The sequence below is a fragment of the Chrysemys picta genome, chromosome 1 (genome assembly GCF_011386835.1).
Source record: "Chrysemys picta bellii isolate R12L10 chromosome 1, ASM1138683v2, whole genome shotgun sequence".
NCBI lineage: Eukaryota > Metazoa > Chordata > Testudines > Emydidae > Chrysemys > Chrysemys picta.
In genome coordinates this window covers 300,386,182-300,530,360 of record NC_088791.1, presented here as the reverse complement: position 1 = coordinate 300,530,360, position 144,179 = coordinate 300,386,182, and positions in this window count along the sequence as shown.

The following is a 144,179-nucleotide window of genomic DNA, read 5'->3' as shown; positions in this document are numbered from 1 at the left end:
AAAAACAGGCTGTAATAGTTACTAGGCTCAGCCTTTAGTGGGAAATATAATAATACTATTTAGCCAGTATTTACATGAGCTAGAAATGTGGGAGGAGAGGACATCTGCACCTGGCAGCCAGTGTAGTGATATGTCTGCTTGCTGTAATATTAGTCAGCCACTAAATATTTGTGTATCCTATGAAATTCAAGATAAGGCAAGGTCCCTGGTAAAGAGGTGATAAAGCTGAAATTGAAGCTGTGTGGAAGCCTGTTTGCATCTGTAGTAGTAGCTTTTTGGATTCCACACATCATGACAGAAGATGCTTACACCTTACAAGCTCAGGGCTTACAGTGTCTGTGGGCCACATTCTTCTCTCAGTTGCATCAGTGTCAGAACAGAATTTGGCCTCATTTCTTTAGTGAAATTAGAAGTTTAAAGAGTCGTCCCTCGAAGGAGGAACAAATTAAGATGGAGGCTGTAAAGTCACATACTCACCACTTGTAGTAGGCTCTGATGTTGCAATGGGTCCTCATCCCAAGCACCTCTGCTTCTCACCAAGTCTTCAATGGCGCAGCTCTCCAGACAACTCACAAAATTCAATCCCCTCCCAGGGTAACAAAAGATCCAAATGAAAGTCCAAATCAGATGCCCCAATTAATAGTTCTTATACCCCTCTTGGGTTTCAATGAAGCCCTCTGCTTCTTGGCCGCTTATCCTGGCCCCTGCAGAGCTTGTCTTATCTTGCTTCTTCCTCAGCAGGATTCCCCTCCTGCCTCCCTTCACCAGGAACTCTGGCAGCTTCCCTTAGGGATCTTCCTGGTCTATATCTCAGGGCTCCCCCACAGGAGCCTACTTTTCTCCCTGTGGGTTTTCCTTCCTGCAGAAGAGTCCTACCTTCTCTACAGTCTCTCCTGCAACTGAGATCAGCTCTGTTTAAACAGTCCCCCACAGCTGGGGTCAGTCACAGCCAGCTGGGACCACTAATTGCCCCTATGTGGCTAGATCATGAACAAGGCTGAGGGTAACTACTAGGTCATGGGCCAGGCGGAGACCAGCTTACCTTAAAGGGTCAGCCAGCCTGTAAAAGAGGAGAAAACACAATATATTAAGTAAAAGTGCCTTGAATGGCTAAATATTTACGGGGAATATGCAAAGACTGAAAAGCAATTATTCTTTTCTATTGATTGTATAAGTATCTGCTCATATTTTTCTTCAGAAGCCTTGAAAGCAAGGTGGTTGGTTTGGTCAAACCACATTGTCTGTTTCAACACTGAGCTTTTTGTTAAATTCTCTCATCATTTACTAGCATTACACTGACGATGTCTGCATGACACAGTCGCAGACACACCAGTGGTCACTCTACACTCATATGTCAATCGCTGCTAGTGAAACAATGGAAGATAAGAAAATCTCCATGTGGACAAGGCCAACTGTGTCTCATTTGCAAACCTCTGATCAATATAATATTCTAAGTGCAACTAAGAATTAAAACTAATAACAATGCAACATTATTTGTCTCTGGCAATGTCCTCTCTTCCCTTCCCTCCTATTTTGTGATACATCCACTTGTCTTTAATAAGATAGTAAATGGTTTCGGTGTTTTTTTAAAAGGGCACTCCCACCCAAAGGATCATGTCTTCCTGTGTGTTTCTACAGGCCAAACACAAATGAGGCTCCCAATTCTCACTGCTAGGTCCTATCTCAACATTAATAAAATATGTATTATCCCTTTGTCTTGTGTACACGAATCCCCCTTTCATGCATACGCATAAAAATTATAATCAGGAATAAAATAAAGAATAAAAATAGTACAACCAATCAGATACATGCAGAGAGCAAATTCTTTATCTTGTCGCCCCATTCCTCCTACAATACCTCTTCCCTCATAAAGTTATGTCTTTATTTAGGCTTCAATCCTGCAAATGTTTATGAATGTGCTCTCCACTAAATACAATTTGACTATTCAGGCACAGAAAGTTAAGCACACATGTAAGTGATTACAGGCTCTTTGCAGCTATTCATTTTTATTTAACTGGAAAGCACCTAGTACTATACATAATTAACAATCTATTCTGAACATCCCTGAGTCACTCACAATACTTGTCCAAACCAAGAAGCAGGTGGGAGTGAAACCCACAGGGCGTGGGAACTGGGAGTTATTGCAGGGAAGGAAATGCAGAGGGAAGAACAGAGGCAACCCACAAATACCAGGGGAGATGGAGAGAAACAGAAAAATGAGATGGCAAAGGGAAAGAAACAAAGAACAGAATCTGCTTTGCTCCTAAAAGAGAGAAGAGCTTTTCCTGCCAAACGATGCTGCATGTGATGTAACAAACAGCAACAAAGTTTAGTTTAGTTACTGATATGGAATTTAATTAATAAAGAATTAAAGGATAGGACCAAAATTATTGCCATTGAACATGGTTTTAAGGAGAATAGGTCTTGTCAAACAAACCTGATTTCATTCTTTGAGGAGATTACAAGTTCAGTTGATAAAGGAAACCACATAGATGTAACATACTTAGATTTTTGCAAGGTGCTTGACTTAGTACCACATGACATTCTCCTTAAAAAAAAAATCATTGTATAATTTCAATAAAGCCCATGTGAAATGGATTTAAAACTGGCTAAGTGACAGATCTCAAAAAGAAATCTTCAATGGGAAATCATAATCCGATGAGGGTGTTCAAGTGGGTGTTCAAATTTGCAGATGACAGAAACATTGGCAAACTGGTAAATAATGCTGAGAACAGGGCAGTCATATAGAACTATCTGGATCTTTTGGTAAACTGGATTCATTCAAACAAAACCCATCTTAATTAGGCTTGGAAGGATTCAATATTTAATCAGTAAATGTTGGGAAATGTCGATTTCACCATATGCACAAACACCAGCAAAAAATATTTCCCTTAATAAACAATCAAAATTTACACCTATGCAAAGTAAGAAAGTGCTGCTTGAGAATTGATTCGAGTTTAATTTAAGGATTTTTTACCTGGTAGATTTTGACTTGTGATGTTGACAATGTATGTTTTAACAGGTATAAAACTTTAGCTTTTTATATCTCAACACCTACTGCCATTAAATAATTATCTGATTTCCCCCATTGTTTGACCCTCTATAATTTCCCACAATGGTGACAATTTAAATGGACAAAACATAAAAAAATGCTTAAAAAACAATCAATATTATTTGTTGAAATTATAAAAAAAATAAATAGAATTCTGTCAATCCTAGTCTTAATGCAGCCAAATGCAAAGTTATCCGTCTAGGAACAAGGAATGGGGTACTGCACCCTGAAAGCAGGGATTCTGAAGGGGATTTAGTGGCCACAGTGGACAAATAACTGAACATGAGTTCCCATTGGCGTGCTGTGGCAAGAAAGGGCCAATGTGATCCTTGGATGCATAAGCAGGGGTGTACTCAATAAGAATAGGGAAGTGATCTTACCTCTGTATTTGGCACTGGTCAGACCAATACTGGAATACTGTGTAGTGTACCGTTCTGATGTCCACATTTAAAAAGGATGTTGAAACACTGGACAGGGGGCAAAAAAAAAAAAAAAAAAAGTCACAAAAGTTATTTGAGAGCTGGAGACCGTGCCTTATAGTGAGATCTGGTTAGCTTATCAAACGATCAAGAGATAATTTGATTACAGTGTATAAGTACTTCAAGGGGAGAAAATATGGGGTGCTAAAGGGCACTTTAATCGAGCAGAAAAAGTCAAAACAAGCAATGGCTGGTAGCTGAAGTCAGAAAAATTCTTAGGCACAAAGAGAGTGGTTAACCATTGGAACAAAATTACCAAGGGAAGTGGTTGCTTCTCCTTCTCTGGGTGTTTTCAGAGCGAGACTGGATATCTTTCTAGAAGATATGCTTTAGCCAAACAAGTTATTGTGCTCAATCCAGGGATAACTGGGTGAAATTTGATGGCCTGTGGTTTACAGGAAGTCAAACTAGTTGATCTAATCTTCTGGCCTTAAACTCTATGAATGAATCGACATCACTTACTTTGCTCTGCCAATGATAGCAGCCTTGATTACCCATTTGTCTGCTTAATGCTTTCTCCCATGCCATCGACCTTTGCATGGGGAAAATTACAAATCATTCCCATTTAGCATTGGTTAGGCTGGTGGTGAGCAGGGCCTCAGCTTTTCTGCTCAACTCTCTTCACTTTATGGTTACTTCCATCAACCTGTGGAACTCCTTGCCAGATGATGTTGTGAAGGCCAAGACTATAACAGAGTTCAAAAAAGAACTAGATAAACTCATGGAGGATAGGTCCCTCAATGGCTATTAGCCAAGATGGGCAGGGATGATGTCCCTAGCCTCTGTTTGCCAGAAGCTGGGAATGGGCGACAGGGGATGGCTCACTTATGTTCTTATGTACTTCATCCTCCCACCCGACCCTGTTTGTCCATTTCCTCCACCTGTTACATCTTGTCTGGTACCCAGATTGTAAACTATAAGGGGCAGGCACTGTCACCTTTGCTATTTGAAAATAAGGGATGGTCCAGTGGTAAGGGCACTAGTCAGGGACTCGGGAGACCCAGGTTAAAATTCCCTGCTCTGCCATTATTTCCTTTGTGACCCTTGACAAGTCACTTGGGCCTGGTCTAGAAAACTAAGTCAGCTTAATGACCCTTGAGCAGCAGAGTTAAACTGACCTAACCCCCATGGTAGACAGTGCTAGGCCAATGGAAGAATTCTTCCATCAACCTCGTCGCCTCCTGGGGAGATGGATTATCTACCCCAATGGGATAACCGCTTCTGTCAGCATACGTAATGCCTACACTGAAGAACTATAGTGGTGTAGCTATGCCACTCTAGTATTTCAGGCTAGACAAGCCCTAAGACTCTCCAAGCCTCTGTTTTCCAGCTGTAAAATGGGGGCAATAGCATGTCCCTACCTCCCTGGGGTGTTGTGAGGATAAATACTAAAAAGATATTGAGGGACTCAGATATTACGGTAATGGAGGCCATATGAAGACCTAAGAGAGAGACTTTGCCTAACACAATGGCCTCTGACCCTTGACTGACAGTCGTAGGCACTACGGTAATGCAAATAAATAACACTGTTGCTATGTTATTTGCTGTTGCAAATTAGAAATACAGTAGAACCTCATTTATCCAAGCATCTATTATTCATCTCTCCATATTAACTGAGCCCCACTGCCCAGGGCTGATGCCCAAGTCCCACCACCCAGGGCTGATGGTCCGAGATAGAAAGTGGATAGAAAGCTCATTTGCCCATTCTCCTGATTATCCAAATTTTTGATTATCCGATCTGGCCCCAGTCCCAATTAAATCGGATAAACGAGGTTCCACTGTACTTGAATTAATATTTCTATGGCATTTTGTAAGATAGCAATATGGTAATGATAGGATGGCCACGGAATTTCTGGTTAGTTAGCTTATGCTGTTTCATGTATTTAATTTTTCACCTTGTACTCGCCTTGTAAACTCCACTTATTTTCTTCTCCAGCACTGCCACAAGCAGGGCCAGCTCTAACTTTTTTGCCGCCTCAGGCAAAAAAGAAGAGCGCCGCCCCGTAACACCCCCCCCCAGCGCTGCGCCGCCCCGCCCCGCCGAACCCCCGCCGGGCTGCCTAAACCCCCTCCCGCCCCTCCCCGAGTGCTGCCCCGCCGTAACGCCTCCCCCCCCCCCAGCACTGCACCGGGCTGGCCAAACCTCCACCCCCCTCAGCGCGGGCCAGGCCGGGCCACCCAAACTCCCGGAGCTCCACGCCAGGTCGGGCCGGCCAAAACCGCCCTCCCCAACATTGGCAGCCCCTTCTAAAGTGCCACCCCAAGCACGTGCTTTGTCGGCTGGTGCCTGGAGCCGGCCCTGGTCACAAGCTCTCTGAGCCTTTATTCATTCTGACAAAAACTATTGCGAAATAACTTCTTTTGCCCTGAATTACTGGTGCACCAAAGCTGTTAATTCCTTAAACAACACTTAATCTAGTCAGTGCATTAAACTGGTGCTTTTCAGGGCACGTCTTCACTATGGAGCTAAATTGGCGCTGTTCATTGTAGCAGGTCTGGTGAAAATGTGCTAAATCAACGGGAGAGTGCTCTTCCATCGATTTCTGTACTCCACTTCCCTGAGAAGCATAAGATATGTCGGTGGGACAGCATCTCCCATCGACACAGGTGGTGTAGATAGCACGGTAAGTGGATCTAGCTACATTGACTTCAGTTACATTAGTCACATAATTGAAGTAGTGTAGCTTAGATTGATTTACCACAGTAGTGTAGACCAGCCCACAGTCTGCACTGGCTTCCAATAGATCTCTGGGTGAAGTTGAAAGTTTTGACCTACAAAGTTTACAATGAATGGTTCAGCCCTGGGTACCTTGGAAACTCTCTCTCTCCTCAACTGGTACTGTGGCAATTGCAATTAGCTGGGACAATTGAATTAATAGCCATAGGCTTAAAGAGGGGGAAGGGCATTTTTAGTAAGGATCCCTCAAATCTGCAATTCCCTTTCTCCCCATTTGGCCTGACACAGCCTGGGTTTGCTGACCTCTGAGCACACTGCAGGGCCAATCTATTGTACAGTACTTTCCTGGAGGAAGTGCCTTCAATGGACTATGTGAGCAACAAGGAGAGGGAGTTTTATTTGTTTACTTTTTTCCAGTAAGTCTTTTGTGTAACTTTAGCAGGTGTTTATAAAACATTCACAAGGGTCTAGAGGCACTTTTTAATAGAATCTAAATAAAATGAATGGGGAGGCAGAGCCATATTTTCTGCAGAATGAAAAGTCTCATTCACAGCGGATGCCATGGATTTAATTCATTTTTCTCAAACATTTTGCAAAATGTCCGTGACTTTTAATTTGACACACAACTTCACATTATTGAACCTTGAAACTACTTGTTGTTTGGGTTAAAAAAATTCAGACCTGTATGGTTTTTTTCCTTCTTCTGATATTTTGCACAATGACTGGAAAAACCTCAGATGTGAAACTATTAGCACAACACTGTCAGGTAGTTCCAAGAACTCATGTAGATCTTCACATGGAGGATCATTCAGAAACATGTTCATCCTCATTCCCTTATGCCCCCTTGGAGCAGTCATGAGGTCTGACCCTGCAAACACTTACCACACATGGAGTAACTTTACTTATACAAGTACCCATTGGGACCATGTGAATCAAGTTATTCACATGCACCAGTGTATGCAGGATCAGGTCATACATTTGTAAAGCATTAGGCTGCAGGCAGGTATCAAATCACTGGTACACCGTGACAAATGGAATATTATTCTTTAAATCTGCTAGAGTTCTCTCTCCAAGGTGTACTGTGTGCTCAGATCAAAACTGCAGCTAGGGTCAAAATTTACTGCCCCTCACTTTTTTAAAATGAGAAGTGAGCCCTGGCAGGCAGCTGGTCTTAAACGAAAATAAGTTTTAATGGAATGCTATAATTAGCTTTTTTTACCAAAGATCTTCCATCTCACAAGAGGCTACTATAGTGGATATTTCAGTCAGCCCCATTAGAACTCCTCAACTACTCCCTCATGGTTTCTATTTGAAGGTCAGGAAGCAGTAGACTAACACGCTCGTTTTGTTCCAAAACCTAGGCCATGTCTACACTTACCGGGGATCGACACTGCTGCGATCGATGCAGCAGGGGTTGATTTAGCCGCGCTAGTGACGACCCGCTAAATCAACTGGAGAGTGCTCTCCAGTCAACTCCAGTATTCCAGCTCTCCGAGAGGAGTAAGGTAAGTCGACGGGACGCAGCGCAGTGTAGACGTCGCGGTAAGTTGACCTAAGCTATGTTGACTTCAGCTACATTATTCATGTAGCTGGAGTAGCGTAATGTAGGTCAACTTACCCACGTAGTGTAAACAACCTAGTTGCCAACTGGAAACGGATAAAAAATTTCAACAGGAATTTCCACTACGGTAGTCTAACCTCCCTACAAAACTACCAATAGGTTCAAAGCAAAGCACCTGATATATGAACCTTTCGACCTCCAAAAGCTTTGGGAGTAGTTCTGATCTAAACATCATGGCTTGGGCCTACGTTCATAAGAGACTACCCTGGAACGCTGATCAAATGCCAGCAACCTCAGGTTTTGGAGGAAATTCAGATTCAGATGTGTGTCATCAGTTTAGTAAGGTACTTGAGCATGCGCATGTGACTCCAGTGGGAATACTCATGTGCTTAAAATTGCACATGTGCTTAAATGCATTGCTCAATCAAGGCCAATAGCTGGATCAGAAAGCAATGATTTGGGCCCATCTCTAATATGAGCTGGAATCAGAATACTACTTGTTTTCATATAATTGATACTAGATACTGCACATCAGAGCAGGAAGTATTAAAACTGATTGAAGGAAAACTAATATTACACCAGATAATTAGAGAGTATGCATATATAAACATCAGGATACTGCTTGGGTGTGACACAACCAATTTATCATACGCAGACCACAGCTGGACCAGTTACTGCCCGCTGCTCAGCTCAGTTCAGTTGTACTCACATTCAACTGTGCATGCTTGAATGCACCGGGGAGCTCCCACTGCACCTTATTTCCAGTCTGACTTTATCTAGTTTCAACTTTCAGCCATTGGATCACGTTACACTTTTCTCTACTAGAGTGAAAACCCCACTATTAGATATTTGTTCCCCATGTAGGCACTTATAGACTGTAATGAACTCACCCTTCAACCTTCTCTTTGTTAGACTGAAGGAGCTCAATCCGTGTCACTTATCTCTATAAGGCAGGCAAATTTTCCAATCCTGAGGCTCTTCTCTGAATCATCTCCAATTTTTCAACATCAGTTCTGGGGTCCACGGATCAAGAAGGAAAAGAGTATTTCAGCAGTGGTTGTACCAGTGCCAAATACAGAGGGAAAATAACCTCGCTGTTTATGCATCCAAGGATTGCATTAGTCCTTTTGGCCACAGTGTTGCACTCGGATCTTATGTTCACTGATTATCCATCACAACTCCCAAATCATTTTTTAAAATCACTGCTACCTGGATAGAGCCTTCCATCCTGGCCTCCATTCTTTGTTCCCAGATGTATACATTTACATTTAGCTATATTAAAGCACATATTGTTTGATTGTGCCCAGTTTGCCAAGCGATCCAGATTGCTCAGTATCAGTGACCTGTCCTCTTCATTATTTGTCGCTCCCCCAATATTTGTGTCACCTACAAACTTTATCAGTGATGGTTTTATGTTTTCTTCCATGTCATTGATAAAGATGTTAAATAGTGTAGGGCTAAGAATAGATCCCTGTAGGGCCCCATCACACCCGCTCAGCTGAGACAAAGCCTTCATCTCACATCATAAACCAGTGCTTCATTAAGTATCGTTATCTGTGTCAAAACAGTAAGGCTCCCAGAATTCATCAAAAAATCAGATATATTTCTGGCTCTGCAGTCAAATCAGTCAGATTATGCAAAGTCCTCAGCTGCCTAATAGAAAAGTCACAGACAGGACATCACAATTTGCATTGCATTAGTTTCACCTCAAGATAAAAACAGGGCCTATGTAAGAAACTGGAACAGCTCTCACATTACGCAGTTAGCAAGTGGAAAATAAGCCAATAGTGGAGAAACTCATTAAATCAAAATTACACGTTCAATAGCTTGCTAGCTGAGCAGACTGACATTATGGAAATGATGATGATTTTGATCGTGGAGATAGAGCCAGCAAAACTTTAGCAACACGACTAAACTCTTGTGCTATCCTAGAAGATGAAAATAATGAGCTAGACACAGACCACCCCAGGATTTCAGCAATTGCTCTTCTAAATCCTTCTTGATGAGCAATCTAGGATTCTAAATTCAACACAAATTCAAATTGTAAATAAGCTTCTCTTCCCTCCACAAAAAGATTGTTACTCTCAATCCAGCAGACAGTTTAATAGGAGATTAGCAGGTGTATGACAGTTTTGAAACTGTTTGATTATTATTTACATCCGGCTCAAGGTATGCTCAAAGCTAAACCCTGTACAGATGAACGTGCGAGGAAGGATAGCCTGGGGTTAGGTGCTAGCCTGGAATTTGAGAGTTCAGTTTCTTGCTCTGTCACAAACTTCTTGCGTGGCTTTGGACAAGTCACTGAGGCCCAGATTTTTAAAGATGAGCCTTGCAACGCTGTGTAAGTCCCATTTTCAAAAGTGACATAGGCTCTTAGGAACCTAAGGCTATGTCTACACTAGCAACACTACAGCGGCACAGCTGCAGCTGCACTGCTGTAGCACTGCAGTGTACACACTCACTACAGTGTACGCACTCACTACAGCAATGGAAGGCGTCCTTCCATCGCTGTAGTAAATCCACTTCTCCAAGAGGCAATAGCTAAGTCAACTGAAGACTACTTCTACTACTTCTGTTGTCCTAGCACTGTCTATATCAGGGTTTAGGTCCTCTTAATGACATCACACAGGGAATGAAATTTTTCACAGCCCTGAATGGAGTAGTTAAGTCCACCTAACTCTGTAGCATAGTCCTGCACAGAGTCTCACTGAAGACGACGACACTTTGCCAATTTACACCAGCTGACCCATGGTCCTTACCCCACAGAGCTTACTAGCTGAGGCTCCAGTCCTACCATGGTGTGTGTGTGTGTGTGTGTGTGTGTGTGTGTGTGTGTGTGTGTGTGTGTGTGTGTGTGTACCAATGTGCCCATATGGGCCCCATTGCAGAATAGCAGCCTACATTTCATTATGACACCACAAATGGTAATGGGGAGTGGGCGGAGAAGGAGAATAATGGTTTTGATTATGATCACATGATTGCTTATTTTGTTGTTTTCATTACAAAGGGTTGTGGCAGGGGACGGAGGTGGGGGATGGAGGATTAATAGCTGATGATTTGGGAATTGATTTTGAATTGCTTCAGGGCCAGGAACTGCACTCATGTGAGCAAATATTACTCACTAGGCCAGATCCTTCGCTACTGTAAATTGGCATAGGCCCATTGAAGTCAAATGGAGCTATGCCAGTTTACACCATCTGAGGATCTGGTACAGTGTGAATGTGTGTTACAGAATCTGGTCTTAAACTGGTGGGGAAGTTATTCCATTTCTGAAGACCCTCCCAAGAGAGCCATGACTAGAGGACATGCAAAAGTGAGTTACAACAGAAATTAAAGGAAAAATTCCTGCCCAGGGAAAATCTTCCCCATCTGTTGTTTACCTTCCTACCTTTAATCCTGATTTTTGGTCTTCTGAGTATTTTGAGGCCATTTTCTCTTTAAAGGCTCCCCAGCTTCTATCTTAGGCTCATTTTTATTGCCCTCTGACAGGAGCCCAAGCTCAAATAGCCCCCAGATGTTATTCCTCAGTCCCAAGTGGAATTACAGTGGCAGGATCAACAGACTGTCACTGTGAGGAGCCTGCAATGAAGGCAAGTAGCCGGTACAGGACTTAAGGTGCAGAATTTAGCATAGGCTCCATTTTTATGAAACCAGCGAGGCTGACAGAGGTTTTTTGGACAACTAATCGCTAAACTGAGCACTTAGTTGAACATCATTGATGTGTTCACCATATAGAACAGGTCTGAGACATGCTTCTTAGTGGGCGACATCAAGCCATTTCAAGGAAAAATGGAGCCTATGCTAAAAGGCAATAAATTATATTGGTACAGTGAAATATGCAACATAATCACATCACTTCATTCTCTCCAGGGACAGCATCTACACTAAAGCAGAATTTTACACTTGTCAACATAAATTTTATTCGAATCTACTGACAATAGGGTTTTTAAAGTGGCATCTTTCAAGGAAGAGAGAACTGAAGTAATAGCTGTGAAGTACAAGAAAGACAGATAGACTTATTCAAAGGCTATGTCCTCACAGCATTATTTCCACAATGAGCGTAGACTGCAAATTAGCTGTGCTCTGTGGGTGGGAGAGAGAAAAATTTCTTGAGGAGACAGGCCCCAAAGAAAATAGAATTTCAGATAACCTCAGAAACTCTCAGACTTTCATTTGTCAGAAGAAGAAACCAAGGAGACTATTAGAACTGTTTGACTAATCTGTTGCCCATTTTGTCAATGTTCACATCAGATAATCATTCATGAATGATTTCCCCCCACTGTTTGACCTACTTCTGCTATTATGTGGTGAAGCCAAAGCTTAATTTGTTCTGGGACTTGCTGAGACTCAACCCTGGCACCTCTTCTGTCTGTAGCGTGCAAGGCGTGACCTCATACGCACAGCGCATGTGAGGTTACACTGTGCAGACTCCTGTGGCATGACCTCATACGCACAATGCGTGTGAGCACATGCTGTGAGAGGACACCACCATTATTGTTTGAGCCCTTGCACCTCTTTCTTTAAAAATTAAGCACTGGGTGAAGCCAAACCTCAATGCAACTCTTCACACAATATCATAGGATCTTATAAGGAATTTCTTGTAGTGATTCTTAATGCAAAAAGTCACAGGGTTGCTAACAATACTGTTAGCATCTGTGGTGGCAAACTGGTTAGGACTTAGAATCATAGACTATCGGGGTTGGAAGGGACCTCAGGAGGTCATCTAGTCGAACCCCCTGCTCAAAGAAGGACCAACACTAACTAAATCATCCCAGCCAGGACTTTGTCAAGCCAGGCCTTAAAGGATGGAGATTCCACCACCTCCCTAGGTAACCCATTCCAGTGCTTCACCACCTTCCTAGTGAAATAGTGTTTCCTAATATCCAACCGAGACTTCCTCCACTGCAACTTGAGATCATTGCTTCTTGTTCTGTCATCTGCCATCACTGAGAACAGCAGAGCTCCATCCTCTTTGGAACCCCCCCCCCCCCCACCTTTCAGGTAGTTGAAGGCTGCTATCAAATCCCTGCTCGGTCTTCTCTTCTACAGACTAAACAACCCCAGTTCCCTTAGCCTCTCCTCGTAAGTCATGTGTCCCAGCCCCGTAATCATTTTCGTAGCCCTCCACTGGACTCTCTCCAATTTGTCCACATCCCTTCTGTAGTGGGGGGACCAAAACTAGACAATACTCCAGGTGTGGCCTCACCAGTGCCAAATAGAGGGGAATAATCACTTCCCTTGATCTGCTGGCAATGCTCCTACTAATACAGCCCAATATGCCGTCAGCCTGCTTGGCAACAAGGGCACACTGCTGACTCATATCCAGCTTCTCGTCCACTGTAATCCCCGGGTCCTTTTCTGCAGAACTGCTGCTTAGTCAGCTTATGCTGCTTCATAAAAGAAGTCTACCATTTTCCTTTTCAAATGAACAGGGAGCACCTTTTAATGGTGCTCAAAGACCATGTGCAAAAGTGTTTACACAATCGCAGCAGTGCAGGCAAGTTATTATTGGTATTATTATTAGCGTCTAAAGACTCAGTTTGTTTGGTTCTATACAGATATACAGTAAAAGTCAATTAAAGAGCTTGTAACCTTGAGTGAGAACACATCAATAAGCATCAATATAGGAAAAGTTAGGCAGGTATCCAACCATTAGTACTTGCCCCCCACTATGCAAATGAAGTTGTGGTACCTATGAGCACAAACAGGTCACCTTGTTTAAAAGTTGGACTTAACAGTAGATGCAACAGATCTATTAATCCTGGGTTTAGTTACAGAAAGCAGATACTATGAAGTAAGCTCATGTGCCGATAAGATTCACTACTTTGAAATCCAGAAAATTGTTTGATTAATGAAGTCATTTTTGTCTAATCTCAGACATGCAACTGACAAAGTTAATGGGTCATAGTTCAAAAAAGTAGGTCTTGAAGTCCATCAGCCAGGTTCTGTTCTTGGTTACACTGGTCAGTGGAGTTACTCCAGATTTACAAGGGTAAATGAGATCAAAATCGAGCTCCATGTGCAACTGCACACATTCATGTACAATCATTTATATGTGAGCAAATGTATTTCTTCACAGACCTTGGCTCTCCTTTTTAAAGAATGTGGGCCATACATAAAATAGTCTCCTGGATAATCTTTTACATCATGATCTGCTATTGAATTTACGGATTGTATACCTCTGGCCACGGGCAGTTCTCGGAACTCATTTCAAGAGTGGATTCTTATTTGCACTATGGCCAACTCCCGTTTACACCCACCAGAATGGTGTAAAGTGGCTTTGCCATAAATGAGAATGAAGCCTTCTGCCTATAAAGACTGAAAACTTTTGCCACTGACCTCCTGTATGGACAGAGTTAAACTGTTTCTAAATTAAATTATGGCACTGAACAAATTTTGATGACTGTAGCTCATGTCCACAAAACAAGCAGTGATTGAGATTTACCTATTTACCATGTGGGTAGGGTTGCCAGGAGTCTGGTTTCCGACTGGAACGCTCAGTCAAAAAGGGACCCTGGCAGCTGAGCCCCCTCCTGCACCCAAACTCCCTCCCAGAGCCCGTATCTGGCACCCCCTCCATCACCCCAACCCTCTACCCCAGCCCTGAGGCTGCTCCTGCACCCACACCCCCTCCTGGAGCCTGCACCCCACACCCCCTCCTGCACCCCAACCCTTAGCCCCCTCCTGCACCTCAACCCTCTGCCCCAGCCCTGAGCCCCCTCCTGCACCCCAAACCCTTCATCCACAGCCCCCAGGGCCCACACCCCAAGCCAGACCCCGCACCCCAACCCCCTGTGCCAGCCCTGAGCTCTATCCCGCACTCTGAACTTCTCGGCCCCAGCCTGGAGCCCCCTCCTGCACCCCAAACCCCACATCCACATCCCCATCCCCACCCAGAGCCCACATCCCCAGCCAGAGCTCTCTCCCGCACCCCGAACCCCTCATTGCTGGCCCAATGAAAGTGAATGAGGGTGGGGGGGGGGGAGACTGAGCGACGGAAAGAGGGGTGATGGCGTGAGCGGGGGCAAGGCCTCGGGGAAGGGGCCAGGCAGGGGGCAGGGCAAGGGTGTTCAGTTTTGTGCAATTAGAAAGTTTGCAACCCTAATTGTGGGCCGTGTATACAGCTCTCTCTGTTTTATGTGGGCCACAGCCACCACACAATATATATTCTGCCTGTATGGCCCTGAATATGTCACATGGGCCACAGCTGCGTGCTGATTGGGCCACAAGTGGCCCACTTGCCATGGGTTTGAAACCACTAAGATAGAAAATAAGGCCGTGATCCAGCAAAACACTTAAGTTGTGTTTTGATCTTAGTGTGACTAACTCACGTGCTTGCAGTTAAGATCAAGCTTCAGTGTTTTGGAGGGTTGGGGGCCAGAGACTGTTCAGCACCTTGCAGGTTCCAGATTCAGATTGTTCATAAATCAACATTCACAACAGAGCTAATCACAGTCCTGGGAATTCTGATGAAAAGTGGGGAAAATGCTTCACTAAATTGTCACATCATTTTTCCAACTACAGAGCTAGTAGAAATTATTCAAAAGAAATTATAGTAAGAAAAAACAGGATTTTTTTTGTAATGGTCATGTCTTTTGCTGTAGTTCTTGACCAGCTCTAATTCTTAATGCAGAAACTACAGCCCCCTTCTCCATCACATAGTCTTTCCCATTTGTATATTATTTAATGCTTTGATCTTGAGTTTCTTACTCAGGCAAAATTCCCTTTGAGGTAGCAAGGTCCAAAGCAAAGGGCACGAACCTGGAAACTAGGACCCCTGAGTTCTATGCCCAGCTCGCCTGTTAACATGCTCTATGATCCTGGGCAAATCATTTAAGTCCAAATTTCAAAGCCAGGCACTTCAATTTTTGAATGTCCAATTTGAGGCAGATACTGAGAAATCTGCTTTCCATTGTCAGGTATTGTCCACTTGACGCTAATGAGAACTGAAGGTTCTCCCCAGGTCTGAAATTCAGGCATTAGGGTAGGCGTGTCTCAAGCTGCTCAACCTAAAATTGAGGTACCCCAAATGAATGAACACTTTGGAAAATGTAGCCCTTTACCTGTTTGCCTCCGTTTTCCCTATCTGTAAAATGCAGAGATGAAAAAAACGAAATCAGTGCCAAGTACATTATTATTACAGCATAGAATTAGTGTTAGTATTGGCTTCAGTGAAAGTTTTGCCTAAGGGACCAAGTTCAGGCTGAAATAATTAAAGATTTTTGGTCAACTAATTCAGAGACACACCATTCAAATGATGTTTCCTCAAGGATACCCACTGATAAATATATATCCTACAATGCACAGCTGATGCAGTGCATGTGAAGGTAGATGGACAATTATTGTGCCTTCTTATATATTCATTCAGAATCCAGATGTTTAAAAATAAATAGTATTTCAAAATCAAGAGCTGGTATTTACAGAAACAAACTCCAGAACAATTTGATTCAGTAAGTGCCACCCAGAGGAATCTTGACTAAAGAGGAGAAAAATTTTATACTGTTTTATCTTTGCATAATTGTGTCTTTATTTTACACTACATGCTTTATTCTCTGCCCTTTTGACACAGCCAGCTGCCTTTTGGAGCCCTATTAAGAAGCAGACCGGCTTCAGGCTGTAACAGGCACCAGCTTCCAAAGCCCATTCTATTGATGCATCACATTGCTTGTATGTGCCTGCAAGCACATCGCAAAAGTTCCTATATTCTGTTTCCTTTTCAAACTGCTGGGGGAAAGAAGAAAAAAAAAAAGTGTGTGAGAAGCATAAACTACTAAAACAATGTTTGTAGCTAAGTATCCTGCCCCACAATAGAGTTCAATAATTAATGACACAGTGGAATGTCTGGTTCACACTGAGTTCAGGTTCATCCTGTTATCAACTGAGCAGACAGAGGAAGTGACATCGTACACGCAGGCTCTTGTTTGAAGGCAAGGAAGTACAACAAGAAGTTTCGGCACTAGTACTTGGGCAGGAAGTATCATTTTTTAAAGGCTGGGTTGTGTTTACGTCAGTCCTCTAAACTGCCTTTTTCACTCAGCCATGCATAACGAGCTCAGTCCTGCAAGCTGCAGAGTATCCGTGACAACTGACATCGGTGGAGGGTACTCAGTATCTCGCAGGACTACCTTGTTATAAGGAATGCACATGCAGCTGTTTTCAAGGCGATCTTTTGTTTAAAAAATGACTGAGAGGGGTCTTTTCACCTTATCCTGCTAACTCTTCCCTATGCAAGTAAGTGACCCACTGGATTCAACAGGCCTACTTGAGTATGCAAAGATTACTCACACAGATTGTGTAGCACCAAGCGCGGGAACCTTACCTTACAGTACATGCAAATATAGAACAATGCTGTACATTGCCATCTCCAGGATATCAAAGAGCTAGATCTGCCGGACCTTGGTTGACAGATTTTTCCTGCCCATATACATACTGAAAAATTCTTGCTTGCTGTGCATATGTGCACCATATATATTATAATGTTATTATAAAATGATCATTCTTGGGCATTGGAAAACAGCAGCAAATGTAAAACACTCCTCAAAGCCCTAAAAAGGTTCCTCTTAATACCCCCCAGATAGTTATTCTGCTGTTTAATGATGTTTTTCCATCCACTCTTCTGAATTCCTGCCTACCATGGTCTGTTGTCGTTTTTTAGAAGTGCTCTTATCTAATTTAGGGCCAAATCCTGCAAACACTTACACCTGAGTAACTTTACTCACATGAATAGTCTCACTGAACTCTACACGATGGCTCAGACAAGTATGGTTACTGCAAGGACTACTAACATGATCAAAGCTACTCATATGGGCATTTACAGAATCAAGTCCTTATGTTGCAAGGGGCAGGGACCTTGTCTTGTTATCTGCTTTTAAAAAAAGATAGTGCTCATAGGTGTGCCAGTCGAGATATTAATTATAATTCTAGCTGACACATGAAATAGTTTGTTGATGTGCCCTGCTGAGTCTGTCTGTCTTAGGGTTTTGTATTGCACCCATCATCTGAGTATCGAAGCACCCTTAAAATATCAACATATGAAAATTTATTTTTGTTACAAACCCAGGATTTTTTTTTTTTACAATTTTCCCATCCTGTTTTCCCTCCTCTCAGCCTTTAGTACAGTAGTGTTACCATACCCTTAGAAATGAGCTGTGCTAAGACGTCTGGCATTGATCCTTTCAAATGGAGCTGAATTTAATAGCTTTGGTTAGACCACCGCAGACTTTGCGCACGAGCATCAATGGTTTCTAACAGCTTTGGACAAGCTGATTTCAGTTAAATACTTCATAAAGTCTGGTCCTTAGGTGATGTGGATGGGAAGAAGATTAACTCCAAAGACCTCAATTGGCTGAATAGTTTGAGAGAGAGCAATCTAAGCTATGTATACACTACAACATACGTCAGTACAAGTTATGTCGCTCAGGGGCATGAATAAGACACCCCCCACCCGAGCGATGTAAGTTACACCGACCTAAGCGCCGGTGTGGGACAGCACTATGTCAGCGTGAGACCTGCTCCTGCCAACATAACTACTGCCGCTTGCTGGGGCTGGAGTAATTAAGTGGACGGGAGAGCTCTCTCCTGTCGGCTTAGAGCGACTGCGCCGCTGTATGCTCTGTAGTGTAGCCATAGCCTAGTAATATGCCAGCTCATGGGTTCCCAGTCTAGTGGCCACAAGGAGATATCAGGGAGCCATGAACACTCCCCCTGTTTTATGGCTAAGTAGGAGGAGGGATCACACGCTTACGGGAGGGGAATCCTGAAAGCTTTTTCTGTTGTTACAGAGGTTTTTCATATGAAAAAAAAAAGTTGAGAACTATTATGCTACTTCATCCTATCTAACTCCACAGAGTGCAAGTGAAGCTGCAGCTCGTCCATCACCTGTAACCTTATGGAGCATGTAGTCTTCTGTATTCACAGGAATTGTCATTGCTATTCAAACTGAAGGATATTTGTATTGTTTGAACTTAGATGTCCATCAAAAACACAATGGAAGAAGTTCTGCACTGATGTTCACCGCCACCCCGGTGCCACCCCATGCATCCGCACTGTGACCCTGGGGGGTGGGGGTGAATGTCAGAGCAGAATCTGGCCCAATGTTTGGTTAAGTCACTGCCTGGTATCTGTAGGAGCTTCAGTAATCAGGGATGTAGAAAAATACACAGGTAGCTTATCAAACAGAGAGGTCTAAGGAAGCTCAATCTCAGAAAATTCCATAGTATGAATCAACGCAGGCCATATTCCTGCCACTGTGAGAAACTGAAAATGCAAATAATTTCTGCACATCTTGTGGCTTGACGACTCTGAAGCAGTTCTGAATCTACTCCACTGGAGGGAATATCAAAATAGCCTTACTTTGGGTCCAGCAGCAGGTGTTTCTGAGGAAGCTAAGAAGGAGCTGTTGGTGGAAGCATGTTTTAGAATTTGCTGTTTCTTGCACTACTTAATGTTTATCCAAGCTGTGCCCTTTCTACACTACAGGTGATGGTGCAGTCAGCTAGTTGCACATCACGTTATGGGACAGTGTGGTTACTGTGTTAAAATATTGCTTTTCCCCCGACACACAGTACCAAGAGCTGGGATTTAAAATTCCTATTGTATGAACATTAACAGGAAAAGTATGCTGTCTCCTATTATGGAACTGTGTTATAAAACTGGAATGCTGTCCCCGCCTAGTCTGGCTCCCTGTCATCAGGACTTTGCCAAAAACCATTCTGTACTCCAGAGTGTAAGTATCACAATGGGAACAGCCTTCTGAGGCACAAAGACAAGAGGCGATGAATGTATAAAGCTGGCAGAGGGTTTTTTCTAATCTGCCAGTAACAATCAAGTGACTTTCTTAATCTTTCTGAATTCTGATACGTACTTTATGCGCAGCCTTACCACTTAGCAAACAGCAGCTGTATGCTACTGATTGTGAACTGCACCATTGTCTTTTATAGGAGAGAGACAAGAACGCCAGCTGACTCCTTTGCGTGCATCTACTGCTGGTTTCGGTTTTTAAAATGATGGGTTAAAAACAAAGCCACCCAAAGTTCTCCAGCTGAGCCTAGAGTGAGCTTGATTCTCCTCTTGTTCCGTCACTTTGCCCCAGCATAACTCCATTGATAGTGTACATGAGAGAAAATTCAGCCTCTGTAAATATCCAACAGGGTTCCTGGGTTTGTAGAATCCGTTTCATGGCAGCAGTAGCAAGGAGAATTTCAGGCACTAAATTTTGTTCTCAGTCATACCAGTGTAAAGCCAGTGGATTTAAACAGAGTTAGTCTGGGGTTACACCCGTGTAATTGCACTGAGGTTTGTTTAACAACACAGGGATTGATTTTCTTTTCCCTGGGGAAAAAAATGCATATTTTTAAAATGTCCCTATACATCTCTGCATTGCCATATCTTTTTCTTTTGTCTAACAGTTTGTCAACAGTTTCCCTGTGTACAATGTGCTCTTTTTATACCTTCTCAGCCATTTCCAATTCAAAAAGCTTTTATCAAATTTACTTAGGAAATGCCTTCAGGGGTTACTTCTTCCTTTTCCTGCCCACGATGCTCCATCACATGCTCGTAACATTTGACAAGAGCTATTTAAGGTGGGGTTTTTTTATATAAAGAGGCTTGTTTAATTACACATAGAACATTTTAAGCCATAAGGCCAAGCCCTCCTCCACACAGCGATGATCTAAGCACATCCAGGAAACTTTTGGTGCCAAAAATCTCAAAGTCTGGAGGAAATATTTGCAGGGCAACATGGCTGCAAACATGTCACAGTTCACCAGCATAGGCACTGAAGCTTAGAGTTAAGCGTGTGTGCCGCACAAGAAATCAACACAAACAGAGACAGCTGTATGGTTGAGTCCCAGTACAGAACCTTACTTGAACAGTCTCAAATATGACTTCTCAGCTCAGGGCTTAAAAAATTCCAGTAAGATTTTGCATGGTTCATGTGTCAGACAGGAGTACATGAACAGTTTACTGCAGTAAGGGTGAGGGGAAAGAGGGTGAAAATTGTCAGGAGTTTGCACAGATGAAGAATAAAAAAGATCTTTGGATGGCAGCACTGGATACAGATCAGGTCCTGCATAGATATAACCTGGACAGATGCCGATGGCAGATACCTGTATCCAGTCAGCCAGTCAATAAATGCTTTTGAAAGCTCCTTGTCAGCCTGAATCCAATGCTATTTCCAATGTACTTCCCAAAAGAATAAGTCTTTGGCAAAAAATTAGGACTGAGCTGCCTTTCTCTGCAGGCTAAAGCAAAGATCAGAATAGGATAGGCAGAGAACTAAAACAGAGGTAGAAAAGCTGATCTCACCACAAACACACACAAAAAACAGTTCTACAAAAAGAATTCTAGAGTTCACAGAAGGGCTTGTGCTCCCGTGGAATTCATTAGAGCTAGTTCTGGCAGTTCTGAAAAAAATTAAACCTATTTGTTTCATGTAACCCAAAATCAAGCATTTTGTTTCAATTTTGAGCACTGGAACGGTTTTAAAAAATAAAATTGAAAAAAGTGTCCAAACAAAGAGTCATTTAAAATCAAAATGATTATTTAAAAAAATATTGAACCAAAAACATTTCAAAGTTTAAAAAAAATATATTGCTTTTTTTCCCTCACCTCACCTTTCCCCCCCGCCCCAAACAATTTGGCAAAACTGACATGAGTTTGCTAAACACGTTGGAGTTGCTGAATCTGCATTTGTCGCTGAAAAGAGGTTTCAGTCAAAAAATTGTACACGGCTCTAGAATCAATACATTTCCCCTCTCTGGTTCTCTGAACCTCATGGTGGTGACTGTTAAAGTTTACCAATTATATAACTTCTTCATGCTTTTGTTGCCCCTGTGACCTGTGTCACCAGAAGATGCAATCAAACCAAATAAGACTACAACAGTGAAAGAAACCTACATTAATTAATTACTGTAATAGCCACCCTGTTAAGAATGAGACATCTGATAGGAGAGGGAGAGGCAATCACAGGGCACTATCAGCTGCATGTATGGGCTTGTACTGTTTTAAAGCTCAGTACTTCCAATACTACAAAGAGATTAACCCCTTAATTCTCAGGTGATACTAGAGGTTGGTGTTATCCATAGGGTTACAAATAATTCAGAATGAAGAGGTAAAAGCAGGGATATGGGGGTTAAAAAGATGAGCAAGAGCCATATCGGGGTGCACTGCCTAACTTCCATGTAATCAACTCTCCGTAACACTGAATTGTGAGGCACATGTACTACAGGGCTGTAGAACTGGCCTCACCATTAATCCTGGGAGAATTCTGTGCCATTGCATGTGCATAGAATTCATGTCCCCTGCAGATTTCTTTGTTTCCCCGCAGAAAAAATGACTTTCTGACAGGGAAGCAAAAGGAAGCTGCAAGAAGAGTCATGCATCGTTTCAGGCACCCAGACCAGCCGGCGGAGAGGTAAATCACCACAGGGTTGGGGCACCCCAACCAGTGGCTCCTACCCTGAGCCGGGTCTCAGCTGCTAGTCCCGCCTGGGCTGGAGGCAGGAGAGGACAGGATTTCCTCTTCCCCTGAAAGGAGAGGCCGAGGCTGTGTCAGATCCACCCCCAGAAACCTCCCCAGCTGCAGGAAGCTCAGCATCCTACCCTGCTTCCTGCCCCCATCACTCCACAGCTGTGAGGGGAGGGGTCACTGTACGGGGAAATGCTCCCCCATCCGCCTAACCCCCATGCATCCAGACCTCCCATACCCAGACACCCCTGCCAAGCCTCACCCCATACACCCAGAACCCCCCAGCCCTCCATATTCGAACCCCACCCCACTGAACCTCAACCCCTGCATCTGGAGCCCCCTGCAGCCAACCCCCCTGCCTCTGGACCCCCACCCCTGCACCCAGACCACCCCCTGCTGAACTCCCTGCACTCAACCCCCCCATCCTGACAAGCCCCACCCCCCACACCACCCTGAGCCCCCACACCCAGACCCCTCCACTGAGACCCAACCACTTTCACCTGGAAATCCCTGCCGAGTCCCATTGCCTCTGCACCTGGAATCCCCGCAACAAGCCTCTGTGCATCCAGATCCCCCCACACCTAGACACCCCCACTGAGCTGCCTGTATCCAGATCGTCCCACACAGAATCCTCTCACCCCACACCCGGGTCCCCCCAAACTGAGCCCCTTCACACTTGGATCCTGCCTGGTTGAGCCTGCCTGCCCCACACCTGGTGAGCCTGGCACACAGGGGCAGGGCCCCAGGGTGTTTCTGGGGCAGGCCCAGGCCTTGTGCTGTGTCATGTTGGGTGCAGCCTCACCACTGAGTCTGTGTCCCGGGGATGTGGGGGCTGCAGGGTGATCTCCCACCTTCGTGCAGCCAGTGGCCTGTGCTCCCCACTGTCATGCTGGAGCCTCTGCATTTATTTATTGACAAATAAAACTTGCAGAGTTTTAAAATATTGTGCACAGAATTTTTAATTTTTTGGCACAGAATGCCCTCAGGAGTATCACCATGAAACTAGACACAAGCTTTATGAGCTAATTGTGCATTGACCCTGCAATGGTACAAAGGGGTGGGAGGGATCATCACAGGACACTTTCCTCACCCTTCGGCCACCCGCTAAGCACCAGGCACAGTCAACATCCCCGAGCTCCTCAGATCACAGGGACTTCTCCCTCCCCAGTGCTCCTGGGAGAGGAAGCAAGACCATGAGCTCATCCCCTTAGGATCTGGCACTTGAGCTGGTCAAGCACAGAGATATTGTGCAAGGAGAGCATTCCTCACGTGCTCCCAGGAGTGTCAGGAACTGCCCAAGAGTGAGCAACGCTGCCCCACACCCAACACAGTGCTCTATATACTGCACACGACTGAGCCCTAAACTAATTTGTTAATAGTTGTAAAGAGCCCAGCCTGTTGAGCCACCTGAACTATGCTTGGCACAAATCCAAGGGAGGCGACAGGTAAGAGTTGCTTTAACCACCAGGCTTGACCACAGTGGGAATCCTGCACTGGCCAGCTAAACTGGGTTTAAGGCTGCTTAGCACCACCGGAACAGTGCAAAGTAGCCTGAGTAGACGCAGAGAATCTAGCCCATACTGAGAAGTATTAAGAATTAGTAGTAATAGTACTAAACCAACAGGCCATACCTCTTCTCCAAATGTCCTTAGCCCTACAGTAAATAACAACATATTGCTACAAAACTCAATTTAATGCCATTTTAGGTGTCCAAAGGAATCCGTAATGTGCAGCAGGTCTCCTCCATCTGGATGATTTTACACGGAGCAATGAATCTGATACTGTAGTCCTTTACAGTCACTTGCTTACTTTTCCTCCTTGTCTTTGATCTCTTTCTTGGGAATAATTACAGAGAGTACTCTTCATGGGTTTGTATTGTTTTCTGGACAATAAGTGGGATACGGATTCTAGAGAAAAAAATTGAGTCCACACTCAGTCATTGTGAGATTGAAAGCCAAAGGTGTTAACTTTAAAATGAAACTCGGTTTACATAAAAGTAACCCACCTAAAACAGGACTACTTTGCTATCCCCAACTCAGTTTCTTCAAAGCAAGCAGTGCTCTGGGGCTTCCCCACAGCTAGACACACAAATGCACCACACTTTTGAAACTCCTGAACATGCAAGATCCTTCCCTCTCGTCCTGCAGAATTAGCACGTAGTCTGGTATGCGAGACAGAGAGACGGAGAGCTATTCTGCATCGTAGGGACTTTCACAAGCACACTTCACACTGAGGCATAGCACGCAAAAGGCCCTAGAGTCTTTCACTCTGAAGGAAGTAGAACAGTGAAGCCAACCACCTACCTGCTGTTTCTGGCAGGAGGCAGAGCCAAGAGGCCTTCTGCCCTGAGGGGATGGATCTCTCAGGGGGCATAGAACAGGCCATTGAAACTGCTGATGACTTTAGTATATTTGGGGAGAGTAACTCAAATTTCATCCATTAGAATCAATGGTCTCAGGGGGAGGGATAGCTCAGTGGTTTGAGCATTGGCCTGCTAAACCCAGCGTTGTGAGCTCAATCCTTGAGGGGGCTACGTAGGGATCTGGGGCAAAATCAGTACTTAGTCCTGCTAGTGAAAGCAGGGGGTTGGACTCAATGACCTTTTGGGGTCCCTTCCAATTCTTTTTTTTTTTTTTCATACCAGCTCATAAGAGCTCCATTTCAGTGGCATGCCCTGAGAAGTCTTTTCCCAGCTGACGCAGGTGGATAGGACATTTGCTTTGTGGACCTCAAGTGGCTGAACAAACACAGATTAGTTATATACCACAATGTCCTATTTAACTGAGTGAAGTCAGAGGGGACCTCATTCTCAAACACACAGAGCACATCCTGGGAGCAAGGGGAGTGGGCAGCCTGAGTCTATCATCATCCTAGGTAGAAGCGGTTTGGTGGGGAGGAGAAAGCACCTAGTGAGTAATGTGAACTGGTGGGTGAAGGGCCTCTAAAGGTTTGGAGAAGAACCCAAATTTTCACATGCTTATCTCAAGCAACCTGAGCTTCCTAAACTCCTCCAGGTTGACCTATCAGGGCCGGCTCTAGGCGCCAGCGTCCCAAGCATGTGCTTGGGGCGGCACTTTTCAAGTGGTGGCATTCCAGCTTTTCCCCCTCCCCTCCCCCCCACCCTTCGGTGGCGGCACTCCGGCTTTTCCTTTTTTTTTGCTTGGGGTGGCAAAAAACCTGGAGCCGGCCCTACCTACAACTGACACCAGAAGACTGTAAATTGCCATCGAGAAACACTGAGAAATTGGGAGGCCTAGACAAAAAAGCCCAGAATCATCCATCTGAAAGAGAGACTTCCAACAGACTCATCCATCTCACCTCCGTCTCCCTTTTTCAGGGAGGCTTTTAAACTCTTTCTAGCAGGGGGTGGGTAGGTATGGGACTGCATGTGCAAGTGGCCCCTCACCTCAGTTTCTGTCATGGTGTACCCAAAGGCCTCCACTTCAGGCTCTGACTTAAACAATACCCCTAGTGGGGGCCAATTTATTATAAAAATCTTGTGCAAATCATCTAATACCAAAAAATAGCCTCTGTCACTTTTGAGCATGAAGGCCTTGTTCTCATCATCCCCCTCTGTCTTTCATCACAGCTAGACTCCTTATACATCCTCTTCCATCTCTCTGCCAGGACAGCCACCCTGCCCTTCCTTCTGGGGAACAGCCCCACTCTTCTCAGCAAGAACTCCCACAAACTCTGCTGGAGCATCCTTGCCCCCACAGCCCTCTCACTTTTCCTCAGGGTCCAGCTCTCCAGCAAGGAGACATCAACCCCTCTGCTGCTGCTCCCCTGCCTTCACCCCTCTCCAGCCCCAGCTCTCTGGCTTTGGGACACCAGCCAGCAAACCCCCCATTCTGCTCTCCTCCTTTAACCTTCTTCTAGGACTACCTTCTGCCTGTGGCAGCTCTCATCTCCTGCCCTTCTCCTGACTGACTCTTTATGGCCCCCCCAGTGTTGTCCCACCCTCTTAGTTGGCCCATCTGGGAGCACTTGGCCTGGAACAGGAGCGCTGAGCCCAGTTTCATTTAATGGGCACATGCATCTTCAAGCTGATCTAGATCAAGGCCAGACTGCAGCAATTCTAAGCTTTAGCCTCACCATGCCATGGGGTACCCCATGGCCCTATTCCCCACATGGAGTGGCAGTAACAGGTTCCCTGCTCCCTTTCCAGAGACGCAGGAGCAGGGACTAGCACCACAGGGCTCCTTCTCCTCCCAGGAGCGGTGCTCCCCTCCCCTTGGGAGCAGCATGGATCACTCCACCCCTGGAGAGGCCAGAGTAGCAGCAGGGATCCCTGCAGTGCTTATCTCAGGAGCCGGGGTTTATACATTTGAGACAGTGGGTTGGCCCACTACACTCTTCTCCTTCCAAACTCACAGTCTTCCGTGGGGTATTTTCTGAAAACATCTACTCAATAAAAAGCAACAGAGGGTCCTGTGGCACCTTTAAGACTAACAGAAGTATTGGGAGCATAAGCTTTCGTGGGTAAGAACCTCACTTCTTCAGATGCAAGTAATGGAAATTTCCAGAGACAGGTATAAATCAGTATGGAGATAACGAGGTTAGTTCAATCAGGGAGGGTGAGGTGCTCTGCTAGCAGTTGAGGTGTGAACACCAAGGGAGGAGAAACTGCTTCTGTAGTTGGATAGCCATTCACAGTCTTTGTTTAATCCTGATCTGATGGTATCAAATTTGCAAATGAACTGGAGCTCAGCAGTTTCTCTTTGGAGTCTGGTGCATCAGCAGTCAAAAACAGGTAACAGAATGTTGGGAATCATTAGGAAAGTGATAGATAGAAAATATCTTATTGCCTCTATATAAATCCACAGTACGCCCACAACTTGAATACTGCATGCAGATGTGGTCGCCCCGTCTCAAAAAAGATATAATGGAATTGGAAAATGTTCAGAAAAGGGCAACAAAAATTATTAGGGGTATGGAACGGTTTCCATACGAGGAGAGATTAATAAAATTGGGTCTTTTCAGCTTGGAAAAGAGATGACTAAGGGGGGTATGACAGAGGTCTATAAAATCATGACTGGTGTGGAGAAAGTAAATAAGGAGGTGTTATTTACTCCTTCTCATAACACAAGAACTAGGGGTCACCAATGAAATTAATAGGCAGCAGGTTTAAAATAAACAAAAGGAAGTATCTCTTCACACAACGCACAGTCAATCTGTGGAACTCCCTGCCAGAAGATGTTGTGAAGGCCAAGACACTAACAGAGTTCAAAAAAGACCTAGATAAGTTCATGGAGGATAGGTCCATCAATGGTTATTACCCAGGATGGGCAGGGGGAGTATCCCTAGCCTTTGTTTGCCAGAAGCTGGGAATGGGCAACAGGGGATGGATCACTTGATGATTACCAGTTCATGCCCTCTGAAGCATCTGTCATTGACCACTGTCAGAAGACAGGATACTGGGCTAGATAGACCATTGGTCTGATCCAGTATGGCCGTTTTTATGGGGTGATGTTGTCGGGACCTCCCCGAGCAGTGGATCTCAGAGTTGTCACTCCATTGAGATGCAAGGGCAGTTCACCCCTTTCAGAGCTATTGCAGACTGCAGACTAAGGCAGACCTCTGCACTGGTTACAGTCGGGGCATGTTTCCAAACTTTGCTTTCCAAACCGTGAAGACTAGAAATTTCTTTGATTATTAATTATTAATTCTTATTATTGTTGTGATTATTAAATGAAAGCTGAGGTTCTGGTGTAACCACACAACTCCCGGAGCTTGGGCCCTGGGCATGGAGCTATAGCTCCTATCCCTTAATCCAGCCAGGGTCTAGATGATCAGGAGTTCTCAAACCTTTTCAGGTCAGAGCACATCTTCAAAAGGACATTGTCTCATGGACACTCATTCGCAAATATGCAGGTCACCTCTCCTCTTCTCCCACATGAGCACGTAATGTCCCTGTGGTATCTACAGTCATCATAGATAAGTATTCAATGTATCTGCAATATCAATGTCAGTTGGCTGCTGAAAATAAGAAGCACCTGCACACATGATCATCTAGCTCTCTGCAGACAACCAGAAAGTCCTCAGCAGCCCAAACTGGTTCACAGGACAGAGTCTGAGAATGGCTGCTCTAGATCACATATAGAAATTGCTAGCTTCCTTGCTATTAAGAATTGAGCTATTTGCTTGTCTTGCTGCTCATTTAGGGCCTGAATCCAAGCCCTTGGTGTCAGTGGGAGTCTTTTTATTACCTGCCATTGATGCTATACATGTTTAATTGCTGTTGAGCCACCATACTAGTTAGCACAGAAGCAGGAACATTTCTGCGTATGACTCAGGAGTGTAGATTAATAAAGCCATTCAGAGAAAAGGTCAGTCATGGAGAGAATATACATGGAAAGTGCAATTTTACTCCCACCAGACTCAGGCCTTTTCATGCAAAGCCATTATTCCTAATTAGACAAAATATAATCAGTGGGTAAGAAAAAAGGGTCACTTCGAGCATTACTTGTGGTAAAAACAAGGGTATAAAAGTAGCAATTCCACCCCATCTATTAAAGATTATACACTGGGCCACCTCAAAGCAGGACTTGGCAGCCCAGATTTCCTTCCAATTAAATGACATCAGGGAAGCATTTGAAACAGCGTGGGCCCCTTTTCATTGTTACTTATGACTAACTGATAAACTGATATAACATTGAACTATTTATCACCGTAATACCAACCTACATACCATAACCACTGAGTCAGTATTTAACTGAATCAGTGAAACCAAACCAGTTCTACAGAAAATACTGTACATGCTTTCCATTCTATATATTCAGAAACCTTGAATTATTATTATTTATTATTTGTATTATCATAGCACCTAGGAGCCCCAGGCATGGCCAGGGCCCCATTGTGTTAGGCGCTGTACAGACACAGTACAAAAAGACATTCTCTGCCCCAAAGACATTACCTTCTAAGAGCAAGAGAAGAGACAACAGGTGGATATAGACAGAGACAGACAGGGGAGTACAAGGAAACAATGGGACAATATTGAATTGCATTGCCTCCCACCCACATCCTTAAAATCTGTAGTACAGAGTTAAATTGGGGAAACAACCCAAAGAACTGAGCTAAGAATTTGCTTTGCTGTTCACTTCATTCGATACTGCACAAGCTGAACTACTGTTGAACTATCGTGTGAACTAGTCAGCACAAGTCTACTCCATTATCTATGCCACGTCTCGAGTAAAGTAGTTTACTTTTTTATCTGGCACCCTTCTGTGAGATTTTTCATTCTTCAGTGAACGTGCCCCCAGTGCTGGAAGCCATGATGAGCTGTCTATCTGCTTGTTTTGAGGTCTGTAGTACAGACATCACTGCTACCAATTGTACTTCTAGATCACAGTTCACACAGGTTTGGGCCTACACCAAACCACAAGGGATTGGTCATGAAACTTTAAAGCTCTCTAAAGGCTATTTGGATCATTTGTTATTGTTTATATAGCAACACTGGTGTATACGGAACTGTATAGTTTGATGGACATAACAGGTCCCTGCCCCAAAGAGGTTACAGACTAAAGGAACAGTAGATATAACACGACTCAGAATAAACATATGGGTAGCATACCCAGGATGTGTCAGAATAAGTGGGGGTTTAGATGGTGCTTGAAGGTGGCCAAAGCAGTTGGGCACACATGGATGGGGAGGTTGATCCAGGTGCATATCATGGCATGAGAGATAGCAAAAAGTCTGGAATGCATGAAGATAACAAATGACCAAATTCTGCCCTGGCATAAGCAGGTTCAACGCTCTTTCATGTCAATGGGTGTGGCCTCTGCTGATGTCAAGGTTAAATTTGGCCTCAGAGGGAGCAGGCCAGAGAGAATGACAGTGAATGTAAGTGAGTAATTCTTGAAACTTGTGGGGAGAACATTCATAACTTTGGCTTCCTGTTCTGCACGTACAAAGACAGATGTTTTTGTCTAAAGGAGTGGAAATAATGTACAACTACTTACACTTCTATGGTGCCATTCATTCAGAATTCCTTTCCAGACTGTATGCAACTACAGTTCACTTGCCTGCCACTGAAATACAACCTCTCCCACAAGGTGCAGCCCAGCAGCCATTCTGCACCAATAATGCACACAGTAAAATGAGGGAAAATGGAGATTCCCACTTCTAACATCAGCCACGGGAGTCACTGGACACTTGAGCCCTTCCATGTGGGGCAAATAGCAAGCGTGACAGAGATATGACCTTTTGTAACTCTGACTCATGTCAGGTTACTGGGACCAGGAAATAAAATTTAGTCTCCTATCAGCACTCCTGTGCGTCACACCTTTATTCATCTCCCTACAGAGCAATGACTTTTAGTGAGGACAAAGCCATGCTCACATTTCTGGGGGGCAGCACCGTACTCACACATAAAATAATTAACGAGCGACGCTGTCAAGATGGTTGAAAAGATATGATTTTGAAACTCCTTAATGGTGTTACTCACTTCTGAGATCAAGACCTGTCAAACCTTTTCCACTTGCAACCCCCAATCTATCCCCCAAGTCCCAGAATCCTTTTCACCATATACAATGTATAAGTTGGCAAATTCCACTGCCAGACCAATGCTGAAGTTAGGAAGCAATGTGAGAACACAGTATGTTAAAAAATGTATTTTTGGCATATCAGAGTAAGATAGCCCCCAAATTAAATTAAACTTAGTGGATTTTTGTGTAATGTTTATTGATATGGCCACAAGTATGTCTATCTAATTTTTGCGCTTCATTCCATACAAGAGCTGTAAAAATATCATTATTGCACCAATATGCTGCTGATTGGGTAGAATCCTTCTAACACAGCAAGGAAAAGCAGAACACAATACCCCAGGGCCTATTGCTTCTATCCAAAAATTTAGTCAATGACATATTTTAATGTAACCAAAAAGGGCAAGGTTACTATTTGCCCCATATGCCCGGGCAGAGGGGACAGGAGGCATAAGGCACATGGTGGCTCCCAGTGCAGTGGGCCAGCGAGCCATGGGGCTGCAATTCCCCTTCCAGTTCATGTAGGCAGGGAGTAGACAGGCAAGGATAGGGAGTGGTTGATTCTGCCATCTTCAGTACCCAGCCAGCACAACCGAAGCAGTGCAGAGAGGAAAGTGAGCTGCACCTGGGAAAGGCCTGGTGCTCAGTACTGCCCCCTGGAGCAAGGGGGAACCGGACACCAAACCGGGGCTCTGAGTAACAAATCTTTTCCCAGAGTGCTCCTTACTGAGGGCAGATTGTATTGTTACAAGCTAGCCGAAAACTAGTCTTAATAAATCTCTATCTTGCTTAAAATGTCTAATAATATTAGATGTTGTAAAATCTTTCATTGTTTTAATAAAACCTAAATAGAAGGCCTAAAATACTTGACAGTGTTGTTTTTAACTAACATAATATTAAAAGGATGCAACAAATAAAAATGACTTACCATTGAATGTAGCCAAGATATTATTTAAACAGTATTTCTCTCTGTGAAAATAGTTTGTTTTGCTCTCATAGGCCCAACAGGTAAAGCTGCAGTATTATTTTTTACAGTTTAAGTGTTCAGAATCTGTTCCCAGCAACAGAAGCCACTTTAATATGAAATGCATCATTAGTGCGACGGGGCCCTGCTGATGGACTACACTGATAAGTCACCAAAGCAACCCTGATTGGAGATGGTGCTCAGAGAATGCACCACATTAATTTACTAGCCTATCGTTATTGCTCTGAGTTTATTTTTAACTATAATGTCCTGGCCAATGGCAATACATCTCAGAGATACACTGACTCCGCAGAATGCACAGAGCACAGAGTGAGAGCGACAACATATGCTTTTGTTTTCAGCAGCCTAAGAAAAAGTTGGACATACTTAGTGTTACAGTATAAGCTTTATTTTTTTTTCGTCTCTGATCTAAAGTGTATACCCAGTGGAACATCAATAAGCCTAGCTCAAGCATAACACTTTCAGCAGCTGAATGCTTAGGAACACATTAACACTACAGTGCTAAGTGCCTAATAATACAGTAATTCTTTCCTGCAAGCAGTACTCTGATTTTCACTCCCCATAGCATCAGACATCATCCAACATGCCACCTACGGAGGTTAAGTAATCAGTATCATAGAGGGGGACTAAATGATGACAGAGAAGAAAGGGCTGTGAGAGGTGTCTTACAAGTTCCTTGACATAATTTAACAGAACACATAACAAGGCAAAGACAAGAGCTAGACAGGAAAATGGGAAGAACTAATTGCTGCTTTGTCATGCGTGGCGCTGGGAACAGCACAACGGGCAATCATTCCTGCTGACTTCAAAACACAAAATAATGCCAATGAGGCCAGTTGGGACTAAGAGTTGATATCTGGGCCATTTAAACAATTTTGAGAAGATGGTACAAACATACAAATTGCCAAGCAATAGACTGGCAATTTTCCTGTCTTGCAAGGAGCTGACTTTACAGCTGACAGAAACAAGCATTAAAGAGATATTGCAAGCTTCAAACAGGGGGAAAGCATCTTATTGACCTAATTAATCATCATCTGTGGTGCATACAATGTTTAGTATATGCAGCGTGCTTGAAGAAGTGCGATACTTACGTGTTAAGACTTATATGTGGCCAAAGGACTAGCAGTACTGGGTGCCCACCTTGAGACACTTTCAAAAGACCTGAATTTTGCAAACTCTTGAGCACACCCTCCCTCTGAAAATCAGATCCCTTGAATGTATCTCAAGTTGGGCACCCAGAAACGAAGGCACTCAATGTCACAAGTCACTTTTGAAAACCCTAACCATAATGTATGTGGTGAGGTCACTAGGTTCCTCAGGGTATTGAAATACTGAACATTGGGCTGCATTCCACCCTGATTGAAAGGTTTCCACAAATATAGCCTAGGGCACAGGGCCCTCAGCACTCTATGCCTGGGGGTTGCAATGATTTAAGACAACTGCAATTCCTGCTCTACTGAGAGGATGAAGCCAGCCAGACCCATCTCAAAAATAGGGAGTGGTCACGGCCAGGATAGTTGGGACATGAACTAATTCAGTGCTACTCTCCAGCTGCCTCAGGTGGAGGTGCCAGGAAGCCCCAGCCGGCACCTCTTTAAAGCTGCCTTCATGTGATGGGGCACGGCCATCAGGCCACCTTGCACCACCCCCCAGCTCTGCGGCAGTTCCCTGCCCCCTCCCCCCCGCCCTGAGGTGCACCCCCGTGGCAGCTCCCTCCCCCCCCGGGGAGCCGTGCAGCAGCTCCCCACCCCAGTTCACCTCTGCTCCACCTCCTCCTCGAGCATGCCGCCCCCGCTCTAATTCTCCTCCCCTCCCAGGCTTGCAGCGCCAAACAGCTGATTGGCGCTGCAAGCCTGGGAGGCGGGACAAGTGGAGCGGCGACCGCGCACTCAAGGAGGGGGCGTAGGAACACTGTAAAAAAAATTGGGGGCACCGCTTTTTGGCCCCTCCAAATCTTGGCGCTCTAGGCAACTGCCTAGTTTGCCTTAATGGTAGCACCGGCCCTGATGGCCATGGTGTAATTTACAGCCCCTTGTGCCAGCAGGTGTGAATCAAGCCTTAATTGTGGGCCTCTCTCCTGTTCTGCAGTGTACGGTTTATTTAGCTAATGTCAAACGGAAATAGGGTCACCAGATGTTCTGATTTTATAGGGACAGTCCCGATTTTTGGGTCTTTTTCTTATATAGTCACCTATTACCCCTTATCCCCGTCACGATTTTTTCAGATGTGCTATCTGGTCACCCTGAACGGAAAATCAGGTCATCACAAAATTTCACAATCAAAAAGTGGCTTCTAGGCCTGTGACTGGTCCATGACAATGTCAAACTTGTTTGGCCAGTGCTCCATTATAAGCCGCTTTGCCTGTTCAGCATGATAGTAATTAGTGTCCATTCTTTCTCTGGCCCTGCTAAGCTCCTTAGGGTAGGGACTGTCTTTTGGCTGTGGGTTTGTATAGTCCCTTGCAAAATGGAGTCCTGGGTCAATGGATAAGGTCCCTAGACACTTCCACAATGCAAATAAATGATAGCGATGCACTATCATACGTCCTGACAGGAACCAGGACAGGAATGGAAACAGTTCACTGGGACCAAAATTGTATGGGGAAACCTGGGACCTGCAGCATTGCCCACAGAGTTAGACCAGTGCGATTGCTGCTGTTACACCTGACCACACGCGGCTAGGCTTGCCATTTTGTCTCTAGACAGACAAAGTGCATGTTTGGGCCTTCCAAAGTGGGACTTGATGAAAAATTGAGCCACCTCAGACCGAGATTTCAAAATCAGCCAACCCGTGAGAACGGCAGTACTTGGGAACAAATGAGTTTATTTATTTATTTTTAAAAACACCGTCAGATAATTTAGTACCGTCAATTTATGCAACAGCCACCCATGTAATCCTGTGCACTTACCTTCATTATCCTTATCTTCCGTCTCCCTTTGCCTCTATAGTTTGTCTCACTCAGGTGTCGCAAACCAGACTGTAAGTGGGCCCAGGTTTACCTGTGTGTTTGCACAGTGCCGAGCGCAATGGGTTCCCTATGCTGAGTGGTGGCTACAATAAATAATAAAAATATATTTTCTGGATGGTGGAGGGAAGGGGAGTGTTCAATAACAATCATCAGCATGTCCATAGTACTGCAGCTTCACAATGAGTGTGCAGTGACACAATCCCATGGGAGACAAGGAGTCACACAACTTTATAACTGGAATCTTTAGCAACAGGGAAGAGTTTCTATTTTTTAAAAATCCTAATAAGGAATATACTGAATGCAAACATATAAGCAAACCTGGGCAAGCAGTTCCCTATGTACAATTGGCTGGCTCAACACATGTGCTAGAGCCACTATAATATACAAAGGCGGTCCAGGATTATGGCTTTCAAAAGTGTACTGTGAAAATCTATGAAACAGCGTGTGTAAAAAAAGGCTACATTTTGCATCGTTTATATGGCAACATTTTTAAAGTTCACTTTCTGCAAACATTTGTACAAATAAAAATTGAGAATGTTCCCAGAAAGCAAACACTAAATATGTGCATGCCCAAAGTGAATTTATTTAAGCATTCAAAAGAATATTTGCAAAACATGTTGGCAGTATTCATCTACTTTTAATACTGTGGCTGTAGATCTATGTATACAGCAACTAGATTGCCTATAGATATGTAACACCCACAGACCCCGGGCGTCGGCGGACGGGATCAAACCGGGGACCTCTGGAGCTTAGTGCATGAGCCTCTACTGCATGAGCTAAAAGCCAACTGCTTCTTGGCTAAGGCTGTAAAGCAAATGCAATCAATCTCTCTCTCTCTCTCTCTCAAAGTGGTCTCAGTGCCACTAGATGGGACAGAACACCACACTCAGAAGGTGTGTGGTTTACATATACACAGCTTTAACGCCGTACCATGTAACATACCAGAAGGCATGATACATATTATGAAACATACAGTGAACACGTTGAAATTATTTGCCTGTCATTTTTATTTGTAGTGATATAAATGCAGTAAGATTTGTGACTTAAATAAACATTTTTTTCAATATATGGAAGTAGAGATGAATATATAATAGAAAGAATAAAAGGAAAGCATTGGCCAGATCTTGACAAACATAAAGGCAGATTAAAGAGAAACAAGCTATTCTGTTTCTGTCTTGTGGAAGGAAAGGAAATTTATGAAAAACTGGCTTTAGTGACTTTGTATAAACTTGTTCACCATAAAACCCAAATCAATTTGTTGCTGGATTGTGTCTCTGAACCTGGAATCGGAAGGAGATCAGATGCACTTAGCATGTTTAGTTTCTGGTTCAAAGAGAGCTGTCCAAGTGGGTCACTGTTACTCTCAGAATAGCAAAAAGTGAAGCTAAGCAGAAGTCCAACAACTTTCCCTGAAGCAATCAGGAATCCAGCAGCATTGTGTAACAGCTTTGATAATCCAAGATGTACAGTCAGGCATTGCCCAATCACCTGCAGATAGCCAAATGATATGCTCTGCAATTAAGAGCTGTTTGAAGTGTGCTAGAAGGGATGCAACCCAAATGAAGCTATTAAAGTTCTTAGTCAACTTAGCTCTGACAGAATTGTGGCCAAGCTCATTTATTGCATGAGAATTTGTAAGTGGTACGTACCGCAAACACACTCACACACACACTCACCTAAAAACATCTTTCAGGTGCTCATATAAAACTGGAGATTGGAGGAAAGGCATGTGAGAAAAGATTAAAAGATTCACCTATCCCATAAATTATGGTCCAAGATTTTTTAGTGTTGAGGAATTTTCTCACGCGAACAACTTTAGCTATGAAAATCCATCCTGTTAACTACAGCTGGGGTTTTTTAAAATCACCTTCAGAAAAAAATTGGTTGAAGGTTTTTCCTTTGACATTTCTCTGTTTTTCCTCAGGAAATTTTTAAATGAAACGAATGATTTTTTTTCCCAAAAAAACAAAAAGAAAAAATGCATTTCAAAACTATATGAAAAATTTCTTTCATTTTGAAATTTCCCATTGAAAAACAAACAAAAATTTTAATTGGAAATGACATTTTCCGGCCAAAAAAATTGTTTTTGAGGAAACCTCATATTTTTTTGGTAGAAATATTTCTACCAACTCTATTGTTAGCTTCCAAAACTCAACACCAGATTCAGAAAGAAGCTGGGAAAATGTCATAATATATATTGCTTCCTTTCACGGCCTCTGAACTGTCCTCTCCTAAGCAAACAGTATAAGACAATGAGGGGGGGAAAAGAGGCTAGTAGTGCATTCTTAACTTCAACTTGTTTGAAGAAGGATGCGTTTATTCAAAATGCTGAATGAAGATGACAGCATGGAACAAAGAGGCATGAAAAGAATGGTATATGCTTTGATGAGCCTGTAAAAAAAGATTTGTACATCATCAGCAAAACAGATGATCTGTATAGCGTCTGCACCAAACCTTAGCTAATATAAAAGATGGTAGAATGCTATGTCATGAATGAAAAAACTTAGGCCAAAGATGCTCAAAGTGACACTCTATGAACCATTAAAAAAGCTTTTAAGGAAAATTACGGCCTAATTCCTTCTCATTTACACTGATGAAAATCAGCAGGTATAAAACAAATAAAAGGAAGTATTTCTCCACACAATGCACAGTCAATCTGTGGAACTCCCTGCCAGAAGATGTTGTGAAGGCCAAGACACTAACAGAGTTCAAAAAAGACCTAGATAAGTTCATGGAGGATAGGTCCATCAATGGTTATTACTCAGGATGGGCAGGGATGGTGTCCTTAGCCTCTGTTTGCCAGAAGCTGGGAATTGGTGACAGGGGATGAATCGCTTGATGATTACCTGTTCTATTCATTCCCTTTGGGGCACCTGGCATTGGCCACTGTCAGAAGACAGGATACTGGGCTAGATGGACCTTTGGTCTGACCCAGTATGGCCATTCTAATGTTCTTATGTTATGTTCTTAAGAATAATTCCATTAAAGTCAACGACACCAAACCAGTGCAAAAACAACCAAAGTAAAATTACATAATTTATTGAAAAATAGTATTATCAAATCAAAACTGAATGTCTTTCCAGAAGATATGCTTCAGTCAAACAGAAGTTATTGGGCTCACTGGGGGTAACTGAGTGGAATTCTATGGTTGCGTTATACAGGCAGTCAGACTAGACAACCTAATGGTCTTTCTGGACTTTAAAAAAATCTATGAATCTATTAATTATCCTAGCTACATACAGGAAAAGGTGGCAGATCAGTTTGTCTATGATCAGGGTGACATTATCAGAAGCTATGAACTGTAAGAGATTAATAATACATATATATTGTTCTCCAAAAATTCGTGTGTTTTACTAGTGGATGCAAATGAAGGCAGTTCCACCAAAACATGGACTCACAATGTTCCAATGAACAGTACCATCTTCTGCAATTTCCATTACACCAGTGCTAACCTGATGCCATCAAACATCCTAATGTTGCCTTGATCCCTATAAAATTGGCCTTATAAAAGAGGGCATTTGAAGGAAACTGCACTTAGGGTGTCTGCATGTGTGAATAATGCTGGATTTTAGGCCGCTTTCTTTGCAAACAGAAAGAGTTTACATTTCTTTTGGTAATAACCTCTTCTGACTTGCCAACACGTAGATGGCAATTAGTATTGCTTTTTATGGATACAAGTATTTTAATCCTGACACACATCTAGTTCTGTCTCTCACTCAGGGTTTCTTTGAAACAACAACAACAAGCAGCAGCTTTCCTGGGCCTGTTTGCAAATGTGCCTCTTGATCAAATAGAGCTGGCTTAATAAGTCCAAACAGGATTTCCCAAATACAAAGTATGCTAGAGAATATTTTTTTAATTGTTAACTTATCAATCAGTTAATAGGGGAGAGGGAATGTGCCTCGGAGTGAATCATTCATGGAAAATACTGCTCGAAACATCTGGGAAATCCTGGCTCCATTAAGTCAATGGGAGTTTTGCTACTGGCTTCAACAGAGCCAGGATTTCATCCACTGACTCAGTAGACCTAGTCATGTATCACTGCTCACTCTGAGCAAAGGGTTCACCACCCGCCCTTAATTAACACATACAACAGACAGGAAAGCTGGCATGTCTCTGGAGAGGATCAACAGCCTCAGAGGATACAAGTCTGGTACAGCCCCATTAAAGAGCTTTAGCAGTGCATGCTGTTAGCTCTGGAGGTCCCTGGTTCAATCCTCGGTGTCTTGTCCAAGATGCCAGATGTCACAGGTGCACACGGGATCCTCAGTAGCTGAATTAAAGGAAATCATTCTTCACTAGAGATATTGAAAGGACTGGGTTTCAAATAAACAAAACAAAACAACAAGCTACCTGGTAAACAGGATTCTCTTTAACAAGATAGCCAACTAAGAGGTCTCCTCAGTGATACATCAGAGAGAGCCAACAGGAACCTCTATAGTAAGTAGATAATCAATCCAACCATCCCATACTGTGCACCACACAGGGGACAGGAAGAGGGGTAAGTTGTACAAAAGAGTATCCATACATTGCAACTCCTGAAATGCTGTGACTCCTCCAGCAGGGAAAGTAGGATGGGAGGCTCAATGCTCCGTGCATCCATAACTGGGGTGTAGCCTCAGGAAAAATTGATGCCAGAAGAAAAACCCTTATGCTTCCCAGAACACACTTTCTCAAAACAGGTGCAAGGAGAGTGTACATTAAAGCAGCCTTCAGATGTTTCAACTTATAGAGCAAACAGGGTGAAACAAATGAATGGGAAAGATACGTGAGCCAGTCACCCCATCAACCAGAATGATGGCAACATATAGACAAAACTTCTGTCTCCTGCCTCCCAGGCCAAATACCAATGGATATGCCTCTTTGACTGCTTTTCAGTTCACATCAACCCACAAGCCAATAACATGCTAGTACCATTCCATGATCATTTCTGGAGGTGGCGGTCAGCAGCCAGCAATCACACATGCATGACACATCTTGCAAGCTACTTTGCTGTCCTGAGTATTGATATGAATGGAACTTACAATGCAGCCCAAGTTACCAAGGTCACCTTCTCTTCAGCCATATATCTAGACACCCAGTTACATGACACAAAAGTATAAGGATCCTCACAGATGATGCAAGCCATGTAAGTAAACATTTAATGCAAGAAACCTGTTGGGATCATTCTTTCCTAAGGGCACTGTGATGGGGTATACAAATCCTATACTGGGATGGAAGGGGTTAAAAGACTATACTGGACCCTGTTAGTCCCACCCCTCCAACCCAGAAGAGCATGCTCCAACTGGAGACAGAATTGAAAAGGGAGCAACCCAGGTCATAAGGGGGAGGCTGGGAAGGAGGGCAAACTGACTCTGCAGGCTCCTGCAAAAGGAGTTAGAAATGCCAACCTGATGAGCCCAGCTGGGGCTGATGATTTGGTTTCCCCTTTATATTTTCTTTCTCCTTATCTGGAACTGGAAGTGGAGAGAGCAGTGATAGGAGGTAACCCAGGGAATGTAACGCAGAAGGTTCCCACCCTCCCCAGGGGTCAACGCTGCTGACCCTCCTAAGGCCCTGGGTCAGAGCCCGATGGAGTGGGTGGGCCCAGGCTCCCCTACCACGACTCCCACTGAGTGGATGCTAACCACTAGGCCACCGAGCTAACCGGTGGCTACTACAGGCAATTCTTTTATATTGCATGTGTTGTCCTTGTGCTTTTGCTGATCTGGGAATCAATCAGTTCTGAGTATTCCCCATCCCCCTAGTAGCTGATATTTCCCACTGCCCCCTTTGCAGCACTTTAACAAACAGCAGCATGCCCTTATATAGTCAGGCTAGGCATCAGTTAGCCACTCCTAACACTGACTGTGCATAGTACAATTTGCAAACCTTCAGGAAGCGACAAATGAGTGCCCAGTGCACACCAATGCCCTGATGATAATCCCATCAAGCTGAATCCACAGCCTGTGCGATCAGATAAACCCTACAGTTCACACTCTAGGTCTCAACCAACTCACATCTGCTGTGAGCTACAGCAGAATCTCTCATTGGGTATGTCTACACTGCAGTCAGAGGTGTGACTACAGCACATGTAGACATACCCAAATTAGCTTTCATCTAGCTAGCTCCTCAGATACCAATAGCAGGGAAGCTGCAGCAGCACAGGCTTCAGCGTGAGCTATGCAAGTGTGCCGGGACCCAGGTTACTTTCTTGGGTGGCTAGCCTGTACTACAGCTCATGCTGCAGGGGGTTCACTAATATCCATATTCATACTAACTCGAGTGAAGCTAGCTTGGGTACCCACGCTGCAATAACACCTCCAACTGCAGTGCAGACATACCCGTAGTGACACTTGAATCCCAGAAACACAAGGTTATTAACCAAACAAAATACTTACAATGTAAAAAATGAGGTCACTATGGCGTGGCAGCTACCAGTAGAGGATGTACTTTTCATTATCGAAATTACAGACCTCACAGCTATGCTACCCATCCATGGACTCTTAGGCTAATTATGAGACATCTTTAATGGTTAGTATCAAAACCCACACAAGTAAGGTAAATATCTAAATCTGCTCCATTATATAGTTATCAGAGAAGGAGATTAAGCAATATTGGGTTCAGTGACTATTTAAAATGAGCACAAGACAATTTAAAACAGCAAAAACTTCTTTGATGAAATCTCATTTGCATCACTGATAGGGAGGAGAAAGGCTTATTTCAAGTACAAAATTAGGGGGAGACAAAGAGAGGATGTGGAGTTAAAAGTTAATCACAACAGCTCCTGAATCCCCAGCGTGAGTTCTACACCAGCTGAGGACACACACTGAAATGTATGTATTGATCTGCTCAGTTCTTCTTATTTGTTCAAGAGACAAAGTGATAGAAGGCAAAGGAGACTTATTTAAGATGCAGACAATAGCTGCAAGAAATAATAAATGTAAAAGACACATGAAGGCATCTCTCCGCTTGCCAACTCAAGATCTTTCCCTACAACATATTTTCTTTTCTTGGCCTATTTTTAAATGTCTTAAGTGGCTTCTACTGTTTCCCTTGAAAAACTACAGATGTCTCACAGCCAAAATTGTTTTCCCCTGATATTCAGCCATTTTCTTCTGTTTTAGTTTCATTCAACTACTCTTAGTTGCTCCTCCTTGTACAGTTACAACCCTAAACAATTCTTCTGTCTCCTGGTTAATTACAGCCTCCAAACAGACAGAGGGGTTGCACTGCAACAGGGCATCCAAGAAAGAATCACCGTCTTCTGGGAAGAAGGAATCACTGTCTTCTTGGAACACATGTCAGAGCAGCCTTTTTCTTTCCCTTGAAATGGGAATAGTCTGTGAACAAGCAAAAGACTGGGGAAGCTCCTGATGCCCTGTCTCCTTCTCCCCCTTGCACACCCATGTAGGTCCAGGCACAATCTGGCCCTCAACTTAAGTCTCCACAGGCCTGATTCTGCACCCCTTACTCGCATAAGGTAGCACCTTACTCTATGAATCAACCTATTGAAATAATGGGACCACTTGCATAGTAAGGGAAAGAATCAGGTCCCCTATGGGTAAAAATAATACCAGTTGAAGTTATGTTACTAGAAAGATCCAAGTCATTTATTGTTATCAAAGATGGATCAAATAGTTCTTTGTAATATACCATGTAGTATTAATAAACTGGAAATAAAACAAATTCAAAATTAGCTTGAAGAATTGGGACACTTCCAAGTCTTACAACATGACTGGTTTCACTTGGGAATGAAAGTTTTAATGGTTCAGGTGGCCCGATGTGCAACATACAAGATACCATCTCACGTTTCCCAATCCTTTTGGGAAACTATGTGTACAGGCGGAGAATGCTCTCTGCACTACGATCTTGCAGGTGAAAAGAATACTCCTGAAGGGTATTCTGACATATGGTGTTGTCTGTGTAGGCTGGTCAATAGGAGACATCTAGGGGATGCAGCAGTCTGTCGCATACATGACTGCCTAGATTAAGCAATGCCTCAAAAACATTCAGTGTCACTGAACAAGACAGAAATCACTGAAATACAAGCAAAAGAGGAGATAAAATAGAAAAAACGAGAAAAAAATATTTACAATGATACTTGTAGACTCTTTTCTAAACCTGCCACTTTATTGTACCAGAAACACTGGATTAAGTTGATACTTGCCCCTGTCACATAAGACCTGTAACGATGCTGCCTTTGGTGGGACACTTTTGAGAGCATCAATTCAGGGCAAATTGCTTTGAGCGGGGCAGTTACAGCCCAAGGCTGGGGTTTCTCCACCTCTAAGGCACACCAAACTAGCCAGACATAGAGGACTTTGATTTTACCCCACTGGCTAACCATAAGTCACACAAGCAATTCCCTTAGACAGTCCAGTTTCCCAGTATCGCTACCAGTGCTATTCGTTATGGGGACGAATGGTTAGGAAAACCAATGCCCCAGTAAAAGAAAAAAGATTCTCTTGATCCCAAAGGACCAAGCCACAGACCCAGGTCAATATACAAGTTAGATCTTACCCACAAATCATGCTGTTGCCAATCCTTTAGAATCTAAAATGTAAAGGTTTATTCATAAAAAGCAAGAAATATAAATGAGAGTTAAAATTGGTTAAATGGAATCAATTACATACAGTAATGGCAAAGTTCTTGGTTCAGGCTTGTAGCAGTGATGGAATACAGATGCTCCCCAACTTACGCAAGCGTTCCGTTCTGGAACGCCTTGCATAACTCAAATTTTGCTTAAGTCGGAAACATATACCTGACAATTACGCACACAAAAAAACAAAAAAAACCCTCCTATGTCTAGCTTACGGAACTTCTTCCATAAGTGTGGATTTGCGTAAATCGGGTGTGCGTAACCCGGGGGGCGTTTGTAAACTGCAGGTTCAAATCAAGTCTCTGAAGTACATCCACAGCTGGGATGGGTCATTCAGTCCTTTGTTCAGAGCTTCAGTTTGTAGCAAAGCTCCTCCAGAGGCAAGGATTGAAGACAAAATGGAGGGGGTTTTATAGTCTCTGCTTTTATATTTAAAAGGGCCTTTTATATTCTCTGCCCTGTGGAAGATCACAGCAGCAAGATAGAGTTTGGAGTCACATGGGCAAGTCACATGTTCATGCATGACTCAGTTCTTTACAGGCCGACGCCATTGTTTACATGTTAGTTTGAATGTTCCCAGGAAAGCTCAGATGTGGATTGGCATCTCCCAAGTTCATTGTCAGTTAAGGGTTTCTTGATTGGGCATTTACTGAGAAGAGTCCTTTCTCAAGAAGCTGACCAAATGCTTCACTGAGGCTACTTAGAATCAAAACACATTGAGATACAAGTACATAGCCAATATTCATAACCTCAACTACAAAAATGATACACACATACAGACAGCAAAATCATAACCAGCAAATCATAACCTTTTTATAGATACCTCACACGACAATCTTTGTACAATATTTGCTGCAAATATATAACAGTGGTTGCAACAATGATCTATATGGTTACAGTTTATGTCAATAACATCACAACATGTCACAACCATCCCTATAGTCAGTCAATCACCCAAGAAGAATAGAAGACATCATTTAAAAAAAAAAAAGGGGGGGGGGGAAGAGATGCTGGTTCCTTGTTTCTTTAAGCCAACCAGAATGCCTTTGACCTATGTTGATAGAAGTAATGCACCCACACAATCAGTGACAAAGGAAAACTTAAGGAACAGTAAATACAGACTATGGCAGAAGGAACTGTTTGGAGCAGTGGTTCTCAATCAGTGGTACCCCCTGGAAGTACACTGAGGTCTTCAAGGGGGTACATAAACTCATCTAGATATTTGCCCAGTTTTACAACCAGGTACATAAAAAGCACTAGTGAAGTCAGTACAAACTAAAATTTCATACAGTGACTTGTTTATACTGCTCTATATACTATACACTAAAATGTAAGTATAATATTTATATTCTAACTGATTTATTTTATTATTACATGGTAAAAATGAGAAAGTCAGCAATTTTTCAGTAATAGTGTGCTGTGACACTGTTGTATTTCTATGTCTCATTTTGTAAGCAAGTAATTTTAAAATAAGGTGAAACTTTTCAGCTGGAGTACTGGGACTGTCTTTTGCTTCCTCCTGTCAGTTTTCTTGCATCAGGCTCAATATGGGCTCATCCCTGTGAGGACCTTATGGGCCACACACAACTCTCTGGACATTTGTAACCATAGAGACCCCAACAGGATCATCCTTCAAGTCCAGAAGAGTGAATTTGAGAAAGACAGGACAGAGGACATTAAAAAAAAAAAAGATGAAAAACAGATTGATACACACACACACACACACACACACAGGGTAAAGATGAATACTTTTCAGGGGTCAAGGATACATTGTCATCAGCAAAGAGCCAAGGAATGAATTTGGCTTGCTTGGCCTGGTCCTTTTTCCCCTGAGCTGGTTTAGCTAGGGTGTTGTCAAGGGCTCAGAAGCAGGAAGGCAATGCCCTGTTCTCCAAAGGACCGTGGGCCTTGGATATACGTTGACCTGGAGCAGCAAACCGTGGCCAGTGGGAGCCACGATCAGCCGAACCTGTGGATGCGGCAGGTAAACAAACCGGCCCGGCCCACCGGGGCTTTCCCTGAACAAGCAGCGGACTGGCTTTGAGAACCACTGCACTAACAGACCTTCTTCAGCCAACCTCCCACCCTCCCAATTTTTTGGCCCTCAAGCCAAAAACATTAATGACCAAAAACAATTACAACAGCCATATTCCAAAACCTGGAGGAAAAAACCTTCAATTTTTAAAATGACTAATCAAAAATGTCATGGAAAAATAAAAAACCCAAACTACTTTCCAACCAGCTGTAGTGTATGCCCTGCTCTCAGAATCCTGGGTGCATTCTCAGAAATCATTCAGGCTAGTACAAAAAATATAACTCAACCTAAAGGGATGAAACTGAGAAAAGGAATCACTTGCTGCAAACTCTTTGGCTCTACAGCATCTTCCCTTGACTCTTAAACAGAGCATTAAAAGGAAGGAAGAGGAAGGGACAGATTGCCATTGGTGGCGGTTAATAGTACAACTGATATTTCTCAAGTTCATGACCAGCACTGACACTGAGCTGTTCTATGGGAGGCGTTCCTTTGCTGGGGAGTATCCACTAACAACAATGCATCCAGAGCAGCAAAAAAACCAATAGCTTGCTCTTCACACTAGGTTGGGTTACTAAACTGGAAGAACCTGCAAAGTCTGTGGGACTCCAGCAGGGACCACAGTAGTAGTTTGCATTTTTTTTTGGAATGTCCCTATTTCCAGTATCAGTGTCAGAACTACTCAAGCGATAGCACTCAGACATCTAAGGCCGAATATTATAGGTTCAAGCCACATATCAAGAGCCAGTCTCATAACCAGAACTCATACTGCAGGGTACGTTTAATAACAATTACACACCCAAAAAATCACGTTAAAAGAATATCACTTAGGTTGCAATGTAAAGCACTTGAAAGTTAGGAAATGCCCCATTTACGGTTGCCTGCCCTGTGCAACTGTAATTCTGCTCCCTTGTGCATCCAACTCTGTGCACAGAGCCAGGCAATTGATGAAACATAACTGCACACCTCAGATGAATGGTGATGCTCTGGCAAGCTCCATAGCCAAGAGCCTCCAGTGCCAAAGAAATGAGATTATCTCAAACAATTACACTCTACCGAGTACATTTTTCCATGTGGAAAATGGAATACTAACTGGCTTAATTTAAAAGCACTGATAAAAGCTAAATAGTTCCAGTTCTCAATTATTGTTCCATAATCCTAGGGGCTGGGACCTCCATCAATCAATCCTGTCCAGTTTGAAGTGTCGATAGATGTCATTTTCCTGTAATTCTCCCATACCTGCTTCCCTCCCAGCAGGTGAAACAAAGGCACAGGCCTAGTCTACATGCAAAGGTTGCACTGGTATAGTTTAAACAAAGAGTCTTTCTCCATGTACAGTACATGTAATGTCACTTTACTGTAGCTGAAAACAGACTGTAGCATAGGTGTTAAACCATTTAACATTCATTAACAGCTCCCAGAAGAAGCTGCTTTCCTGTTTGCATACAATGTGTATCGTGCCCTCTGCACTCTCCCAGCGCATCACAGCTGCAATTACGTGGCTCACATTACAGCTACATCACAATACAAGATACCCTCCCACGCGCATATTCAGAAACAAAGTCCCTTCACTCCTTTTAAAGCATAATTTAAAAATAATAAGCTGTTTAAAGTCCAAGTTATAGCGGTAAAGGTGTTAAAGATCTTGCAAGATGTTTAAAAAATTAACTCAGGACTGCAAACAGTTTCCTATCTCACATCCAAAGCCATCCAAATGGAGCAGGAAGTTACTTAACCTAGGCTTTGTGTACACTGTAATGCTTCAGTTTAAATTCTTACTACAGCCACAGGAAGGGGTCTCCTGGCACTGTCGTAAGTCCACGTCCCTACGAGGCAGTAGTTAGGTCAAATCAATGGAACAATTCTTCCATTGCGCGAGCGCTGGCTACTCGGGGACGTAGGTTGGCTTAACTACGTCACTCAGGGTGTGGATTTTTCACATTCCTGAGCGATGGATCTGGGTCAATCTAATTTTTTAGCGTAGACCAGAGCCTGAACTCGTAGGAGCCCCTTCAGATAAGTAGCACAGCCGCATCTGTCAGGAGGAAGTTGGCGGTGCTCATGTAGAAATCCACCCTCTCTGCATGCATTTCAAATCCTCTGTGTTCAGAATAGGGAGGGGCCCGCTGATTCAGTTCAAAGACCAACCCAAAGCTTGTCCAGTACTCACCCCAAACCCCAAATTGTTTGTTCCAGTTCAAAGATGTTCAACTGACATTTTGTTTAATCATTACATCCCACCTTTGGGGGAGTCTACATCCTGGTTCTGTCTGGAACCCCATCACCTGGATCGATCGGTCTTCAACTGTCGTTAAGACTGGGCCGATCACAACACGACCGCCATTCTTCTCGCATTCTTGCCTTTCTTCTCCACGTTCGTCCGAAACGTTTAACAATGTCATCTTCCCATCTTCTTGGAGGCCAACCAGGTGGTCTTTTCTGTTCTCGCGGGTACCACTCAGTAATGATTGCGGTCCACCTATTGTCCGTGAACCGTGCTATGTGGCCCGCCCATTGTATCTTATTAGATCTGCTTTCCATGACAATATCTTTCACCCTGCTGCATGCTCTAATCATTTCATTTGGGATACGATCCAGAAGGGAAATTCCCAACATGCTCATTCCATTGCCCTTTCAGCCATCAACAGCCGCTGTTTCCTCTCTTCGTCAGTGCTCACGTTTCACTGCCGTGCAGCATGGCTGGCAGCACTGTTGAATTGAAGATATTTGTACGTGTGGTCTTGTCGATTTTTCCTTTGAGGATGTCCTTGATGGAATTAAATGCACACCATCCTGCCCGAATCCTTCACGAGAGTTCTCCGTTCATGTGTTGGTGCATATTAACTTCTTGGCCCAAATATATGTACTGTTCCACTTCTTCAATTTCTTCTCCTGTTACCATTATTCGGGCTTTTCCTAAGACATCTGATCGCATGTATTTCATTTTGCAACGGTTCATTTTCAGACCGATCTGACTGCTTTTCTTGTCGAGTCTTTGTAGCATGCTCTGTAGTTGGTTGGTGCTTTTGGCAATTAGTACGATGTCGTCCGCAAATCATAGAATCATAGAATATCAGAGTTGGAAGGGACCTCAAGAGGTCATCTAGTCCAACCCCCTGCTCAAAGCAGGACCAATTCCCAGCTAAATCATCCCAGCCAGGGCTTTGTCAAGCCGGGCCTTAAAAACCTCCAAGGAAGGAGACTCCACCACCTCCCTAGGTAACGCATTCCAGTGTTTCACCACCCTCCTAGTGAAATAGTTTTTCCTGATACCCAACCTGGACCTCCCCCACTGCAACTTGAGACCATTGCTCCTTGTTCTGTCATCTGCCACCACTGAGAACAGCCGAGCTCCATCCTCTTTGGAACCCCCCTTCAGGTAGTTGAAGGCTGCTATCAAATCCCCCCTCATTCTTCTCTTCTGGAGACTAAACAATCCCAGTTCCCTCAGCCTCTCCTCATAAGTCATGTGCTCCAGACCCCTAATCATTTTTGTTGCCCTCCGCTGGACTCTTTCCAATTTTTCCACATCCTTCTTGTAGTGTGGGGCCCAAAACTGGACACAGTATTCCAGATGAGGCCTCACCAATGTCGAATAAAGGGGAACGATCACGTCCCTCGATCTGCTGGCAATGCCCCTACTTATACAGCCCAAAATGCTGTTAGCCTTCTTGGCAACAAGAGCACACTGTTGACTCATATCCAGCTTCTCGTCCACTGTGACCTCTAGGTCCTTTTCTGCAGAACTGCTACCTAGCCATTCGGTCCCTAGTCTGTAGCAGTGCATGGGATTCTTCCGTCCTAAGTGCAGGACTCTGCACTTGTACTTGTTGAACCTCATCAGGTTTTTTTCGGCCCAATCTTCTAATTTGTCTAGGTCCCTCTGTATCCGATCCCTACCCTCTAGTGTATCTACCACGCCTCCTAGTTTAGTGTCATCTGCAAACTTGCTGAGAGTGCAGTCCACACCATCCTCCAGATCATTAATAAAGATATTAAACAAAACCGACCCCAGGACCGACCCTTGGGGCACTCCGCTTGAAACCGGCTGCCAACTAGACATGGAGCCATTGATCACTACCCGTTGAGCCCGACGATCTAGCCAGCTTTCTATCCACCTTACAGTCCATTCATCCAGCCCATACTTCTTTAACTTGGCGGCAAGAATACTGTGGGAGACCGTATCAAAAGCTTTGCTAAAGTCAAGGAATAACACATCCACTGCTTTCCCCTCATCCACAGAGCCAGTTATCTCATCATAGAAGGCAATTAGGTTAGTCAGGCACGACTTCCCCTTCATGAATCCATGCTGACTGTTCCTGATCACTTTCCTCTCCTCTAAATGTTTCATAATTGATTCCTTGAGGACCTGCTCCATGATTTTTCCAGGGACTGAGGTGAGGCTGACTGGCCTGTAGTTCCCCGGATCCTCCTCCTTCCCTTTTTTAAATCTGAGATGAGATAATCGTTCTCCATTTATATTAACACCACTCCTCCAATTGATCTTGTTCATAACCATTTCAAGGCAGGTGGTAAATAGTTTTGGTGAAATTGTATCTCCTTGCTTTACGCCTTTCTTGATTGGGATGCAGAGGGGAGTTTTGAGGAGAGTAATGTCTGTTGAACATCCAGTATTCGCTTCCTTCAACAAACTGATGTGCTGCGTGTTAATGCCCTGCTCTGCAAGAGCCTTTAATATTGCGTTGAACTCGACGCTATCAAAGGCCTTTTCATAGTCGACGAAAGCAATGCGCAGCGGGAGTTTGTATTCCCTCGCTCTTTCTAGGAGCTGGCTAAGGGTAAACATATGGTCGATCGTGCTGAAATTTCTTCAAAATCCTGCCTGCTCTCTTGGCTGTTGTTCATCCAGACTCTGCGAGAGTTGGTTTGTTATCACCTTTGTAAGGAGTTTATAGATATGAGAGAGCAGGCATATAGGACGATAGTTCTTAAGATTTTCTCGATACTCCTTCTTGTACAGCAAGATGATATTCGACTCCTTCCAGCATGATGGTATTTTTCCTCCTTCGAGATATCGACTGAATCTTAAAGCGAGGGCCTTCCAAAGTTTTTCGCCTCCGGCAGAAATCATTTAGGATGTTATTCCATCTTCGCCTGGAGCTTTTCCCTTCTTCATCTGGTGTAGTGCGCTTCGGACTTCACTGACGATTATTGGGGGGACACGTTCTTCTGACTCTTGAAGTGTTGGGAGAGGGATGTTGATTATTGATTTGAACAGTTCTGTATAGAAGTCCTTGCAGACCTCCTCCATCCCTGCTCTTTCAATTATTCTCTCTCCGTCCTTGTTCTTCAATGCTGTTACGCTCAATCTATCCTGAGCCAATTCCCGCTTGCATGTCCTGAGGCTCTTGCATGATTCAGCTGCTTTAAGGAGCTTTTCTTTCTGGAAGTTCTCAAAGTCGTCCTTCAGTTTTTGCCGTATGAGCTTGCACAGAATGGAGTACTCGAGGTTGTTATCCGAGCTCCTTTTCATATTTCTCCGCTTCTCTAACAAGCTTTTTGTTTCGTTCGAGATTCTTCCCTTTGCCTTTTTCATCTTTTCAATTTCAGCTGCTTTTATGCAATGTCTCAGCTTGTCAGCAAAGATACTATAGTCCTCATCTTTTCCGTCTGGCTCCAGTCAAACCCAGAAATCGCTTTCTTCAGCTTTGCTTCATCAAATGTCTTCAGGCGCTGTTTCCTGTTTGCCATCTGTAAAGCTTTCTTTTCCACTACTTCGTCGAAAATCAACTTCGCTCTAAGCAGGCGATGGTCACTTCAAGTGTTGAAGGGCTGCACCACAGAGACGTCTTGAACGATGCGCCTTCTATTGATTAAAATATAGTCGATTTCATTCTTACTCTTCACATTTGGTGCGATCCCTGTCCACCTTTTTGCAATCATCTTTTTGTACCAGGTGTTTGCCACGTATAGTTCTTTCATTTCTGCCATCGTTACCAGCCTTTCTCCTCTTTCATTTCTTTCACCGCTGCCGTATCTTGGGCCTGGTCTACACTTGGGGGGGGATCGATCTAAGATCTCATAGCTGAAGTCAACATATCTTAGATCGACTTAGAATCACTTACTTCGCATGGGATCGACGGCCACCACTCCCCCGTCGACTCTGCTTCTGCCTCTCACCCGTGGTGGAGTTCCGGAGTCGACAGCAGAGCTATCGGGGATTGATTTTATCCCTATGAACTTTTTGACAGCTTTCCCTCGCCCGACCTTAGCGTTGAAATCTCCCATCGTGACAGTGTAAGTGGACTTTTGCATGAAGGCTCTTTCGAGCTCTTGGTAGAATTCTTCCACTTCTTTGTCCTCACTTGCACTTGTGGGAGCGTAGGCCTGGATGACCTTGAGGATAGCTGCAAAATCCTACTTCAGCGCCTCATCTTAGTGCAGCGGTGACCCTGGTTGTCTGACAACTATGGTAGCAGGGCATATTCCCTGGTAGGTCTAACCATGCTACAAAGGTGTCAGACTATCCAATCCAAGGAGGAGGATTGCTCTATCAGATGAAAGTGCGTTTTTCCTTCTCCTTAGAGGCTGAAGGCTAGCTAAGCTTGAGGAGGTATGTATGCCTGCCCGCCTAGCCAGTGGGATGGCTTAAAGTTAATGGCTAAAACACCACGACTAAATGGGTCTTAGTTCCCTGCGTGTCATCAAACCGTTCTTCAGTGGTGGAGTGGAAATTGAGCAACGAGAGGTTGCTAAAAATGTCAGGTGCTAAGCCAACATGGAAAAGGACAACACTCGCTGTGTGTACTTACAATTGTAGGTCACTGGCGAGGGAGGAAACGTTAAACCATCTGATGGAGGAGAAGAAAAGGATAAGATGCGATATCCTCAGTATCTGCGAAACCCGACGAAAGGAGGAGTTGGAAGTCAACTGGAAGGATGGAAGCTGTGAGGCTCGGAAAGGGAGATGGCGCTAGAAACGTTGGAGGAGTCGGATTTATTGTCAGTAAGGATTGGGTTTCGAATGTCATATCATGCCAGCTAATATCGCGTATTGGTGTGCTGCATCTTCAGATGGAGTCAAAAGCTATCCTGGAACCCCATACTGGGGCCAAACCCACCTTCAGAAGCAGGAGCCTTCCATGGCTTTCCCTCAGTCCCTGTACTGGTATTGGGCCCACTGCCCCTGGTTTTCACACTAGTCCAGCTCCTTTCATTTCAGTGATATTACTCCTGGCTTATGCCCGTGGAAGTGAGAGGAGAATCAGACCTGTCATGTATGCCTAGCAAAACTAGATTGCCTTAGTTCTGAGCCTCTCTGGCATCTTACAGGGTGTGGTGAATGTCATAAGCAGATTAGGCCTGCCGGAAGTTTCACTACTGACTTCAATGGGAGCAAGATAGAGCCCCTAGGTCAGTGCCCTGCAGCTGAGGCAGAGAGCGTGCATAAGACACACTTCAAAGTTGCAGCTCAACTGGACCAGAAAGTCCTTTCCCAACCACAATATAACTATTTTTAGCCATGATAAAAACAGATTTCAATGCATGTCATTGAAAACAGATTGAGTTTCACATCCCTTGTTTGATATTTAACTGGGTTAAAAAGCACCATCCTTAAGTTCTACTTATTATGGGGGCCCTGGGAACTCTGGGGACAGCTGTCAACGGCATGTTGCATAAAAAGATACTAAACTTAAATAAACCTGATGCAGAAACCATAGTATTAACCATGGGGCCTTTTTTGGCACAGCAAGGCACCCAGCACTGTAATATCCCTGCAGCCTAGGGTTGCCAGGTGGCTGGTTTTCGACTGGAACATCCGGTTGAAAAGGGACCCTGGCGGCTCCAGTCAGCACTGCTGACCAGGCTGTTAAAAGTCCGGTTGGCAGTGCTGCAGAGCGAAGGCAGGCTAGTCCCTACCTGTCCTGCGCCCCGGAAGCGTCCAGCAGGTCTGGCTCCTAGGCGGGGGGGCCACGGGGTTCTGTGCATTGCCCCTGCCACGAGCACCAGCTCCACACTCCCATTGAGTGAGTGAGGGTGAGGAAGAGCGAGCCACCAAGGGAGGGGGAATGTAGTGAGCGGGGATGGGGATGAAGGGAAGGGGCAGGGCTGGGGTGTTCAGTTTTGTGCAATTAGAAAGTTGGCAACTCTATTGCAGCCAGGTTGGCAACCCTACTGCAGAGGGCTCTCAACTTTGTATCTTATTCCTTCTCTTTCCCTTAGCCCTCTAGAGCCCAGCTTAACTTTCTGGGCAGACTGAAAAACTTCCTCTTTTGATGGGCATTGAGGGAGGAGAAGGGTTGACAGGATGATGGGTGGGATGTAGGTGATCTGGCCTGGGGATCAATGCTTAAAGTGATCTGAAAAAAGTGGGGGGGAAGCTACCATTTTCTACAGAAACTGAAGCAGTATCTCATCTGCCTGTCCTGCTTCCCCTCATCAGTTCTCACCCCACATCTGCCCAACCTCTCCAACCACCCATCAGTTCTGCCCAGCCTCCCCTGCCCCACCATCAGTTCTACCCATCCTCCCTAGCTACTCATCAATTCTCCCCCAAACCCCTCCATCTGCCTAGCCTCTCCATCCACCGATCAGTTCTGCCCCCCATCTGCTCAGCCTCCAAAGACATCCATCAGTTCTGCAATATGTGCTCCAAGTTGTAGAAATTTTACTTGCCAAGTCTGCAATTCCTTGCGACCAAACGGGCTTTCAGCTCTGCTGGGGTCAGTGTCATTATCTGAAGAGTTTGAGTGTGCTTCTCAGGGCTACCCCCCTGGGGTAGTGCAGCTGATCCACTATCTCTTGCTTAGGGCAATTCCACTTAAATACAAGCCTTTATAATGTCTTAGCACCTCTGCCAGCCAGCTCCAAATAATTGCTGCTGGGACAAATGCTAAGTGGACTCTAGGAGATGTGTACATTGGATAGCATGTACACTTCTAGTAGATAGTAGAATACATTGGATAATAAACAGACATTTTATAAACTAAGAACTGTTGCTAAAATGCGATTCCATATCTGAAAAAAAACATAGCAAGGATATGTCACCATTTTAATATCATTTGGCAGGTGCTGCAGAGAGAGGTGCTAGCAAGTCAGGAGGAAGCATTCTTCCTTCTGAATTAGTACTGAACCAGTGATGCACTAAAGTACCCTGTGAAATTGAAGGAGCCATCTTTTGAGTGAAACTTAAAAATGCAGGTCACTTTTGATGAGATACTGTAAAGATACTGACTAACCCTGTTATCCAAGCCAAAATCCAGTTCTGGTAATTACAATCTGTCTCCTTAAACTCCTTGTTCAACTGGAGACAGAACTCATCTTAATTTCCCGTGCTAGACTGATGTGTATCCTTGCAGTACAGTGTTCAAACAGTGACTATGTTCCATCCTAGAGACTATTCCATTTGAGAGGCGGATGAATTGTTTCTTATATATCCCTTATCTACTTCACATAGTTGTTGTGTAGTTCAATTTATTAATTTGTGTACGTAAAGTGCTCACATTCTTAGATGACTGGCACTATTGTAAGGGCTAAGTATTACTGTTGTTATAACATACACCCAAAGTGTAATTTTCAGGCTGAATTTTTACCTTGAAGTTCTCCTGTGACATAGATAACCCATTTACGCTTTACTCCCCTAGTTTATAAATTTGCCAAACAGCTGGCTGAAAATAGAGCCTTATACCGTACAACTGGATATATTTTATTCTGGTAAGAAAAGAATATTTGATAGGGCCAATAAAAACATAGGGGAACATAAATAAACCTTACAGGAAGTAGGGATATTTTCAATGGGCAAGGGAGAACCTAGTGTAGGCAGAACATTCAAGGACTGTCACATTTGAGAGCAAGTTTTATTCCTGCCTACCATATTTATTATTATGATGACTTCTATAAACTGTGGTCTCAGAGGAAAGGGCTATGAAATATAGGGAGTAGAGCTGGTCAACATTTTGTGATTGAAAAGTGGAATTTGACACACATGATTTTTTTCCCCACAGAAACATTCCAGTCTCAACAACTTTATTTTGTTTTTCAACAGAAACATTTTGACCAAAAGAAAAATAAAAAATTTTCAACTATTTTTGTTTTTAAATTGTGAAGAAAAACCCATTCTCTCACACTCTCCCTACCCACTGAAAAAAGATGGGGGGGAAGCCAAAGTGGGGTTTTTTTTATTATTTCTCCCACTTTCTCTCTCACATACTTTTTATTTTCCTTTTCTCCCTAAACAAAAATGTTAATGAAAAATTCCCAACAAAATTTAAAAAAAAATTCCCAATTTTTTTCATGAAACATGCCATTTTTATTGACCAGCTGTAATAAATAAATACTAAATAAAATTAATAATAATTATAATACCTAGTAGTGAGCACTCATTGGTCAGGGCGCTTAGAAAGACAGCACAGGCTGCACTTGTATTAGCTGAACGAGTGCTGGCTCAGTCCAATTTAGCATAGCCTTCTAGAATATCTAGTTCACACTAGGTAACTTCAGAGACTTCAAGGTGGCCTACAAAGGAAAAAAAATTGTGTTTGTACCTTCCCCTTCACCCCCACCCCCATCTATTTAGGTTCCTCTGCCAAATCACAATAACTAAGTACTTTCCTGGAGTTAAAAACATGACAACTTATATCAAGATTAACATCTATCCATTCCTGCCTTTGAGAAGAAAGAGCGTATGTGTGTGGTGGTGGTGTTTTTTTCCTGAAATGCTATGTGCTGTTCCTTGGGAATGCAAGGGAAAAGACATGTTCTTTGCATATCTACTGGAAAGTGGCGAGATTGGTGGTAGTTCTTAGATCCTGCTGGATTGAGTTCCACACTCTCAAGATCGCCCCATAGAAAACCCAGTCTCCTGTGGAAAAGAGTTTCAGCATTGCACTAGGCAATATTATTGCCCCTGCAAAGTAAAGTCACTGAGGTCTTGGATAGCAAGGTGTTTCTCTAAGGATTCCAGGCCCAAACCTTTTACGAATTTGCAAGGGAGGATGAAGACCTTAGATTTCACATAGTATTCTATGGGAAGTCAGTGGAATGAGCAGAGTATAGGACTGATGTGCTCAGGGTAACCCGTGTTAGTGAGGAGATATGTCATTATGTCCTGCACCAATTGCAGTTTCTTTGCACTGATGCTTTTAAACTCAGATGAACTGCTTTGCTGTAGACCACACAGGAGATAACAAAGGCATGTATTAGTGAGTCTAGATCATCATCAGCTAGGTGGGGACATAGCCACCTATACAGTCAGAGAAAGCAGAATACATTACCATGTGCAAGAATGCCACATCAGCATTTATGGGTACACCTCCTCACCCAGGAGTCTGGTGGCACCTTAAAGACTAACAGATTTATTTGGGCATAAGCTTTCATGGGTAAAAACCTCACTACCCACGAAAGCTTATGCCCAAATAAATCTGTTAGTATTTAAGGTGCCACCAGACTCCTTGTTGTTTTTGTAGATACAGACTTTGGGTACGTCTATACTTACCTCCGGGTCTGGCGGTAAGCAATCGATCTTCTGGGATCGATCCCGGAAGTGCTCGCCATCGACGCCGGTACTCCTGCTCGGCGAGAGGAGTACGCGGAGTCGACGGGGGAGCCTGCCTGCCGCGTGTGGACCCGCGGTAAATTGGAACTAAGATAGTTCGACTTCAGCTACGTGAATAACGTAGCTGAAGTTGCGTATCTTAGTTCGAAGTAGGAGATTAGTATGGACCAGCCCTAACACGGCTACCCCCTGATACTCCTCACGCAGTGGAGGCCTCTCCATTTCTGCAAGCTCTTCTAAATGTTGCCCTGCTGCCTTCAACTACAATCTCCATTTTGCTAGGGTGGAACTCTTGATTATCCGTGTTCCTCCTCATCCACATGAAGAGCTCCGCTTCTTTGCCCCTACTACTTATATCTCGGTAGCATCTAAGGAAATCAAAGATCAGGGCACCTTTCTGCTAGGCAGAGTAAAGACACAGTAAAAAGACAGTCACTTTTCCAAAAAACCTCACAACATAGGTTAATACGAGGAGAGACTAGTAAATGGGGGGAAAGGGGGGCAAGAGAGAGAGGGAGCAAACAAAGCAACAGTAACATGTTATGATGTTTAAAGGAGGCCTTTTTTTTTAATTAAGTTCTTTTCCAACCCTGGGGACTCCTGGAATAAAGTTATAGAAACATAAAAGCATTTAGTGTTATTATAATTCATTTATAAAGGCTTTGCCCTGTTTTACTTTTTTATTGCTTCCTTATAAAATTCTGTGGGATTTTTCTTTAAGAGAAAACAGACTGTTCATTTCATCCTCTGTCTCGGCTTTAAGAATCAAGGAAATTAAAGTACAGGAGCCCAGAGACAAAATGACATTCATAGAAAAGGACACCCTTGCATTTTTGGTCAGGGAAAAAAGGAGACACACTAATTATGGAATTACAATGAGACTTTTTACTGCCGCCTGAATCTCTTAGAGGAATAAAAATACCCAACCACCACAAAATCAGAGCAGACATATCTAGTAATCGGCTAGCTTTGTTCAGAGACTACAGGTGCAGATGAAAACACATATCCTGAATTCTTGCAAGTAAAGGAAAATGTAACTCTTTTTCCTAAAGGAAGAAATACAATGGCTATAATTTTTATCTAGCTCCCTCGATGTGCTTATTTACCATTAGTCCTATACACACTGCTGTACCTGTGGTGTGACACCCACAAAACGTTATTCAGAGTTCAAGGAACAGTGTTTCCTAGACTGTATAGAGTTTAAGGCCAGAAGGAACCAATAGGTCATCTGGAGTGACCTCCTGTATATCACAGCCATTACATTTCACCCAGATATCCCTATATTGAGCCCAGTGATTTTAGTTAGACTAAAGTATTTCAGTCCTCAGGAGACTAAATTGTTGTTTGCACAGGAGATACCAACATGCCACCAATGCCTCAGGCCCCTGCAATGGTAAGGAACTAATTAGGTGGGACATGCCCAAATTATCCCAGCAGGCAGTCCATATCCCATGCAGCAAAGGAGGCAGGGGGAACCCTAAAGTCCCTGCCGATCTGACATGGGGGGAAGTCCTTCCCAGATCCACATCTGGGGATCAGTTTGACCCTGAGCATATGAGCAAGACACTAGTAGGGTTGCCAACTTTCTACTCACACAAAACCGAACACCCTCGCCCTGCCCCCACTCACTCCATCTCCCCTTGCTCTCCCCACCCGCGCTCGCTGGCTCAGGGGGCTGGGGTGCATGAAGGGGTAAGGGTTCCGGCTGGGGGTGTGGGCTCTGGGGTGGGGCCAGGGATGAGGGGTTTGGGGCGCAGGAGGGTGCTCCGTTCTGGGACCGAGGGGTTCGGAGTGTGGGAGGGGGCTCTAGGCTGGGTGAGGGGATTGGGAGGTGCGTGGGGGTGTGAGGGTTCTGGTGTGGGGCTGGGTATGAGGGATTTGGGGTGCAGAAGGGTGCTCCAGGCTGGGACTGAGGGGTTCAGCGGGCAGGAGGGGAATCCGAGCTGGGGCAGGGGGTTGGGGCACGTGGGAGGGAGTGAGGGCTCTGGCTGGGGGTGCGGGCTCTGGAGTGGGGAACCTTTTTTCTGTCACGGGCCATTAACCCACAGAAAAAAATGAATCACGGGCCACTCACCCACCCGTATGGCTTGGAGGCTCAGGGCACCCCCCTGCAGCGGGGCGAGCTGGTGCTTGTGGCTCCAGCCCTGCGGAGCGATGGGGGGGCAAGGAGGATCATGGCTTCCCCATGAGGCTGGCACAAGCAACTCCAACCCCTCGGGGGGGTGCTGCGGGCTGGATGAAATTAACCACAGGGCTGGATCCAGTCCATGGTCCATAGGTTCCCCACCCCTGCCCTATGCATAGGAGCCGGAGGGGGGACATGCCAACTTGCTTCTGGGAGCCGCGCGGCACGGAGGCTAGCAGAGAGCCTGCCAGCCCTCTTGTACGGCGCCGCCAACCAAACATCAACGGCCCAGTCAGCAGTGCTGTCCAGAGCTACCAGGATCCCTTTTCGACTTGGTGTTCCAGTCAAAAACCGGAAACCTGGTCATCCTACACACCAGCCACATATCTAACCAAGAGGATTAACTGTACGACCTCAGAGTATCAGTCCACCCTGTCTGGTGTCCTGTCTCCAGCTATGGCCAATCCCTGATGCTTCAGAGGAAAGCAAAAGAAAACCCAACATACATCTGGCCAATTGGGCCTTGTATTTTTAAGACAACTCCATCTTGCTTGTGTAGTTGAATAAATATTCCTTACTAAGGCACTTATTTTTCTAATTCACCTCTGGACACCTAAGGGGTAAAATTTCAAAAGTGTTTCTACAAAGCTTCTACTGTGCATGTGCAAAACTGTGAGCTCATGTACACGCAGCTTCACGGGGCAGATCAAACCCCAGTGGCTGCACTTTAGATAGCATAATGCATGCCCATGCACAGCGGTTACAATTTAAAACCCACAAAAGCCCATTTGAGTCAATGGGTTTTTGGGGCCCTATACAACTTGCAGAAATGTGCTTGAGAAATAAACACAAATATCCGTGGAACTACACTAATAGTATAAAAACAACAAGGAGTCTGGTGGCACCTTAAAGACTAACAGATTTATTTGGGCATAAGCTTTCGTGGGTAAAAACCTCACTTCTTCAGATGCATAGAGTGAAAGTTACAGATGCAGGCATTATATATGACACATGGAGAGCAGGGAGTTACTTCGCAAGTGGAGAACCAGTGTTGACAGGGCCAATTCGATCAGGGTGAATGTAGTCCACTCCCAATAATAGATGAGGAGGTGTCAATTCCAGGAGAGGAAAAGCTGCTTCTGTAATGAGTCAGCCACTCCCAGTCCCTATTCAAGCCCAGATTAATGGTGTTAAATTTGCAAATGAATTTTAGTTCTGCTGTTTCTCTTTGAAGTCTGTTTCTGAAGTTTTTTTGTTCAATGATAGTGACTTTTAAATCTGTAATAGAATGACCAGGGAGATTGAAGTGTCCTGGACACATTCTCTCCATGTGTCAGTATATAATGCCTGCATCTGTAACTTTCACTCTATGCATCTGAAGAAGTGAGGTTTTTACCCACGAAAGCTTATGCCCAAATAAATCCGTTAGTCTTTAAGGTGCCACCAGACTCCTTGTTGTTTTTGTAGATACAGACTAACACGGCTACCCGCTGATACTAATAGTATGCACACCTATGTTCAGAGAGAGATTCAGTAGCTCACCTATTAGGTCTTCTGCATCTGTAGCTTTTATGGTTCTATTATTCTAAGAGGTCTATTTAAGCCAATACTTTTCTATACCTGTGCCTGAAGGATTTTGCAGCTGTGCAGGGAAACTAAGAGATTTGTTCATGGGGACTGTGCCATGACAAATCCCACGAGGGAAAAGTAATGGCTTCAAAATTGGCTTACTTTAAAAAAGCACATAGAGATGAGATAAAATCTGGGATCTTATCCAGGTGGAGATCTTAGCTTGGCCTTCTAGTTACATTCTTTCTGTTATTAAAATAGTTTATGAAACCAGGCAGCCAGCTACCTCTCCGTATTCAATCATGTTAGCCTACGCTATGTTAGTTTGAGTTCCCTCTCCAATGGTAACAGTTGAAAGTCTCATGAGCCAGATCCTCACTTGGTGAAAATCTGCATTGCTCCATTTAAATCAGTGGAGCTATTTCTATTTACACCGACTAAAGATCTGTCCCTCTAATTCTAGTGAGCTTCTTTCCAGAGAGCAAGCCAATCAGTATTCTACTTCTGCAGTAAAGAGTAAAATTAAAGGGACCGCTTATACTGTGAAAAGTGATATAACCAGGATGGTAAAATCAAGACAAATCCAAAATTATTTTCATGTTTCAAACCTGATTATCTTTCTTTAACAGGATAACTGATGTTTTTAGAACTGAGTCCCCAAAATGTGATAAAGCCCTGGAGATGACCAAATACAAACTTATAGTCAACAAGAGGATACTGGAGAATATTTGCTTAAAGCAAATTGAAAGTCTCACCCTATATCAGGCCTTGATCTTGAAAATATTCATGGCCTGACCTATACACCGCAACAGAGATCCTTTGACTCCAGTGGAACTGGGGAGGGGGCGTAGACTGCAAACTCTTTTCAACCTGCATGTACATATAGCACTTAGCAATGAGACCCTGACCCAGATTGGGTTCTTCCACCACTACCATAATTAATAATAATTTGCATTGAAAAACTGATAGTTATAGTCATCCAATCAGTTAACAGAAACCTACCAGGTAGCTTAGGGTGATCTGTCACATGGCTTGAAAATCTGAATATCAAATACTTGCAAAGAAACAAATGTGAATGAGGAAGAGACAGGAAGTTATTCTGCAAATAATTTTATATTAAGAATAAATTTGAGAAAATCTTAAGAACATAAGGACAGCCATACTGGGTCAGATCAATGGTCTAGCCCTGTCTTCCAACTGTGGCTGATGCCAGATGCTTCCGAGGAAATGAACTGAATAGGACCAGGGCCGGCTCAAGCTTTTTTGCCACCCCAAGTGGCAAAGCGAAAAAAACAAAAACAAACAAAAAATAAAAGATAAAGCCGCGATGGATGGCACTTCGGCGGTAGCCCAACCGCGCCACTTCATTCTTCAGCGGCAATTCGGCAGCGGGTCCTTCACTCCAAGTGGGACTGCGGAACCCGCCACCGAATTGCCACCGAAGTCCCGGATGTGCTGACCCTTTCCATTGGCTGCCCCAAGCACCTGCTTCCTTCGCTGGTGCCTGGAGTCGGCCCTGAAGAGGAGAATTATCAAATGATCCATCCCCAGCTTCTGGTAGTCAGAGGTTTAGGAACACCCAGAGCATGTGTCCCTGACCATCTTGGCTAATAGCCATTGATGACCTATCCTCCATGAACTTATCTGATTCTTTTTTGAGCCCAGTTATACTTTTAGCCTCCACAACATGCCCTACAGGCAACAAATTCCATAGGTTGACTGTGTGTTGTGAGAAAAAGTACTTTCTTATGCTTTTTTAAAACTCCTGCCTATTTAATTTCATTGGATGACCCCTAGTTCTTGTGTTGTGTAAAGGGGTAAGAAACACTTCCTTATTCACTCTTTTTGCACCATTCATGATTTTATAGACCACTATCATATTCCCCCTTAGATAATCTCTTTCTTAAGCTCAGCCGTCCCAGTTGTTTTAATCTCTCCTCATATGGAAACTGTTCCATACCCTTAATCATCTTTGTACCCCTTCTCTGTACTTTTTCCAAATCTAATACATCTTTTTTGAGATGGGGCGACCAGAACTGCACGCCGTATTCAAGGTGTGAGCATACCATGGATTTATATAGTGGCATTATGATATTTTGGGGCTTATTTTCTATACCTTTCCTAATGGTTCCTAACACTATTAGCTTTTTTGACCGCTGGGACACATTGAGTGGATGTTTTCAGAGAATTATCCATGATGACTCCAAGATCTCTTTCTTAAGTGGTAACAACTAATTTAGACCCCCCCTCATTTCGTACGTATTGTTGGGATTCAGGGCCAGCTCCAGGCACCAACCGACCAAGCACGTGCTTGGGGTGGCACCTTGTAAGGGGCGGCCAATCTTGGGGTGGCAGGAGGCGCTCGGGTTTTTTTTGTTTTGTTTTTTGTTTCAGTGGCGCAGCATGGCGCTCGGTGTGGGGTGTTTCGGCAGCGCGGCGCAGCACTCAGGGGGGGTGTTTCAGTAGGGCAGGGTGGGGCAGCGTGGCGCTCGGGAGGTTTCAGTGGCCCGGCACTCAAGGGGGTGTTTCGGCGGGGCGGTGCGGCACAGGGCTTGGGGAGGGCTGTTTCGGCGGGGCAGCGCTCGGGGGGGCTGTTTTGGCGGGGCGGGGCGGCACTCAGGGGGGCTGTTTCGGCGAGGCGGCTCTGGGGGGTGTTACGGGGGGTGGCACAGCACTGGGTGGGGGTATTACGGCAGGGCAATGCTTTTTTTTTTTTTTGCTTGGGGCGGCAAAAAAGTTAGAGCTGGTCCTGTTGGGATTATATTTTCCAATAAGCATTACTTTGCACTTAACATTGAATTTCATCTGCCATTTTGTTGCCCCATCACCCAGTTTTTGTGAAATCCCTTTTTGTAATTCTTCACAGTGAGCTTTGGACTGAACTATCTTATGTAATTTAGTTTGATCTGCAAACTTTGACACCTCACCATTTACCCTTTTTTCCAGATCATTTATGAATATGTTGAACAGCACAGGTCCCAGTACAGATCTTTGGGGGACCCTGATATTTAGCTCTCTCCACTGTGTAAACTGACCATTTATTCCTACCCTTTGCTTCCTATCTTTCAACTAGTTATTGATGCATTGCATATCCCGTAACTGCTTACTTTGCCTAAGAGCCTTTGATGTGGGACCTTGTCAAAGGCTTTCTGAAAGTCCAAATACACTATATCCACCTGATCACCTTTGTCCACATGCTTGCTGACACCCTCAAAGAATTCTAAAAGATTGGAGAGACACGATTTCCATTTACAATAGCCATATTGACTCTCCCCCAACATACCATGTTCATCCATGTGTCTGATCATTCTGTTCCTTATAGTTTCATCCAATCTGCCTAGTACTGAAGTTAGGCTTACTGGCCTGTAATTGTCAGGATCACCTCTGGAGCCTTTAAAATAAAAGACATTACATTTGCTATCCTTCAGTCATCTGATGCAGAGGCTGATTTAAGTGATAAGTTACACACCACAGTTAAACTCATCATGAGCTACTGGTGAACAGAATAAAGGCTAATAAATCATACACACTGTTCATTCATACTCACCCATAGTAACTATTGGCCCTGATTTTCCTGAGCAGTAGGACTGCTTTGTGCTTTTCCAGTGCCACAGAGAACCTTAAAAGCTGTAGATCTGGACACTAAAGGATTTCCTATATGGAGACATCTCCTCCAGTAGTGTACACCTGCCATAGCAGCTCCCATGCTACCCTCTCCTAGCCACTTGTACAGGGAGCATGGCTGGGTGTAAGGGCATGTGGCAAGAGCTCCTGTTTGCCCAGCTTCTGCAATAACCCATCTGGTCTCTTGGCATCTGGTGTAGATTAAAGCAGCCCTGCAAGTGATCTAACATATTGGACTGTCCAACACCCAGCAACTCCAGAAAGAGGGGGAACAGAAAGGTGGCTTAAACTATCCTTGTACCCATCCCTCCAGACTTGTGTTGAGTAACCATGAGCCAATCCAGAGAAACTGGCCCACAGAGTTAAACTGAGATGAAACTGTACAGTATAAGCCATCCCTTAAGTTAGTCCTCAAGCTTCAGCTAAAACTGAGAATTCTTCATCTCAATTTCTTTTTTGCTTTAGGGGACTTCCTATTTTGTCTGAGTCTTGGAGTAAATGAAACCAAATCAAGGCACTTAAACTTGCCCTAGAACAATCATTGTTATGAACTCTGAGAAGCAGGAAATAATTTTTTTTTTGCAAGCATCTCACGAGACTGCAATGATTATATTAAAATTTTAATCACAAACTCCTTAAGTTAAAACCACAAAGGACTCATTGTACTAGAGAGTTTCACAATTTGAAGCTCCTTTATAAATTTGTGTCAGATCGCAATTTGCTCTCTGGGAAATGTAAATCAGTTATTAATGAGCCAAAATGCTAACATCAAAGCCTGTGCATCTACATGCCAGAGAGAGACAAAAGCTCTCACAGTACTATAAATTTGTACATGTACTGGCCTGAACAAGGCATTCGTTTTACTCCCTGTTTCCTCATCAGAGAGGCATCATTCATAGCAGACTCACTGGTATAATCACATCCTCATCTGTAATAGCACCTCCACCCAGGGCTGGCCCACAACATTTTGGCACCTGAGGCGGGGAGCTCAAATGACGCCCCCATGTCCCCTCGCTTGGGCCAAAACTCTGAAAGGTCTCAATTCTGCCTTCTTCCTGTTCTACTCCTCTCATGGTACTGCTCTGCTACCTACCCCAATAAAGGAGAACTAGCAACTTAAAATGCCTTGTTCCAAAATTTTAAGTAACACTTAACTTTCAAACGCCTGAACAGCAAATGTAACTTTTCTTGTCTGCATAGTAAACACTAGCATTTTTATCTGTTTGAATAATCAAAGTGGTGCTTTCCGTGCCTTCTTGCAAAGATTTGAACTGCTTCCTGCTGAAGGTCCACAGTCTCGGCCAGCTCATGCTCTATTGAGATGGTTGCAAGGCCAACCAGCCTCCTGTGTCATTGTGGAGCATAGATGTGTTTTTATTAACTTCAGCTTGGAGAAGCTGCAGTCTCCACTGGTAACTGTTACAGGAAGTGTTAGAAGTATGCACAGAGCAACAAAAGCATTTGGAAAGAGGGTGGTCATCTTATTTGTGCACATATATTCCAGAACAGCCTTTGGAGTTGATCCTACTGAAATGTATCTTGAAAGGGCTTTCAGTTCATCACCTAAATCACTCGCAGCAATATCACACATGTCATCATGTGTCAACACTGTCTCTAGTGCCCTGCATTGCTGGTGTAGGTCTTCTTCAGGTATAGTAAGGAGTTTTGGAATATCATACAGCATCCCAAATATACTGCTGTGTTCCTTGAGCTGCATGAAACGTTCTTTAACTGACTGTATTGCACAATCTAGCACTTGATTAAAGAATTCAACTTTGAATTGTTGTTTGGGGTCTCTTATGGGATTATCCTGTGCTTCGTAATCAAAATGTCTTCTTCTTTGGTGACTCTTGTATTCTTGAATGGGTGGGAAAATAGCTTCAGCGTGAAGTTCCTCTGCCAACTTCTGTGAACTCTTCAGAATGTTTTGAAATCCCTCATCTGACCAGTAAGACTGTAGGTATCAGGGCCGACTTTAGGCCGATTCAGCCGATTCGGCTGAATTGGGCCCCGCGCCTAAGAGGGCCCCGCGGCTGTCCACTCCGCCCCCAGCTCACTTCCCCCTCCTCCCCTCCCCTGAATGCTCCGCCCCCTCTTCCTCCCCTTCCCCTGCTTCCCACGAATCAGACGTTCGCAGGAAGTCTGAAAAGAAGCAGGGGCAGGGGCGGCAGCAACAGGTAAGCTGGGGGGAGGGGGCATGAGGAGGGCTTCTGGGAGGCGCAGCCCAGTCCGGCCCTGGCCGAGCACCCTCAGCCCCGGCCCCAGCGGCTCTGGCTCAAGCCCGGCACGGGCCCTGGGGCACCGGCCCTGGCCGAGCGCGCCGGCCCGGCCCCACGGCTCCGGCCGAGCACCCCCGGCACGAGCGGCTCCGGCCCCGGCCAAGCGGCTCTGGCCCGGCACGGGCCCCGGGGCTCCGGCCCCGGCCAAGCAGCTCTGGCCCGGCTCGGGCCCCGGGGCAGCGGCCCCAGTTCCGGCCGAGCACCCCCAGCACGGCCCCACAGCTCCGGCCCCGGCCGAGCACCCCCGGCCTGGCCCAGCCCCACGGCTCCGGCCGAGCACCCCCGGCACGAGCGGCTCCGGCCCCGGCCAAGCGGCTCTGGCTCTGGCCCGGCTCGGGCCCCGGGGCAGCAGCCCCAGTTCCGGCCGAGCACCCCCAGCACGGCCCCACAGCTCCGGCCCCGGCCGAGCGCCCCCGGCCCGGCTCGGGCCCCATGGCTCCGGCCCCAGCCGAGCGCCCCCGGCCCGGCTCCGGCACCGGGGCACTGGCCCGAGCGGCCCCGGCGGCTCTGGCTCGGGCCCCGGGGCACCGGCCACGTCCCCAGCTGAGCGCGCCGGCTCGGCCCCGGGCCGAGCGACTCCGGCCCGGCCCCGGCGGCTCCGGCCCGGACCCAAACCCCGCGACCCCAGCCCGAGCGGGACCCGATTCCTGGGGGCGGGGCTTGCCAGCGGCAAGCCCCGCCCCCAGGAATCGGGCCCTGCTCTTGCTAAAGCCGGCCCTGGTAGGTATGATTTGCTTTGTCCAGTTGTTCCATTACTCCAGATATATCAAGGTCAACACCTTGGAGTCTCTTGCTTACAAAATTTATTTCAAACAGTACGTCACGCCACAACACTAAGCCACACAGAAATGTGAAGTTATCTATGTTTCTGGTGATTCCATTTCCCTCTGCCACTGTTCTCCCAGTTCCTGTCATAGCATTATCCTCCATAATAGCAACTATGGCATCATCTATCTTCCCAATTTGGTGTTTGATAGGCTTTATCGCCTCCACTCGACTTTCCCATCGTGTGGCACTCAGTGGTTTCAGTGTCAGAGAGGATGTTCCCAGATGTTGCTTCAAAATTTGCCGTCGATGAGTTGATGCAGAGAAAAATACATAGATGCTTTGAATTACATTAAAAAATTCAGCAGCCTCACTAGAAGCTGATGCTGCATCACTGACCACCAAGTTCAATGAATGAGAACTGCATGGGACAAAAAAAGCTTGAGGGCTTAACTCTCAGATCCATGTCTGCACTCCTCTGGTTCTTTCCTCTCATGTTGGCACCATTATCGTAGCCCTGACCTCTCATGTCAGCAATCACAATTCCTGTATCTTCCAGCTTTTTAAGAAGCACATTTGTCATACCAGCTCCTGTAGTATCATCAATGTCAATAAATTCTAGAAAATGCTCTCTGATAGTCATCATTGCAGGGACATTTTCACTAGGTTCAGTTGTTGTTACAAAACACACCATTAAAGTCATTTGTTCCTTATGGCTGATGTCAGGTGTGCAGTCCAGCATAACAGAGTAATATCTTGCGGACTTCAGCTCTGCCACAATCTTCTGACTTTTGTTGCCAGTAACTGTATGATCTCATTTTGAATTGTTTTCCCAACGTAGTGGTGTGGTACATTACTTGGGTGGTGACTCTTCTTAGATGCTCCTGGAGTACAGCATCAAACTCAGCCATCAGCTCCATACTTTTAAGGAAGTTTCAATTGTTTGTCACATACATCTGATCTGAAGTGCCACGCAGTGCTAGGTTTTGGGTAGCAAGCATTCTCACAATGGCAATGAGCCTTTTCAAAACATTTTGCCAGTCAAGATACTCTGATCCAATCTTCTCTTAATGCGGAGCATCTATGGTGTCCTTTAACCTTAGTCTCATCTCAAGCTCTTTCCACCTATGGAATGCTCTCTGGTGATTTGCTGCCTTCTCATGGCATGCCAGATTTCTAGCCAGATTTTTCCAGTCCTTTGTTCCTGTAGAACCCAATGTGGCTGGAACATTAGACTGGAAGAATTTGCAACAAACACAGTATGCAGCATTCTGGGTTTTTGAGTACATAAGCCATGGCCTCTCCACTTTGTCCCATTGGGGATTTCACGCCAGTAATGTGTTAGATGGAAACTTCTATTTTCATTGTCTTTGTGGAAGATGAAGTTTTTCACTTGCTGTGGCCCATGCAGTACAAGGAAGTCCCTCAGGCTACTGCTCAAGTGGGTCCACAGTCCTGGATCATCTAGACTTAAGGAACTAAACTCAGCAGCAACTGTTTCTTGCGCCTCCACCACACTCTTCTCTGAACTACACTTTTCTTCAGGAATGTGCATGGTTACATCCATTTGAGATGGAGATATGGATGCTGCAATCGCTGCCAGGTCACCTGCACTCTGACTAACTGGCAGATCAGGCATCTCCTCACCACCCACATCCTCACTGGGGCCGGAAGGCTCACCGTGAACATTTGTGTCTGTGTGTCTCAGGAGAGCTCCTTCCTGCTTAGATAGAAAAGCTTCCTTTGCTTTCTTTATTTTTCTGAATGCTGCCCCAGAGGGGCGTTTTCTTCTTTCACTCATGACTGCTGTTCTGTGCCAGCTATAATGGCTCTCAACACTCAATTAAAGGGGACAAATAAGCAGGCTGGTAGCAGGGCCTGAGTGAGGGAAGATATCAGCGTCTGGCTCCTACTACTTCAGTTGACTGCCTGTTCTCCTCAAGTGGGTTCAGGGAAGCAGCAGGAAACAGGAAGCTCCCTGAGAAGCCGGTGTTAAACAGTCCAGGCTCCTGGGGGTGCTAGAGAGGTATATAAGAGGCTCCTTCTCCTTTCTCTCTCCCTGCAGCTCTTACTGCTTTCTGTTATTCCCTCTCACCTTTTCTCCTGCCTGCCTGTTATGTCTCGTGCCCTCCTTCCCCCAGCACAGCACTCCACCATCTCTGGGCATCTAGAGCAGAGAGGATACATACATACAGCAGCAGACACAATTTTCTACACTCTGGGTCCTAGTGGTGCCCTCCCACAGTCTGGCACGTGAGGTCTCTGTTAAAAGCTTGAGACTTATCATGGTGAGATGTGTGTATGGGTGATATTTAAGGAATCATGCCAATTCTATGGAAGTCTATTCTCTTATGGTCTTAAGGTTAAAAGGAGTCACCAGGGAGTACTATTACTCCTTGACAACCTGTACATGCAGGACGGCGTTGCCACCACTCCCTGATTAGCCAGTTAGATAATACACGGCTCAATTATCTACCATTGCCCCCATCATAGAACAGTCAATGGAAAACCATCAAAGGCAACTGCAAACAATCGAACTGCTTGGAGGTAAACAAGAACCATTACAACAAGGAGTCTGGTGGCACCTTAAAGACTAACAGATTTATTTGGGCATAAGCTTTCGTGAGTAAAAACCTCACTTCTTCGGATGCACTCTGTTAGTCTTTAAGGTGCCACCAGACTCCTTGTTGTTTTTGTAGATACAGACTAACACGGCTACCCCCTGATACAAGAACCATTACAACAGCCAAGGGATCGCCCTGTCTGTGGATAGAGCCAAAAGACTTTCAGTATAACACAGAGTGGGGAGAGACACTCTGCAGCCATTCATTGAGGAGACATCTTGTGAAGCAGGTGTTTTTCATGCATGATTGGATCTTGGTTCCTGTGAAGCCAGCCAGCTCTGCAATGGACTGAACTTTGGGGGGGAAACCTACTTAATGAGATAGGAAAGGCAACTATTGATAAGAGTAGGTCCTAGTTCACATTTTAGGATTTTGTTTTGTATTGTAATCATTTGTTTCCAACACGTACTCTTGTTTCTAGTGGAATCTCGATTCTTTCTTAAATAAACCCTCTTTTGTTTCATTACAAGTCCTGTGTCTTATATGGGTTTAAGGTAAAAACTGGTAAACTGGGGCACATTGCTCCTTTGAGGAGAGAATCTGGGATTTCTGAGAGTAGCCAATGTCAGAGGCTGGATATCACAGGGGTCTTGGAGACCAGGGTGTACCTTGTGTTAACCTGCAAGGCAAAGACAGAGCTGCCACAGCCCAGAGGAGAGTGCTTGAGTGGCTGAAAGGCTGGTGGTGTTAGGGAGCTAACACCCAGTTACCACAAGCAAGACTTCCTCATACTAGAGGCAGGGGGTAACAAGGTGCCTCACAGTCCTGGCACCCCAACATCCATCACAACAAGAAATTGCAATCCCTTTTTAAAAGTTATATATAGAGATAAGATCCTGGAACCAAACTCCCACAATCCTGTAGGAAATTCAGATCCAGACCTGAACTTCAGAAATGCTCCTTGAACCTGCAGTAGGATGAACCAAAACATTCAGATATTAACATCCTCCATATGTTGGGATCCCAGCTGAGTGGCTCAGGCTCATTGCTAGCTTTCTATAATCTCTCATTTTATTGCTTTTCTTCCCCCCTTCTCCTTCCCTCCGAGTGCAGTCAACTGTCTATTGCTATTCTTAAGCCTTGGAAAAGGTGGTGGTTAATATAGCTTGGATTATGGGGCCTAGTTTACTATGCAGTTAGGAACAAAACATTTAGGTTTAAGATCTCAGCTTCTTATTGAAATTAGTAATAAATGCCTTCAATTCTTTACTATTAAATTTCTATGCAAATGTGTTTTTCATTACTGTGGAATTGCCCAATTCCCGCACTTGCAGGAAATTTTCAAGTAAGAATGAACTTAACTTCCCAGGTGAAATGGCATCTTTAAGTAACACAAAAATTGTTCAGGTAAGTACCAGTATAGTATTAATTTAAATGCATACAATTTGTGGGACAATAAAGAATGGATAGGGTAAGCCTACTCGGTCACTGGCTCCTTAGCCTACTGATCTTTCAACAGAAACTAACTGAAGGATTCTAATGGAATTCCCACTAAGATACAAGGCATAAAGGTGAAGTGATATACTCAAGGCATCCCACTGGCAGTATGTTTGTCACACTACATTCACTATGCTGTGTCTGGTATCCCATTTAAGTGTATTTCTAGTTTTTCCTGCTTCTTTTTAGTTAGTGATTCAGAATATTTTCTGTAACTATGATCAAGACATTGCAAATGCAATTTTAGGTTGCATCAACAGAGGCATAGCATGCAAGTTACAGTGCCACTCTATTTGGCACTGGTTAGGCTTCAGGTGGAGTACTGTGTGCAATGTTGGTCACCAATGTGTAGAAAGGATGCAGCGAAATTGGAAAGGATCCCGAGGTGAGTAACAAAGATGATCAAAGGGATGGAATGCAAGCCATATGAGCAAAGCCTGAAGGAACTGGCTATGTTTAGTTTGGAAAAGAGGAGATTAAGGGGGGACATGATAGCAGTCTTCAAATACTTGAAAGGCTGCCATAAAAAAGATGGAGAAAAGTTCTCTCCTGCCACAGAGGGCAGGACAAGAAGCAATAGGTTCAAATTACAGCATAGCAGATTTAGATTAAATCTCAGGAAAAACTTCCTGACTGTAAGACCAGTAGGAGAATGGAATAGACTGCCTAGGGAGGTTGTAGAATCTCCTTCACTGGAGGTTTCAAAAGGAGGCTGGATAGCTATCTGTCTTGGATGGTTTAGACACAACAAATCCTGCATCTTGGCAGGGGGTTAGACGAGATAACCCTTGTGGTCCCTTCTAACCCTTTGATTCAATGATTCGAAGATGAGAGGCACTCTTGTGAACAAAGGGGAAATCATGTTTCTTTATGACATAATAATATATAGCTGTAATATGCCATAAATACAAGCAGTGTTGTCCGGGGAATAGGCACACGGTCACCGTTAGCCAAGTAGCCCTTCAATGAGTTACTTCACCTTTTTATTGTAATTTCCCCATCTGTCACATGGGGATAATGATGCTTATCCACCTGTTTCAGAGGGATGTTGTGAGGATGAATTAGTTAATGTCAGTACAGTGCTTAGAGCAGGTAAGCGGCTAAAAAACTTGTTTTGTCTTATTACAAATAAAGGACTGAGATAAGCCTGGACTGAAGAACAAGTTTCATAAGGGTACCCACAAGTGCAATCAAAATGCCCCCTTTGGCAATGTAATCTAATCTCTCCAGTGTTTTGAAATGAGTGCTCTGTGCCAATACAATTGGGGCAGGGGGGCAAAGAATACTTACTCTTGCACTGTATATCATCTCAGCGAGTTTCAAGCTCCCTGCCCTAACATGAAAGAGAAAAAATGGGTGTTCTAGAAGAAGAAATAAATACTCCTTGGCTGTGGTATAGACGTCTCTCTCTCTCTCTCTAATAGATAGCCCTCCACCATTTTTCCTCTCTCGAGCCATTGGATTATCCCAGTGTCAAAGTCTGTGAGCAGTGGCACTAACAGCTGTGGATAGTATCTGGCATGCAGCTGTTTTAGCATGTATTAGCTAGTCAGTCAGCCAGCAGTCAAAAATTCTTTTGGGGATCACTCACCCAGAGCTGTTTCAGAAAAAGAAAGAGGGAGTAATTCACCCAACTGTAAATTTGCCATTCTAGAATCTGCCTCCCAATTCAACTTCACCTTCCAGTTTGTCAGAGAGCCACATGTTCAACCGTGGACATGTTCCAGATGTATTAATTGTTTTTTTTTAAGAGACACACTCAGCCCCTACATGAAGTAAATAGCCAGATCTTTCTGTGTGTAACAATGCCAGGTGAAGAGCTGTAATAGTATCATTTTCTTTCCAGGATGTTCAAGTCAGGTAGAGTACAGCAATTTTTGCTGAAGTTGTTGATCTGTACATTAAAAGGTCATTTCAAACCCTTGTAGGCCTTTCATTCTGGAAATATAGTCTCACTGATACAGAATCAGATTAATCTTGCCTTAATCCTCTTGCTTCATTCCAGAGCTATAAGAAAAATCTAGTAGTTCTCTATAGGCTCTGCATCAGTCAGAACGGCCACAGGTACACACTATAGATTTTTGAGGCAGCTGTTGATAACAAAGAGACCTGAGTGGCTAGTGGAAAACATTCTCTGCAAACATTCATCCAAATTAAAATGTGAATTTCAGTTCAACCCTTCTGTGTATTGTGGCGGGTCGCCAGCTCCAGAGGGATGGCGTGGCATGCCTACAAAGCCTCCCCACCCTCAGATCCCTCTTGAGTCTCCCAGTAAGCTTCCACAGTCCAAAGGTATTTCCAAACAAGAGTCCCCTTCTGAGGAGAGGTCTATTTTACTGAGTCTTTACACAGAGCTTCCAGGTGCCTTCCAGGCCCAAACCCTTCCCTCTTGGCTAAGGGATTCCATAGCCGTCCTTCTTGGGCTTGTGTTCTGCTTCTCCCTGGTCCCTTTAAATGACCCTCCCAGAGTTCCACCCAGGCTGCGCACAAAGTATTTCAAGAAACAGAACTCAAAACAAAACCTGCATAACAGTCCTTCCTCCAGGCATCTTTGCTGAGGTGCAGTCTTTGGCCAGTCTTCTGCCTTCCTGTATGGCTTGAAGGCCAGATCACGCCACTAGGCAGCTGGTAAGCAAACAGCCTTCCCCTGCTGGAGTCAACACCTGGTGTCTCAGAAGCTCCTGCAGGAGCCTTCCTGCTCCCTGCAGCTCCTCCTCATTATGAGGGAAGAGACAGCATATGTACTCCCCTCTTTTCCCCAGACCTTGTCCTGCTTGGCTGAGAGAGAGGGAAGCCTTGCCCCCAACCTACACCACAAGGGTCCTGGTCCTAAGTCTTTATAGAGACAGTAACCTGGTTTTTCTCCAGACTCTATTACCCTGGGTCTACTTCCTGTCTCCCAGCATCTGCTTCAGGAACAGGGTTTGGCCCCAGTCCCTACTACCTCTTAAAGGGGATGAGCCATGCTGTTCCATGTACACTTTCAGGGAATACTTAAAGGGGCAAGCTTTCCGAGTCTGAATACTCACACCCTATGAATACTGAATGCCTGGCATGACTAAACCAATTCAGGACAAATTCAGATAGTAATTACAGTTCCCATTTATTCAAAATTTGCAAGTAATTCCACACAATGAATCAATTGAGGAATTTCACAGTATATGCACAGCCAATTTGCAAACATAAAAACAGGCAAAGTTTTGTGAATATGTTATGCGCTCTGAACCATTTGCTCAGCATTAAGAACCCTGAATATGGATTCAGTCATGAAGCCTTTACTCACCTTGAGTATAATCTAGTCATTTGAGTAGTTCCATTCAATTCAATGGCACCAACTGCATGAGGAACAAGGCAAGTACAGGCTGCCAAGTCATATCCTATATGCTGTTACTGTTCCATGATGATTTGGTTTAGTTTTTGTTCTCTGTGATATTCAAAGGAGACATATATGAATAAATTCAAAGATGTGCTTGTGCTGTGCATGTGAAAATAACAGTGGTGTATTCAAAGTGGTTGCATTTAAACAAGCTTTTGATCTAAAACAGACAATAAGTAGTTCACAACAAGACGACTTCCATGCACACAGCAATATGCAGGTGGGGGAAATGGCATGTTCACCTATTTTAGCATGTAATTACAATATTTAACTTTTCCCTTCAGTGATTATTTACCTAATTGCACATCCAAATTTAGTTTGTGCATTTGAAAGCATAATTACGACATTAACAGCACTCCGTAATGTTTCATTCTCCATCTCCTGCAAACCAAAATTACTGTAGGATAGATTTGATTTTGGAAACATTTTCATCATAGAGCATGTACTGAAAATAATTAGTGAGCCAAGAAGGGAGGCATTTTTTATCCTGCTAATTGGATGAATATGCTGGCATGTGGTCAGTTTTTAAGCCCCTATGGACACATGTTGGCCCCATTTACACTGGTGAAACCCCAATGATTGACTCATCGGTTTGGTCACACAGATCTCAAAGAATTTGGCTCTTTCATTACATATTATTGAGTTTTGTTGCATTAATAGTGTGTTGGTCTGGAAGCGGTTAAAGTGTTTTAGAATCCTTCTTTTATTATTGCAACATTAAACGGTTACATGTAGCTTGGGGTTTGTGTGAAGTTATGCTGGCCTACTTTCCACCACCGTCAAAGCCTTTTCATAACAACTTAAGGTCTGATGCAAAACCATTGAAGTCCATGGGAGCCTTTCCATTGTCTTGCTGCCTTCCCCCTGAAGCTGTACAAGCTTTTTAAAGGGAAAATTCCATGCTTGATAGTTTTTTCTTTATAGATGGTGTTAATTGCCCTTATTGGAAAATGAGTCTGTTATAGGTGGTAATTCTTGAGTTGCCAAAGTCTGATCTTGTCTTTTTTTCAAAGCAAAAGATGACAAACTCTCTCACACACAAGGGAGAAAGAAAAAAATAGCACAAAATAAAAGGCTGAAGCTTACGTCTCTCTCGCATGCAGTTTAGTTGCTGGAAAATTACAAGAACCACACAGGATACATGTCCTAAGTGTTTGTCTGGTCATGGAGCAACTAACTTTTACAAGAGTCAGGGTAAATTAACCTACCCCTGTGGTTTTAGCAATGTTGAAGGGATGGATACACCCTCGTCAGCTAAGAAGAGCTCTTAGTAGTTGGAGGGCAAAAAGGAGGAGGAGATGAAATAGGAAGAAGAAAGAAGAGGAGGGAGGAAGTTAACAAACTATCACTTAGGTATGAAAACAACAGTGGGTATGGTATAAATGCAGATGAAATGATAAAATAGAGGCTTATGAAGTCCTTAGCTGTCAGAATTCCAGGCCAAATCAATGACTTATTCAGGATGACTATTAGCATGTATATTTAAAGAGAGTACAAGGCGGCAAGGATAAAAGGGCAACATTTTATTACAGGCTTTTTAAAGATATTGATGAATATTTACTAGAGCTGGTTAAAAATGTTTCACTGGAAAAAAAAAACCTGTCAATGAAAAATGCCTTTTCAAGTCAACAGAAATTTTCATGAGAAAGTTTCCATTTTCATCAAAATGTTTCGGGTTTTCATTTTTAAAAAAGCTGGGTGGTTTTTTTTGTTTTTTGGACAACCAAAAACTGGAAAATGTTTGCCTTTTCAACAAAAGCCAAAAAATATTCAGTGACTTTTTTTTAAAATGTTCATGGGAAATAAAATACATTTCCCAACTAGCTGTAATATTTGCAATCTTTTCTGCGTCTCACTGAAGCTGTTCATATGAGGAATTCAGAAAAACCATTATGAACCGCAGAAAACTCTGATGTTACATTACATTAACTGTAAGGATCACTGTAGTTAATTTTAGAGCTAGTCAAAAAGGTGGGGGAAAGTCAGAAAAATTTTAGTTAAATGTTTTCCTTGGAGAATATTTTTCAGTGAAATCTCATGATTTTTTTTCTGACTAACTTTAGCTTTTTAAAAGCTAAAAAATAGTTGAATTTCATTTTGTTTTCTAAGCTTACTGATGATGCTACTTGGCTAGCAAGTGCCCAGGAAGCTACTGCTAAATATTGCACTTCTATCTTAAATGAGCACTTGGTTACAACACAGTGAGCAGCTGCAGGCTGTCCATTCCAAAAGTTGCAGTGCTCCTCTCCTTGCTGAATGTTGTTCATTCTTCCCCATTCTTTTTTTTTCCCCCACAGGACACAAGTGAGAGGGTTGTTAAACTCAAAGCTATTAGAATGCATTAGTTAAACTAATTCTTTTAATGCTGATGAACAAGGACGGATTGAAAATCTATTTCCCCCATCTCTGTACAATGAGGAGAAGGATATTTACACCTGGTTTGGCTAAGCACTCTGAGATCTAGTAATGAAAAGTGCTGTGTATTAGGTAAGTGTTTGCGGTTTTTTATTGGCAGTTTTGTGATGGGGACACTGGAAGTTGGAGTGGGACCACCAAACTCATTTCAGGTAGGCCACAGAACAGTCATTAGATGGTAAACACCTTTGTCACCATATATAATGACTTGGACCTATAAGGGAGTGGTGAGATGGAGATGAAAGGCTCTGTACCATGTGACCAATGACTTTGAGTTCCAATGTTGAGAAAGCAGTCCCCAAATTTGATTTTTCTGAATCGCTAGTGAACTAAAAAAGAAAACATTATTTGCCCATCACTGGTTCTGAATATCTAAGGAAATTTGCAGCTCTTAGTTTGCTAAGACTTTTCCTTCAGCTTCATTAGTGATGAAATTTTGCCGCTATTTGACAGCTGTTCATCGTGGTTTTCATGAACTAAGCTGATCATCTTAGTCCAATTTCTTGCAAACAGCTGTCCCCCTCAACGTTGGCATGTGTTCTGGCAGGCTCAACAGAGAGGCTAAGCTTAATTAAATTGAATTACCCTTTCGCCCAGATAGAAAACTCTTTCTAAACGGAAAAGAAATATGACTGTTGACTACGTAAAGGACATGGAACAACAGACTCAGAACCTTTCCTTGAGTCATGTTAGAACTCAACACAGAGATAGTAGCAAGAAGGATCATGATGGGTTGAAAAATGGAAATAAGTGTGCCATACTGAAGTTAATGTTTCCATACTTGGGCACCTACATTTTCTGCTAGTCTAGCAAAGCTTTTCTTAATATCCATCTGGATTATTTACTTTCCACCAACTTTCATTTTATGATTTTCTCTCTATTTCTGTAGCCTTCCAACACATTTTTCTGTAATTTACAATACCCACCTTGTAAAGAGTGCAATTGTAGGAACTGCCAGTTGGGGACCATGCTTACCTTGTGGAGTACTACTAAAAGCACAGATTATGGCTATCTGTAATGCTTTCTGTCAGATCAAGTGTCTCAACAAAAGTATCCTTCTAAACCGGCTTGTGTGCTTTCTCCTCAATGCCCTTTTCCTCCAATCCTTGCCTTTTCTCTAATTCCATTCAGTTCTGTAGGCTACAGAGGACGGATTGACCATAGTACGCTCCTAAAATCAAATGTGTCATGCAACTCTTTGGACCTCAGTGGGGCTGCAAAGGTGTAGCAAAAGAAGAATTTAGACTGTTAACATTATCCAGGAATTTATCAGGTTTAAAGTTAGTTCCAGTAGCCTCCCTTGGTTTTCTCCTCTCCCCCTTCCCTACCAAAGGGGAGCATTTCAACAGCAGCTTCAAACCACCGCTATTTAAAAAAAATAGCTTGCCAGAAAAATGATTTCTTTGTTCCCCTTCAGTGTGGAATGTAGCCCCTCAGAACTGCCATAGTCTGACAATACTTAACCTTCAATATTCAGTTCTACATGAGGAACACGGTTGAAGTCCAAAATTTCCCATAACCCAGCAGGGCTAGAAATGGGTGCTATTGAAAGAGGAGATTTTCTACTTGCCAACATTTGATTTTACCTCAGGAAGTTCCCAAGATGCACTTTAAAAAATTCTACCGGTCTGAGAGATTACCAGTTCCAGGAGTAGCCATTTTCCATTTTAAGGTCAGGGAACACCTCTCAAACCAGCAGAATCTTTCAGAATGGACAAAACTTTTAACTGTAACTACACTATCAAATTTAAAAATCATGGCACTGTTATATATATGAAAATTACTGCTCCCTCCAAAGCCTGAACAGCTGGGCTTATGGTAAATACGGCATCTGGCTTCACAACTACTATTTTCTTTACAACTCTCTAAAATATTTCTCCAATAGGCTTTCAGTAAAATATATTGTTAACCCAGAACACATGGTGTAGTATCAAGTTTTGACTGGCACTCTTTTAGGGGCTTTGCACAGCTTGCTCATGACTTTTTGCAATACAGATAATTGAAGAGACAAACTTCCCAGAAAAGCAAATTACCTCTGTGTTTAAAATAAGTTAGGGTTTATTGTTAAATTTTGCTTTAGTGCTAAAGCAAATGTTAAATGGTTTAAATGGTTATAATGGATGGTCAATTCAGCTGAGGTTAATTCAGCATAAAGCCAGTAATATCTACGAAGCAGGTTACAAAGAGCAAGAATGCACTGAAGCATGCCACCAGCTGTTATTATCACTATTTTTAAATTCTGTAGATCTAAGCCTGAGCCTTAGGTTCTGACTGCTTACCTACAATCACTAATCACTCTACAGAGCCTGAACAGTCAGAAAGCATGCATGACCTGGACATACGGGAAGAAAGAAAGATACATTTTGAACCATCAAATCTGATGCTTACAACAGTGGCTTTCACAGCCATCCAGGTACATCTTAGAGGTAATTTGTCACTCTACATAGCTAATATAATCTATTTACTGTAGAAACGCCCCCTGCTATTGATGCAAACAGGCCAATATTTTCAAACTGGCTACCTGAGTTTAAGCACTTAAATCCAATTTTTGGGCACCAAAGTTTGACTATTCCAGCCATACCTTCATGTGTAGATTTAAAAAAAAAAAAAGTCAAGCTCTCTCATCAAACATTTAAAATTGAAAAGGGAGAAACAGGCATGCACACATACATACACACATACACTTTGAAGATACACAAATCCCATAGGTCCTTCCCTTCTCTATCTTCTTTCTACTCCTTATACACCCATCCCTTCACCTCAAGGTCCCCATCCTTCCTTTTCCTACTCCCTGGTTCCTATTAACTCTTCTCCTGCCTTCAACCCTCAGCCACCCTCACCAGAGATGGGATTTTATATATAAAGTGGAACTAGCATGATATTTGCTAAGCTTTTCCTTGTTTGTGTTATTCCCTTTCCCCACCATTTCTTTTCTCTTTTTAGACTGCTCTGAAAAGCTTCCGGGGATTTTGTCCTCATATATGACTCTATAGTTCCTACCACAAAGGGCCCTAATCTTGACCATGGCCTATGGACACTACTACCATGAATAATGATAGTAAAAGCCCAGCTACAAACATCTCTAGGAATGCCCTCACTTTATCCTCTTTACATATAGTGGTGAGCTATTTTCAGCCTCCCCATAGGTTTGTCCTGGAGTGAGATTGCTGTGATATCAGAAGTAAAAATAACTCAGGTCAGAAACACAAACAGAAATCCCCTCCTCGCCCCCCAAAACATATTCATCATAGTTCTACTTGAGTTAAGCAAACAAGCAACTCATGAACCTTATCAGATGCTCCAAATAATGTCCTATACTTTCGAAAACAATGATTTTTCCCATCCCCCAACAGAACAAAATGTGTGTTCACAAAGCTGGTAAGCATAAAGGAGGAGGTAAGAATTACAGCCCCAGCCCTCCATAGAGCACCAGCGTATTTGGCAACTGTTGAAAACATGAACAAACCTTAATATCGATTGATGTTAGCTGGAGCCAGATTATAATCCCGAGGACAGGGGCAAATAACACTTCCCTCTCTTATAAGGCTGCTGCAAGGCTTATTTCATTGGAGTTTGTCAAGCACTTGGAGAATCTCAGATGTAAGGGCCTAAAGATGGAAGGGGTTATATTAGTACAAAGAATTATTATAGCATTAAAACAGATATCTTAATGTCACCTGCTCTGGTACTCTCCAAAATTCAACAATCTACTAGGGATCTCTGAATGATTGTTCTTACACATGGATTTGTGTCTGGGTGATCCCGTTCTTCACCTAATTTATTAAGGTAGGATTGTCTTGTGGCTAAAGGCCAAGACAAGGAATCAGGAGATGTGGGCTCTACTTCTGGCTCTGCCATAGATTTCCTGTATAGTCATGGGCAAGTCACTTAAATGTGCTGCACCGTGCAGCAAAGTTCTGCACTGACATGAAGAAGATCCAGATTCAATACCTGTCTCTAGTCTTCTGCATTCTGAGTCTGGCAAGGGCTGGAAGTCACCTGGCACCGATAGTCTCTAAAGGGGGCTCTGTCCAATCTCCGCCAGCAGGAAGGATGATGGGCTTCCAGGGTAGAGGGAGTGTAAAGCAGGAGAAACATGGGGAGCAAGCCAGAGGGATGTGACTAGAACATGGAGAGCTCTCCACCCCCAAAGGAAAAGCAATGTATTCTGTGATCATTCTGGTTAATAATAATACATAGCACTTCTCCCCATTTTACAGATAGGGACTCCCAGACAATAAAATGGACCAATAAAAAGCAAAGATGGAAAAATGAGGCAGAACAGACAAATGGAAAGGCAGAACATTTCAAAGAAGTCCTCAACAGACCCAGACCCACTTCAGAACCTGACTTCAATTAAACATGTGAACCTGATCAACTTGACATTAACATTGGGCCAACAGAGATGTCAGAAGTACAGGCCACAATCAAGAAGCTGCAAAACAACAAATTGGCAGGAGATGATCAAATCACAGCAGAAATGCTAAAAGCACCTGACACTAATCATTGTAATGAAACTGACAGAGCTGTTCTATGAAGTTTGCAAAAAAGAGAAACCTCCTGACCAGTAGAAACATGGAATTGTTGTCAGAATGCCCAGAAAGGGTGACCTTACTGACTGTAACAACAGGGTAGGAGTTACATTACTCCCTAGTATAGGGAAAACCTTCCACAAATATGATACTACACGATATGAAAAGCAGCAGTGGATGCAAAGCTTAGAGAAGAATTGGCAGGATTCAGGTCCAAGAGATCCTCTGTAGACTAGATATTCACATTAAGGATCATACCTCTCAACCCCTGGACTGTGAAATGAAGGACAATGAGAGACAACACACCTTGAAACGAGGGACATCAAATTATTTTATCTGAACACTTTTTTTTTTAAATGGTGCCCTTTCCTCAGCCCTGGGAGGCAGCATAGCCACCTGCAGGATGTCCTAGATTTTGGCTACAAGAGGAAGTCAAGCACCTTCTCCTGGCACAAGAAACCCCAGCCACCTGCAATCAGCTCCTCTAATGCCAGCCACTGCGTCTCACTGTATAGATCGGGCAAACTCAGCTCCCTGGGTGGCCACCTTCACATGGTGGCTGACCTCGCCCCACTTGCTTGTAGGTTTGCCAACCCTCCAGGATTGTCCTGGAGTATCCAGGAATTAAAGATTAATCTTTAATTAAAGATTATGTCTTGTGATGAAACCTCCAGGAATATGTGCAACCAAAATTGGCAACCCTACTTGCTTGCAGTGCAGCAATGACTGTTTGCAAGCATGAGACATAATGACATGCCCCAAGATGTGCAGCTTGCAACAAGGAAACTTGCGGAGCAGCCAATAGGGACATTGCCGTGGTAATGCAGGACCATGGGCACCCTTAAAAATCAGGGCCAGATGTGGCTGGTCTGCACAATGCAGGACACTTGGGAGGTATGCTAAGGACCATCGCAGAAGAATGTATAAAATGGCGAGCTCCCCTCATCATCAATTTGATTATTTTCAAAAGGCATCTGACAGCCTGCACAGACATACATTTTGGAATATTCTTCAGTCCGGTGGAATCCCATCTTAAGTCGTCAGCATCGTCAAGGCCATTTCGTACAGAGCTGCAAAGAGCTCCATAAGGGTGAACAACAGAGTGATTCAGCATCAGCACTGGCGTGAAACAGGGGCTGCATTTATCTCCGCTGTCATTTGATATTTCCATTGACTGTATACAGAAGAGTATTAGCATCACAAGCACTGGTATAGCATGGGGATATGGCAAATGCCTAGAAGACCCAGACTTTGCTGCTGATATTGTGCTAATGAGCAACACCCCTGAAAAGCTACGAACAAAGGCAGATAACGGGGGAAAACAGCAGGCTAAGTAGGGCTCAGAATTACTTATACTACACCAAACCTCCTTGAAACCCAGATGTCAAGCAGTAACATCAGATTAGAAGGCAAAAATATCAGGAAAGAAGAACAGTTCGCCTACCTGGGCAGCACCATATTGGCCAACAGACCTCTCAAGGAGGAAGTGACATCAAAGATAGGAAAGGCTTCCACAACATTTAATAAACCTAATAACATATGGAAATCAAAGATATTTCAAAGATATTGAGAATTTTCAATTCAAACATAATCTCATTAGACAGAAAACTAGATGCCTTCCAAGAGAAGTGCCTATGAAAGATTCTGGGCATTGGTTGGAAAGTCTTCATCGCAGTCTATGTCCAAACAAAGGAAGAAACAGGTCTCTCCCAGACAGGAGGGGATGTCACAGCTCTTTATCTGTCTCCTATGTAAATTAAATATGGTTGAATTAAAGCAATGGAAGCCCCATTTATGCCCGCAAGAAGAGAAGAACAGCATGAGGTCATCCTACCTCTTGGAACAAGGTCATTGAACTTTGGAAGATATAAGCAAGGACAGAAGCCATCTTTGGCACCCATCAGTAGACAGACACAAGGAAACAGAGCTCTTGCAAGCTGAGAAACATAAGTTCATCAACCAAGGGATAGGGATTTTTACGTGTCTGGAAACTGAATATAGGTGAGAAATCTGCTTAGGCAAAGATCTTTCACCTAGAAAGACAAAGGAAACCAGCTCCTTGTGCTGCTGTGGAAGGTCCTGACTGAGAGAAAGTCAGCCACAGCTGGAAAGAACAAAGATTAGTAAGAAATCCACCTTGAACAAGGACTGTAGCTTGTTAAGTTAAGTCTTAGCCACTAGAGTGTATTTTGTTTCGTTTTTCTTATAACTTATTTTATTTTCATTCCTTATACTTGAACTCACTTAATCCTATGTATATTTTGTTAATACATTTGTTTTATTTTTACTATAAACCGACTCAGTGCTGTGTTTGAAGGGAAGGGTGTATTTATCCCAGTTAAGTTAATAAGCTGTACTGTGCTTCGTGATAGGTAGCATCTATACTTGAAATGCTACAAAAAGAAGAACAGGAGTACTTGTGGCACCTTAGAGACTAACAAATTTATTAGATGATATGCATCCGAAGAAGTGGGCTGTAGTCCACGAAAGCTTATGCTCTAATAAATTTGTTAGTCTCTAAGGTGCCACAAGTACTCCTGTTCTTCTTTTTGCGGATACAGACTAACACGGCTGCTACTCTGAAACCTGAAATGCTACAGCGGCACAGCTGCACCATTTCAAGTGTTGACAGGCCCTTAGCAGGGTTGGCAGAATAGTCCACCTCCACACCACTGAGCAGATGGAAGCAGCACCTAGTAACAGAAAGGTATAGAAGAGACCAGCAGCCAGCCTGTGTGTCAACACTGCTGCAGGAAGGATGTAATAATAATAACCCCAGACAGAGAACCCAAGGCAACAGACCGAGTAAGCGTGAAAGCCCGTGCTAGTACTCATGAGTTCCTATCTCCCAGTCCCATGCGCAGACCACACCTCTCCATACAAATGTACCATAACTCTAAAATAAAAAGTGGCGTTTTTAACAACACACAGTATCTGATATATTCAGCATTCCCCTTCCTCAGCTTGCAGATCAGAGAGAATACATCTGATTGATCCCCAAGATAATGCAATGATGAGTTATGCCAAGTGTCTTTGGAGCATGGTGCTAACGGCAGCATTTGGAAGCCTCCTAGATTTTCCTTTGCAATCTAGTTAATTGTAGTTCAGTAGACCACAGGTCTAGAAACCTTTGGGGAAGTCTGTGTACTGTCACTTCTCCTTAGTAACTGACTGTTATGAGGAGTCCTGAAGACTTTGGAGGGTTATTATAACATGGACTTAAGTGCAATCTAAATGCAAAAGCACACTGTAGATGGAGCTGAATCCCATCAAAACTGAACCTTGTTTTGGACAGAGGCTATAATAATATACCTTCTGAACAGTTTTGCAAAGATTCCCCAAAGATTCCCTCCAATATGTGCAAAAATTAGATGTTCCTCCCAAATGTTTGGCTATCAAGACAATCAGAATTTGAAGTAGAGATGGTTGAAAATTCTCTCTCAGAAAAACTGTTTTTTTATGGAAAATTGAGGCAGTTCGTAAACAAAAAATTTTCCACAGGAAGTATCAGCTCTCCAAGGAAAATTTTGACTTTTTGTTGAAAAACCAAAAACCCCCAAATTGAAAAGTTCTTTTCATTAAAAAGTCAAAAATTTCCATGGAAATTTCAAACTTTTTTTTTTCTCCAGCAGGACATTTTCCTTGGGGGAATAGAGAAAAACATGACCAGCTCTATTTTTAAGTAAGATGGAGAACAGCAAAGCACAAGTCCCCCTTCTCTATTCAGAAAGAGCACCCTCCCTTCTCCCGGTCAGCCCCGCTCCCAAGATCTCCTCCTTTCCCTCCTCCTCAATGGCTGGTGAAGCAGAGGCTCATAAGACAGGAAAATCTGACGTGGCAGCAGTGCAGGGAGCTGGTAGCTGGCTGGGATGTCCTTGGTGTTCTCAGCATTCCCATCAGTAAGTAAAGCAGCAGCACTTGAGGAGGGATATCCCTGGTGGGAGTCCCCTGTCCACTCTTCACTCATCTGCAGGAAGTTCTGTGCCCCAATGAGCTCTGTAAAGAACCCCCAATCCTCAATTTTTATGGGTTTCTATCAGTACAGACTCTCCCTCCTAACCAAGTCGAAATAATCGTAGGTAGAGCAATGGGGGCGAGGACCTGAACACCCTTGTGTGTAGCTGACTAGGAGCCTTTTTGGGGATGTGCCCTCCTTCCAAATATGCTTATTCTCTCATCCTCATTCTCCTCACCCCTTCTGGTTTCCTGTCCCCGGTGATGTGATTCTTTATCACCACGTAACGAGAAGATCCTTGACAACAGCCACCACCACTGCAGACCTCCGCTCCTGTTATGATCTACTTTAACTATAAAAAACAATAAGTTCTTCAGCCTGTAGGAGTCACTGAAAATGGACAACTGACCAAATTATCATCTTGTCTTTCTCTAGTTTTGTTTAATGAATTAATGTAACACATTATCCAGCAAAGTCAAACAACGGATCAAAAGCCTTCTTGGCTTCCCCAGACTCCTAAACTTTTGGATAATCTAATTCTGTTCGCATTTTTTCCTGGTATGTTTGGTATTAAAGATAAAACAGTTCCCCCACTCCCTGCATGCATTTTTGGAACAGATGTTTCAATATCCTGAGGAAGCCCAAAGTATAAGCCCCAAATATGTGTATATTATAAGGTACTCAAAACAGATTTAAGTTCGAAACAAAATGTTTTCAATCAACTAACAGCTGATTTGTAGTGCTGGCATGGAAAGTAGCATGAGATTTGTCTCATGGAATCAACAATCATTTGTTAATCTCAAGTAGCAGCACAGCTTTATTAGAAGTTCCTCGGGACAGTCTGGGCCTACTCTGCTTTGGACCGATACATTAGGATCTTTACCCGCTGGTGTAAACTGGCTCTGAGTTCACCTTCACTTGTCAGCTTTGCTCACTCACTTTCAGAGACCAACAACCACCACCGCACACATTCCCTTAAGTGGCTCTAAATTGGTTTTTGTTCTTAGTATCAGTCACACAGGCTGTGAATTTAAAGCACTTGGAGTTCAGCGATTGAAGGGTTCCCCGCTTCACAATAAATTATCCCTTAGAAACTCAGAGAGAGGACAGTCCTAAGCACTGAGTTAGATCAGGACTCTGCAAACACTTAAGCACATTAGCATCTTTACATCCCTGCGTTACATAAGCCAAGTTAGAAATTGTTAGAGATTCCTGACATCTGTAAAAATATTGGGAATGCTGTACTAATTTTCTTACTTTACAGACCTAGTAAGTAAAATAAAAACTTCTGTGGCTATGAAATATATTAAATCTGAAATCTTCACTGGAAACATGACAAGGTAACATCAGTTTCCAACACGGTACTTAGAAATGCCAACCTAAGATCATCATATGCAGAAAATGCCAGGTCTAATCGATAGATAAAGGTAGCACAGAATACATAGCAGGGGGCAGTCTGCCCTTTACTTTACTGCTAGGGGAAATGTGATCTAAGCACTTTAATCTGGGGACTACTTTCTCAACATCTGAGGGTCTGAATAGCTCAGAACAATTGGCCATAGAATATAGACCAGGGGTTCTCAAGCTGGGGGTCGGGACCTGTCAGAAGGTCGCGAGGTTATTACATGGGGGTCACGAGCTATCAGCCTCCACCCTAAACCCTGCTTTGCCTCCAGCATTTATAATGGTGTTAAATATATTAAAAGGTGTTTTTAATTTATAAGGAGGGGGTACCACTCAGAGGCTTGCTATGTGAAAGGGATCACCAGTACAAACGTTTGAGAACCACTGATATAGACCCTTTCACTCCATCTCACCATTCCAATATAGTCTCAAGTTATTATAGATAGTGACAAAACTATTACCATCTAATGGCTGTTCTGTGGCCTATCTGAAATGAGTTTGGTGGTCCCAGTCCAGTTTCCAGTGGACAGGTGTCCCCAGCACAAAACCACCAATAAAAATATCCAAACAAATACCTATTGTACAACACTTTTCATACTTAGATCTCAGAGTGCTTAACAAAGCGAGGTAAATATCATTATCCGCATTTTACAGATGGGAAAATAGATTGTCAATCAGTCTCCTTTTGTCAGCATTAAAATAACTAATGGATTCTAAGATCTTTGAGTTGAACAACCTTCTGACTTGGTCCTTGTGAAAGAAGAATGGGGAAGGATAAGCAACATTCAGCAAGAAGAGCTGTCCTGCAGCTTTCTGAATGGACAGCCTACAGCTGCTCACTGTGTTGTGACCAGGTGCTCATGTAAGACAGAAGTGCAGTGAGCTAGCAGTAGCTTCCTGGGCTCTAGTTAGCCATGTATCATCATAACTGTGAGCTTAGAAAACAAATTAAATTGTAGGATTTTTTTTTTAAATGAAAGCTAGCCAGAAAAAAAAACATGAAAGATTTCACTGGAAAATATTTTCCAAGAAAAAAATAATTCTATTAAAAATTTTCTGGCTCCCCTACATCCCAGCTTTTTGTCCTGTGCTAAATTTTAAACTAGTGTGACCCTTACAATTAAGATATTAGGTTCATGGATGTTCTTTGTCTGCCTTTATACTGGGGAAACAATGCATTGTAAATAAAAATGTCTGATTTTTCATCAGTCACACATGCACGCTGCTCGAAGGGCAGATACAGCAAATGAGCTTAAAACCCAAGAATATGTATACACCTCTACCCCGATATAGCATGGTCGTGGGGAGCCAAAAATCCCTACCGCGTTATAGGTGAAACACCATTATATCGCGGTAGCAGTGGGGCTCTGGTGGTGATTTAAAGAGCTCCGGCCGCTGCAGGGAGCCCGGGCCCTTTTAATCACCAGCCGAGCCCCCCTGCTGCAGCCCCAGGGTAGCGGCAGCAGGGCTCTGGCAGTGATATAAAGGGCCCGGGGCTCCCCGCAGCAGCTGGAGCCCCGAACCCTTTAAATCGCCGGCTGAGCCCCGCTGCTACTGCGCTATATGCGAACCCGTGATCGTGTTATAGCGGGGTAGAGGTGTACTTCTGCGGCACTACTGCTATGTCTACACTAGTACTGTTTTCGGTGTAACTTATGTTGCTCAAAAGTGTGAAATAACACCCCTGAGCGAGATATGTTACACCAACAGAAGCACCAGTGTGGACAGCACTATGTCAGTGGGAGACACTCTCCTGCAGAGATAGCTACCACCGCTCGTTGGGGGGCGGTTAATTATGTCAATGGGAAAGCTCTCTCCCGTTGGCATAGAGCAGCTACACAGGGGATCTTACAGCAGGGCAGCTGCATCAGTGCCGCTGTGCCGCTGTAAGCTGTCTAGGGTAGACATGGCCTTACAATAGTCATAATGAAGAGTGGTGCACATTTCCATCTTTACTTGCAAGGGCCACCCCCGAGACTAGAGCGATACACACCCAAGTAATCACACCCACATACAACTCTTTGCTTTTGGTGATGCTGAAATTTGAAAGTTCTCTCTTCTCAAGCCTGGCCCTGTAGAAAGAAGGCTGTTACAAGTGTATTTATTAAGACCTTTGGGGAAACTTGCACACTGGTTTGCTTCTTTACGGTGCTATTAGTTCTCACAGAGGCGAAAGGCTGATTGCACTGGCTGAAAACAGGCACAGTGCAAGCAGATTCCACAAAGAAACAAGGCTTTAGAACTTTGGACACTAAGAGAGACATCTGATTGGCTGTTAATGATGTCAGAGCAAGCCCTAAGCCATTAATCCATAGTAAATGCACAGGAGTGATCTTTAGTCTCCATTTCCCCCCAAATTTCAATTTCGTAATAGGAACCCAATACCTCAGGCAGTGCATTTCTGGGAGATTATTACACTGAGCAGGTGGTTAAAGCCTTTCAGCCTTTGGCACCACGCCTCACAACACACCCCCAGCATACAATAATCCCCCTCCCCTCAAGGTGGCCAAGCAACTTGTCTCACTGGTTTATTTTTTTTTACAAAAAAAGGATTTAAAAATAAAGGAGAGTGCAGCAGTCTGCTTCCTCCTGCTTCATAATCACTTTACATTTCTCATAACAAAGAATACCAGCAGTTTATTACTCTTTCACCATGAACCAGGAATCCTATAGCCAAACCCCAAACTTTCTAGCTATAAAAAACACCCTGGGGGTGAAAGAACTACAGTACATTTCCCTTTTCAGTTTCAGCTCTATTGCACAAATAACAGCTCCAATCACCAGAGTGGGGAAAAAATGAACTTTAATATTTCTTAAAATAGAAGGACATTGTTGTAGGGGCTTCCCTCCCACCATTCACACCCCCAGGCCGAAGCAAATAAACTCTACTTGGCCTCAGAAATTGCTAAAGTGGAGTATGGCAGTGTCCTTTGTGCATCTAATAGCTGAATCTGCTCCATCAACTTCAGTGGGAAACTGTCCCATTCTCTTGAACGAAAGCAGGAGAAGGACCCAAGCAAAAGGCTCTCCTCTTAGAAATACAGGCTGGTGATGCACCTCCCGAGGGCTTAGCTTTAGTTCCAAGCTATCAGACTCCCTCGTGATCTCTATACAAAGGCACTTGTGTTAGAACAGTGCCAGGGCATTCTGCTGGTATATTGTTATGAAAAGTCTTCTTAGAACTTTCATAGAATCACAAAAATGTAGGGACCTAGTCCATCTCCCCGTGCTGAGGTGGGATTCAGTATACCTAGACCATCCCTGACAGGTGTTGTCTAACCCAATGGTTCTCAAACTGTGGGGTGGGGACCCAAAGTGGGTTGTGACCCCATTTTAATGGGGTCACCAAGGCCAGTGTTAGACTTGCTGGGGCACGCAGCTGCAGGGCTTCAGCCTTGGATGGCGGGGCTCAGGCTTTGCCCCTCCTCCCCCACCACCACCAGCCGAGGTCATGTAGTAATTTTTGTTGTCAGAAGGGGGTCGCACTGCAATGAAGTTTCAGAACCGCTGCTAAAAACCCCCAATGACGGGGATTCCACAGTTTCCCTAGGTAACCTGTTCCAGTGCTTAACTATCCTAATAGAGAGTTTTTCCTAATATCTAACCTAAATCTCCCTTGCTGCAAATTATGCCAATTACTTCATGTCCTACCCTTGGTGAACACAGAGAACAATTGATCACCATCCTCTTGAGAAGAGCCCTTAATATATTTGAGGACTTCTTATCTCCACCTCAGACTTCTCTTCTCTAGACTAAACATGACCATTTCTTTCAACCTTTCCTCATAGATCATGTTTTCTCAACTTATCACTTGTGTTGGTCTCCTCTGGACTCTATCCATTTTGTTCATATCTTTTTTTAAACTGTGGTGCCCAAAACTGGATATACTACTGCAGCTTAGGCCTCCACAGTGCCAAAGAGAGATAACAATTATCTCTGAGGTCTTACATATGACACCTGTGTTAATGCATCCCAGAATGACATTTGTCTTTTTCGAAACAGTGTCACACTGTTGACTCATTCAATTTGTGATCCACTGCAACCCCCAGATTCTTTTTTCACATGTAGTCATACCTGGGTGACACCCACTAGGCAAAATGCTTCCAGTCTAGATAGCAGGCTGTGAAGGGCCCATTCAGGGTAATGGACCATTAGGGAAAACCATAAGCCTTAGGCAAAGCTTATCCCCCCTACCTGGTGTGCCTTCCTGTGGACATTTCAGCCAACCTGTAAGTAATGGCTGCTATGACTCTGCAAGGGCATGTGACCAGGCCACATGACTCTGGACTCCATTTTGAGATGTTTGTATTTTTCCACAAATTGTTCTGGGAACCAAGTTTGAAAAGAAGGGTTCCCGCCCTATGCCAAAGCTATATAAGGCTGGGAGTGACAGCATCTATTGTTCTTCACTCCCCACAACTGAACACTCAGGAGACACTCCAAAAGAAAAGGACTTGGAACGGGGGTGGGGAGCCAAAGCTGCAAAGCAAGTGCAGCGTGTGCCTTGAGAATCTGCAAGCCTGCTTGTATCATCAGTCAGGGTGACAGATTGTTAATTCAAATCCTATCCTTCTAGTATGTTAAGCTAAATTTGCATTTTTGTTTTTTACTAGGTAATCTGCTTTGATCTGTTTGCTATCACTTATAATCACTTAAAATCTATCTTTTTGTAGTTAATAAACTTATTTTATGTTTTAATCTAAACCAGTGAGTATGGAGTGAAGTGCTTGGAAATCTTAGTTTAACGGGCAAAGGCTGTTGCATTTCCTCTCCACATTGGAGGGGAGGCGAACTGGATAATAAATTCATACTGGTCAGGGGTTTGACCAGGTCAGGACGGTACAGCTCTGGGGTCCTAGGCTGGAAAGCTGGTGGTTATTTTGGCTGTAGCCTCGCAATTGCTGGTTCATGAAGTGGCTGGTCAACCTTCATATAACTGCAGCTGGGTGTGTCCCTACCTGTGTGAATGCTGATGGAAGTGTAGGAGCGGGAGTGGGTCTACAGCTTGTCACAACAGCACAGTGTGAGAAGGAGCCCAGGCGGGTGAGTCAGAGGGCTCAATGGTACCCCAGTTACAGGTGGCACCTGGGGGGAACCTGTCACAACGACCCCCTTGCCAGTTATCCCCCATTTTGTAGTTGTGCATTTGACTTGTTTCCTCCCTAAGTGTAGTACTTTGCACTTGTCTTTATTCAATTTCAATTTATTGATTTCAGACCAATTCTTCATTTATCAAGATCATTTTAAATTCTAATCCTGCTCTAAAAAATGATTCCAACCCTCCCAACTTGATGTGATGTAATGTACAAACTCTGTCATCCAAGTCATTAATTAAAATATTGGCTAATACCAGATCCAGGACTGACCTCTGCGAGCCCCTACTAGTTATGTCCTCCCAGTTTGACAGCAAACCACTGATAACGACTCTGAGTATGGTCTTTCAACCGGTTGTGCACCCACTTCGCAGTAATTTAATCTGGACCATATTTCCCTAGTTTGCTTTGTGAGAACATCATGTGGGACTGTGTGAAAACTGAAGTCCAGGCATATCATGTCTACTGCTTCCCCCCACCCGCATCCACTAGGTCATTAATCCTGTCAAAGAAGGAAATTAAATTGGTTTGACATTAGTTCTTGAAAAATCCATGATCACCGTATTATCCTCTAGGTTTGAACAAAGTGATTGTTTAGTCAGCTTTCCAGGTATTGAAGTTAGGCTGACTGGTCTATCATTCCCTGGGTCCTCCTTTTCTCTTTTTTTTGAAAATGGGTACTCAGTTTGCCCTTCTCCAGTCTTCTGGGACCTCCCCCCCAACCTCCATGAGTTCTCAAAGATAATTGTTAGTGGTTCTGAGATTGCTTCAGCTAGCTCCTTAAATACCCTAGAGTGAATTTCATCCATTCCTACCAATTTGAATACATCTAATTTATCTAAACATTCTTTCATCTATTCTTTCCCTATCCTGGCCCAAGATCCTTCCCCCTTGTTGATAATATTAACTGTATTAATCATCTGGTCACAATTAACCTTTTTAGTTAAGACTTAAGCAAAGAAGGTATTAAACACTTCAGCCTTCTCTGTGTCATCTGTTACTCACTCGCCTTCCCCGCTAAGTAATAGGCCTATACTTTCCTTCATCTTTCTTTCACATCTAATATATTTATAGAACCTCTTTTTATTGCCTTCTATGTCCTTTGCTAGTAGTAAGGCAGTTTGTACCTTAGCCTTTCTGATTTGGTCCCTACATGCTTGTGCTATTTCATTATCAACCCAGTGTTTAAAGATTTAAAAATCTCAGTGGTTTTAAAAATCAATCACACTGAAAGTTGTGCAGAGAACAGCTACCTATGTTGATTCATTTGGGATTTATAGAAGGGTAGAAGGAAAAAAGACTTTTCAGCCAAAAGTAGCAAGAGGTAAGGTGTGGGCAGGGAGCGGGGGTTAAATGGCAAAAACAACTGTTTCCTTGTAGTATTTTGAACAGCAAATGTTTTTAAAGATAAATTATTAAAGCTTCAAGAAAGTCAGGCTCCTAAGCATGTTGGGTACGTGTCTCAGCAACGCCATGTAACCACACAATAAATATGCCTGGGTCTGCTGTCACTTACTGTGATCATAGCTCTCAGACACATCCACTGTACCTCCTAGCCCATGCTGGTCGTCATCTCCTACTCAGTGAGACACCATCCTCTGCTCATTGGCGCTACCTTATTCTTGGCCACCCCCTCTCCACTTCTCATCTCACAAGCACTCTGCCCCTCCTCTCTGGGAAAGGAGTGGAACCTGCTCCTCAAATCCTTTTAATCTAACATCACACCTAGCAACATCGTCTTCAACTATCAGGGCACACACCAAAATGACCTTCAAACTTGAAAGGTAGGAAGACTGAGCTCTGACATACTGATAAGGCCTACACTGGCAGCATGACTACTTCAGCCTATATAAAGAAGAACAGGAGTACTTGTGGCACCTTAGAGACTAACAAACTTATTAGAGCATAAGCTTTCGTGGACTACAGCCCACTTCTTCGGATGCATATAGAATGGGCTGTAGTCCACGAAAGCTTATGCTCTAATAAATTTGTTAGTCTCTAAGGTGCCACAAGTACTCCTGTTCTTCTTTTTGCGGATACAGACTAACACGGCTGTTCCTCTGAAACCTGTCAGCCTATATAAGTTATCCACACAGCTCGAAAATCTCACTCTTTGCCATGGGAAGCTTGTTATCCATTTCTGAGAGGGCCTGTGGGACCAGACCCAGTAATTGCTAACATACTAGTAATACCCACCAATGAAATAGAACGTAAAAGAAATATAATTATGGCCAACTGTAATAGAAAGCTCAAAAATTAATCACCCCAAACTAGAGAAATGCCCTTAACTACATTCTAACTGCCAGCTGAGCCTCTTTGTGGCTAGGCAGTGTTTCCTTCAGGCCCTTGACCAATCTTAAAAATACCTTGCTTCTCAAAAGAAACCTTCATTAAATTGCCACCCTGCTTCTACCCTTCCATTTGCAACGGAGCACTTGGAGCATTACTGCATCAGAGCATCTTTTTGATGAATTTTAAGTCAGGATTTTGCCCTCTCCATAAACACAGCTGCTATGGCAATAGGTGCTTTACACATCAAATCATCAGAAGAAATAGCAGAGACTTTCCCCTGTGTGGGTCTGGGATAATTCACCTGGTAGTTTTGTGGTCTCTGGCCATGAGGTAGCACTACAGAAGAGGGATACTTTCTAAATACACAAGATCTACTATTCTGAGAACACCTTGTGACTGGTTGCTTGGGATGGGCCAAACTGAGAATGCCTCACTCAGGGCAAGACTGCAAGAAATAGGGCAGACAATACCCAAGAGTGGTGGTTTATTCTATAATTAGATGCACCAAGCCAGTAACAAAAGAACTTCTGCAATACCACACTGGTTAACCAAAAGCCAAACCCTGACCCCTTTAAGTGTTCCAGCCCTTGGCTCCCATCCAAACAAATAGATATAATATGGTGAGGGGTTACTGAAAATCTAATTCACCATACGTGACGTTTTTACTAATCCCAAGGGATCAGACACTTCCCCTCAGGTCAATGTATAGCTCAAATCTACCCAAATATCATGCTGTCAAGCCAATCCTTAGTAAATGAGCTAAAGATGTATTAATAATAGAGTTAAAATGGTTAATAAATCATATACATACAAATGATTGCAAAGTCCTTAGATCGGGTCTGTAGCAGTGATGGAATAGGCTGCTGGCTTGTAAAGTCTCTCTGGTAACTTCCAAAAGACTGGAAAACCCTCAGTCCGTAGTTCAAGATATTCCTTTTATTTGTAAATCCACAGTCCAGAGAATTAGGAGCAGGAAAGAAGCAAAATGGAGATATCACAGGGATCTTTTATATCTTCTGCCATGTGCATGGAAATTTACTGTCCCAAACAAAGCCCACAGCCCCTGTGTGTGGAAAGTTACTGGCCCAAGATGGAGTCCAGGGTCACATGAGTATATCATATGCCCCCTACATGTTTTGCTGAATCATAGGAGGGGCCATTGGCTCCTCGCTGTCTGAGGCATCCTCAGGAAGAGCAATCTGGATGGGATGAGTTTTTTCTATGGCCCATTGTCAGAGCGGAGTGTCCTTAATGGGTCATCAACACATAGCTATCGAGCTCTGATGTAAATGTTTCTGAGGGTGTTACCCAGGAATACAACACGTTTAAAATACAAGTACATAGCCAATAGTCATAACTTCAGATACAAAGAGGATACATGGATTTAATCATGATAATCATACTCGGTAGATTGTAACTTTTCTATTGACACCTTACATGATACACTTTGTGCAAGAGTTGTTGCAATTGTATCACATTGGCAATATCAATGATATAAATGGTCATCTTTATCATACAGCATCACACACTTGTCCCCTTGTCAGGGACGATGGGCCAAAGACTCGCATTGGCTTCAGTGGGATGTATCTCAACAGAATGCTTGCAGCAAGATCTAGGTGCAAAGCTGAGCGTTAAAGGATGGTGCAACAGCCCTCGCTCCAATTCCCCTCACTAGTGGTGCAATAGAGTAGTAGGAGCCTAGAGCTGACCCAGCACTCTGGTCACTAAGGTACTAGTGATCCCCCTCTGGAGTGGACTTGATTGGGGGATGGGTGCTCAATGGCTTAATGAAGCAGAAAAGCAATCAACCCATAAGCTGAGAACAATTAAAGAACTGGAAGGAAGTGCAAGGGGAAGAGGCTGGCAGGGGCCAGGAGATGCAGAATTCCAGGATCGTGAGGTCTTGCCCTCTCTCTCACTGGAGAGTGGGCTAAGGGGACAGTTTCCTTCCAGTTGTATTTTCCTGCACAAGGCTGAACTGGTGGAGGGGACTTGCTAAATAACATATTGATGCTTATAAACTCAAAAGCCGCCTGTCTGTTTGTGGTGGTCCAAAGGGCAGAGAAGGGAGCCTGTTATAAGTGGGTTTAAATCAAAGATTTTCATCCTATTTTAGTGCATCTCTTTCTGTTTAATTCTCTCTTTCTCCAGGCAATGAGTTCAACAGTGCCATATGTCTGTGTTCATTCGTTCAGGCCTCGCAGCCCCCTGTGCAGTTGATTAAAGAATTCTAAACATGTGTCTGTGGCTCTGTACAGCCACTGGTATGTCAGGGCATACATTCAATGTGGGTGTACTGAGAGATATAGATGCCATATGGAAATAAATCTGACATATCTGGTAAGGGACCAAGAAAACAGCAGAGAAATCTGTGCCACTTGTGCTCCTAACAGAAAGAGTTATTTCTGTAAATTGTTTGCTTTGGCTTCATTATTTTCACTGATCCTCTAAAATATAGACAGAAACTTGCTATCACCAAAGACAGAGGGAACAGTTGCAATTAGTCCCTGCACAAAAGGGAGAGGTCACATAGAGCTTCCCCAACAACATCAAGGAAGTGCAGGGCCACACTCCCAGCTATCATCCACTATGTCAGCTATTATTGCTGGTCCCCTTCAGGACAAGATGGGCACTGCACCCTCTACAAGTGCTCCCCCTACTGTTCTGGAGGCATTGTTCTTCCTCCTTGTATATTATACTACAGCTTTATTCTGCACAGCACATATCATAGTAATTGAATCCCTAACACTTTATAGTGATCAGCTATAGTAATTATTTAAGGGGGGGAAGTAAGAAGTGCAAGGAATAAAGCATTGTTGGGTGCATTATGAAAGGCACTAAAGTGCAGATTTAGCACACAGATATTATGGTGAGGACGGTCGTGTAAGTGGGTGGATGGACAGATGGATGGATTTGGCAGTATGGGAAGTTTTGTCCCAATGGCAAGAGCCACAGAGAAGTTTCTCACACCAAGACCTTGTTTAAATTCAGAGCTTGTGTAGACAGCATAGTACTAAAAATGCCGGCACCCAGATTGCCTGAGCAATCCCACCATTACTAATGAGGAGTGGTGTTGCACCCATGATAGTGTTATTGTGGGAGATGTCCCTAAGGTTTTCAGGGTAGACACAACCCAGAGGTGCTGAGATGGTCTGAACAGAGGCTGCTTCTCAAGGAGTGGGGAAGAGAAGGTCCGTGGGCTATCACAAGTGCTTTACAAATGGAAAAGCTGTGTTTGCATAAGCATTGCAGGATGAATTCCCACTCACTTCAGTGAGACTTTGTCTGGATAAAGAGTGCAAGGTTCAGCTGATGGAGGAACATTTTGAACTGAAGTGAATGTGGAGCCTAAAGAGCTGCTTGAGGATGGGGGTGATGTGGCCGTGCTTCTTGATGCTGGAATGGCTGGAAGTTAAAACTAGACTGATCCAGAGAATCATAGAAGATTAGGGTTGGAAGAGACCTCAGGAGGTCATCTAGTCCAATCCCCTGCTCAAAGCAGAACCAACACCAACTAAATCATCCCAGCCAGAGCTTTGTCAAGCCAGGCCTTAAAAACCTCCAAGGATGGAGATTCCACCACCTCCCTAGGTAACCCATTCCAGTGCTTCACCAACCTCCTAGTGAAATTGTATCTTCCTATTTTCAGATGGGAAGTAAGACATACACTTTGAACAATGACGGTAATTGACCATTGAAACAACTTTTCAAGGGTTGTGGTGGATTCTTCATCATTGGCAATTTTGTAATCAAGATTATATGTTTTTCTAAGGGCTGATCTACACTAGGGGGGGGATCGATCCAAGATACGCAACTTCAGCTACGCGAATAGCGTAGCTGAAGTCGAAGTATCTTGGATCGAATTACCTGGGGTCCACACGGCGCGGGATCAACGGCCGCGGCTCCCCCATCAACTGCGCTACCGCCGCTCGCTCTGGCGGAGTTCCGGAGTCGACGGTGAGCGCGTTCAGGGATCGATATATCGCGTCTTAACGAGACACGATATATCGATCCCGGATAAATCGATTGCTACCCACCGAAACGGCGGGTAGTGAAGACGGACCGTAAAAGACATGCTCTAGTTCAAACAGGAGTTATTTCTGCGGCCCAAGGATGCAGGCGATCAGACTACATGATCACAATGGTACTTTCTGGCTTTATAATCTCTGCATGTGAGAAGGCACACAGCTGCATTCGCTGTGTGTGTGTGTGTGTGTGAGTCGAGATCAGGGCCTGGGGGAGTCTTGTTCACTCTATCATTTCTCTCTTGGGGATGGAAGAGGAGGAATAGGACCGGAGACCAAGAATCACTGCAGAGAATCTACAAACTATATCTCAAAGGGGAAATGTGTCTAATCGTGCCCTATTGAAATCGGCAGCATAGCAAGATGCTGACTGTAAAAGACAAATACATTACAATATGGAGGCAGGAAAAAACAAATCCCAGTCACACTGAGGCAGAGAAGAAAAGGAAAGGAAAGTCAGGCAATGCCAAACCTAATCACTAAGTCTGAACCACCAGCCTTCCAGAAAGAGAGGAAAAGGAAACAAAGGCACAGAAACACAAAACACAGGAATAAAAGTGAAATGTCATACACAAACCTACAAATAAAAGGAAGTAAGAAATTGCATCTACCTCCTGCCGCACGCACTCTGGGCATGTCTGCGCTCGGAGCTGGGGGAGGTGGTTCCCAGCTCAGAAACACACACACACACACACACACACACACACACACACACTCTAGCTCTCATCAAGTTAACACACTACAAACAGACTGTAGCCATGGCAGTCTGGGCAGCAGCCCAGGCTAGCCACCGAGTGCTTATCTGAGCACCCTCGGCACGTACTTGGGTCAGCTAGCCTGTCCCTCTGCTGCAGCTACACGCTACTTTGAGGGTGCTAGCTAGCTCCATGAGAGCTAGGGTGAGTATGTCTCCTGGAGCAGGGAATCGCACCCTCATCTCCAAGTGTACACATACCCACAAGAAGAGACCCAGTAGTAATTACTTTGAAGTATACCGTATCTTTGTATGGGTAGATTTGCAGCTGCCGGATACTCTCCCTTTGTACACGCTGCCTGGACCAAATCCTGCAAATTTTTATCCTTCGAAAGGTATGTCAACATTGCACATCACTGACAGAGGTGCATAGGGTACCTGTAGCTACGTGCTGCAGTAAAAGGCAGACTGTGTCCACACTGTGGCCAGTATCTACACGTGGCAGTGAAAGGCTCTGGCAGCAGGGAGGAAAAAAGGTGAGGCTCTGACAGCTCCCTGCAGCGGGTAAAGGTTCTGGGGCTTTTCCCCATTGCCAGAGTCTTTCCCTGCAGCAAAGAAAGATTTCAGCAGTGGGTAGGCAGTGGGACACTACACTGCCTACAACAGCAATGTAGAGAGGGGAGCACTGCTTGGGTGTGGAGAGATCTGTCTACACCATGTACCCTAAGGTTCTGGTGTGTCTGTACCCTACACGCCTAAGCAGTGCCTCACTGGCTACACTACTGTTTATACTCCTGCTAAGGGGGGCACGTATTGTTTGTACTCTACACACTGGCTTTAGATTTGTGCAGCCTAGACATACCCCAAGTACTCAGGAAAGTATTACCACTGAACTGAGATACTGAAGTCAATGGGGCTGCACTTGGACAACCTTACATTGGGTAGTACGTAATTGTGTGAGCAATCCCATGGCAATGAGATTACTCATGTGACTAAGTACTACTCACTATGAGTAGGGGTTAAAGACTCAGATCTCCTAGAAGTCACAGTTTGCAGGATCCAGCCCCACATTACTATAAGCACTGTTTGCTGCATCCTTAGTTATCTGCCCAAGGGACACATGGCATGGATGGCAGCATGGCTGAAGGAATGAACCTAGGGTTGGGAGTTTTATATTTGGGTTTTACACTGCCCCCTGTCACCGTAGTACCCAAGTGTAGCATTTCACCATAGGAGCTTGGCTCTGATACCGACTGAGTGGGTGATCTCGGGCAAGTCACTTTCTCTATCTGACTCAGTTTCTTCACCTGCAAAATAGTAATAATGTACCTACTGATCTACTTCACAGGGTGTTATAAGGGTTAATTAGTTAATGATTTAAAGCCCTTTCCATATATACCCTGCTCTATAAATGCTAAGTATTATTATTAAGGTCATCTGAGAAATTAGTAAGTCTCTCTCCTTTTGGTGGGATGTTCTTCAGTATTCCCCAGTAATGTCACAACCTGAAAGGGCTTGGAAACCTGGCAGTGCGGCAGCTTTTAATGGTCCGAGTGATAGGAACACATCTCTGAGGAATACACAACAATTCTATTCTCCAACAACAGGCACAAAAACAGAATATTGAGGAAGTCTTGGGTAGTATCTCACATAGAGCACTAGGACATCGGTGTCTTGTGCAAAAATCCAGAGTTTAATAGCACTTCTCTGTGGCACTGATGGCATGCAAGATAATTTTTAGTATCAACCTCCTCATGGGAGCCACAAATAAACTCCACTGAACAACATGAGGCAGCAGCTTCATTATGCCAGGTGATGACAAAAAGCTTCAAGCAATATTTTGCATCCTGGAGTGTTTTTCCTTCAAGGTCTGTGGTTAACTCAGTTGTTTGAGCATTGGCCTGCTAAACCCAGGGTTGTGAGTTCAATCCTTGAGGGGGCCACTTAGGGATCTGGGGCAAAAATCAGTACTTGGTCCTGCTAGTGAAGGCAGGGGGCTGGACGTGATGACCTTTTGGGGTCCCTTCCAGTTCTATGAGATATAGATAGATATGTGGAGATATACCTATTTTTTTTATTTGTGCAAGTATAAGACAGTAGTTTCTTTGTTGTGACATTGCTGATGTTTGTGGAGTCAATGATTTTGTATTGGATAGGTGAAATACCATAGAGAGTCTCTTCTTCCTGGTAATATTTTAATTGATTCCTCTGCAAACGTATCAACCATGAGGTGGACTTTGTCATAGCTCCAGTATTTTGTTCATCGTTCAGCCAAGTCTTGCCAGGTGTTAACAGTTTCTGGTTTGTTGAGAGCTTGTACCTCAGCCATACCATCTATATTTGCTATGCTGAAAGGTCTCTGCTAGCATAAGGTACTGGTCATGTTGTCAGGAGGTGCTGACTTAGGAAGACTATGCAAGATGTGCATTAGTTTGCTTTTCTCCTCATACATGCACTGTTCCCTTGTATTTGAACATTGATCGTGGTACCAAGGAGAACTCTTATTTTCTCAAAGCCTTACATAGACCAGCATCATGCTGAGATCTGGATATGACAAGGAGAGGAGCAAATAATGACCTGCCTGTAGTTAGCTCTGTAATAGTCCTTGCCATGTTCACTCTGACTTTCTTCTTTGCATTCGAGCACAGCTTTAGTCTGTTCTTCTTGTTTGGAGCACATAGATTGATGGAGCCTTGGATAATTCTTTGGGTTTTGAAGGCATCATATAAGTCATGACCCAAAGCATCCATTCACCTGACATCTTGATCTATCTCATCACTTAAGACTGCTTTCGTCATGATGTTAATAAGCTCTGGACCATCATACATGAATGGATGGCCACTGTGAGTAAGCTGACCTCTTCTTGGCATTTAACAGCACCTAATGAGTCTAGACCATGCTTGGTTACTTCTGGAAAGTCATCCCAGCCATGCTTAATGCTTCATTCTAAATGTAATGAAGTTCAGGGGTGGTCAGAAAAACCTGCAAAAGCTCCCTGCTTTCATTTCTAGTGCCCAGAACTGGACCTGGCACAGCCAGGTACTGCAATTGCAGAGAAAGTTCTGTTAGGCCCACTGCACTCCCGGGCTGGAGCATGCTCAGTGGAGACAGAAACTTTGGGGAATTAAGCTGTGAAGCTCTAGCAAGTCTCTACTAAGCAAGTGCAAATTGCAATTTTTCAAAGCCTTACAAATGGGCCAAATATAGGTGGATATTCAAAAAGTCACATCCCTTACACAAAGGCCACTTCCTCCCCACCAAATTTCAAGTCTCTACTCTGAAAGTTGGCAGGATTTAACATAAGCATAACATTTTTTCTTAGCCTTGTTCTTCTAAACAGCTGAACTGTTTTTGTTGACATTTTCCAGAAATATTCAGCCTGAGGCAGACACATGGCATAGAAAATTTCAGCCCAAATTATTACAGTTTGGCAAAGATACAAGTAATAGAAACAGGGTTTTATAATGGGAAATGTCAGGCAATGTTAATGATAGGTGGTGCTACCAGCCCCAACTATAATAAATATTTTTAAAATATCGAATGTTAGATGCAAATACACACACTAATTTAACAGCAGATTAATTGGAGCTTCATTGAATTCCATGTGAAGTTCAGGTGACTGTTCCGTATCTGCTTTCTAACAGAAATTCTGCTCTTCCAGTTACATGGGTATATATCTGGGATAGTCAGGGCCGGCTCCAGGCACCAGCTTACCAAGCAGGTGCTTGGGGCGGCCCCTCCGGAGAGGGGCGGCACGTGCGGCAATTCGGCGGATGGTACCTGACTCCTGCTCGGAGCGAAGGACCTTCCCCCGAATTGCCGCCGCAGATCGCGATCACGGCTTTCTGTTGTTGTTGTTGTTTGTTTTTTGGCTGCTTGGGGCGGCCAAAACCCTGGAGCCGGCCCTGGGGATAGTGCCACACTGGAGCCGCCCAGTGCTTCATCAGTTTAAGTGAAAGCAGAACTTGGCCCTAAATCAGGGGCGGGCAAACTTTTTGGTCTGAGGGCCACATCGGATTTTGGAAATTGTATGGAGGTCTGGTTAGCGGAGAGGGGCGTGGCCTGGCCCCCATCCCTTATCCGCTCCCCCCCCCACTTCTCGCCCCCTCGCCCACCCTAAGGACTTCTGTCCCATCCAACCCCCCCCGTTCCCTGACCGCCCCCCAGGATCCTTGCCCTATCCACACACCCCCCCCGCTCCCGGTCCCCTGACCGCCCCCAGAACCCCTGCCCCTGACTGCCCCCTGCTGCCCCATCCAACCATTCCCCTCCTTCCTGACTGCCCCCTGGGGACTCCTGCCCCCATTCAATCCCCCTGTTCCCCGCCCTCTGACCGTCCAACCCCTATCCAACACCCCCCCCCCCGCTCCCTGCTCCCTTACCGCACTGCTCGGAGCACCAGTGGCTGGCGGCACTACAGCCACGCACCACGCAGCACATAGCACCGGGTCAGGCCAGGCTCAGCAGTGGCACTGCTCCAGGAGCTCGCAGCCCTGCCGCCCAGAGCATTGCACTGGTGGCGGGGTGAGCTGAGGCTGCAGGGGAGGGGGAACAGGAGAGGAGGTAGGGTGACCAGACGTCCCGATTTTATCAGGACTGTCCCGATATTCACTTGTTTGTCCCGCATCCTGACTGATGTTCAGTCGGGACGTGAATTGTCCTGATATTTTGCCCCCCAGGGTACAGGTGGAGGGGGCTCATGCCCCCCCGCCCCAACTCTGCCCCGGCCCCATCCCCTCCCTCCCTCCCCATTGGATCCCTCCCCACATTCCCGCCCTTGCCCCAGCCCTGCCCATTCACTGCCCCATTGGATCCCTCCCCAAATCCCCGCCCTGGCCCCACCTCTTCCCCAAGCATGCCACATTCCTCCTCCTCACCCCTCCCTCCCAGGCTTGTGCTAATCAGCAGTATGGCGACGCAAGCGCTGGAGCGAGGGGGGGAGAAGCAGGATGCGGCAGCCAGGGAGGGAAGTGGAGGCGGAGCGAAGGCTATCTTTTGTGGCTCAGACCCACCTCTACTTGCAACACACTTTTTTTTTTTTTTTTTTTTTACAGCAGCCACAGGAATGACCCTATAAAACAGTTACAGGGGTGTACGTGTTGATAGGTAGAAGTGATAGAAAAACAACAACTTTCTAAAGCAGTGGTTCTCAAGCAACCTGAGGACGCCCATTTTTATTTAAAAAATATTGCGGCCCCCCCAAACCTCCTGCTCAGGTCCCGTCCCCACTCCACCCCTTTCCCCCATGGCCCCACCCCTGCCCACCCCTGTTCCAGCCCTGCCCCTCCTCTTCCCCACCTCTTTCCATCCCCTGCCCCAAGCGCGCCTTGTCCCTGCTCCTTCCCCACCCTCCCAGCGCCTCCGGCACACTGGTGAACAGCTGTTTCCGGCATGCAGAAGGCACTGGAAGGGAGGGGGAGGAGTTGATCAGAGGGGCTGGCGGACTCCCTGGAGTGCCCTCAGGGACCCCCAAGGGTCCATGGACAGTGGCGTAGCCAGCTTCTAAGAGGAGGGGGAGCAAACATAAAAAAGGTGCCCCCCCCTTGGCTCCTCCTCTGGCCATGCCCCCCTTGGCTCCTCCTCCGGCTGCACCGCCCCTCCCCCCCCATGGCTCCTCTGGCCCTGCTGTGCCACCCCCGTGCCCTCCCCCCGCTCCTCCGACCGCGGCTGCGGGCTGCATGCTGCGCCCCATGCTCCTCTGGCCATGCCCTCCCCATCTGCTCCTCCGGCCGTGCCCGCCGCCCCCCCATGGCTGCCGGCCGCACGGCGGGCCACCAGTCTGCACCCCCCCTTGCTCCTTTGGCCGCTTTTGGAACATGTGCTGAGGGGAAGCGGCTGCTTCCCCTGCACCCCGCTAGCTACGCTACTGTCCACAGACCCCAGTTAGTCTGTTCATCTTTTTAAAGGGCGAGTGCTATACTTTGGAGTGTGATTCCTCTTTCTGTTTTCCATTGCATGTCAGTAAGGACCCAATCCTGCAAACATGAGTAAACCCATTACATTCGGTGGAACTATTGTATAAGAGTTGCAGGATCACACCCCAAGAACTTTTCTGGTTCTCCTACTGTGACGTAAGCTTCCATTGATGTTTGCCTAGGTAAAAATGGCTGCAACTGATTACCCCAAGGAGCTCATGACCTACAAACTAGCCTCATATGGTTACCTCATATTACCTACATTCTGCACTGGTTGAGGGAGAAGGGAGAACTTGTTTGTTTGTTTTTAATAATCCTTCAATCAGATATGCTAGTGAGGACCATGTGCCCATATGGATCCCCTTGGACTACAAAAAGGCATAAGGTGCCACACTAGCAGATCCAATTGCAGGGCCAAGGCACCTGTGCCAAGCCAAGAAAATTGTGCTGCTACATTGATTATACTATTTTGCATCCCCATCAAGAGCAGCTTGGAAATTAAAATTGGGACATTTATCTTAAATTACCCAATTCTGGGGAGCTACATGATACACCATTCAATATTGAATGGAAGGGGTTAGTAGAAATGTGCATGGTAGATGGTAAGATGTTTGGATAAAACACAGTGCGAGGTGCAAGATATGACTGAGCAGATGGAAAACATTAGTTTTTGACTTACAGTATATAGAACTAAGTAACCTGGAACAATGCATAGCAGTGGAGTGTCTTACTGAATGCCAGTAATGCCGTAGCCATGTCAACAATGCACTCAATGCACCTGTCCATTTCTTTATTTTTCTCTCTAAATTCTAGCAAAAAGACACTGCAGCTGGGGCATTTCTAGGAGATCACTACACGTCTGGGATGGTTACACTTATCTGGCTTTCAGCTTCATGCCTTACGCCACACCACCCAGAGATGTGCTGTAAGAGCCCAGAACACGCCCCCCCCCCCCAGCACATCTTATGCTTCCTACTCTGCCTCAATAATATTTACAAGTTGGCTTTTACATACTCACGGATCCATTCAAATCTTTGCCTTAAAACAAAACCGTATAAATAGAAAACCACTGAAGAGCTACAGCTGCAACTGAGGCTACTGGAGTGTAGCTACCATTGTCAGGCCATCCGCTTGTGCTGCCAGCAAGTGTCAGCGATCGATGGTGCTGAGGCGCACAAAAGGAAGCAGCTATTCCAGAAACACCTGCTGCACTCGCAACTCCCCTTCCCCCCTCCGCCTCGTCTCACTATAAACGGTTGCAAATATGGGAAAAGACCAGGGATGCATCATTGAAACCCTTCCATTGTAACTGTAGCTGGGTATAATGGTAAGAGCTTATGTTTGTGCAATACTGCTTCCGTACAGGGTGTTCCATCTGGAACCTAATCAAAGGAGCTCACACTGACCTTCCACATGGTAACACTTAGGTACAGTAGCACTGACGTTTTTTCTGAGAACCCCACTCCAACTTGTGCAATAAATTAAAATAGCAGCATTACTGTTTTTGCCAATTTTGCTCCAAATTCAGCATTTTGCAAAAAAACCTCATCTCCAGTAATTGGATAGAGACACTTTCAGGAGCAGCAGTGGTCTTGTGTAAAACCTGTGCCGTCTGTTCTAATAGAGAGCGTTCCATTTAAATCAAAAACAAAACTTGATAATCTTCTGGGCGTGGCTCTATAGGCCATGGAGAGGGGACCAGCTGTGACTGGTGGTGCTGTAGTCAGCTCAACTGCCAGGGCATCATAGGAGCTGGAATGATAAATATAGCAGAAAAGAACAGAAGGGGGTCTTGCAGGTTGATAATAAATATTGGGGATTTAGTCCCACTTCAGACTTTCCTAGTCCATTAGAGATCAAGGGCCAAATTCTGCTACTTGTAAATACGGAATAATTCTACTAAGTGAATTTACTCTGGGTTGACACCAATGAAACTGACAGTAGAATTTGGCCCCAGGTCTTTATTATTATTTATTTTTCAAAGTTCCCCAAAAGTGCGCTAAGTGCTTCACAGAACAAATAGTAGATATGACCCATGCCTGGGAGAGATCACAGTTTAAGTATAGACACAACATGGCACATGATAAAGACAAACAGAGGGGAGGAAGGAAGGACAAGGTAACAAACAAGATTGTGCGGTTGCTTAAGGTTAAGGTACACATCCTTAGGGTTTGTTTTTAAACTGAAGCAGCAGATTGGCAGCATGGTGGGGAGCTAGTGAAACTAATCACTAGGCCTATGTGCATGGCTCAGGTTGCAGCGGCAAAACCAAAGTGGCTGTTTATGAAGCCAAGGCAGCTTGTAGTTCTTGTAAGCAAAGAAGGTGGGCAGATGATGCCCAGAAAGACAGAGAGTTCTGAACGGGGTGTTGGAGATTAAAAGTGTGCCCTCTGCTCCTGCTGGGGTGGATCTGCCAGGGGAGTAAGGAGCCCTGCTGCTGCTGCCCCCCTCACATGGTGAGGGAGATGGGAAGAAGCTCCTGGGGTCTCAGTGCCCTGAAGCAGCTCGCTAGTGGAGGGTGGTAGGAGCAAGGGGGCTGACAGGCCGCTGGCTCTCTCCGTACCCTCTCTGGCAACTGGCAGGCTTCTCGGTCCCATTTTATAGCATATGAAAATACTGCTGGGCCCTGACATTCTTATGAAATACTCAAAAAGGTCCATTCTTGCCAGGAAGATTTTGCAAAGGAAGAACTCAAGGTTTTGGCCTCCATTTACAACTTAGCCTGGCCCCAATTCAGCTAGCAACCTTTTAAGCAAGTGTGGTCCCAATGGAGTCAATGGGAATGCTCACACACACTCAGCTAGCCACATGCTTAAGTACCTGGGGCCTAACCAACAACTGCAGGACCTTTGGGATGGGGACCATCATTTACTGTTTGTTTGCACAGCTCAGTGAGGTCCTAACCTGGCTGAAGCCTCTAGTTGCAACAGAAATACAAAAGGATAAATATAACAAAACCATGGCAACAGAACTAGGACTTTTTTTTTTTTTTTTTTTTTTTTAAGATGGTGATGCTGCCAAGTCCTGCAGAGGCCAATTTCATTTGTTCTAAAAGTGTTTCAAAGTACGAGCAACATTCCCACAGGCTGTCATTTCTGTTTGTCACTGGCTTTTATTTAAGGGATTGACAGCAGCTTATTATCAGACAGCATATTTGCTAATAGCTCATCTCTGAAGCTGACAAAAATCACCAGAGCAAGCACTAATCTGCACTAGTGCAAAGGGACAGCATATGGCGGGCTTCAAACCTACCCTGACGCCACCTCTTCCCTAAAAATATAACATTTTGTTCCAAAACCATCCCTTTTTAACTAAAATAAAGGGCTGCCCTGGTTTTAAAATCCCAGTGCCAGACAAGGCAATTCAAGTGCCTCAAGCTTAGTGCTAGAGAGGGGCTCAAAACAAAACCTCACATCTGAACCACCCAAATTTGGGAAAGATCAAGGCTTTGTTCCTGACGGCAGTAGTGCAATGGGAGAAAGGGTACTCTTTATTATGAGGTTGTGCAGAGCCCTTTGGGCACTTCCATTATATACTCTTTCTAGCAAAGATTAAAAAACCACTATAAATATCCATAACATATACTGAAATCCATGCTATTAAAAACAGTCTTGTAGCTAGGCAGAAGGCTACTGCTTGTCAGACACTGTTTCCTATCAGAGATCTCACCTCCTCGTTTTTTTTCCCCCCGACAGAGTCTTGAAAATATTTTCATTATTGCTTGGTGCCTAGTCAATTAAGTCTTTTTTAGTATTGTGCTTTGGGTGCTAACCATGTGAGTCCTGCTAATCACACATGGTGCATGTGGGAACAACCCACCACGCACCAAAGTCAAGTCCTCCTCCCATTGCTGCTTCAAAGAAATGCTTCTGTGCTCTGCTGTTTGTGAGAGAGACTAACCCTGGAATGTGGCAAGAAGAAAGGAGTTAAAATCATGAGCTAGTGTAAGCCAGTTAATGTTGCCTCGGTCTGAGTTATAAAGCACACTGGTTATTAGATTGACACCACCACAGAGATGTTACCCACGCGTCAGAAATGAACACCATGATGTGCGCCCTATTTAGCTCTCTCAACAAATTAGGAGTTTGACTTCTTTCACTTTAACCTCGCAGTTCTTTTTCGTTTGGCTGGGGTTTGGTGGGCTGGGATGGGGAGGGGAGGGGATTGTCAGCCTCTTAAGCATATGAAAACAAATTTCACTTAAAGTTACATCAGTATTATAGTGACATGGAACAGCTCAGAAAGCTTTCTAGCTAATAAATAAAAATATGATTAGCCTGGTTGGTTATTCTATATTCATCACGCTTGGTACCTGGCATTCGTTCTGGCTGTCAGACAGGTAATATCTGATACATCGGTCCTGTTTATCTTTCAGCCAAAATGGGTTCAAGCACCCCTATCCTCACTATTATCCCTTCCCTCCCTCTCCAAAGGGCCTGAATGAAAAATATATCCATATTGGAACATTAGGGTCAAACCAAAGTTTGCATTTTTAAGACCCACATAATACTGGACTAGTCCTATGGAATCTTATGAAAGCATAGCACACACTTTTTACCACTGCTAGCCTCAGCAATTTATTGCTGTCTACTAAAGCTGGGCCCCATTTTTCAAATATTCAAAATTTACACCATTTTTTCATTTTTGACTAGCTCTACTGTAGCTCCAAATCTAGACACGAGGGGCCAAATTCTGACCCGATGTGGATGCATCTCCGTTGACCCCTACGATTCATTTTTTCTAAAAAATAAAACCCAAAATGCCATCTCCTGTGTGATGCTAGATTCAATAACCTGCTATTGGAAGTAGTGAGACGGGGAGTGAGGGAGCAGGTACATGAATTAAGTGAACTTGAAAGATTCCAGAATTCCTCAACCCTGAAGAGTGACCTTCCCCAGAAGAGCAAAGGAAACAGCAGTGCATGCTTGCCCAACATTGCACCACCAACCTACTTCAGAAGCAATTGAAAGGACCACTTCCAGGAATGAGAGCAGTTCAGCCTGCAGGCCTATTCAGTCCTTGACCTGAGACTGCCAACAAGGGTTTGATGGTGGTTTGTGCCAAGTGGACACCTGCACATTATGAATGGAATTCAAACCACCAATTTATTTTATGTAAACCATTCAATTGCCATCAGATGTTTGTAATTGACTTTCGCTTACTACCAACCTGGCCTGCATTTGAACTAGAAACCTAGAAATGAAAGAAGTTATATAACCTATTACAAATCCCGATAGCCATCCAACCCCTCAGGAAACACTTCTTAAAAACGTGCTACATGAGTTTGAAACTAGCTCCTTTTGTTTGCCATTATAACGTGGTGTTCATGGAAATTTCACATACAGCTAGCAGAACCATCAGAGAGAAAAAGGCAGCTGTCAGATTGGCTGTTTCTTGGTTAGCTGACAAAGGAACAATATGTGTATGCATGTATAATACCTCTAAATCTATCAGTACAGATAAATGTCCTTTTTTGTCAGATCAGAAAACAAATAGTTGTAGACCATAAACCAAAATTACTTACACAGTTCAGCCGTTCTTGGGTTTGTGAAGGCGGCTTTACCTCTCTCTGATCTTTTTTCTTTCACTACCACAGATCACACAACTTTCCCTTCACAGTTAATCAGCATAACATGGTAATTTATTTCCCACTTCACTCATATTCCCATGTGGCTGACCTGCATCCCAGTTAGAATCTGTCACCTTTATTAACCCTACTGCATTTCCATAGAGTTGGGTTCCTCTGCGGTCCAGTCAGCTAAGGTAGAAACCTATAGGGACTAAACAGTGATTGGGGCCATATGAGTGGGAGTCAGCAATTGTTCATACCTGGCAACCATTGTGTTAGGATCCATAAATTCATCAAATCATCAAAGTTACAGGGCCTGATTCTGATGTCTCTTACACACATATACATCACAATTCACTCCAATTAAGTCAATGGAGTTGAAGCAGTATAAAATAATGTGCAATCAGAATCTGTTCCACCAGATGCAAATATGGTGGGTTTTTACTGTAGAAAATTATTTAAGGCAGGGCTGGTAGCACTACCTAATATTAAGGTTGCCTGTCTTCCCATTATAAGACCCTGTTTTCTGTTGCTTTTAACTCTACCAAACTTTAACCATTTGAGCCTAAATTTTCCAAATACGTTGTTTTGCTCATGTTAAAAAATTCTGGCAACGTTTTCTTTGAAAAAATCTAACAACCCCATGATTTGGAACAAGGCCTTGAAATTTGGCTGGGGCGTGGCTTTTGCCTCACGGAAACTTTTTTAGCTTTGCCATTCCCATGAAGGTCTGCCCAAATTTGGCCAGTTTATAAGCCTTTGAAAAATCACAGTTCAAGCATGCCCAGTAGGGACTTGTTGAAACATTGCTGCTAAAAATCCCCCAAGATTCCATGCATATTGAGCATGCTCGATCCTGGGGATGAGCAGGATTTACCCTGCAATTGCAACTCTGGGCTACCATAAGCCAGGCCAGGGCCAAGCATTTGAACTGCGAGTAGGGAGTCTGTCTCTCCTGTGCTCTCAATGCCCCTTCTGCTGGTCCAGCAGCACAGAAGAGGAAGCTGCCTGATTTCAATGCAGAGGGGACAAGAGCAGCACCAGGGGGTGCGGAGGGAGTAGATTGGGACAAGGAGTCCAGGAGAACTGGAAGTGGGACTGGCTGGATTAAAAAAGCGGGAGTCAGGGACAGAAACCAGGACTAGCTGGGCGAGGAGACTGGGACTGTGAGCTATGAGGAGACCAGGACGAGCTGGGCAAAGAGACTGGAACTGGGACCCAGGAAGCCAGTGGGTGAGGGCAGACTAAGATCAGATGAGCAGCAGGTGAGAGAAAGTAAAGAAAGACTGGGACAGGAGAAGACTGGGATGATGAGAAGGGGGAGGGAAACTGGGATTGGGACTAGGACTTGCATGGCAAGGAAATTGGGGCTGGGATAAGAAGCCTGAGGAGTGGAGACTGGGATTGTCTAGGTGAGGAGAATGGGACTGGGATAAGAAGCCTGATTCATCACCAGAGCACATCTGTTCTTTGCACTGACCGAAGCCGGGCTCCTGTGGGGGGAGTGGGGAGGACTTGATCATGTATTATTAATGACTGTATGATAATGTACAAGAACAAGGGGGTTGAATGAAGGCTGCCCAGGAAACCTTAATGCTGGCATTTCCTAACTTCTGAGTGCTTGACTTTACAACCTTAAAGTTATTTTAACTTAGTTTTGTGTATGTAATTTTTATTTTGGTATGAATTTGGCCCAATATTTCAGGTCTGGCTGCACCTGAACTATAAAGTGGGGTACTGTCACTTGCCTGTTTTATGATTTGATGCTTCTGAATATCCACCCCCAAAACTGCAGTGGGCCGTTTTGTTTTTGCTACCATCACACATTGCAAACTCATATCAGTTTGTTGCTAACGACTCGTCCAAAGTCTTTTTCAGCATTGCTGCTTTCCAGGTTTCTCCCACACTGAGTGTGCACTTTGGGTGACTTTTCATTCAATGGATTAGGCTTGCAGCTTTCAACATTGAATCCCACGTTGTTATTTTCTGCCGATATTTTAACAGACTATGTCACTTTTTGTCATTCCCCTGTCATCACTGGTGTTCTTATCACATCCCAACTTAGCCCTGGTCTACACTATGAGTTTCGGTCGAATTTAGCAGTGTTAGATCAATTTAACCTTGCACCCGTCCACACGACGAAGCCATTTTTGTCGACTTAAAGGGCTCTTAAAATCAATTTTGGTACTCCTCCCCGACGAGGAGATTAGTGCTGAAATCGACCTTGCTGGGTTAAATTTGCGGTAGTGTGGACGCAATTCAACAGTATTGGCCTCCGGGAGCTATCCCAGAGTGCTCCATTGTGACCGCTCTGGACAGCGCTCTCAACTCTGATGCACTGGCCAGGTAGACAGGAAAAGCTCCGCGAACTTTTGAATTTCATTTCCTGTTTGGCCAGCATGGCGAGCTGATCAGCACAGGTGACCATGCAGTCCCAGAATCGCAAAAGAGCCCCAGCATGGGAGGTACTGGATCTGATCACTGTTTGGGGAGACGAATCCGTGCTAACAGAACTCAGTTCCAAAAGACGAAATGCCAAAATATTTGAAAAAATCTCCAAGGGCATGAAGCACAGAGGTTATAACAGGGACCCGCAGCAGTGCCGCGTGAAACTTAAGGAGCTCAGGCAAACCTACCAAAGAACCAGAGAGGCAAACGGCCACTCCAGGTCAGAGTCCCAGACATGCCACTTCTATGATGAGCTGCATGCCATTCTAGGGGATGCCCTTACAACTACCCTACCCCTGTGCGTGGACTCCGTCAATGGATTCTCACGCAACAGGGATGCAGATTTTGGGGACGAGAAAGATGATGAGGAGGAGGAGGATGTTGAAGATAGCGCACAGCATGCAAGCGGAGAAAATGTTTTCCCCGACAGCCAAGAACTGTTTATCACCCTGGACCCAGTACGCTCCTAACCCACCCAAGGCGGGCTCACGGACCTTGAAGGCAGAGAAGGGACCTCTGGTGAGTGTACCTTTGTAAATATTGTACATGGTTTAAAAGCAAGCGTGTTTAATGATTAATTTGCCCTGAAGACTTAGGATGCATTCGCGGTCAGTACAGCTACTGGAAAAGTCTGTTAACATGTATGGGGATGGAGCATAAATCCTCCAGGGACATCTCAATGAAGCTCTCCTGGATGTACTCCCAAAGCCTTTGCAAAAGGTTTCTGGGGAGGGCAGCCTTATTCCGTCCTCCAGGGTAGGACACATTACCACGCCAGGCCAGTAGCACGTAGTCTGGAATCACTGCATAACAAAGCATGGCAGTGTATGATCCCAGTGTTTGCTGGCATTCAAGCAACATCGTTCTTTATTTCTCTGTGTTATCCTCAGGAGAGTGATAACATTCATGGTCACCTGGTTGAAATAGGGGAATTTTATTAAGGGGACATTCAGAGGTGGCCGTTCCTGCTGGGCTGTTTGCCTGTGGCTGAACAGAAATCATCCCTGCTGTACACCACATGGTGGGGGGAGCGGTGAAACAATCATCCCAGAGAATAGGGGGCATTGGAGGGGGGGGTTAGTTGGGTTTGTGCTCCACGTTAACCCGAAAGCCACAGCCCCTCCTTTTAAATGGCCAACCCAATGGGTGCTTGGTATGGGAAATGAGGCGCTGCTGTTTGAAATCATGTAATGTTAACAGCTTGGTTCACCGTGAAAGTCTACCCATTGTTCTCTAAAATGTGTCTTTTTAAATACTACACTCCCTTTTTTTCCTCCCGCAGCTGCAAATGTTTCAACGCTCCCTGTATCATCTGTGTCCCAGATGCTAGCGAAGACTAGAAGGTGAAAAAAACGCACTGGCGATGAAATGTTCTCTGAGCTCATGCAGTCCTCCCACACTAAAAGAGCCCAGCAGAATGCATGGAGGCAGACACTGTCAGAGTGCAGGAAAGCACTAAATGAACATGAGGATATGTGGCGGGATCAAGATGATAGATGGCATCAGTGTGATGAAAGGAGGCAGGATGCAATGCTGAAGATACTATAAGATCAAACTGATATTCTCTGGTGTACTGTTGAGGTGCAGGAAAGGCAGCAGGTGCACAGACCGCCACTGCAGCCCCTGTGTAACAAACCGCCCTCCTCCCCAAGTTCCATAGCCTCTTCACCCAGATGCCCAAGAACGTGGTGGGGGGGGCCTCCAGGCACCCAACCACTCCACCCCAAAGAACTGTCCAAGCAACAAAAGGCTGGCATTCAATAAGTTTTGAAGTGCAGTGTGGCCTTGTCCTTCCCTCCTCCACCACCCCACCCCGTGCTTCCCTCCTCCCCCACCCCTTCTGGGCTACCTTGGCAGTTATCCCCGCATTTGTGTGATAAAGTAATAAAGAATGTATGAATTTGAAACAACAATGACTTTATTGCCTCTGCAAGCAGTGATCAAAGGGGGGAAGAGGAGGGCAATTGACTTATAGGGAAGTAGAGTGAACCAAGGGGGCGGGGTTTCATCAAGGAGGAACAAACAGAACCATCACACCGAAGCCTGGCCAGTCATGAAACTTGTTTTCAAAGCTTCACTGATGCGCAGCATGCCCTGCTGTGCTCTTCTAACCACCCTGGTGTCTGGCTGCACGTAATCAGTGGCCAGGCGATTTGCCTCGACCTCCCACCTGACCATAAACGTCTCCCCCTTACCCTCACAGATATTGTGGAGCACACAGCAAGCAGTAATAACAATGAGAACTTTGGTTTCGCTGAGATCTAACTGAGTCAATAAATTGAGCCAGCGTGCTTTTAAACGTCCAAAGGCACATTCTACCACCATTCTGCACTTGCTCAGCCTATAGTTGAACAGCTCCTGACTACTGTCCAGGGTGCCTGTGTATGGCTTCATGAGCCATGGCATTAAGGGGTAGGCTGGGTCCCCAAGGATAACTATAGGCATTTCAACATCCCCAATGGTTATTTTCTGGTCTGGAAAGTCAGTCCCTTGCTGCAGCCGTTCACACAGACCAGAGTTCCTAAAGATGCGAGCGTCATGTACCTTTCCTGGCCATCCCACGTTGATGTTGGTGAAACGTCCCTTGTGATCCACCAGTGCTTGCAGCACCATTGAAAAGTACCCCTTTCAGTTTACGTACTGGCTGCCTTGGTGCTCCGGTCCCAAGATAGGGATAAGCGTTCCATCTATCGCCCCACCACAGTTAGGGAATCCCATTGCAGCAAAGCCATACACTGTGACCTGCACATTTCCCAGAGTCACTACTCTTGATAGCAGCAGCTCAGTGATTGCGTTGGCTACTTGGATCACAGCAGCTCCCACAGTAGATTTGGCCACTCCAAATTGATTCCCGACTGACCAGTAGCTGTCTGGCATTGCAAGCTATCGTCACTCGCTTGTGAACTATGAGGGCTGCTCTCATCTTGGTATTCTTATGCTTCAGGGCAGAGGAAAGCAAGTCACAAAGTTCCATGAAAGTGCCCTTATGCATGCGAAAGTTTCGCAACCACTGGGAATCATCCCAGACCTGCAACACTATGCGGTCCCACCAGTCCTCATCACTCTCGTCACCACGCTGCCATCGCCTCCTCGCCTGCTTTTGCAGGTTCTGGTGCTGCATACACTGCAGGATAACGCGTGTGGTGTTTAGTGCTCATAACTGCCGTGGTGATCTGAGCGGGCTCCATGCTTGCCATGGTATGGCCTCTGCACAGAAAAAAGGCGCGAAACGATTCTCAGCCATTGCTCTCACTGAGGGAGGGGGGCCTGATGATATGTACCCATAACCACCCACGACAATGTGTTTGCCCCATCAGGCATTGGGAGCTCAACCCAGAATTCCAGTGGGCGGCGGAGACTGCAGGAACTGTGGGATAGCTACCACAGTGCAACACTCCGAAAGTCGACGCTAGCCTCGGTACTGTGGACGCACTCCGCCAACTTAATGCGCTTAGTGGGGACACACACAATCGACTGTATCAAATCGATTTCTAAAAAATCGACTTCTATTAAATCGACCTAATTTCGTAGTGTAGACATACCCTTAGTTGAATCTGCAAACATCATCATGTGCTGTTTACTCTCATTTCCAGATCAGGAATGAAGATGCGAAATACAACTGGAACTTCCTAACCCTGGTCACATCCCCCAATTTCAGCCAATCTCTAGCTAATCAAAGGGCCCAATCCATTGACTCCAAATGAGCTATGCTGCTTTAGACAAACTGAGGATCTGACCCAATTACAAATGACATAATGGGTCTATTTTGAGGACATAACGGGTCTAATGCCCAGTGGTTAGGACTGTAGGCTGGGAGTCAGGAGGCACAAGTTCCATTCCCTGGTTCACCCCAGGCTCCCTTTGTGATGAGTGACCATGGGCAAATCACTTAATGTCGCTGTGTCTCAGTTACCCACCTGTATGAATGGGGATAATAGCACTTCCCTACTGCCCAGGGTTGTTCTGAGGATAAATATATTACAGATTGTGAGTGTCTGAGCGCCTACGGTCTGAGGAGCCATGTAACTACCTTAGAGAGAGATTTGCAGAAAATGGAGAGGTTTCCATTTTCCCTAAGGTGGGCTGGATTCACAATGGGGACTTAGGGTATATCTATACTGAAGAAAAAAAATAACTGTCACAGCAGTGGTTCTCAGAGCCCCAGTCAACTGACTTGGGCTCGCGCTACAGGACTAAAAATAGCTGTGCAGAGATCGCCACTGGGGATGGAGTCCGGACTCTGAAACCCTCCCCAGATGCTAGATTTAAGACCCCAGGCTCCAGCTCCAGTGGCAACATCTACACTGCCATTTTTAGCCCCATAACATGAGCCCAAGTCAGCTGACCCGAGCTCTGAGACTCACTGCTATGCGGGGCAGGGAGGTGGGTGTTTTCTTTTTGCAGTGTAAACATACACGTAGATGCCTAGCTGCCCCCTTAGGCACCTATAGCCAACAATTAGGACCAGTGACATTCACAAAACCCCTGCTCAGCTGCCACCTAACCCTGTAGGTGCCTAAGGAATTTAGGGGCCTACATTTCCACTGGTAAAGTTCCCTAAGAGCCTAAATATACACTGCTGGACATGCACAAAGTCCTGACAATGCCAAACAACTCAGTGACTAACTCACTCCTAAGCCCTTGCAGGAGTCACAAACCCCTACCTTTCCCATCCCATCCAGTTGACTTGCTCAGATGTCACCTTAGCGCACGCGTACTGAATCCCCACTCTGCCTGCTATCGAGCAAGGACTCAAACCCAGGTTTCCCAACTGGGTGCCTTCATCACTGGGCTATAGAGTCAGTCTCTCGCTCAGGACCAGAGGGTATTTATGTAAAATGGAACAGCTCCCACAGGAGAGACAGAGTGCCACACCCCAGAATATCCTACAGCCTAGTGATTAGGGCGCTCACCTGGGAGGCAGAAGACCTGGGTTTAAGTCCCTGCTCCACATCAGGCAGAGTGGGGATTTGAACAAAGGTCTCCCACATGCTGGGCGAGTGCTCTTACCACTGGCATATTGGGAAAAAGGGGATACAGCTGCATCTCCTCCTGTTTTTCTTGAGAAAGGATTTAGGTGTCTAACTCCAAGAGAGGGTTCATAGCTGAGACTCCCAAATGGAAGAAATCACCTCCCTCTGACTCAGACTCAGGGCCAGCACAACCCATTAGGCAACCTAGGCAGTCGCCTAGAGCACTACAATTTGGGGGGCAGCGACCGTGGTGGTATTTCAGCAGTGGGACCTTCTGCCGCCTCTGTGGGGGGTGGCATTTCGGGGTGGGACCTTCCGCCACCTAGGGCCGCAGAAAAGCTGGTGGCGCTCCTGATCAGACTTGGGCACCTAACTCCCTTTGAGGAGCAGGGCTTAGACCATGCCCCTCTCCTTGGCCTTTCCTACTGGCTAGCATGAGCAGCTCCCTGCTCGGCCTGCTTGCTTCTATGAATCCCCTTTCTGGGCACTTGATTCTCCCCATGCATTGTATAGGGCGCCTGGGCAGCCAACGCAGGGCTGTGAATTCCACAAGGTAGCAGTAAAAGTTAGGAATTGCAATGCTCAGCACTGCGATATGTAAGTCCCACCTTGTGATTCTAGTCCTTTGTGCCTCTTTCGCCCAGTGCTGGAGGAAAAGTGGCCACTAGTAACAAGACGGTGCCCACTGAAATCCAAGACAATGATTCATCGCTCGTTCGTTCTCGATGGTTAACCTCGCTTGCAGACAACTGGGTTAGCCAAGGATTTATACAGCGACAGGAGGAGCGTGGAGATGTTGACAGTGCTAGGGGAGGGAGTGCCTGTATGGACGACATTCTCAGCTTTCCTGGCATTAAACATCAAGGGACTAACAACAGAAATAGAGATCTTTGTGAAATACCATATAGGTGCCAATCCTGCAGCTGAATCGATGCAGGCAGGCTTCAAGGGGCCTCCAAGGCAGCCCACACTGATCCAGTTGTAGGATCGAGGCTATAGCATATAGAGATAGTTGCTGTTGTTGTTCAATTTCATTGATGTGACACAGCTCAGCTGCTTCTGGCTGTGGTTTTCTGACAAAGTCTTGGAGAGACCAGAGGGAATTTTTCAGCAGGTGTTTGTTTGTTTGTTTTTAGCAGGGTCATGACTAGTTGACATGGTACTAAACACAACTCAGCCTTGCCTACACTAACCACCAAGTCCAGGTGAGCATCTTGTCAGCTAACTCAATTGTTAACCATTAATAAGGTTCCCTTACAGAGACAGGTCTCTTGAGTGAAGCCCAAACCAGAATCTCCTAGCTGGGCAAAACCATCACTTGTAATCACCTTTTAACACATCTCTTGCTAAATGTTTTACTTTGTTAGTTATTGAATGGTGTTAACCTTTGAATGGTCACAATTAGGTTTTAAAGTTACAGAAACACCCCATTAAAGAAATTATGGCAAGTTCACTTCACACCTGGGTTACTACTAGTGGAGTTTCATGTGCAGTAAGGCTTCAGGCCAAGACAAGCAGCAACACATTGATTTATACAATGACTTCAAGTTATACAACCAGAAAGGCTAGCAACATTCTTCCTTACATTAAAGAAAGCATAGAAGGATCCAGGGAAAGGCTCTAAATCAATCAAATCCATATTTACCGGCTCCCAAGTTTAGATGCTCCCTCCTCCTTACCCCACATGCCCACAAACATACACACACTCCAGAAGTTCATTGCTCATTTGACAATAAGGGGCAGTTTTCAAAGCACTACCTGGGAGCGCCATGCACAAATACCATTCACTATTATGGCATCTGTGAATGTGCCAACTTGAAGGTGATAAAATGATACAGAGCGCTGAAATTGTGGGCACAGTTAAGGGGAAGGATTGACAAATATAACTCAAAACCCTTCTTCTCTTCACCATTTTTATTAATGACTTGGATAATGGAGTGGAGAGTGTGCTTATAAAATTTGTGACTGACACCAACCTTGCAGGACAGGATTAGAATTCAAAATGATGTTGACAAATTGGAGAATTGGTCTGAAATCAACAAGATGAAATTCAATAAAGACAAGTGAGAAGTACTGCGCTTAAGAAGAAAAAAAATCAAATGCAGAGCTACAAAATAGGGAATATTGGTGTCATAACTATAAAGGGAAGGGTAATAGCTGTCCTGTGTACAGTACTATAAATCCCTCCTGGCCAGAGACTCCAAAATCCTTTTCCCTGTAAAGGGTTAAGAAGCTCAGGTAACCTGGCTGGCATCTGACCTAAAGGACCAATAAGGGGACAAGATACTTTCAAATCTTGGGGGGGGGAAGGCTTTTGTTTGTGTTCTTTGTTTGAGAGTGTTCGTTCTCGGGGACTGAGAGGGACCAGACATCAATCCAGGTTCTCCACATCTTTCTAAGCAAGTCTCTCCTATTTCAAACTTGTAAGTAAATAGCCAGGCAAGGCGTGTTAGTTTTCCTTTGTTTTCTCAACTTGTAAATGTACCTTTTACTAGAGTGTTTCTCTTTGTTTGCTGTACTTTGAACCTGAGACTAGAGGGGAGTCCTCTGAGCTCTTTAAGTTTGATTACCCTGTAAGGTTGATTTCCATACTGATTTTACAGAGATGATTTTTACCTTTTTCTTTAATTAAAAACCTTCTTTTTAAGAACCTGACTGATTTTTTCCTTGTTTTAGATCCAAAGGGGTTTTGGATCTTGATTCACCAGGAGTTGGTGGGAGGAAGGAGGGGAATGGTTAATTTCCCCTTGTTTTAAATCCAAGGGGTTGGATTTGTTTTCACCAGGGATTTGGTGAAGGTTTTTCAAGGTTTCCCAGGGAGGGAATCCATTGAAAATGGTGGCAGCCGAACCAGAGCTAAGCTGGTAATTAAGCTTAGAAGTTTTTATGCAGGCCCCTACATTTGTACCCTAAAGTTCAAAGTGGGGATCTCAGTCCTGACATGGTGAATAGCGGTGGGATCATTTTAAACCCAAAAGCCAGTGAGATTTTTTTTTCCTTCTAGCTGCTTGGAAAGCCGAGCTGGAAGTAGATAGATGCATATCTTATCTCTCCTTGCCTGAAGGCAGAGGTGTTAAGTTTTTTTTTTACAGGTCCTTTGTTAAGAGAAGGGTTCAATTAGCAAATGACTGGTAAAAGGTATTTACAAGCTGAATTGTTTTTTTTTCTTTTTACATCCTCGGGAGTAGCTAGTTAGAAAGTTACTGTTAACTCTGCAGCAGCCAGAGCTGAGAGCTTCCCAGTTTCAGCCCACTGCAGAGGGGGTTACCCAGCACAAGAAAACAGGAAAATGACTACCAAAGAAGTAGCTAACAAAATAGAACTGGCCAAACTAGAAGCAGAAGAAAATGAAAGAAAACATCAGAGACTGCTTCAATTAGCAAAACTCGAGACAGAGCAGAGAGAAAGAGAAGAAAAAGCCAAAAAGGAGGCCCATGAAAGAGAGATGGAGCTGAAAAAAGCCAAAGAGAGGGCCCACAAGAGAGAGATGGAGCTGAAAGAAAAAGAGATGGAGGAGAGAGAAAAAGAAAGGAAACATGAACTGGAACTAGCAAAGGCTAAGCAAGCTTTCACCCCCATCCCTGTTCCTGAGCCGTCCACCAGGGCCCCGTCTGTGTTACCGGAGACCCAGACAAAGGTGGTGGAACTGGATCCCCTGCCAACGACTGCAACAGCCGTAGTGGATCCAATCCCAGAGACCCAGCCAAAGCCAGTCCCAGAACCGGAACTGGCAACGCAACCAGCACCAGAACCATTGCCAGCCCTGAGTCCAGCGCTTGCAAACCCGTCTACAACTCCAACGCCAGAGGGCACCAGCGAGCCTGAATTGGCAGAAGCAGCAGATAACCCTACCCAAGAGGCTCAGCCAGAGCCTGAGTTACCACATAGTGCTCCAGCGGACAGCGGTTCACAGTCAATGGAAACAGCCCCAGCACCTGCATCGCTTCCAGAGGGACCAAGCCCCAGTCCACAGTCCAAGGAGGAACTGATGTCTCCAGCATCAAGGGAACAGTTCCAGGCCGAGCAGGAAGCAGATGACAACCTTCAGAAAGCTTGGGCGGCGGCGCGGAGCACCCCACCGCCTCTCAGCTCTTCTAACCGATCCCGGTTTGTTGTAGAACAAGGACTTTTATACAAGGAGACTCTTTCGGGTGGGCACCAGGAAGACTGGCATCCTCAAAGGCAGTTGGTAGTTCCCACTAAGTATCGGGTAAAGCTCTTGAGCTTAGCCCATGATCATCCCAGTGGCCATTCTGGGGTGAACAGAACCAAAGACCGGTTGGGGAAGTCCTTCCACTGGGAGGGAATGGGCAAGGACGTTGCTAATTATGTCCGGTCTTGTGAGGTGTGCCAACGAGTGGGAAAACCCCAAGACCAGGTTAAAGCCCCTCTCCAGCCACTACCCATAATTGAGGTCCCATTTCAGCGCGTAGCTGTGGATATTCTGGGTCCTTTCCCAAAGAAGACACCCAGAGGAAAGCAGTACGTACTGACTTTCATGGATTTTGCTACCCGATGGCCGGAAGCAGTACCCTTAAGCAACACCAGGGCTAAAAGTGTGTGCCAGGCATTAACAGACATTTTTGCCAGGGTAGGTTGGCCCTCCGACATCCTTACAGATTCGGGAACTAACTTCCTGGCAGGAACCATGGAAAGCCTGTGGGAAGCTCATGGGGTGAATCACTTGGTTGCCACCCCTTACCACCATGAAACCAATGGCCTGGTGGAGAGGTTTAATGGAACTTTGGGGGCCATGATACGTAAATTTGTAAATGAACACTCCAATCATTGGGACCTCGTGTTGCAGCAGTTGCTTTTTGCCTACAGGGCTGTACCACATCCCAGTTTAGGGTTTTCACCATTTGAACTTGTGTATGGCCGTGAGGTTAAGGGGCCATTACAGTTGGTGAAGCAGCAATGGGAGGGGTTTACGCCTTCTCCAGGAACAAACATTCTAGACTTTGTAAGCAACCTACAAAACACCCTCCGACATTCTTTGGCCCTTGCTAAAGAAAACCTAAAGGATGCTCAGGAAGAGCAAAAGGCCTGGTATGATAAACATTCCAGAGAACGGTCCTTCAAGGTAGGAGACCAAGTCATGGTCTTAAAGGCGCTCCAGGCCCATAAAATGGAAGCGTCGTGGGAAGGACCATTCACGGTCCAGGAGCGCCTAGGAGCTGTTAACTATCTCATAGCCTCCCCCACCTCCAACATAAAGCCTAAGGTATACCATGTTAATTCTCTTAAGCCCTTTTATTCCAGAGAATTAAACGTTTGCCAGTTTACAGCCCAGGAAACAGATGATGCGGAGTGGCCTGAAGGTGTCTACTACGAAGGAAAAAAGGATGGTGGCGTGGAAGAGGTGAACCTCTCCACGACCCTTGGACGTCTGCAGCGACAGCAGATCAAGGAGCTGTGCACAAGCTTTGCACCAATTTTCTCAGCCACTCCAGGATGGACCGAACGGGCATACCACTCCATTGACACAGGTAATGCTCACCCTATTAGAACCCCACCCTACCGGGAGTCACCTCATGCCAAAACGGCTATACAAAGGGAGATCCAGGACATGCTACAGATGGGTATAATCCGCCCCTCTAAGAGTGCATGGGCATCTCCAGTGGTTCTAGTTCCCAAACCAGATGGGGAAATACGCTTTTGCGTGGACTACCGTAAGCTAAATGCTGTAACTCGTCCTGACAACTATCCAATGCCACGCACAGATGAGCTATTGGAGAAATTGGGACATGCCCAATTCATCTCTACTTTGGACTTAACCAAGGGGTACTGGCAAGTACCACTAGATGAACCCGCTAAGGAAAGGTCAGCCTTCGTCACCCAGGCAGGGGTGTATGAATTCAATGTACTTCCTTTCGGGTTGCGAAATGCACCCGCCACCTTCCAAAGACTTGTAGATGGTCTCCTAGCGGGATTGGGAGAATCTGCAGTTGCCTACCTCGATGATGTGGCCATTTTTTCTGATTCATGGGCAGAGCACATGGAGCACCTGGAAAAAGTTTTCGAGCGCATCCAGCAGGCAGGACTAACTGTTAAGGCTAAAAAGTGTCAAATAGGCCAAAACAGAGTGACTTACCTGGGGCACCAGGTGGGTCAAGGAACTATAAATCCCCTACAGGCCAAAGTGGATGCTATCCAAAAGTGGCCGGTTCCAAAGTCTAAGAAACAGGTCCAATCCTTCTTAGGGTTGGCTGGATATTATAGGCGATTTGTACCCCACTACAGCCAAATCGCCGCCCCGCTGACAGACCTAACCAGAAAGAAACAGCCAAATGCAGTTCAGTGGACTGATAAGTGTCAAAAGGCCTTTAACCAGCTTAAGGCAACACTCATGTCTGACCCTGTGCTAAGGGCCCCAGACTTTGACAAACCGTTCCTAGTAACCACAGATGCGTCCGAGCGAGGCGTGGGAGCAGTTTTAATGCAGGAAGGACCGGATCAAGAATTCCATCCTGTCGTGTTTCTCAGTAAGAAACTGTCTGAGAGGGAAAGCCATTGGTCAATCAGTGAAAAGGAATGCTACGCCATTGTGTACGCGCTGGAAAAGCTACGCCCATATGTTTGGGGACGGCGTTTCCAACTACAAACAGACCATGCTGCGCTACAGTGGCTTCATACCGCCAAGGGAAATAACAAAAAACTTCTTCGGTGGAGTTTAGCTCTCCAAGATTTTGATTTTGAAATACAACACATTTCGGGAGCTTCTAACAAAGTGGCTGATGCACTTTCCCGGGAAAGTTTCCCAGAGTTAACTGGTTAACAATTGTTCTTGGAATGAAACATATTGTTAGTTTTTATATAATCAGTAGTATGTCTAAAGGTACATGTGTCTTATTAACTCTGTTTTCTCCTAGAACTCCAGGAAGAAATCACAGCCAGTGTGGAACCGAACATCCAACACTATCTGTGATTTGGGGGGCGTGTCATAACTATAAAGGGAAGGGTAATAGCTGTCCTGTGTACAGTACTATAAATCCCTCCTGGCCAGAGACTCCAAAATCCTTTTCCCTGTAAAGGGTTAAGAAGCTCAGGTAACCTGGCTGGCATCTGACCTAAAGGACCAATAAGGGGACAAGATACTTTCAAATCTTGGGGGGGGGAAGGCTTTTGTTTGTGTTCTTTGTTTGAGAGTGTTCGTTCTCGGGGACTGAGAGGGACCAGACATCAATCCAGGTTCTCCACATCTTTCTAAGCAAGTCTCTCCTATTTCAAACTTGTAAGTAAATAGCCAGGCAAGGCGTGTTAGTTTTCCTTTGTTTTCTCAACTTGTAAATGTACCTTTTACTAGAGTGTTTCTCTTTGTTTGCTGTACTTTGAACCTGAGACTAGAGGGGAGTCCTCTGAGCTCTTTAAGTTTGATTACCCTGTAAGGTTGATTTCCATACTGATTTTACAGAGATGATTTTTACCTTTTTCTTTAATTAAAAACCTTCTTTTTAAGAACCTGACTGATTTTTTCCTTGTTTTAGATCCAAAGGGGTTTTGGATCTTGATTCACCAGGAGTTGGTGGGAGGAAGGAGGGGAATGGTTAATTTCCCCTTGTTTTAAATCCAAGGGGTTGGATTTGTTTTCACCAGGGATTTGGTGAAGGTTTTTCAAGGTTTCCCAGGGAGGGAATCCATTGAAAATGGTGGCAGCCGAACCAGAGCTAAGCTGGTAATTAAGCTTAGAAGTTTTTATGCAGGCCCCTACATTTGTACCCTAAAGTTCAAAGTGGGGATCTCAGTCCTGACAATTGGGTAGGGTGTAGTACTGGTGAAAAGAATCTGGGGGCTACAGTGGATCACAAATTGAATATGAGCCAACAATATGGGACAGTTGAGAAGAGAAGACTGAGGTGGGGAACATAACTGACTTCAAATATGAAAAGATTTGTTATAAATAGGACAGCGATCAATTGTTCTCCATGTCCACTGAATGTCTGACAAGAAGGCTTCATCTGCAGCAAGGACAATTTAGGTTAGATATTAGGAAAGCTTTTTAATTATAAGGATAGGTAACCACTGGAATAGGCTTCCAAGGGAGGTTGTGTAATCGCTACCATTGGAAGTTTTTAAGAACAGGTTAGACAAATACCAATCAGGGGTGGTCTAAGTATACATGGTTCTGCTTCACCGTGGTAGGCTGGACTAGATGATCACAGAAATGGAGGGCTGGAAAGGACCTCAGGCGATCATTGGGCCTGATCCAGTGAGGATCTCCTGTAAGATGCTGAGCACTCTCAAGTCCCAATCACTTCTATGGACCTCAAAGGCACTCATCCCCTCCAGGATCATGGCCATTCTTTCCAGTCTTCTTTCCTCCACACTTCCCCTCTTGGAGCACACTCTAGAATATAGCACTATGATCTCAGATCTCCTCTTAGTACTGTCATGTGTAAAGCAGAAAAAAAAAATCTTTCCAAGTTCTTGTAAGCCTGTAATGCAACTCGTCAGCTTACAAAGTCCTTTGAAATGAGGCCAGCTGCTTACAGGGAATCAACTCGTATTTATTTATTTATTCATTCAATTCAGTTTAACACAACGGGGTGGGGGTTGAGGTTCCCCCTCATCTGCAGCAAGAATATATAAAAATCTGATCCATGTGCAATATCCAAAACAGAAACGTTGCTATAAAAGTAATTTGATCAGAGTTTAAATGGATCAGATCTTCATTAAGGTTTTCCCTCAAAGGCTTTAAAGCTTGAATCTAATCTTCAGTGTCATCTGAAAAGGTGGGAGGAGAGGCTAAGACGCTGGCACTGGGTTTTGTTGGTCTAGAGAAGCCAAGATTTAACACTGTAAATAGTTAAAGCCATAAATACTTGAGCGCATGGTATATTGGCCTTCAAATACATGCATACAGCTCCCACTGATGTCACTGGTAGCTGGGTAAAAGTATCTTAGGGCTGAGTTTGACCCTGAAAGCATCCTTAGCGTTTCCCCCCCACCCCCCATGTCCAGCCACCACTGTGGTTCACAGCCAAGATTAGCTCTTGAAATACCTTTGAGGGAAAATCTGCAACAAGCATCCAATTAACAAAGGGTTTGGCTCTTATACACATTAATCCTACTTTCCAAGCACCTCATCCTTGCTCCTGGCTCTGAGTCCAGCTCTGTTATCATAGAATATTGGGGTTGGAAGGGACCTCAGGAGGTAATCTAGTCCAACCCCTCAAAGCAGGACCAATCCTCAGACAGATTTTTGCCCCAAATCCCTAAATGGCCCCTTCAGGGATTGAACTCACAAGGCTGGGTTTAGCAGGCCAATGCTCAAACAACTGAGCTATCCCTCCCCCCATTTTCTTCCCCTGCCTTTCTCTCGACCAATGACAACTCTCATTGCTTGTCTACTCCATCCATTTATTTATAGACATCTCTGCAGGGCTCCTCACCACATCTGCCCACTTCACAAACATTACAGCACTTAGCCTCACAACATCCCTGTGAGTTAAAAAGATATTTACTATCCCCACTTCACAGATGTGAAACTGAGGCAGAGAGATTAGGTGACTTGCCCGAGGTCACACAAGAAGTCTGTGGCAAAGCTGGGAACAGAACTCAGTCTCCTGATTCCCAGACTAGTGCCTTAACCCTCCCTGTCACCCTCCCTCCAAATTCTTTGATCTGACAGGCAGCAGGCAGCCCAATGGACACTGATAGACTTACTGAGGCCTGGGGCTGGATTTTGGATATCGCTAATTGTTGTGGGGGAGGCACTTGGGGCGGGGGGTATTCATCTAACTGATCTGAATCTTAAATATAGTTCAAATCTGCTGGCTAATTGAAATAACTAAATACATATACTCCATGTAAGCAGCTGGCTGCATTTCAAAGACCTTGGCAAATTGCATTCGTGGATCACACGTTTACAACAGACAGTAAAACAAACCTGTCACATCTTACTCCAGTTATTACATCAATTAGAACATGTTGTTCATGATACAAAACTGAATGGAACCATACCCATTGCTTTGATCATGTTAAGCCTCAGATTTCCTTCAAACTAAGGAGGAGATAAAGTTTCCTTTTAATCATGAAAATGTCAGTTCTAAATCATGCCATATTAAATAAAACTATATTTATATCAGATGAGTGAGTGAAAAAGGTGATTCACAGATGAGCTGGTTATAAAGATTCATGAGCCAATGTTCAGTCTGTAATCAGGGTCCAAGGTCTAATTTAATTCCAGGTTCAGGCAAACTCTTATCATAAGGCATTTACACCATGTGTATCATTAGTCTTAGTATCCTGGCATTCCTCAGATAAGATGGAAGTACCTGAAATATTTCTTCCAGGGTGTTAACGACACTTCATTTTACCTGGAACCTTCATTTTCATTCTATAAAACGGTATCTGTTAGGCACCACAGCCCAGGTCCTCAAAGGTATTTAGGCACTTAACTCCCATTGAAATCAATGGAAGTTAGTCATCCAACACCTTTAAGGATCTGGGCCCAAATCCTCAGGCCTTGGCTCAGTTACTAACCAGCCAAACTGCTATGGGGCTGTCGTGGGGCAAGTGCATCCCATCCCCTCCTGGGGTGGGGCGGGTTAATTACTTTTCCGCGGTCACATCCTTATGACCAGCCTTTGTCTTGGGGTAATGAGGACTAATCGAAAAAATCAATATGGCTGCTCTTCTCTAAAGGTTGTGTGACCCAATGGCCAGGGTCAGTTACAGCACCCCTTGCGTTCAGGTCAATGTGGCCTAGTGGCCAGAGTCAATTACAGTGGCCCTTGCATCCAGGGCAGTATGGCCTCGCAGCCAGAGTCAGTATCACAGCCTCCAGACACGGCAGTGCAGCCTGGCGGCCATTACCTGGAGGGTCGCCTCCAGGTGGGAGCGGCAGCCTGGGTAGGGGGGCCCGAGCCCACCCAACTCCACCAGGCCCCGACCCAGGGCTCTAACAGTGGCGGAGTGGTCCGCCACTGAATCAGCAGGGAATCCCACTGAAACACGCTGACCTCACTCGGGTGGGAGATACCACTCACTCACTCACTCACCCTCCCTGGCTCACTTCCTACTGGGTTTCCTGAAGCTGCAGTCCATGGGGTATCAGCATCTCTGGGCTCCTCAGCCTGGATGATTCCCTGGGACTCTGCTGGCCAGACCTCCAGTCTGACTCTCTGGATCTCCAGCTCCCACAGGGAAGGGCTGGGATGGCTCTTCAGCTGGAACCTCTGCCCAAGGTCCTTCCCCTCCGGTGGCCAAGCCTGAATGAGCTGAGCTGCTCCCTTTTATACCTAGTCTCCAGCTGGAGCATGCCCAGCAGGGCCACAGGGGCATGGCCTCCTCGGCCCAGAGAGTGGCGTTAACCCTCACAGTACCAGTGTGGGGCAAGTGCGCCCCATCTCACAAACCCCCTTTTAAGAGGATGCCCGGTGGTAGGTCCTCTTTTCCTTCCTCACCTCCCACCCAGGAGAAAAATTCCACGTTTGCGTGTGCCCTACCTGGTTGATGGGCGACGCTGAAGTCATAGGGCTGGAGTGATAGGTATCATCTCATAATTCAAGCATTGGTATCTTTCATACTGTTGAGCCATCAGAGTGGGCGTGATCTGTGACCAACTGAAATGGGTTTCCCAACAGGCAGTATCTTAGTGCATTGATTGCCCACTTTACCGCCAGGGCCTCCTCCTCTATAGCTGAATACCTCTGTTCTCAGGGAAACAGCTTCCAGCTCAACTAGAGGATGGGATGTTCTTCTCCCTCGATCTTCTGGGACAATACTGCTCCCAGCCCCACTTCAGATGCATCCGTCTGCAATATAAAGGGCTTAGCGAAGTCTGGGTGATATAGGACTGGTGCCCTAGTCAGTTTGTCCTTTAGGTCCTGGAAGGCCCTCTAACATTCTGCTGACCACTGGATCTTTCGGGGTTGGAATCTCTTAGTTAAATCTGACAAAGGTGCCACGAGCATTACAAAATCTGGTACAAAGCAGTGGTAGTACCCTGCCAGGCTTAAAAATTGGCATACCTGTCTCTTTGTCATTGGCATCGGATAGTCCTGCAGATTGCAGTCCTGCAGATCTTGCACCTTGTCCACAAGTGGACATAGGGTCCCTCGCCCCACAGTATATCCCAGGTATGTTACTTCCCGTCGTCCGAGGTGGCATTTGGCCAGGTTGGCCATGAGCCTGGCTTCCCCCAGGGCTTGTAGTACATCCTTAAGGTGTCGGCAGTGTTCCTCCTACGTATGACTGTACACCACTATATCATCTCTGTAGGCCGCCGCGTACTGGTGGTGGGGTTGTAACAGCTGATCCATGAGTTGTTCGAATGTGGCAGCAGCCCCATGAAGACCATGGTCGCAAAGTGGTACAGTCCGAATGGGGTAGGGAAAGCCATCTTTTCATGGGAAGCTGGAGTCAAGGGGATTTGCCAATACCCCTTCATCAGGTCTAGGGTCGAGATGAAATTGGCATTGCCCAGTTGTTCAAGTAACTTGTCTACTCGTGGCATGGGATAAGCATCGAATCGAGAGATTGCATTAACTTTTTGAAAGTCTATGTAGAATTGTATGGTCCCATCTGGCTTCGGGACCAGCACAATTGGGCTTCTCCACTTGCTTCACGATTCTTCTACTACTCCCATGTCTAGCATAGCCTGGAGCTCCTTCTGCACCACATCCCACATCTTCTTTGGCAGGGGCCGGTGGTCGTCACGGACCTTCTGGCCTGGAAGAGTGGCGATGTGGTGACTTACCAGTCTAGTCCACCCCGGGCAGGTTGATAACACGGTGGGGATGGCCTGAACTAGTTGTTGCAGCTCTTCCTGTTGTCTTGGATCCAGCTCTACCCTGATCATGACAGGCGTAGAGACAACAGGGTCACCTAGCTCCGGTTCCAGGGGATACGGGGTGATCAGCAGCCCTTGCTGAGTTTTCCACTTCTTCAGGAGGTTCACATGGTAAGTCCCGACTTCCTTCCTTCTTCCTGGTAGCCTTACCTCATAATTCACTGGCCCTATCTTGCAGATCACCTTGAAAAGGGCCCTGCCATTTAGCGAGTAGCTTGGACTCAGCTGAAGGTAGCAGGAGCAGGACACTATCCCCTCGTTCGAAAGTGCCCAGCCTCGCTCTTCGGATGTACTGGCAGACTTGGGTCTGTTGAGCTTGCGGTAGATTCGCTCAGGTGAACGCTCCCAACTTCTGGAGTCATTCGCAAAGTTTTAAGTATGTAGGGAACTGACCACATGACCTTGATCCTTGATCTTCCCAGGTCTCCTTCTGGAGGTTGAGGAACCCTGGGGCTGCCTCCATAAAGCAGCTCGAAAGGTGAGAAGCCTGTGGAGACCTGGGGAACCTCCCGCATGGTGAACAATAAGGCCAGTAGCAGCTTGTCCCAGTGTCACGGATCATCATCTATGAATTTCCTTAGCATGGATTTCAACATCCCGTTAAACCTCTCCACCAAGCCATCTGTCTGTGGATGACATACAGAGATCGAGTGCTAAGATATTCAACAACCGGCACAACTCCGCCATCAGTTTGGATGAGACGTTGGTTCCTTGATCAGCCAGAATCTTCCTGGATATTCCCAACTGGGAGAGAATTTTTAGAAGTTCAGCTGCTATGGTAGGGGCCGTGGTATTCCATAACGGGACAGCCTTGGGACACATAGTAACGTAATCCACCACCACTGGTATATATTGACACCCAGAACTGCTTTTTTCTAAGGGTCCTACCAGATCTAAGCTAATTCATTCAAACAGCACCCCAACCAGAGAGGGTTGAAGAGTGTAGTTTGTTACTTGTTTGAATCATGTGACATAGTAATCTGCAGGCATCGTCAGACTAATCCGTTTTTATTTACTTTAAAGCTAATTAATTCAACAAGTCTGGCAATCAGATTAGTCCAGTTGCCTTTGACCATTAATTTATAAATACAAAGTTCTGACCAGGATTTTGAACGTCCCAAAATATAAACTGCTTCAAATAATTTGAGGTTCTAAACTGAGCCCTGTGCATGCTGGGAGAGAACTTTGGGAGTAAAGGCAAAGTTGTGTTGTCTCTTATATAAAAGGTGAAATTCATCCCAGCCTCACAGGGCTAGAAGTTGGATTTATTTAAGTAGTGCATAGATCCACTGACCCTCTGCTGAGGTGAATTTCACCTAAAGCACATGCATAATCCATAAATCTCAGTTACATACCTCAGTATGATGTCCCAAGGCTTTGATTTAAGTAGATCCTAGTCTCTTGGGATACAAAACTACACCTTTCTCCTTTTCTGTACCTCAGACCACAGGCTCAAACACAGAAGTCTTTTGACCAAGTTCTCCTCTTCATTACACGCTGTCTTAATGAGACTGTGCTGGTGTAACACAGGAACACTTGGCTCACAGTATGTGAAAGCTTTGGGAATAATCTACTGTACTATTGTCTCAATCCAACTTGATTATATTTTGATTAGCAGCCATTATACAAACAAATTATCTGAATGCCCATCTCCCTTTTGTCCTATAAGCAAATCTCTAGATTCCAATTTGGCTCTCTCCACATTGTCATTTTTCACATTGCTGTTACATTCCTGGAGAGAGACAGAGACAGATAAATAGAAGTCATAGATTCAGAGATTCTAGGACTGGAAGGGACCTCGAGAGGTCATCGAGTTAGTCCCCTGCCCTCATGGCAGGACCAAATACTGTCTAGACCATCCCTCAAATCAAAGGTCTCTTTCTCATATGAAAGTTTACAGTACAAGAAGGAGTTGCTTCTGAGTTCCTTAATGGTCCTGTTCAGAGATGTTTTGAGATATTGCCATAGTGTTAAATAATTCCGTATCACATGAAGTCCTAACATTCTGGCAGGAATATACCGTTCCCTCTCATAAAGACACAGGAGTGCTTCTATGTTACTCATATGGCAGTTATTGGCAATAACAAGATTCAGGTTCATTTGGCTATTAAGATACAATCTAAACCTTCATATAAACTTTCCTTTGTAGGGACCTGCTCATTGGTTGGCTATAAATGTCCCAATGACAGCTGACATCAGGCCCATTGCTGTAAGATGCTTAAACCCAGATCCTCAAAAGGTATTTAGGTGCCTAAATCAATGGGAATTAGGTGTCTATATACCTTTCTAGGGTCTGGGCCTTAGTGCCTCCTGGGAGATGCAAAGCATCCTCAACTGAGAAACTATGGACACAATTCATTGCCTGCCAAATACAATTCATCCTTAACTAATATTTTCACACATTAAGAAAGCATCCTTATTAAATGCTGATGGAGTCCCAGTGAGTTCTTCAGACACTGTTGGGATCCAGATGGTGCTGTGAAACAGATCAGACATATATTTCATGTTATTACAGGCAAAGGACAAAAGAAAAGCTGCCAGAAAAGCCTGCTGAGTATGTGAGTTAGATGGGCGCTCCATGCAACATAATCACATCATTTCAGTGACAGTCAATCTAGTGGAAACAGGCTTATTTTGTGTATTTCCGTACTAACTCAGCTCTGAAATGGAACAATCACTTAAAGTAGTATGAGAGAAGGGTTGGATTTGCAATTGTCTGTATACTTTGCTATATCGTGACCAGCTGCTGATTGTATGTGGATTTTATAATGGGAGATGTAGGCCAGGAGGAACTGGTCACTCAATTCATTTTGGTCAATTCAATTTTCCATACCTCAGATTCCTGCCTGTAAGGAGTGGCCTACACTACAAAATTAGGTCAACATAAGTTATCTTGCCTCAACCTATTTGTGCACGTGTCTACATTCAAATTTGTCTCCAGCCAACGTAAGTGCCCCATTAAGGCAAGGCAGTAAAACCACCTCCTCCAACAGCATGAAGCCATGGTTAACTTACTGAGGTCAACGCAGTGTGAGGGTTCACACTGCATGACCTGCGTTGACCCTAACAGTCCTCCAGTAGCTGTCCCACAATGCCCCATTTCCTGTGACAGTGACAAAAATAGTCATAATTGTAACTCCACTGCCCAGGAGTGATGGAGACCAGAAGCCATCCTCACTTTAAAGCCCCCCACGTATTTTTGAAATGCCTTTTCTTGATTGTCCATCGTAGTGAGCACACCTCTAGCAGCTCTCCATTATTTCATGCAACTGCCCAGCTGACCAAGCCAGCTACATGCTCCAGACACATTCCTGCCTGGAGTAGACAGAAGGTGCTGGATCTCCTGGGCCTGTGGTGGGAAGAGATTGTTCAGTGTTCCCTGAATCTTTGGTGGTTATGGATTATTATTGATTTCCAATTAACTTGGATTTAAAGAGCTGGGGGAGTGTAGGGTTCTTATCCCAGAATCAGGCACAACAGAATCAAAGTTATCAAATTCAACATCTTCTTGTGAGCCCTGGCATGCACAAAGGAGACCCTCTCACTGAGAGCCCAGCAGAGCTTTATCCACTTTTGTTAGTACAATTAGTAAAGACAGAAAAGCTCCACACAACATAATAAAATATCAAAAATATAGAGTTGAGGTGATATCTTGTACCATTCCTCGCATATATGCTCAGACTCACACCCTTCCTTGGGCACCTGGCGGTAAGAGACAGACCTGTGCCTGGCATGCCACATGAGTCCGACTGATCTCCCTCTGATATGATGGTCTGGGCTTATTATAGGGCTTGAATACTCATTCAAATGCCCAGCCTCCCTTATCCATATCTAACTTCCTCACCCTAATAATGTCAAGGTACTTTTATTCTATATGTTAGTATATTAATGATTTCAACTAATCATCACATAAGTCAATTAATTGCCAAGGCAAGTTCGCAGTGCCAACATTTTATCCTAAATTATCCAAGCCTAGTATCTGTTCAATGTTCTTGCGGTTACCTGGTATAACCTTCCCCTTTAAACACACCTTTCCCAGTTCCCCAAAACTCAGGATGACTGTCGGGCCATTTATCTGTGCCAAAGTTCACAGGCCTCAAAGCTTAAGCTAATGTCTTACAGGATACAGGACTGTGGGCTCCTTTGCATTACTGCTGAGTAAAATAAAATGCTACAGCTAACTCTATAGGCTACAAGGCCCCCTTTTGATGGGGTGATTGCTAATGAGCCCTGTGACAGGAATCCCTGGAATGCAGCCTGGGACTGTGGGACCACTGTGCCCCCTTAACTCTCTCCAGCCTGGGCTGTCTCTCACAATGCCTTGCTAGTGACAAGCAGCAAACCCTCCAGGCACGGTTATTACTCAGCACAACCGCATGGGGAGGCCCAGACCCAGCTAGATTGCATGAATGCTTCCAGAGCCACTCATGAACCACACAGAGTAAGGCACCAGCCAAATCTCCCCAGCTCCCAGCCTTGTACCTCAGGAATATACTGTCTTGCACTGCTCAAGACAAGCAGTGCAAATTTATTGGTTGGTTCGCCACTTCGTCAATGGAAAGTGGCTATACACCAGCCTTTGCAAACCTGAGCAGATTTACCACACCATGCAAACTCACTAGTAAAGATAAACAGTAAAATAAATTTATTGATTACAAAAGATAGATTTTAAGTGATTATAAGTGATAGACAAAAAGTCAGAGTGGTTACCAAAACAAAATAAAATATAAGCACGCAGTCTAAACTCTCAACCCTAGATTAAGTAGTTTTTCTCACCCCACTGGATATTGCAGTCCTTAATATACAGGTTTGTCCCTTAAACCTGGGCCAATCTCCCCTGTTGGAGTCTTCAGTCTTCTGAGTGTCTTTGTTGTTTGCAGCATAGGTGGGGGCAGACGAAAGGCCAAGCACGGACCCCCGTGTTCTGTTTTATATCCTCAGTCCATGTGCTTGGGGAACACAAGTCCAGGCATGTCTGGTGGGCATTGCTGAGTCCCCAGGCAAGGTTGAGCAATTCCCTTCGTGTGGCCTTATGCAGGTGAGTCATTGAATTGTAGCTCCCTTGCTGGACAATGGCTGTTGATGGGTTGTTTGACACCCCACCTGGGCATTGGTTACTTTCCTTGCTGTTGTCTCTGGGGAGCTAATATCTGGCTGATTCCCCAACTTATAGCATGATTTAGTGACAACCATACAACACAATCTCATAAATTCATATGCACTAAAGATATACATTTTTAGACAGAACAGTGACTTTCAGCCAATCATAACCTTTTCCCCGAATACCTCCCATGGCATGCTTTATATGCAATATCACAATTATATACAGATGCAGAATATGGGGGTTACAAGATGCTCGCCCAAGGTATAGTATGTCACAAACCCCATCATGAATATTACAATGCAGATGGTTGACTTTCTGATGGGGGAGGGGAGATGTTCCAAAGCCAATCTCAGATTCCTGATATGGTGGTTCAGGGACCTGATGGACTGATTCTGGTTGTGTAGTTGTAACTGGAGTGTAGGGATGCGGTGGTATCTGATATATATCTGCAGTAGGCATCATGGTTGCCGATTCATTATCTGCCATCTCCCTAAGTCATTGATGTTGTGGGGTCATGACCTTTTCTACTTAATCTCTTAATTTTACACTGCATGCACTCCAATACAATGAAAATAATTCCTTTTCCAACTACTTGGACAATAATCCATCCATTTAATCCAATTTGTATTCATAACACCTCCATCCATCAAATGGGTTACAGATTGTGGCATAGAGAGTACACTTATAAAGTTTGCGGATGATACCAAGCTAGGAGGGGTTGCAAGTGCTTTGGAGGATAGGATTAAAATTTAAAATGATCTGGACAAACTGGAGAAATGGTCTGAAGTAAATAGGATGAAATTCAATAAGTACAAATGCAAAGTACTCCACTCAGGAAGGAACAATCAGTTGCACACATACAAAATGGGAAATGACTGCCTCGGAAGGAGTACTGCGGAAAGGGATCTGGGGGTCATACTGGATCACAAGCTAAATATGATTTAACAGTGCAACACTGTTGCAAAAAAAGCAAACATCATTCTGGGATGTATTAGCAGGAGTGTTGTAAGCAGGACACAAGAAGTAATTCTTCCGCTCTATGCCATGCTGATTAGGCCTCAACTGGAGTATTGTGTCCAGTTCTGCGTGCCACATTTCAGGAAAGATGTGGACAAATTGGAGAAATTCCAGAGAAGAGCAACAAAAATGTTTAAAGGTCTAGAAAACATGACCTATGAGGGAAGATTGAAAAAATTGGGTTTGTTTAGTCTGGAGAAGAGAAGACTGAGAGGGGACATGATAACAGTTTTCAAGTACAAAAAAGATTATTACAAGGAGGAGGCAGAAGAATTGTCTTCTTAATCTCTGAGGATAGGACAAGAAGCAATGGGCTTAAATTGTAGCAAGCATGGTTTAGGTTGGACATTAGGAATCATAGAATATCAGGGTTGGAAGGGACCTCAGGAGGTCATCTAGTCCAACCCCCTGCTTAAAGCAGGACCAATCCCCAGATAGATTTTTGCCCAAGATCCCTAAATGGCCCCCTCAAGGATTGAGCTCACAACCCTGGGTTTAGCAGGCCAATGCTCAAACCACTGAGCTATCCCTCCCCCCGTCCCCTGTTCCTAACTCTCAGAGTGGTTAAGCACTGAAATAAATTGCCTAGGGAGGTTGTGGAATCGTCATCATCGGGGATTTTTAAGAGCAGGTTGGACAAATACTGGTCAGGGATCAAGTATCAGGGGGTAGCCGTGTTAGTCTGTATCTACAAAAACAACAAGGAGTCTGGTGGCACCTTAAAGACTAACAGATTTATTTGGGCATAAGCTTTCGTGAGTAAGCTTATGCCCAAATAAATCTGTTAGTCTTTAAGGTGCCACCAGACTCCTTGTTGTTTTGGTCAGGGATGGTCTAGATAATACTTAGCCCTGCCATGAGTGCAGGGGCCTGGACTAGATGACTCTCGAGGTCCCTTCCAGTTCTATGATTGTTCTGCCTCATTGATATTACTGGTAATTTGTCTAAGGTGTGTGCTTTTTGATCCATTAATTGTTTCAATTGTAAATGTAGTGGGGATATATAAACAAGAAATGTTGGTGTGCTTTGGACAGTTAAGGCCTGATAGGTTGGATCAGATATAATAATGGTTGTGTTTTCAAAAGCAGGGACAAGGAGATATCACTATGTGTCCTAGTAAAGTATGTTGTTTTGGGGTAAAACACAAATTTGGGTCTGAGAACCTGGCACTCCAATTGACCATATAGGTCCTTTTAATGATTGGTTATCATACAATATAAGCCATCTCCATCCTTGGTTAACTTCTCCATCAGTGTCTTCCATTTAGTAAGCCTGACAAGGCATAAAGATGATGATTAGTTCTGTAGTTGACTCACTCCCTGCAGTCCACACAATGTGGTGTCCACTGCCAACATTATACACTTCCAAACGTACTGACGCCCCTTTTCAGAGCAACAAACCATCTGTGTGATTTGCCAGATTTGGGTTTCTGTGTGATAGGCCACCAAAGGAGGCACACTGATGTGTTCTTGTAGATGTTGTCTTCAAGGTGACCTGTGGAGTGGACAGCAGCTGTACACATCCTTATCTGGATCAAAGACGGGCAAGGAGACTGTGAATGAGACATAGAAGGACTTTGCTATCATACAGTTTTTAATTAAACAACAAGTGATGACCCTAGCCTCTGTTTGCCAAAACCTGGGAATGGGCAACTGGGGATGGATCACTTGATTACCTGTTCTGTTCATTCCCTCTGGGGCACCTGGCATTGGCTACTGTCAGAAGACAGGATACTGGGCTAGATGGACCTTTGGCCTGACCCAATATGGTGTTCTTATGTTCTAAGTGTCTTGACTGGGATGCAACACCACATAAAGCCAAACAAATGGATCGTTCCTTCCCATGCTTCTGAAACATTTTGGACAATACCAATTTAACAATTGCTTATCTTTGATTAAGTCGGGAATCTTTCCTAATTCTAAAAATTGCAATGCACTAGCAGTGGTATTTATGACATTCTCCATATACACATATTTGGTACTTTTGCTGATCATTGTTTAGGTTGATGGTTGGTTAATCTTAAACTGAGTCTTATTAAACAAATGGGTTATGTCATGCATATTATAGATTATAAACCTTTCTTCCTGTGACAAACCCTTTACCCCCTGTAATATTAGATTAACCACGTCAATAGCATTCTCCTGCAGCACATAATTAATGTGTCTACAAATGTGTCGACATGCTTGCAATAGCTGAATTCATCCATGTGCCAATGGGACACATTTAACACAACAGGGATATGTATAAATTGAACCTGATTAACCAACACTCCTAGTACAGAAGTTGTTGCAAATCCACTGGTAGATCCTTGGGTCAGAGATGGACAAGTTACATCACTGTGTATGGGATTATTGTAGTCACAGTCAATTATTGGATCACTGACTAAGATCAAATGTCACATTCAATATACAGCTTTTGATTCCATAATATAAATATGGACATAAATAAGGCTATTATACATGCCTCATATCATCCTTCACGCTCTACTTTGCGTAGTGTCAAACTCCCTTCTGTTATTGAGTTTTTGCAGTTGGCTTTATTTTGCCAAGTGCCATAAGATATCCTATGTATAAGGATAATTGAGTTTGTAGGCAAGGAGGCATAGGTTTTACATCCTCCTCCCCTTTGAGTCATTATGCAGTGGTAAGATTCTTTTCCAACCACTGGATGGTACCAAGATTACTCCTGCCAACTTACACTCAAAAGTAACATCTTCACCTCCACTTCCCTTAACTTGCTGGATAGGTCTATGGATGAACTCTGGCTCAGAGCCCAAGTCTACAATGTCTAGAAAATCATTTATGTTGTCACAGGTTTTCCTGAGTTTGATTGTTCAGTGATTAGCTGGATATATTTCCACCAAACACAACAGGAAATTTGGGAGCTTGGTATCTACCTGACATGTTTAAGGAATAGCCCGTGAATTTTCTTGAGTTCCAGAGACTGCTGTTTATGGTGTTCCCTGTGTCCACAGGGTGGGACCCCTTGATCCTTTAACCTTTTCCATTTTTTCCCTTATTTTTCTTACAATCATTGTTTAATAAATTGTATTTGGTTTGAACTTAATGTAGTGATCAGTGGATCAGGGAAGTGGACGATGTGGAGAGAGTACCACAGAGTGGGGACACTCTAGCCCCTGTCCGAAGTGATCACAACAAGACTGGGGGGTTAGCCTCCCAGGAATCCTGGGACCTGCCTTGTTGGAGTTATGAGGGCTCAGCCGCATGGGAGAGTGGAAAAGGTACTTTACTCCAGGTAAAGGAAATTGGAGCAAGGACTCAGAGCCTTTCGCTATCGGATTCCACTGGGGTAGTGCAGAAGCCAGGAAAGTTCCCCCACAATAGCGGGACCCATTCTCCCACTTGCATATGTCCGAGTGACATACAAACTTTGGTGGCTGAATGTCAATGTAACTTGCATCAACTAAAGATTGTAGCATAGACATGGCCTGAGAGAGACCAACAGAGAGAGAAAAATCCATATCTTCTTTCTTCATTACCTTTTGTAAGAAAAATAGTGAAGCTGTTATCCTACTCTGCTGAAAAGGCGTTCCATGGAAACCAGATAATGAGAGCAAAAAAAAACCCTCAATCATAAGTCCTCCATTAAAATTTTATTCTATTCAAGAACTGCATTCACTCAACCCCCAGACGGATGATGGCTGAGTGCTCTCATTGAGCCACCTACTTTTGCTTTTATTAGCTGACAAGAAAATCAGCAAGCCCGGTGCTGCTGTGAATGAACAGCCAAGTGCAAAGAGGCTGCAGCATGACTGCAAATCCTGTGGCTTCAAGAAAGATGCACATATTGTATGAAAAATTCTAGTCCTTGCAAGTCAGACCCCAGGCACTCCCTTTGTTGCATTACGAAACTATACGGTTAAAAAAGGTTTACGGGAAAAGTTATGCATTACCAGCACTTGCCTATTAGCAGCCAATAGCATACCAGCCAGATGTAAGTGTAGATGTAAATATCCTGGATAATTGTTGTCCTCAATTCTTGTCCCCAGAGATCCTAGCCTGTTATTTCTGCAGTTCTGATAGAAAAGTGCCAGTGAGACTGGGGTTTTTGCCTGAGTAAAGCTGAGTAAATACTAAGTAAGCACTACAGGATTTACTTTGTAGGCCTTGCTCATATTTTATGTGCATGTACGAGTGTGCACATGCGGGGTACCCCCCGAGGGGTATCCCCCTGAGCTTACTGATCAGGACTTTAGAAACACCTGAGACAAGACTACCACCAGATAATCCATCCCGGGTGTTAGACTGAACGTAGCACACATTCAGATGGTGCTTTGGGAATTTCGTTAGTACTATGGGGATTTTCATACAGTGCAGGCAGGATCATTAAAAAAGGCCCTATGGTGAGCTGAATTTAAATTCTCTGTTAGTTCCTTTTGTTTTGCAGCACCGATTACATTAGATCACATTTCTTTTATGCCACCCCAGAGTTTCCCATTTCAATACGCTGCAGATTTTGTATCGAACACACGTAACTGGAGGAGGCCAGCTAGATACTTTGGCAATTGGGTAGAGCACTGAGGTGACCTCTGAGGCCTGTATGTTTCCTCAGGCGTTTGCCCAAGGAGCAGACAGTTCAAAGGTCTTGTATTTAATTTAAGATTGAGCACAGCTGGCAATTAGAAGACTAGCTTTCCATTGCTAGCCAGTGTCGACAACAAGCAGTTGGAGAGCATATTTCTCCACTGTGTTTGGGTCTTATTAATTGGGGGAAAAATAATAAAGATAAATGAGTGCCCACCCAGAAATGCCAACCCTCCCTCCCTGTAGTTGAGCAACAAAGACAAAAGCAAACTGCTATGGTAACAATAGCTGCGTAAAGATGAAAAGTAATACAACTGAAGTTCCTCTCTCCCCCATTCCCAGTCTGAGGTCCTTCAGAGCCAGTTCCTTATACTAATAAGGACTCATTGATGACTCATTTTAAAAAAGAATAAGTGCATGCTCTTTCATCTTGAATACTGATTACCTGGTAATGATAAATATAGCCCTGTTCAAAGAAAGTGTTATCAGGGTTTGGAATGAACGAACACACACAATGTATAAGGAGAAGGAGGTTGCTGGTCTAAAGACATTAAGTTCTTTTCCTAAACAGTGACTGAAAGCCAGACTCAGGTAATGGCTAGACCCTGCAAGGGTGCTGAGCATCCATCACTGCCATTGGCATCAATAGGAGTGGGTGACACTCAGCACCTCATCAGAATTGCTCACGTAGGGCTTTAAATGAGTAACTCAAAGTTTAACTAATGGGCAGCAGCGCATGACTCTGTGGTCTTATCTCTTCTGTTTCTTATCCATTACCATGCTGGCCTGATTGTACTAATCCTTCTGGTTACCAGCCCAGCTGCACCAACTCTGTACAGAAAACCATTTCTATTTCCCCTCCTTTTACTGAGCCCTCCCTGAAAACAGGCTGGATTAAGCCATCTCATACAAACCTGATTTTCCCCTAAATTTGATTTGAGGTGCACTGTCAAGTAGCACTGTGATATACAGCAGGTTTCTTGCCAATGACTGAGGCCCAGTTTACACTATAAACGTACATCGGTATAACTACCTGACTCGGGGCGGGGAAAATCCAGTTATAAGTGACCTAACCCCTGGTCTAGACAGCACTATGTCAAAAGATGGGCTTCTCCCATCAACATAGCTCCCCACCTCTCACAGAGGTGGATTAACTAGGCCCACAGGAGAAACTCACCCATCAACATAGTAGCGTCTTCACTGAAGTGCTAGCTGCTGCAGCAGCATTTTAAGTGTAGACCTGCCCTGAGTGATTAATGTCAGTACTCACAGTTGGCCTGCAGTACACATACACAACACGCTTGGTTATACCCACCTGATAGCACAGGGCTCACCCTTCTCTGTAGGCCCAATTAAGAAGAACAATGGGTTTATCCTTGCAAACTGAACAGGTCATCAGTAAAATAAAAATGCCCGATATTTTGGTTCCTGGGGATTTTCCAGCATGCTCTGCTGTGCTGTTTAAAAGGCCAGCTGGTTCCTGACAGAAATATTTCCAAACACACATCTCCCTTAAGATTAGTTGTCAGCTACTATAAAAAGTTTTTATTTTAAAAAAATATCAAATTGCTGGTCAGACTGACTAGTATTTTTGTCCCTCAAAAATAAATGCTTGTTGTCTGGGATATACTAGCAGGTTGTGTCTGTATTTTGCTTAGTATTAAATTGAAATGTAAATACATTTTAAATAAAAATATTCACATGTCAAATTAAATTCTAGCTTGTATTTGCAGAGCAATAGACCGAATCACTGTGATTCCCTGAAACACAATTCTATGGCCGCACTAGCCTGAGGCTGCAGGATCAGTTACATCAGTGAGAAGATGCTCCTCAGTCGCCTGTCACCTGCAAACCCTCCTCCACTTACAGAGGGGCAGGAAGTTCTGGCAGAACCATCTTCCTTCCGTCAAGAAAAGATAGATTGACTGATGGATAAGCTGAAGGAGGCAGCTGTCGGTGGTACTGAGCTGAACACTGTTCTGCTTGGAGATCTTGAATATACCAATGACATTGGCTTGTGGGCTCAATGTGATGAATCGCTGCAGCTGATTGTCAGTCCGGTCAGGCTAGAAGCAGCGTGCATGGGTCTGGTTATTAATCCAGATAAAACTAAGTCCCTGGCCATTACCATCAAACAGCATCCAGCTCCAGACTACAATCAGCTCAATATTAACCTGTCCAGATGAGATACTGAGCAGGTGGCAGCTGTCACATAGTTGGGAAGCATCCTACACAGTGCTGGAGAATGCTCAAAAGAGGAAGATGCCTATATAGCAGCAGCTGCTGCCATGTTTCAGGTACTTCGGCAGCCTCTGTGGAGACATCATGACATCAAGCTGAGGGTCTATGGAACCCACAGTTATACCAACTCTATTGTACAGAAATGAAAGGAAGGCTGAGGAACTCTGGATTGACATTTTCTATTCTCGTCATCGCCGTCAGCTCCTCCGTATCAAGTGGCAGGATGTGATCAGAAAGCCGGATACGTGAAGCCAAACGCCCTCAGCACTTGTTTGGTTTCTGGGGCTTCCTTGGTATTGACCTATTTTAAGACTGAAAGATGAATGAATTCTGAGGCGTGTGTACCAAGGAATGCCGCCACATGGTCGGCAATCATATGCTTTGGTGGCACAAGATTGTAAGTTTGGAACATAAACTGAATATACAATCACCTTGTGACCAATCTGGATGTGGCTCAATTTTCAGGAAGCCACGTCCCTCTGGGATTTACCACGATGATGTTGGTGGAAGAAAATTCTACCCATGTATTTGCCTTGGATGAATGAAGTTCAGGAGGCAGGCTC